Source organism: Microcaecilia unicolor, chromosome 3 (assembly GCF_901765095.1).
Source record: "Microcaecilia unicolor chromosome 3, aMicUni1.1, whole genome shotgun sequence".
Taxonomy (NCBI): Eukaryota; Metazoa; Chordata; class Amphibia; order Gymnophiona; family Siphonopidae; genus Microcaecilia; species Microcaecilia unicolor.
This window is the reverse complement of record NC_044033.1, coordinates 199239099-199345662: the sequence shown is the minus strand read 5'-3', so window position 1 is coordinate 199345662 and position 106564 is coordinate 199239099. Positions and strand designations below refer to the sequence as shown.

At 45.9% G+C, this 106564-nt stretch overlaps 1 protein-coding gene across 3 annotated transcripts; it reads right to left on the bottom strand.

Moving 5' to 3' along the window:
* Nucleotides 1-19158: 19158 nt before the first annotated feature.
* On the bottom strand, nucleotides 19159-52951 carry S1PR2 (sphingosine-1-phosphate receptor 2). Of its 3 annotated transcripts, XM_030197085.1 has the most exons (3): nucleotides 52316-52951; nucleotides 29950-30059; nucleotides 19159-22713 (listed from the first exon to the last, which is right to left on the bottom strand). In XM_030197085.1, the coding sequence occupies exon 3, from the start codon at nucleotides 22549-22551 to the stop codon at nucleotides 21502-21504; it is 1050 nt and encodes a 349-aa protein (XP_030052945.1). In that variant the 5' UTR covers nucleotides 22552-22713; nucleotides 29950-30059; nucleotides 52316-52951; the 3' UTR covers nucleotides 19159-21501. The 3 variants fall into 3 exon arrangements, with proteins under 3 accessions (XP_030052945.1, XP_030052944.1, XP_030052946.1); XM_030197084.1 differs by lacking the exon at nucleotides 29950-30059; XM_030197086.1 differs by lacking the exons at nucleotides 29950-30059; nucleotides 52316-52951 and adding an exon at nucleotides 49998-50017.
* Between the last annotated feature and the right edge of the window lie 53613 nt (nucleotides 52952-106564).

The following is a 106564-nucleotide window of genomic DNA, read 5'->3' as shown; positions in this document are numbered from 1 at the left end:
CCCCCCCCCCGAGAGCATGCTTTCCCGCCCAGAGCTTGGCGATTCTTGCTCCATTTTGCGATCAGTCGCGAAGCAAGCTCCGGTAGCGGTTTTGGGCAAAGCTTCTTCTCTGCTGGTAGGGGAGTTGGGGGGGCCGTCAGGCACTGTGGGCGGTGTTGCAGGCGCAATGGCTGCGACCTCCTCCGTTGCTGGGGAGGGGTTTTCGCCAGAGTTTATTTTGCTACTCCATCAGGCATTTTTGTTGAAAAGGGCCTTGCCCCCCCTCACGTGGCTGCGCCAGCTTTGGCCATTGATTCTCTCAGGGGGTCTGGGGGTAACCAAGAGATTTTGGGTTTTTCCCCAGAGGATTTCTCCTCCCTTAAAAAGCCTAGGCTTTCTTTAGGGTCTGAGGAGGGGTCCTGCATACGGTCGCTTGCAGCTTCCTTCATGGTGGCTCTCTCGGAGCAGACAGGGGTAGAGGACGTGGAGGACGGTGTCCTCACTGACCAACCGGAGTACTCTTCCGCTGTGAGGATTTTCCATAAGGAGGAGTTGTCCTCCTTTATCTCTCAGGCGCTGGAAGCCCTGAATATAGAGGATCCTGAGGTTGCGGCTTCTCAGGCGGTCAACCCCAAGATGGCTAGTACCGGACGACCTTCTAAGGCCTTTCCGGTACATGAAGCTATTGAAGAGTTGATTTCGACCCAGTCGGCGGATCCGGATGGGGGGCTGAAAGTAGCCAGGGCTCTGGCCAGGCTGTATCCGGTTTCAGCGGACCGTTTAGAGCAGTTTGCTCTACCTAGGGTGGATGCCCTGGTGACGGCAGTCATAAAGAAGACTACTCTTCCAGTGGAAGGTGGTGCGGCACTTAAGGATATGCAAGACAGACGGCTAGAGGCCTCTTTAAAACGTGCCTTTGAGGTGGCCGCTTTGACACTTCAAGCTTCTGTTTGTAGTTCTTAGAGCTTGTCTCAGTTGGCTACATTCTGTCATGGATTCGATTTCGGAGTCATATGCCGGGAACTCCTCAGATGTCGCTGATGGATATTGGGCTGACGTACTTGGCGGATGCCTTGTATGATTTGGTCCGTGCTTCGGCCAAACTCATGGCCTTGACCGTTTCCTCTCGGCTTCTTCTGTGGCTCCGTCATTGGGCCGCAGATATGGCCTCTAAGCAACGGCTCATTAAATTGCCTTTCTGAGGGAAATTGCTTTTTGGGGAAGACCTAGAAAAGATTGTTAAAGATTTGGGGGATTCCAAATCTCAGCTTCTTCCTGAGGATAGACCCTAGTCAACTTCCAGGCAGGGAGCCTCGAGGTCACATTTCAGAGAGACGCAATGGTATCACCCAGGGCGGTCCAACGCAGCCTTTCAGCGTCCTCGTTTTGGGCAGCGTTCTTCCTTTCGTAACGAGAAGCGTCCGGCTGGACCCCCCTCTCAGGGGGCTCCTTCTCGGGCCTCCCAATGATGGGGCACAGGTCCACTCGGGAGATCGGTGGTCAGCTTTCTCTGTTTCTTCCAGAGTGGGCCAGAATTACTTCAGACCAGTGGGTCCTCGATGTGGTGTGAGAAGGTTACAAGCTAGAATTCTTCTCTCCCGTCAGACCTTTTTCTGGAGTCCCACTGTGTATCGCGGGCCAAGAGGACAGCGGTTCTGCAGTGTTTGCGAGACCTGCTAAGGATAGGGGCTATCATGCCTGTTCCTCCTCTCGAAAGGCACACAGGTCGATACTCCATCTTCTTTGTTGTTCCAAAGAAGGGAGGGGCTTTTCAGCCTATTCTCAATCTCAGAAAAGTAAACCAGTTTTTGCGGGTTCGTCACTTCCGCATGGAGACATTAAGGGCAGCTATTGCTGCTGTTCAACCAGGCGAGTTTTGACGGCTCTCGATTTGAGGGAAGCTTACCTGCACATTCCCATTTGGCAGCCCCATCAGAGATTTCTCAGAATTGCTGTGTTGGGTCAGCACTTCCAGTTTCGGGCCCTTCCTTTCGGAATGGCCACTGCCCCATGCACTTTTTCCAAGGTCATGGTGGTGGTGGCGGCGTTCCTGCGGAAGGAGGGGATTTGAGTGCATCCATATCTAGACAACTGGCTGATTCAGGCAACGACAGCAGAGGAGAGTCAAGTGGTCACCGACCGAGTGATTGCGGTGTTGCAATCCTTAGGTTGGGTGGTCAACATGGACAAGAGTCATCTGCTTCCTACTCAGTCTGGAGTATCTTGGAGTGCAATTCAATACAAAGTGGGGGAAGGTGTTTCTCCCCGAGGGGCGTAGGATCAAATTGCTTTCTCAGGTACGGACCTTATTGAGTCGTTGCGCTCCCTGAGTGTGGGATTATGTTCAACTCGGTTCCATGACAGCGACCTTGGAGGTCATTCCATGGGCAAGGGCGCACATGCGACCTTTTCAGAATTTCCTTTTGAGCAGATGGTCGCCGACATCACTGAATTATCAACGACGCCTTCCTTGGTCGAGCCGGGCCAGGGACAGTCTCGCGTGGTGGCTCCAGTCAGCCAATTTGCAGAAGGGTGTTTCTCTGGCAGCTCCCAATTGGGTAGTAGTCATGACGGATGCCAGCCTTGCGGGCTGGGGAGCCCATTGTCTTCATCGAGTAGCCCAGGGATCGTGGACCCCTCTCGAAATGACTTGGCCGATAAATCATCTGGAGTTGCGAGCAGTCGTGAATGCGCTGCGGAGTTTTCAGGACCTTCTACAGGGGCAGGCGGTTCGTGTATTCTCGGACAACACCACGACGGTGACCTACATCAATTGGCAAGGGGGCACTCGCAGTCTTCCCTTGGCAATGGAAGCGTCTCGTCTTCTAGTATAGGTGGAAGCGCATGTTCCGAGTCTGTCGGCAGCGCACATTGCAGGTCAAGACAATGTTCAAGCGGATTTTCTCAGCCGGACTCTTTTAGATGCAGCGGAATGGACGCTGTCGGACACTGCTTTTCAGCTGATCTGTCAACATTGGGGAAGACCAGTAATGGATCTCATGGCCATGGCTTTCAATGCCAAAGTTCCCCAGTTCTTCAGCCGCAAACGGCAGCCAGGATCCGCAGGATTGGACGCTGTTCTCCAGCCATGGCCAGAACAACAGCTACTGTATGTTTTTCCTCCGTGGCCTCTGATAGGGAGAGTTCTTTGCCACATAGGGCAGCATCGGGAGCCGGTCATTCTAGTGGCCCCAGACTGGCCCCGACGGCCGTGGTATGTGGATCTCGTTCAAGCACTCTCAGAGCCACCATTGCAACTTCTGGTGACTCCCAATCTGCTGCATCAAGGGCCGGTTCAGATGGAAAATCCCTCCCACTTTGGTCTTACGGCCTGGCTATTGAGAGGCGGCAGCTGAGGAAGAAGGGATTTTCAGGACCAGTCATTGCCACTCTTTTGGGGGCACGGAAGCAGTCTACTTCAGCAGCGTACGCGCGAGTGTGGAAAGCTTTCGTGCTGAATTGCCTTTTCGGGCAGCCATTCTGGTTATTCTGGAGTTCCTTCAGGATGGTCTTCAAAAGGGATTGGCATATAATTCCCTTCGAGTGCAGGTGGCCGCGCTAGCTTGTTTTAGGGGCAAACTGGACGGTTCCTCTTTAGCAGCTCACTCTGATGTGGTCCGTTTCCTACGCGGGGCTCTTCGGCTTCAGCCTCCTCTGCGGCAGCCGTGCCCGCCATGGCATTTGAATGTGGTACTGCGAGCCCTCCAGGCCCCACCATTTGAGCTGTTGAATAAGGTTTCTGAGAAGGATCTAACACTTAAGACAGTGTTTTTGGTGGCCATTGCTTCAGCTAGGAGGATTTCTGAAATTCAGGCTTTGTCTTCCACGTCAGCTTTCCACGTCAATCAGGCGGTTTATCTTCCGTCTTTTCGAAGATAGGATTATTCGGGGGAGTTTGCCTCGCTACGTTTCCTGGACGTGCGGAGAGCCTTGTTTCGGTACTTGCAGATCTCTAACGAATTTCGACGCTCGGATCATCTCGTTGTGCTCTTGTCGGGATCGAAAAGAGGTGAGGCGGCTTCTAAGGCTTCCATTGCTTGCTGGATTAGGGAAGCCATTGGAGCGGCGTATCTGCTACAAGGGCGGGCGTCTCCAGTGGCACAGGCGGCTTCTTGGGCGGGGGCGGAGGCCTTATCTCTGGAAGAGATTTGTCGGACGGCTACTTGGGCGTTCCGTCATACTTTTGCAAAGCATTACAGGCTAGACGTGTCTGCTTGGGAGGATGCAAGTTTTAGGGCGGGAGTGTTAGCGCGGGGAGCGTCGGCTTCCCACCCTACTTAAGGGATACTTTGGTACATCCCACTAGTTCCTGGATTCATCTGCTGCAAGTGACAATGAAGGTAAAATTATGCCTTACCTGATAATTTTCTTTCCTTTAATGCAGCAGATGAATCCAGGATCCCTCCCTAGTTCAGCCGACGTTTTTTTCATTTTCCGCGCAGTGTGGCTATTTTTTTCTTCCGGGTTCTCTTTTGCAGAGTTCAGACAGATATGGGAACACGAAAAGGATTCCGATTTCTGGATCAAGTTGCCGTTATTTCAAAGTTCTTATTTGGTTCTCTGTTTTTCATAGTGAGGATGGTTTCTGGTTGTTATTGGTTTCATATTTTTGGCCTTGGCAAATGCTTACGAATTTATTTTATTTATTTATTGCATTTGTATCCCACATTATCCCACCTCTTTGCAGGCTCAATGTGGCTTACAATATATAGTGGATAGTGGAAATGAGAGGAGAGTTGACATTAGTGTTACAGAAGTATTTTGGGTTGCATGGTAATGGAAAATATGATAAAGATATAATATGAGGCGCTTTTAACAATGCTTGCTAGATATATGTGGGGATTTCATATGTTTTAGTCATTGTGGTATGTCTTGTCGAAAAGATGGGTCTTCAGCAGTTTTCGGAAGTTAGTTAGTTCATAGGTCGCTTTTAGGTTTCGTGGCAATGCATTCTAGAATTGCGTGCTCATATAGGAAAAGGTTGAGGAAGGAGCTGGCCGTCTGACATCACTGCCTTTAGTTTGTTTATCTCTATCTCCACCTGCTGGTAGGCGGGCTTAACCCACTAGTTCCTGGATTCATCTGCTGCGTTAAAGGAAAGAAAATGATCAGGTAAGACATAATTTTACCTTAAAGCATAGGGCCCAGTCCGGTCCGGGATCTTCCTTCCCTTCCCCCAGTCCAAGGAATTCCCAAGGCAAAAAAGCGCAGAGCCTCTATGATCCACTCCGCTGATAGCTCAGCCAGTTCCACCCCCCAGGAACAGGAAATCACTTCAAAAGGGGCAAGATGGCAGGCGCAACCCCCCCCCCCCCCCCCAAAAAAAAAAAAAAAAAGCAGCTTGACTGGTTGGGAGGTAAGCTGCGCAGCTGGACCAGAGTGGTGGAGGGAAGGACAGTGTTGGACCATTGGGTGGGGAGGGAAGGACAGTGTTGTGTCACGATTATGACTATATTCCCTGTCGGATTTGCTTTGAGGTTCCTCCAGCCAAGCTAAGTTGGCGTGTAAATCCTGAAGCCTGGGTGGAAATCCTGAAATCCGTTCCAGTCCAGGCTAGTTCATTCTGGGATCTTTTCCAGCCAGGCTGTGCTCTGCTCTTACGTTGCTGAGCCCCACCCTGCTGGTGACCTTACCTGTAGTGCCTTTACTAAGCACCTGGGAACTTTCAGGCTTTGCCTTTGCATCGCTATAGGTCAGTTGGTGTGCTTCTGCATTTCTGCTTCTGTGTTCTGTTTGTGGGCTTTTGCCTTTGGCTTTAGTATTCTGTCTGTGGGCTTTTGCCTTCTGCTTCCGGGTTCTGTCTGTGGGCTTTTGCCTTCTGCTTCTGTGTTTTGTCTGTGGGTTTTTGCCTCCTACTTTAGTGTGTCTGTTTGTAGGCTTTTGCCTTCTGCTTTAGTATGTCTGTTTGTGGGCTTTTGCCTACTGCCTTAGTGTGTTGGGTTGTGGGCTTCTGCCTTCTGCCTCAGTGTTCTGTCTGTTGGTGGGCTTTCTGTTTTATTTCCCTGTGTTTTGGTGGCTGCCTGGTGTTCAGCCTTCTGTTGTGTTCAGGTATTGTGGTAGTTGTAGCCCAGCTTTGGGTTTAGCCTTGTCGGTCTATTTTGTGTTCTTGTTTCCCTCTGCCTTTCCCTCCAGTCCTTGTTTGTGCAAGCTTGTTTCTGAGTCCTATTACCTGGGGAGGTTTCCCCAGTTCTGTGTCCTGATTCCTGGCCCTGTTAGTCAAGCTTGCTCTTGAGTCCTTTCCCCTGTGTGTGTTCCTGGATCCTGTAAGTCCTGCCGGCCACCTGCATATGGGGGCTCAACCCCTGGGGAATGGTGGTCAAGTGTAGGTGAAGTCTGTTCCAGTCCTGTATCCCTGCCTGTTTATCTATGTCTGCAGTTCCCTGCCGTGTTGGTGTGTTGCCCAGTCCTGGTTGGGAGTGTTGTCTGCCACTGTCGCTCTACGGTAGTGGCCCAAGGGCTCACAAATCCTGTTTCTCCTTCAGAGGCCTGACATGTTGAACCATCGGGTGGGGGGAAGGCTTCCACAAAAGTTTGCCCAGGGCCTATAGATGGTTAATACAGCCCTGGTCTGCCTAATAGTTGAGCCAGCCCTAGGGCTTATTCTGCAAGTTCTGACCGCAGCCCAAGGAAGTGGCACACGGGGTTTTGGCTTGCTCATGGTAGCTGCAATCCTGGCCAAAGGATGTGACAGTTACTTGTGTGTTCAGTTATATTTCTGTCACTGGATAGCAGAATGGAGAGCAACCTGTGGAACTGGAACCTACACATTCCTGGGCCTGATCGTGCATCTGTGCTTTAAAACAATACATCTATTTTTTTTTTAGGTTCTTCAGCTGTCAAAACCCCTCCCCCCCCCCCCCCCCCCCCCCCCCCCCCCCCAATATACTCTGAAGAGAAAGGTGTCTCTAAAGAATATCTACCCCCAGCAAAATCCAGGGGCACAACACAAGATCTGAACCTTACAGATCACTATTTTAACATCCTCCCTCTAGTTTATGTATTTTCAGTCGCTGCATTTTGCTGGACACTTCTGATATGGTCAGCCCATGCTTGCTGGAGTCTCCTCTAGTATTTTAATTCCCTGTACTTCACGATTGTCATCTCTGGTATTTCTTTCCCCTGTGCTCTCTGAATTTTGCAGGACTCATCTCTGGTATTTTCAGCCCCTGCACTCTCTGCATTTGCTGGAATCTTCTCTCTGCACTGTCTGCATTTTGCTGCAGTATTTGGTATTTTTAGCCCCTGTTGTAGATGCCTGTACTCAAGGAGATGTAAATTGCTCCAGAGCAGAACTCGCAGCATAACACCAGAATAAGTACATAGTGCATAAGTACATAAGTTTTGCCATATTGGGAAAGACCAAAGGACCATCGAGCCCATCATCCTGTTTCCAACAGTGGCCAATCCAGGTTACAAATACCTGGCAAGATCCCCAAAATGTACAAAACATTTTATACTGCTTATCCCAGAAATAGTGGATTTTTCCCCAGTCCATTTAATAACGGTCTATGGACTTTTCCTTTAGGAAGCTGCCCAAACCTTTTTTTAAACTCCGCTAAGCCAGGGGTAGACAACTTCGGTCCTCGAGAGCCACAGGAAGGTCAGGTTTTCAGGATATCCACAATGAATTTGCAGGAGATAGATTTGCAAGCACTGCCTCCATGGTATTCAAATCTATCTCCTGCATATTCATTGTGGATATCCTGAAAACCTGACCTGCCTGTGGCTCTCGAGGACCGGAGTTGTCTACCCCTGCGCTAAGCTAACCGCCTTTACCAGAGTTTAATTACACGTTGAGTGAAGAAACCTTTTCTCCGATTCGTTTTAAATTTACTACATTGTAGCTTCATCGCATACCCCCTAGTCCTAGTATTTTTGAAAAGCGTGAACAGACGCTTCACATCTACCCGTTCAACTCCACTCATTATTTTATAGACCTCTATCATATCTCCCCTCAGCCGCCTTTTCTCCAAGCTGCCCTAGCCGCTTTAGCCTTTCCTCATAGGGAAGTCGTCCCATCCCCTTTATCATTTTCGTTGCCCTTCTCTGCACCTTTTCTAATTCCACTATATCTTTTTTGAGATGCGGCAACCAGAATTGAACACAATATTCGAGTTGCGGTCGCACTGTGGAGCAATACAAAAGCATTATAACATCCTCATTTTTGTTTTCCATTCCTTTCCTAATAATACCTAACATTCTATTTGCTTTCTTGGCTGTAGCAGCACACTGAGCAGAAGGTTTCAACATATCATCAACGACGACACCTAGATCCCTTTCTTGGTCCGTGACTCCTAACGTGGAACCTTGCATGATGTAGCTATAATTCGGGTTCCTCTTTCCCACATATATCACTTTGCACTTGCTCACATTAAACGTCATCTGCCATTTAGATGCCAGTCTCGTACGGTCAATTTTTCACAATCCTCCCACAATTTAACGACTTTGAATAACTTTGTGTCATCAGCAAATTTAATTACCTCACTAGTTACTCCCATCTCTAGGTCATTTATAAATATGTTAAAAAGCAGCGGTCCAAGCACAGACCCCTGGGGAACCCCCACTAACTACCCTTCTACATTGAGAATACTGACCACTTAACCCTACTCTGTTTTCTATCTTTTAACCAGTTTTTAATTCACAATAGAACACTACCTCCTATCTTATGACTCCAATTTCCTCTGGAGTCTTTCATGAGGTACTTTGTCAAACGCCTTTGGAAAATCCAGATGCACAATATCAACTGGCTCCCCTTTATCCACATGTTTGTTCACCCCTTCAAAGAAATGTAGTAGATTGGTGAGGCAAGATTTCCCTTCACTAAATCCATGTTGACTTTGTCTCAGTAATCCATGCTTTTGAATATGCTCTGTAATTTTGTTCTTAATAATAGTCTCTACCATTTTGCCCAGCACCGAAGTCAGACTCCCCGGTCTATAATTTCCTGGATCTGCTCTGGAACCTTTTTTAAAAATCGGCATTACAATTTATTGCATATGTTGCCCCTCTATTTGAAAACAAAAGATGTGAATTTGCTGACCAAAGTGATCAGATGCTTCTGCTGGGGAGGTAGAAAAGCAAAATTGCCAATACATATATTGCAGGGGACTTGGAGGGAGGGAGGCCTAGGGCTCCCGGATCTAAGGAGGTATAATTGGGCCTGTCTTTTGCGTCATCTTGGAGATTGGTTTTTGGCGCGAGATGATTATACTTGGAGAAGGTTGGAAAGCCAATATTATGCACCGTGTCACTTTCATTTTCTTTTGCAGGCTCCTAGTAAATCGCTTCCTCCTGATCTACGTTCTAGTATACTTGTGTTCCCTTTACGGATGCTTTGGAGAGATATGATGCGGATGTATGGCCTGAATAGGTGTGTATCAGATCTGCTCCCTATTCAGGGTAATCTGTTGTTTCGGCCGGGCTTGGAGAACGCGGTTTTTCGGACCTGGTCGAGACATGGGATAAATCGGTTGGAGCATGTATTAAATCGACAAGGCCGCATGTTAAACCTAGGAGCACTGGGGCTGGGATATGATATGGGCGGTACTTTTGCCTATGCCCAGTTAAAACACTATGTGGATTCATTGGAGATGGAAGCCTTGAGCGCTGGACACTGTCGCTTATTGAGACAGTTTTTCCATTCGGTACAAAGTGAACGACTATCTATTTCTGGGTTACATAGGGTTTTGGGGACACTTTTGGCGCCCAGGGATCGGGAGAACATTCGTCAGAGATGGGCAGGAGACTTGGAAAGACCACATCTTTCTTTAGATTTCAATGTTTTGACGGCCAGGATACGGAGCTTAACGGGGAATGCAGGGCTTAGAGAATGCCAATATCGCATTCTTCATAGGGCCTATCTAACGAAGGCTCAGGTATTCAAGATGGGAGGAGTTTCTACACCTCTATGTGGGAAGTGTGGGAGGGCTCCGGGATCTTTCTTTCACTATTTATGGAGCTGCTATAAAGTGAGACACTTTTGGGATTCTATTGCCCAATACCTGGCGGATCTTTTGGACTTGAGAATCATGTGCTCTCCGATGGGAATCTTGTTAGATAAATATGAAGCTTTTCTGTTGCAGAGGGGGTCAGCCCGTCAAATGGTTCGGAAGGCCTTTTTGATTGGTAAAAGACTAATAATGAGTCAGTGGATGGCGGAGACCCCCCCGGACTTCTGGCACTGGCGCAACAAGTTACACGAATTTGTATTGTTTGAGAGAAGAGGGGTGGGGAGCTCCCCTGGGAGGTTGAAGCGGTTTTTGGATGTTTGGGGACCATATATTAATACTCTGTCTCCTAAAGGACGCAGTTTAATGGTGAACTCACTTTAGATGTATCTTGAAATTGGATCATCCTTCATGGTAATAAGTTAAAATCTGGAAATCTCTCAACAAGGGGTGGGAAGTAGAGGGAGGGGGGAGGAAGGGATCTTTGTAGTTGTTTCACTATATCACAACACTTTTTGGTAATAACATGCTCCTCATAACGTTTAAAAAGTGGTGGAGATTGGTGTGAGATGGGGGAACATATGAGTTTTGAACATATTATTTTGGAATGTGGATATGGGAGAAGGGAAGGCTGTGCTAACACATCAATGAAAGTTATTATTTGTATATTGGCCATGGTGAACACTGTTGATAAAGCATGGCTAGGGGGGAGGGAGGGGGATAGGGGGAAAAAGTTGAAAAAAACGTGATGACTGTAAGTAGTGGGGTAGCTCCCCTGTTTTGTTATGATTTTAAAATTGTAATGTTATAACACTGTTAAGGTATTGAGTCGGATTTGTATTTCTTCAAGTCATCAATAAAAACCGTTGAAACATAAAAATCGGCATTACATTGGCCACCCTCCAATCTTCTGATACCACGCTCCATTTTAAGGATAAATTACATATTTTTAACAATAGCTCCGCAAGCTCATTTTTCAGTTCTATCAGTACTCTGGGATGAATACCATCCGGTCCAGGAGATTTGCTACTCTTCAGTTTGTAGAACTGCCCCATTACGTCCTTCAGGTTTACAGAGAATTCATTAAGTTTCTCCGACTCGTCAGCTTCGAATACCATTTCCGGCACTGGTATCCCACCCAAATCTTCCTCGGTGAAGACCGAAGCAAAGAATTTATTTAATCTCTCCGCTACGGCTTTGTCTTCCCTGATCGCCCCGAATGAGTCGGGTAACAGAATTTTAAGGTTTTTCCCCAAGTTTTCCAGTTTGGTAGGAATGGTTTTATCTTAGCAAAATATTGATTAACTAGTAAAAAAAAGGCCCGTTTCTGACAGAAATGAAACAGGCGCTAGCAAGGGTTTCCTTGGAGTGTGTATGTTTGAGAGAGAGAGTGTGTGTGAGAGATGGAGTGTGTCAGAGAGAAAATGAGAGAGTGTGTGTGTGTTTGTGTGAGAGAGAGAGTGTGTGTGTGTGTGTGTGTGTGTGACAGAGAGATAGAGTGTGATAGACAGAGAGTGTGTCAGAGAGAGTGTATGTGAGAGACAGTGAGTGTGTGCCCCCCCTCACAGGTCCCCATCCCCCCTGTCGCAGGTCCCCCTCCCCACCCCCACCTCGCTGGTCTCAGGACCCCCTCCCCACCTCCCTCTCCCCTGCCCCCCCTCCAGCCACCATGTCCAGCGACCCTCCCCTCCCCCTCTCGCCACCCGCAGCTGCCACTGGTAACGCTGTCCGGCCGCTGCTGCTTCTCCTGTTGAGCAGCAGCAGCCGCTACAAAGAAATAAAGCAATAAATGTTTTTAAACATCAAGCGCAGCACCGCAGACAGCCATCAGGCATTGGCTGTCGGCTCTGCAGCCGCTCCTCCTCTCGCCTCTCACGTCGCTGCGCTCCTCCGGGGTCTTACTCCAGGGGCAGTGACGTGGAGGCGAGAGGAGGAGAGGCTGCAGAGCTGACAGCCAATGCCTGATGGCTGTCTGCGGTGCCACGCTTGATGTTTAAAAACATTTATGGCTTTTTTTTCTTTTTGTAGCGGCCGCTGCTGCTCAACAGGAGAAGCAGCAGCGGCCGGACAGCGTTACCAGTGGCAGCTGCGGGTGGCGAGGGGGTTGATGTGCTTCGGGGGGGGAAGGGGGGTGTTTGATGAGCTGGGGGAGGGCTTGGGTGTTGCGCCGAGGGGGTGTTTGAGCAGCGCACTGATAGCTGATTTCCAGGCTGGGGGAGGAGTAGGGAAACACGCGGAGCAAGTTGCTCCGCGTGTTTCCCTACTCCTCCCCCTGCCTGGGAATCAGCTATGAGTGACGTCAGCCTGGCTACGGAGCCTAGCTCAGCAACTCCAGAAGCCACGGACACAGGCAGCTACTTTAGAACGTTGATGGTGAGAATTATTATATAGGATGGCTGGGTCATATAAAGTGTAGAAAAGCTGATGCATGTTCAAAGTTCTCGACTTGTACCTTTGCCTCTCCCCCCTCCCCCAACATCCTGAGTTACTTCTTCATATTATGTGTCTGAGACTGGGGATTGCACTGGTTTCCTGCTTTGTGGTATCTGCTTTGTCAGTGTACTGTATACATATTTTTAAAAGCCATACCTCACTGTGATCAGAGACAGAGAATCGGCAAAGCAAATTCTATAGTGTCAGCATAGGAGAAGCTGTACTAGGTATATTATGTGGCTGCACGTGTGGGGGAGCTAAGCTGAGCCAGTCCTGCAAGCAGGAAAATGCAGGACTACATCTCCCTGCATGCAGTAAGATAAAGCCAGGACTGGCTCAGCTCTGTGCCCCTCTTGCCTTAGCATTGAGGGGTAATTTAATGCTTAGAGAGACAGAGTTGAACCCCGGCTTCCCTGGTTCACAGTCTCTCTTCTCCCACCAACGCTCCTTGTACTTTGAGTGAGTCACTTCATCCTCCATTGCCTCAGGTACAGCGTGGATTTTAAGCCCACATGGGCAGGAAATAACTTGTGTGCTTGGCTGTAACTTGCCTTGAGCTCGAAAGAGTAATACATCTAGAAATCTGAATCCATGAACCACAGGACCTTATTCAGTAGAACTTTAATCCTGTGCCTTAACTAAGGGAATACAAGCTAAGAGGCTAATTTTCAAAGGGATTAAAGGGATAATTCTATAAGGGAGTGCAGCTTTGGGCTGTTTGAGCACATACATGTGAATGTAGCAACACACACATATAACTGACTCCTCACAGCAGTGCTTACGGATCTTTCTGTGGGTGATGCAGCACAGTGATGTGATATGAGGCACCCACCCAGGTCCCGACCCACAGTTTAGGAAGTTCTGCCTTACAGAATATCAACCAGTTGAAAGTGACATGGTGACGTGTACTGGCGGAACGCCCACATACACTCATAGATTATAAAATGCTTTCATTTCCTTTTGTACATTACAGATAGTGCAGATATTTACACCTACCATAGGGCCTCCCACTTACACTAGTACTTTAGGAAGAAAAGTGGGCACCTACCTACCCTCTTATCCTAGATAACACATTATAAAATCACCCTCTAAGTGCCTGCCTTTGACAGCTGAGGGCTGAATGACTAACTATAAGCCCCTGTTTTTATTATTTAGGTGCCTAATGCTAGAAATCTATGCTGAGTGAGCACCTTACGTTTTCTTCCATAGCCCTGCCCACTTTGCAGCATTTTAAGTTTAGGAGTCTAAAAAGCAGACAGGGCCGGGTGAGTGTGTGTGTGGGGGGGGGGGGGGGGAGCAAGGTGGGTACTAGGCATAGATGTTCTCTAATTTAGGCATCCACCTTTGTGCTAGTGAAGACCAGCTTGAAAATTCTGCACCTCAGACAAATTTTGGGCCTAAAAAGGATGGACCTGGGTCAGGTGCTCAATTTGCTTTTTAAAATCGGCCTGCAAGTGAATTAGGCCCAGTGGGTAATGCACTAGAATGTACCAGTCTAGATGCCACTGTCAGAATACTGATCACATCTCTAGTTACACTGTTGTGCTCATGAGCAGACGATAACTTTACAAATAGCCATTGAAAGGGGCACAAATCCTTCTTGTCACCATAGCATCGTGGTTGAAGAGGGATTCTCAACCTAGTCCTCAGGACACATCCAACCGTTGTGGTTTTCAGAATATCCATAATGCATATGCATGCAGTACATGCAGATCTATAGCATGCATGTTCATTGTGGATATCTGGAAAACCTGCCTGTGCCAGAGTATCTTTGCTGACCGGGAGTTCAGTATCTTTGCTGTTATCATAGGAAGACTGTACCTGCACTCTGAGCAGGAGCTCTTTCTTACTGTTAGGACCATGGGCCAATTCTAGTTCCAAAGTTGTCAGCTTTTCCTGTCTCCAAGCCTAGTTGCTTCATCATTTTCACCTACTGCTCCAGGCATCTGCTGAACAGTGTATGTTTGAGTGCTGTTGATGCTGCTTTCAAGGCAACATGATCTATCGCACAGATAACTCTTTGGCATGACTTCATCCTCACCAATCTTGCCTCTGTTTGAACTCCAGGTCAGCGCCCCTTCATTCTCATACAACCATGATTCAAACACATTTTGACAGTGTACAAAGAAGTTGAAATAAGATGTCTTACTGTGGCAAAAATTACATTCCCATGAAAGGATATTAGTTCAATACTGGGTCAGAGGGAAGAGCATTCCCTAATACCATGCTGGGACACTGGTTTGGAAGGACTGTTACCCCCACTTCTGTGGTAGCAGGACACTTTGAAGTTCCCAGTGGTCCATGGAGATTGCCCAGTACAGTCCTGATGTATCCTTCAATCCTGCATAATGTTTGAAATTCTACTGGGAAGAGATTAAGTATCTTAGCTGCTCTCTATAGCACTGTGAACAGGAGAATTCCTTTAGATGAAGAAGAAGGGACACACCACATGACGTATGACAAAACAAATTTAAATATAAAAGGTTTGGGTACATTAATTCATAAACATAGTTTTATGCAAGGGATAACCTTACAGACACCAGTTATAGATTCTATACAATTCAACTTGAAGTAGTGTTTCCAAAGATTGTTGTTGCCTCAGTGGGAAAGAGGAGCAAAAAATGATAGCAGATTGGCCTCTTCATTCTGTCCAGTTTTTCTGTTGGGTTTTTAAAAGACCCAACCTTAATCAACACCCTTCCCATGTCTAACAAATCCACACAACGAAGAAGAAACTACCAAGGTGCAGCAGCAGACAAACCACAACAATGCCACAGCAGAAAGGGAAGAATCAGGGTTGTAGAAAATCTTTCAACACAAGATGCTCACATGAGGATGTTTGTCCAAATGTTTATTGAAGCAACTGCTAAAACCAAACAGCTAAGATCCAACACAGGGCCATGTTTTGGCATAATCACCAGCCTTAGGGGGTCTAGATAATAACACAATAATGTAACTACAAAATCAAGAAAACAATATAACATGTAAAGTGAAAACAGTTTGACCCTTGTGCCGTTTCTCATGCATGCTCCTCCTTCATTTTCGTTATCTGGTACAACAGTAATCTACCTCATTCTGAGGTTTATGCAGAGCTGTCATTGCCTTTGACCAAAACAGCATCAGTCTATGTGCAATATATCTGCAGATTGGTGAATAAGTATGTTCTTTGTTCTTTCCCCAAACTGTCTTCAGCTATTTATATGCAAATGATGCATTTTTGCTCATGTACCATTTTTAAAAAATATTTTCTCCTGTCTCTGTTTTGCATATATTACTACTACTACTATAAATCATTTCTATAGCACTACCAGTCGTAGGCAGCGCTTCACAATTTAACATGAAGAAAAGACAGTCCGTGCCCAAAAGAGCTTACAATCTAAATCAAGACAGACAGACAGGACAAATAAGGGAAAAGGGTAGGACAGACAGATAGGACATAAGGGGAAAGGGACTATTGAAGAGAGGAAGACAAGATAAAGGTTACGAGCAGGTGACAAGTTAGGAATTAAAAGCAGCATCAAACAGGTAGGTCTTTAGCCCGGATTTGAAGGCGGCCAGGGATGGAGCTTGACGTAAAGGCTCAGGGAGTCTATTCCAGGCATAAGGTGCGGCAAGATAAAAGGAATGGAGTCTGGAGTTAGCAATGGAGGAGAAGGGTACAATTAGGAGAGATTTGTCTAGTGAACAGAGTTCCTGGGAAGGAGTGTAGGGAGAGATGAGGGTGGAGAGGTAGTGAGGGGCAGCAGAGTGAATGCACTTATAGGTACACTCCTGAGTATTTTATATGCATTTTAGGTGTTTTACATAGGTTCTAATATTAATTTGTTATTTTTGATATGTCTTGTTTTTATATATTTAAACCCCTGAGGCAGGTGATTATGTGTCAAGTCCTAGCTGTTTGGTTTTAGTTTTAGCTGTTGCTTCAATAAATGTAGGCATCTTGTGTTGGAAGATCTTCTACGGTCCTATTTCTTCCCTTCCTAATAATCCACACAGCCATTCAAATCAAGGAGGCTGAAATATGTGGCCACCCCATGGCTCATTGATGTTAGGATTACCCATGTCACTAAATCTGTCTCCTCCATGCATTGCACAACAGAAAGAACATGTAAAGTGATTCCTACCCAAGTGAAACATGTCACCAACTGAAAGAACAACACGGATGGCCGCTTGTATATCAAGTATGGTGGAAAGCAAAAGAGCTTGTAAACACCACTGAAATATGGAATATGATTCATCATCCAACCTCGATGGGATTTAGATTTTTAGATTTAATCCAAACCATTTAGTTTGCACTTCTGTAAAACATATAGATCAATGCAGACTCTATATTAATGCATATGACAAATGGATGCCATGAACTTTCAGTACAACACAGGTTCCTTTCTCCATGTACCAGGAGAGGGAGGGACCTATGAGGTCCCTGAACCTCATGGACATTGTCTTAACATAACTCGCAGCCCATGATGCATCAAGAGAGACAGGCTTAGTCAAGACATGGCTGTTCCTGCCATCATTACCATCTGTTTCACCACTGCAGCCAAACTAAAAAAAAAATTAAAAAGTCATCTTACATCCAAATGGAAATATGGAGACATAATCCAACAATATATGGGGAATAACAGAAACCAATCCCAACGGTATCAAATATTTCTGTTAAAGTGAGAACCAAACTGCAGACTGTACCATGAAGGGGGCCTTTTTCTAAAGTGCGCTGAAATCTGGGCTAATGCTTTCTAATAGGGGACTTTCCCACTTGCTAATGTACTACTTATTAGGGATTTTTTTTTTTTTTTTGCAGGTCCCACCATTAACATGTGAGACCTGCAAAAAGTTAATGCGGGGAGCACTTGCCATCTGCTATTTGGGAGACTCTTAAGTGCTCTCATGTTAAATCTGAGTTATCCAGTTAGCACGTGTGAGCCAGATAGCACAGGAATGCCATGACACACCCCTCAAAAAACAGGGAAATGACTGCAAAATGCTCAAACTCATTTACTCTGCAGCCTACTAACTACACATAGGGCTTAACATCCTTTAGTGAACAAAAGCAGATACATTTTTCAGGGAGCAGAGTCCTCAGCATCCAACATTCGCTCGATGAATCCTATACAATCACTGGTGTTACTGCTCTACTAGAAAAAGACCCAATTATAAAAGTCTCTTGTGAAGTATTAAATATAAGACAAAAGCTCAGGATAGATGCTGAGGGCTGTGGCCCCCCAACCATTTATATGCGTTTATTGTTTACTTGATGTGCTAGGCAGTCGTAAAGCTACAATATGAAATTATGAAACATATTCTGATGTTTCATAATTAAATTATAGGGAACCTTGGGAACTCGAGAAACCCATTTAAAATTCTAAAATTTAATTACAGGGAGCATAACATTAACAGACAGCTTCCTAGTTAAATTATAGTGAGCCTCCCAGAGCCCTATAAACATAACTGAATATTCAGAGTTAAATTAGCAGAATTTTGGGAGATATAAAAACACAATTTAAGTCCTTTGAGAGTTTTTGAAGAGCTTCATTTGTAGAACATCTTTCTTTCAAACAGGATTCCCAGTGTGTTTTATAACAGAAGAACATCAAAAATAATGGATGCTACCAGCTCTGGCATGAAAAGCCTGATGGTGCCACAGTGAGCAGGTAGAGAGGCTGGACTCCTATGTGGAGCTGTCAGCTAACTCCAGTTCTAATGAACAAGTGGATCCAGTCCTGGTTTTAGCCCACAGCAACAGATGTAGTCCCTCCTTTTCTAAGGAGAATCAGAACTATATTCCCTATTCATGCAACGGGATAAACCCAGGGCTCAATCAGAAGAAAACAGCCCAATTGCTTCCGAAGGCTGTTGTGCAATCTAACCCTTCATATAAGCCTCCTGTAAGGATTTCCCAGTCCCTTTCTCCTACAAATGAGTCCACAGCTCCTTGCCTGTGGAGACAAAATCTCATTTCTTAGCAGTATGTATATGCATCCCAGCTTGAATCTGCATGCTTTAGTACCTTCCTATTCAGTCCCAATCGTTGGGAATCACCAAGGATCAGCTTTTCAGGATGTCGTATGTATTGAATTTCTTATATACCATTTTGAGTAAAGTGGTGTGGTAGCTGTGTTAGACCACTTTCAAAGGTAATAAATAGAAATAAAACAGAAGAAAAAGAAAAGAAGATGGCATCTTCTTTTCTTTCTATTTATTACCTTTATAGACCATTTGAAAGCTATTGGAGCAGTGTACATTTGGGTGCACAAGGTATTACTAAAGCTTAGCTCACGCTAATGGACATTAGCCTGCGCTAAGTGCTACATGGTCCATAGGTATAAAATAGGACTTGCAGTATTTACATGTGCTGATGACCCTTATCACATGCTAAGCTTTAGTAAAAGGGCTCCTAAGTTTGGACGTGAGGTCACAAGGAGCTGCAGTAGGATTTGAATCCTGACCTGATTAGGCTACAACTCCACTCCATATCTCTAATGAATATCTACCAGAGGGATCTGTCTCATGCATTTCACTAGGGATATCCTGAAAGCCTGACTTGCTGGCAGCCCTCAAGGATAGAATACACTAGCACCTGCCACGCAACACTGTCCTTCAACCATCTGTAGTTTGTTTTTCCTGCCGCCACCTCTCTCCAGGAGGCACTCGACACTGGAGGATCCGGGATGCATTAGGACAGAAAAGGAAGTCAGGTTGTCCTGGACCAAAGTAGCAACTGGTCCCTCAGGGGGTCTTTTACTAAGGCGTGCTAGCATTTTTAGCACACGCTAAATGCTAGAGATGTCAATGTATTCCTATGGGCGTCTATAGCATTTAACGTGTGCCTGTTTTTAGCACGCACTAAAAACATTAGCGCGCCTTAGTAAAAGACCCTGCTGTTCTGAATATAGTGCTGCAGAAGTTTACTTTCCCTCCTCTGATAGAGAGTTATCAGTAAGCTCAGGGGTTGGGAGTAATGTGCTATGAAAGAGCCCCACGCTGGAGGTAGGGGATCTATATTTTACAGAAGGTCTTATTAAAGGTGACAGTTAAGTGAAGCAGCATTATTTTAGAATAACTAACACAGCACTCTCATTAATCCTTTCCTGAACATACATATATTTTTTTAAGAAAAAGAAAGCAGGTGTGTGATATAACCACCTGTTTACATACATGGTATGTAAATATTGACACCCTGTTCTGGACCAGAATTTCCAGAACAGAGTTTGGCGTGGAAAAAAAATCTAAGGGAGTGACTGAGCGACCATCACCTGGGACCATCCCACTGTTTCACTGTAGATAAGTAGTGCAAGTAGGAGGATAAACCTTCTTCAAAGCCTACTCATAATTACATGTGTCTTGCCCTGACCTGTGTCTAAGTTATAAAGATGCCCCAGTGCTTAGATGCAGAAATGCCCCAGAGTCAATCTGACTGATGCTTTGTTTTCTTGTTCCTGCTTGTATTTGGATTTATTGTCTATAGGTCTTTAGCAGTGCTGGCATTTGCTGGTCCCAAGACTCAGCACCACAAGGGAGCAGTGTCTAGTCTGCTGTAACTGAGATGCAGAAGCTGTGCCATTATAAGAAGGATAGGGGATCTTGAAGTCTGCAGCCTGGCATTTTCTCCTTGAAACTGCTCCTCAAGGCAGCTGACAATTCTAGCTAGGTAGCTCCATAAACTGGTGACCCAGATTCCGTCTAATCTAGCTATATTCAAACAGGGTTGCGTAAGGCATACATTGTGTGCCAGCAACAGCTGAACAGTCAATAGAGGGAGAAGGACCCCTGTTTCCCACAGTGGAGGGGGTGAGGGTATCTGGCAATACTGCTCTGCTCTGAGCACAAAATGGATACTTTCAACTGCAGAGAGTCTTCTACCACTTCCGCTGGGGCTCCAGCTTTTTCCAGTCAGGTTGATTCGGCCCTTCTGTGCTCTGTGGCAAGCTATCCTTAAGGCATGAGAAGTATAAGTCTCGGCATGCCTGGGGTAAAGTCTGGATCAGATCATCTGAGCAAAAGTGGAGCCAGGAGGCAATGCTAAAGCTGGCCTAAAGCTTAGTGTCAGCCACGCAGGGCCTTTCTCCTCATTCAGTTCCAGTGTCAAGCTCCTAGTGCTTCAACATCCACATGTACACTAATTAAGAGTGTGAAATTAATAATGCACCATTTCTCTTGATTTGCATGTCTCAAACTGATTAAAAAAAAAAAGTGACCACTTTCCCTTGTGTTACTGTGATACCTCCTGTAGTATCCTCTACACAGGTGAAGCATTCTACTTTTTCACAGTCTTCCAGTAGTGCCTCCCACCTCTGTGCAAAATTAACACTTTTGGACTAAGCTCCTGCCTGAGACAGTATCTATTTGGGGGGTTTTTTATACTGTGATTTTTTTTTAAGCTGCCTTTATGAAGACATTCACCCAAGGCGGTGCTCAGCAGATTGTCTTTAAAGCACAGGTAGCAATTCCTAAGCTGATCTTTTATCAGGCAAGGGGTCACCTTAACAAACAATCAAACTAAGAATCACTGCTAAATATTCTGTAGAAGCAACAGTAAGGTCAGAAGAAGGAGGGGAGAGCACACCCAGCTCTATAGACTTCACATCTCCATTTCCTTGTTTAGATCGATGGCCTGGAGCCCTGCAAGCCTTCATCTTGTGCAACAGTTGCTGGGTGCTGTGAGCTATTCCTCTTATGGTACAAGAGAGCTCATTTTGCCTGCCTCTTACACTATCTGCATTGCATCTGTTGGAAGAAAGGACTGTGTAAAGAAAGCTGACTGCTTCTGCTTACCCTGCCTAGGATTGGGAGGTATCTACTATGTGATAAGAACACATCCTTCAGGACCTGTTGAATTATTGGAACTGAATTTTTTTTTAAATGTAGAAAAATGGCACCCCCTTCTCCCACATTTTGCATAGTGGAAAATTCCCACTGCTGCCATAACACAGCTATAGGGAAGGAAAGAGGGCACATGCCAGCAAAATGTATTTTGCAAACTCATTAGTTGTTCCCTATGTACTAAAGCAGCTTTTGAAATAAAGATGACCAGAATGACTGAAATGACTTTTCCACAGCAGAATTATTATTCATTTCTGTACTGCTTATTGTTCTGTAAGTACATAAAAATACTGATATTTTTCCACCTTCCCCCCCAAAACGTTCACACAAATGTTGCACACTCCCGCGTTATAGGGGAGCTAGGAAGTTCATGCTTATGCATGCAGCGCTCTAGAGAGCTGGAGCTGCGGAGAGGCATCATACAATGATCTGAGGCTTTGCTCTTCCGCAGGGCACTCCAGCAACAGAGAACCCGCACAAACTCCTTCCGCATGTCCTTGCTCCTCAGTGTGTAAATGATAGGGTTCATGGCTGAGTTCAAAGTTGCCGTGCCAAAAAAGAAGTCTGCTTTATATAGGATGGGGCAAGACTTTACTGCGCAGGAGACGTCCATCAGTAGGATGGAGAAAGCGGGCAGCCAGCAGACAATAAAGACCCCCAGGACAATGGTGACAGTCTTCAGCAGTGCCAGCGTATGGGGGGCAGCGATTTCAGCCTGGCTGGACTTGACAATGAAGTAGATACGTACGTAGAGGATGACGATGGACAGGAGGATGACACTGAATATGGTGACCACAAAGAGGATATACTTCTTGGTGTAGAGAGGGAAAACAGTGGAGCACTCCTCTAGTTTCTCAATGCAGTTCCAGCCCAGTATAGGCAGGCCGCCAATCATCATGGAGATGACCCAACAAGCCCCAATCAACAAGATCATCCGGCAGTTCTTGTTACTACTATAGACCTTCACTTTGGTGATTGCTACATGGCGCTCAATGGCAATAGCCAACAGGCTGAAGACTGATGCTGATAGGGTAGTGAATGCGGTGCCCTCCCTGATAAACCACTGGACTGGAGTCAACGTAAAAGTCCTCTCACCAGAGAGCAAGATATTGGCAATGTATGCTGCTCCAGTGAGCAGGTCTGAGAAGGCTAGATTCCCAATGAAGAAGAACATGGCTGAGTGGAATTTTGTGTTTCTCCACACCGAGGCCAGTACCAACAGGTTCTCCAAGATAATGAAGCAACATAAGATGATGAAGATGGTGGAGATGACCTGACGGGAAGAGTTTTCTTTCTTGGACAGCTCTTTGGTATAGTTGTAATGTTCACAGATCTTCTGGGTGTTCAGGTAATCCGTATATATACTCCACATTGCTGTAGTATGTGGTACAGATAGAGGGAATGGCCAAACAGCCCCACCCTATGCCAGCACACACTGAAACAAGTTCAGCACTCAACCACAAAGATGCCAGGGTCAGTGAGGCCCATCCTCAATTTTCTGTTATCCAAGGGTGAAGAGTACGAAACAGCACAACTACAAAATAAAAAGGGGAAGTGTATTAAAAAGAGCAAGGAGGACAACTTGAAAACAGACTTGCATGTTAACTTCAAAACTAGGATTAAGGAGGCACAGCTTAAGAGAAATACTTCAAATCAACATCCAAGAACTGACCTCCCTAGCTGTTTATGGATCCTGAGTTTGGACTCCAGCTGGACCTGGCTACATGCCTGTTCCGGAGCTCAGCAGCAGAAGGAAACCAAGCACAGCTGGAACCCAATTCTTCTGTATTCAAGGATGTGAGCCTGACACTACATAACAAGTCCTGATCCTGCTCGCCTCCCACCAGGGTATCTCTGAAGATGAGCCCAGTCACGTCTTCCCCTTACACCAGTCTACTGGCTTCTGAACGCTGTCATTTGCATTCTCTCCCTTGAGTTCTGGGGTTGTAAAAGGTTTGCAGGTGAAAATTCTAGTGTGAAATAAATAATTGGAACAACATGATGCACTGATACTAACGACCACCCAGCTGCATCTGTTGAAAAGAGCCATGTGTAAAATAATGGGGCCTTCAGGTGATGCTGAGTGTTTATGTAGCTGTTCTAAATCTGTTCAGTAAGCTGCCTACAAATTACAAAGGGTGGTAAGACATTGGGGAGAACAGGTGGTAGTATTGTGGGACTTTATAGCTCATCTGTCTAAAATGTTAGACAATCTGAGAAGCAGCTGCAGAAAGGCGTTGAGTAAGCTGAAACTACAATTACAATTAAAGATGAGAAAAGCTTACAGACAAGGCCCACTACTGGGTGGAAAGCATAGGTCAGTTGACCCTTTCTGCTGTAATCAAAATATCTACCTCTTACCTTCAAAATTCTCCCTTTATTTTCCAAAATTAGTGCCCAAATTCAGCTGGGTAAGAAAGAGATAATCCAGACAGGTTGTGCAATGTTTAGTGGTAACCTTGCTAAATTTATATGGTTCAGTGCAACTACATAAAAGGCAGGCTCAGAAATAACCACAAACATTTTCTGCAGCCAGGTTTATCTAGTTAAGTGCAGTTAACGTAGCAGGGTTTTAGAAAGGTTTGGACAAGTTCCATAACCCATTAAAGAAGACTTGGAGAAAGCCACTGCTTATCCCCTGGAGTAAGCAGTATGGAATCTAGCTAGACTTTGGGATTCTGCTCGGTATTTGCAACCTGGATTTGGCCACTGTTGGAAATGGGATACCGGCCCAGTATGGCAGTTAAAGAGAACAGTGCATCCTGTTCTGTTACAGTTTTGACATCCCGTGTTAGTGAACTCTGAAGGAAAGGATACATTCCTTCAGCATCTAGGTGATTGGTAAACAGTACCATCCATAGTTCTTACCCAATGGCAATAGCTGCTGAGAGAACACTTCATTATCATTCTGCACTAACCCAATGTACTGAAATATTAATAACTGGTCCAGTATGTAAAATGATTTAAACAGCTGTTTAAATTGCCTGTCTGGGGCTAACCGGGCATAGTGCTGCTTAAGTGCCACTGAAAATGCCCAGATAGCGCTCAGTTACGTTGGGGGTGTTCGGGGCAGAGTCAGCCCTTTTCTAGTTAAAGTTAACAGCATAAATAGGACCACATAAAAGGCAGTCCTATTGTTATGCGGTTCTTTATAGCCGGTTAAAATATCATACTTAACCGGTTATAATTTGGCTGGTTTCATATACCTGGACGTGGCCCATCATTGAATTTCTGGGGATAATGTCACTATTGGCTGAATATCAGGCCCAGCAATAATAATTTCTTTTTACCAGTGAACTGTGCTACAATGAGTTGGAAATCTCAAGGCAGCTTGTTATACACTGGTGACCCAGGAGTCCTGTTTTCATATTTATTAATATCCTGTGAAAGATTCTTCTTTGTGATATGAGACACATTCTGCTCCATGAGGTCATACAGGATGTCAGGTATTTTTTGTACTGCCATGCATTTTACCATTGCCCGCCACCCCCACCCCCTTTATTCACAGAGGCATAGTCTCTGACTCCTGAGTACAGCAGCTGTGCACAATCCAAGCGCACAGCACCAGAGACGCATCACGCAAGACTTTTTCACTGATATCAAAGAAGTTTTATTCAGACATGTTTCCTGAGTGCTAGTAAATTTACTTACCATGTTAAGGGACATTTCTCAAAGGACGTACTACAAAGGAAAGAGCTGAACCCTCTGAGGAACAGTCCCTGCTAGTTATAAACCAAACCCTGAAGACAGTCCATGCAATGAGTCCTGCTGGAACACTGGAGCAGGAATGCACTGTATGAGAGGGGGGGGGGGGGGAACCATGTGATTTCCAGGACACAGAACAAAAGGGGTGAGGCAGGTGGTTCTGTGCTGTGCAGAGGAGTGCCCTACCAACACAGCAACTAGGGGGGGGGGGAGGAATTTTTATGCATCTGTTGCTAGTAAACCAGGTCTCCTAGTCATTTTTACCCTTCCTCTTCCACAAATAAATCAACCTCTTGTTAAAGCCTGTCTGCACTGAAATCGTTTAATGGGGAACATAGTATTATAGTACATTTGCCAAATATGACTTTGTGAACAGGACTTTTGTGACAGTGCCAAGAAGATGTAGGGACAACCAGAGATACCTCAAAGCGAAGGCCTGGTTCTTAAGAAAGCACTAGTCTGTAAATCTCAAATAAACTTACTGTATATCCAAAGAAAAATACATATGCAACAAAAATCCTTGTATTGTGAATCAAAACAATCATATCAGGAACTCGACACTGGTCTTTTATGATGCAGAAAATGCTGCAAATAAATAAAATTAGAGTGGATTTAAGAGGTTTGCCTTGCTAATTCAGTCTTGTAAGTGAACTGAGAAATTCAGGTTCTGTGTGTGCCCATGACTTAACCTCTGGCTCAGAAATCACTTTAGTTACTGCATAATAGCTCTGCATTTGAAAGTTCAAGATGTGTTCTTTCCAGACCCTTCCGCGAGAATTTTCACTCAGGTGTTTTTACTGCATTTGACACCTCTGCCTCATTCTTTAAGCAAGCTTGCGTTAAGCCTAGGAATGCTATTAACAGGAAATATTTTGGGTTTCTTGCATGTGAGTGACTGCAAAGGAATACGTTTTTGATCCTGTTTAATGGTAGTCCTATTACTAGGTTTCAATTTGCTGTTTTCAAGTTTACCTTATTTATTGTATATATGTTTATACTTTGTCATTTTACTATCATTATGCTTTTAACAGAATTGTAAATTTGAATAAACTACCTGCTGTATACCCCCTTGGGTGAATCTCTTCATCAAGGCGATTAATAAATCTCAATAAATAAGTTGGGGGAGGGGCATATAACAAAAAATAAGAAAGTTTACGAACATAGTCATAGAAATAGTGTTCAAAATAATTTGTCATCAACACCAGGGAAGGTGGTGAGGGGTGGGGGGGGGGGGAGCAAGACCAGTGATGCCATCTTGCTGCTGATGAGGGAAGAAGCTGTTCTCTTCCTCTTCTGCCTCTCAACAGATGCAGCTTGGACCAGAGGACAACAGTGTTCAAGACCCAGGTCTGCCATGATTTGCTGGTGTGACTTTGGCTGCCCTGCTCAGACAGGCTGGCACTCGAATCAGTAAAACCTTATTGTGCAGATTACCTCAGCAGAGAATCATCTAGTCCAATTGTGCTTACTCAGAGCAATGTTGATAGTTGTTATGAAGATTTTATTCTTAAGCCTGCATAAGACGGTGGTTAGACCACAAAGATGCAAACCTGAAGACCGCCAGCTTGGTTCCCTTTATTCACCACTAACTGTGTAACTGCTTTTCATTTATCTATTCGTTTGTATGTTATTTTTCATATGGTTTATAAACCACTTGTTTCCAGGGAAGTGGTATAAAAATTCCCTAAACAAATCAAGCCATGCTAATGTTCCTTGCTCTCTGACTAACCCAGACTCTTTGAGGCAGGGACACAGAAGCCTCACACCTTATTATCCACAGCACCATGTAACCTGACAGCATTAATGACCAAACTGGGAATTAGAACTGAGACACAGGGAGATACAGTGATTCTCCTGAGGTCAAACACAGAGAGCCTAGGTCTAAGGTTTGGCAATTAAATTTCAATGCGAAGAAATGCAAAGTGATGCACTTAGGGAATAGAAATCCACGGGAGGGATTGGGTGTTAGGTGGGGAGAGTCTGATAGGTACGGACGGGGAGAGGGATCTTGGGGTGATAGTATCTGAGGATTTGAAGGCGACAAAACAGTGTGACAAGGCGGTGGCCATAGCTAGAAGGTTGCTAGGCTGTATAGAGAGAGGTGTGACCAGCAGAAGAAAGGGGGTGTTGATGCCCCTGTATAAGTCGTTGGTGAGGCCCCACCTGGAGTATTGTGTTCAGTTTTGGAGGCCGTATCTTGCTAAGGATGTAAAAAGAATTGAAGCGGTGCAAAGAAAAGCTACGAGAATGGTATGGGATTTGCATTACAAGACGTATGAGGAGAGACTTGCTGAACTAAACATGTATACTCTGGAGGAAATGAGAAACAGGGGTGATATGATACAGACATTCAAATATTTGAAAGGTATTAATCCACAAACGAACCTTTTCCGGAGATGCGAAGGCGGTAGAACGAAAGGACATGAAATGAGATTGAAGGGGGGCAGACTCAAAAAAAATGTCAGGAAGTATTTTTTCACGGAGAGAGTAGTGGACGCTTGGAATGCCCTCCCGCGGGAGGTGGTGGAAATGAAAACGGTAATGGAATTCAAACATGCGTGGGATAAGCATAAAGGAATCCTGTGCCGAAGGAATGGATCCTCAGGAGCTTAGTCGAGATCGGGAGGTGGGGCTGGTGGTTGGGAGGCGGGGATCGTGCTGGGCAGACTTATACGGTCTGTGCCAGAGCCGGTGGTGGGAGGCGGGACTGGTGGTTGGGAGGCAGGGATAGTGCTGGGCAGACTTATATGGTCTGTGCCAGAGCCGGTGGTGGGAGGCGGGGCTGGTGGTTGGGAGGCGGGGATAGTGCTGGGCAGACTTATACGGTCTGTGCCCTGAAGAGCACAGGTACAAATCAAAGTAGGGTATAAACAAAAAGTAGCACATATGAGTTGTCTTGTTGGGCAGACTGGATGGACCGTGCAGGTCTTCTTCTGCCGTCATCTACTATGTTACTATGATTATAACTGAGGTACAGGGAGAGAAAGTGACACACCCTGAAGTCATATGCAGAGAGTTGGTGACAGAGCCAGGGATTAGAACCAAGGTACAGAGAGAGAAAGTGGCCCGCCCTGAGGTCACATACAGAGTTGGAGGCTGAGATGAGTCCAGGAGGAGGCTGACTCATAGTCCGTTTACTCGAACACTCATTACTCTTGTGCTGTTGGGTGAAGAAAGAGGTGTCTACAACTTCTGAACAGCCTTCAGATAAATTTCAAGTTACTTTATGAGTCATAAAGTAACTTGAAATTTATCTGAAGGCTGTTCAGAAGTTGTAGACACCTCTTTCTTCACCCAACAGCACAAGAGTAATAAAAAAACATTAGATAATCTGTCTGGACAGGTGGATAAGGAGTTCATTATGTTAAAGAAAAGTTTTGAAATACTTGCACTTCCCTTTCTGCTGGAGCCTCTAGTTAGCTTTTGACAACAACTGTTTTCTATTTCTATTAGTTGAAAGCTTGGCTCTTCAACCAGGCTTTTAATGGAGGAAGTAACTAACTTGCTAGTCTCACTCACAGACACAAGGAGTGACTTGGGCTGCATATACTGCATCAGGACATGTTTATCCACTCCTACCCTAGCTGAGATAATATTTAACCATCTCTCCGCAGTAACATACCAAGGGGGGGGGGGGCAGTCCGCCCCGGGTGCACGCCGCTCGGGGGGGGTGCACCCGGGGGGGGGTGTCCTTTCGCCGGGGGGGTGGGGGGTTGCACTGTACCCGGGGGGGGGGCACATCGGCGATCCGCCCCGGGTGTCAGCCACCCTAGGAACGCCACTGTCTCTCCGTACTCATGTGCAAGTTTCTTTAAATCAGTTGCCTTACTTTCTAACTCTTCCTACTGTCTTACCTATCTATATGTTACATCTTTGTTTTACCATTCACTATAAACTATTAATTACCTATTGTGTTGACACTGTAAGTAGTATACCATACCATACTTTGTATTGTTATTTGAATGTTTTTTACTGCAGTAATCGCCTACTGCTCATGTTTGACCTATTCTTACTGTACACCGCCTTGAGTGAATTCCTTCAAAAAGGCGGTAAATAAATCCTAATGTATAAATAAATATACAGTTGATTTACTGCTGATCGCATAACTATATGCAGCTAAGCAGTTTAGAGTACATACTTGCAGAATACAGCATAATCATAGCTACACTTCATAAAACTCACAAGGGGTCATGTAGCATGTCTTTGAGTGTATGTCAGAAGTACAAATTGTCGACCCAGTGTGCACCAGTGCCATCCATTTTAGCCTTCCTGCAGGAGATTGATCACAGGTTCATATTAAATTCCCTCAAGGTTTAGATTGCTGCTCTTTTTTGTTTGGGAAGAGTGTATGTAATGATCTGAGCATCAGTATTGTTTTTCCAGATGTGCTTCTCTCATCTGCCAAAAAGCCACAGAAAAGACCTAGAACAAAACACCGTCTGCTAAGGGATAATCGAGTCCGGTTTCAGAAAGATAAAGAGCCCCTTTTCTTAGGGCTGGTGCAGAGGTGTTAAGTGTCTTATGTAATCTCCCCCCCCCCCATACACACACAGTTGGGGCCCCCCAATGGTAATGATCACCCCCATACCACCCCTTATTGTTGCTAAGTGTACCCTCTGTTTCTTTGAGATTGTCTAGCTGTCGGGTATCAATTGTTCTATTGTAACTGCAGCTTCTCTTTATTGCCCTCAGAAGCTGCTGCCCTAGGTGACTACTTAGTCCTGCCTAATGTTTGGGCCAGCCCTGCCTTTTGTGTTGGGGAAGGTATCCAACAAGTTCCCATTTGCTCTGCACATTCCTATTTTTGAGAGTTAGATGCATCTGAGACTGAAGCCTGATTCTAATCTCCACAGACAGAGCCAAGTACATTAAGCAACCCACACCAGAGATTAATCCAAGACAAGGAAGTGATAATGATCAGGAGAGCTACTCTGAAAATTTCAGCTGCATTTTTTAAAAGAAAGCAAAATGTTAGGGGTTTTTTCTTTATCAGGCTTGAAATAAAAGGTTAATAAGCAGGCCACAGGCAATATCTTTCTTTTAATGGAAACCTGTAAATACAAACCTAATTATGTCTCTCAGAGAAACAGAACACATTTCTGAGGCACGTACATCTTTCAGTCCAACCTCATGTAAATTGGGAACCAGAAAGACTGCAGAGCAGATTTTCATAAACTGAAAAAGAAGGAAACTTACTAACAGCTTGTGCACTGTCAGGCCAGAGCACACATGCATCTCTATCTAGATGTTATACAAACAACATTATCACTTATTCTATTTTTTTCTTCATTTTGGTACTGAAATGAGTGAAGGAAGTGATTAAAAAAATAGATTAAAGGCCAAGAGAGTAGACATCAAGAGTTTACAGAGATGTAATCAGTGAGGTGAAGTGAGGGTAGGGGATTCAGGGGATAGACACAGGGAAACAAAGCCTGTCACTCCTAAGTCTCCATTTTTAGAACTGTCTTCCAATATAGTTATCTATGGTTTGGTGATAGGGTGCAAGGAAGTTTCTGATATTTATGAACCTTATCAGAACTGGCACCAGGCAAGGGCACAGAGCCCAATCTACCATATTCTCACTTTGGGTGGAAATTTCTTTGAGTTCTTTTTCATACCAGGCTGTCTCCTTTTGGAATGACCTACCACTGAGTGCAGGGGCGTAGCCAGACAGCAGATTTTGGGTGGGCCTAGTCAAGAAGTGGGTGGGCACCAAGTGTTCTCCTCCCCCCCCCCCCCCCCCCAATGCAATGAGGCCAGTATCAGCAGCTTAGGAAGCTTAGACTGCTGAAGTGGAGAGCAGTGTTTTCAGCCCCATCAGGGGGAGGTCTTCAGCTGGTAAACTTGGGATCCCCACTAGCTAGTACTAAATATGTGCTGCTGTTGGGTGGGCCTGAGCCCTAAATGGATGGGCCACGGCCCACCTGTGGCTACGCCACTGACTGGGTGTAAGGCAACATTCCTCTTGCTTATTGTTTTGTAAATGTTTTAAAATGTACTTGAAGAATTTCAGATCAATGATATAATATACATTGTTATTGTCATTTTTTATTGTATAATTCTGTTATTTCCATCACATTGTATATCGCTTTGGACCTTTGTGGGGATCAAGCAGGTTATAAATGTCAAGATTAAGGTTAGATTCTCTGCACTGACAGCCATCCTTTGGGTTTTGCAGCACTGGGAAGTCTGCACTTCCACTCCACCCCCCCCCCCCCCCCCCCCCCCCCCCGTCTCATCACTCCCTCTGCGGCTGAAATAACAGGCCATCTCATAAATCTAAATATAGCACAGCAGCTCCTCCCTCTGTCACCCAGCAGAAGCTGCTCATTAGACGTCTGCTCAGAGCCTGAATAATAAGGTTGAAAAACCCTATAATTGGTAGTAGTGTGCTGTAATACCCATTACCTCCCCAGTTCCTTGATATTAAATAACGCTCTTATTACATACCTCTCAGCATGGTCTATTTGAAGAGGGTACCGTCTGGTGATATTATTTTCTTGGCAGAAAAGGAGGTGAAGCAGGCAGAACCTTAGAGCTGCTCCCAACTAGTCTCTCTGAGTGCTCCACATCACCCTTCCTTCTGTCACCCCATCACAGGAAGTTCCAGTTACAATATGTCTTCATAAAGAGACAAAGTGTCTGTCATAGCACTGCCCTTTCAAGAGGTCATTCAGGAATGTCACCATCCGCTACCGTCTGGAAAAGTCACTTAACCTCTCCCTGCACTTAATCCTCAGCCTTGCTGCCCCCCGCATCTTCCTTACTAGTATTGTATAGGATACCATAAAGAGACCCACGACTGTGGGACTACCATTTCAAATTCCATTTCCTCAGAAGGTGGTAACAGTAGATGCATCCAACCTGGGATGGGAAGCTCATGTGAATAGACTTCACACCCAAGGAACTTGGTCTGCTCAGGAAACAGATCTCCATATCAACTTCCTCGAGCTGAGGGCCATTTGGAACGCTCTAAAGGCTTTCAGAGATCAGCTACAGAACCAAATTATCCACATTCAAACACAACCAGGTTGCAATGTTCTATGTGAACAAGTAGGGGGTAAGAGATCATACCCCTTATGTCAGGAAGCAGTGAGGATGTGGCAGTGGGCCCTCCTTCACAGAATGGTCCTCCAATCCACATACCTTGCAGGAAAGGACAACTGCCTAGCAGACAGACCGAACAGCCACACGAGTGGTCTCTCAACATGGGCGTAGCCCACATGATCTTACGAGAGTGAGGCACCCATCCCCTCAGTGGATATTTTTGCCACTCATCTCAACAACAAAGTCCTTTCTTATACATTGGGGGAAGGGTCTTCTATATGCGTATCCTCCAGTACCTCTCATAGAGAAGACTTTGCTGAAACTCAAGCAAGACCAGTAAATTATGATCCTAATTGCTCCTTATTGGCTGAGGCAATCTGGTTTCCTCTTCTAGAATTTTCCTCCAAAGATCCGTGTAGATTGGAATAATTTCCGACCCTCATCACATAAAATGAGGGATCCCTTCTAAATCCCAGCCTCCAATCCCTGGCCCTCACGGGTTGGATGTTGAGAGCATGGAATTTGAATTCTTAGGTTTGCCGGAGGGAGTCTCTTGCATCTTGCTGGCTTCCAGGAAAGACTCCACTAAGATGTGTTGCCATCTGGTGTGAGGTCAAGACCTTAGATCCTCTCACTTGCCTTACACAAAACTGCTTGAATACCTCCTGCACCTCTGTGAGCCTGGTTTGAAAAACAACTGTAAGGGTTTATCTAAGTACAATTAGTGCTCATCATCACCATGTAGGAGGTAAGCCCATCTCTGTACATCCTCTAGTTGGTTCACTTCATGAGAGGTTTGCTATTGACAAAGCCCTCTGTCAAACCTCCAATTGTGTCATGGGATCTCAACGTTGTCCTCATCCAACTGATGAAAGCTCCTTTTGATCCACTTGATTCCTGTCATCTGAATTATTTGACCTGGAAAGTTGTGTTTTTGGTGGTGGTCACTTCAGCTCGCAGAATCAGTGAGCTTCAGGCCCTAGTAGCTGATCCACCTTACACTAAGTTTCTCTACAATAGTTCTCTGCACACACAACACAACAAGTTCATTCGTATGGTAATGTCAGAGTTCTATCTTAATCAAGAAATTGTTCTGCCAACATTTTTCCCAAAACCGCATGCCCATCCTGGTGAGAGTGTACTACATACCTTAGATTGCAAGCGATCCTTAGCCTTTTCTAATTATGCCCAAGCTGGGCTGACTCATGTCAAGGCTCATAATGTCAGAGCCAGGGCTACTTCGGTAGCCCACTTGAGGTCAGCCGCCATAGAGGAGATTTGCAAAGCTGCCACGTGATCATTCTGTCCACATATTCACATCTCATTACTGCCTTGAGCAGGATACCTGACATGACAGCTGGTTCAGTCAGGCAGTCCTGCAGAATTTGTTCGGTGTGTATAATCTGACTCCACCCTCCTAGGCACAGTATTCTTTGGTTCCAGGCTTCACCTTCACAACTAGTAAGTAAATAGTTTCAGGTTAATTGACTTTGAGGCCTCAACTTTTCAAGTCCCTGTTGTCTTAGCATTATTGTTTTCAGTGAGCCTGGTAGCTGTGTGAATACAACTGGCCTGCTTGTCCTTGGAGAAAGCAAAAGTATTCACCTGTAGCAGGTGTTCTCCAAGGACAGCAGAACAAGTATTCTAAAATACCTTCCCACCTCCCCTTGAAGTTGTATTCTGTACCTATTTTACATGACTGAGGGACCTGAGCTCACACATCAGGTGGGAAGGCACCAGGGCATGCACAGTGGCATGCTGCTAGAAGATTCTACATTAGTCTCCCTAGTCCGCACTGGGCTCCATCGGAGCTGAGAGAATACTTGGCCTGCTGTCCTCGAAGAACACCTGCTACAGGTGAGTAACTTTGCTTTATAAGTAAGAAAATGATTCTGGAGCACTTGTTTTTTTTATATTTCCAGTTCTCTTCCATGTGTGAAATTAAGCTGAGATAGACACTTAGAAGGTATTTTTTGATTGTCTTAGAGGAGTTACTTCACTGTTTTTGTCTTCACTGCTCTGTTTGCTTCACAGCAGAAAAATAATAAAGTGTTTCCATAACTATTTTCTTTGTAAAAATGGTACAAATACATCCTTGTTCCCCCAGCCAGACACAGAAATTAGCCTTTTCAGTAGAGGAAAGAAAATAATTGTATATTTAAATGCAAGCTTGTTTATTAAGCTTGGAGATTTTTTTTTCTTACCAGCTCTGGCTAATGTAACTTACATGTCTCTTGTTTTACCATTAGCAGAAGGAGCTTTCTCCTCTACTTTTGGGTTGACGGTTTTGTTGATGCAAAAGGCATTTAATCTATCACTCAGCCCAGTATTTAAAAAAAAAACCCAATTACAGGGGGCTAAGATGTTCTCTCATTAAACATCAGGGAGGTTCTGTGGGTTTCAACTGACAAAGCAGTCAAGTCAGCATGCCATTTGTCATCTGAGGTGACCCCGGAAAAAATGACAAAATGTTTGTTTTTGTCTGTACAGCAGTGCTAAACTGTTTGATTGGTGTGAGTATGCACTAAAACACCAGGAAATTGATTAAAGTGATTTTCCATGCTCATCTCTATTGAAAATATTGCATTATTTTCGCTATCATATGGTAAATGTGTCCCAATTAAAGCAGCTCTCTTTTGCCTCCACTTCCTTTTCAATAGCTTTTCCCCACGGAGGGGATATGGAAACTGAGCCTCCAAATGTGTTTTCTCTCTATTAGGGGGACTATACACTGTTCCAACTTCCTCTCTCTATATAAAGGCTGGAAGAGATGCAGGGACAGAAAAAACTCCCTAGTTCTACAGGTCAGCTATTTTATCACAGCCCATCTCACCCTACCAGTAGGGGGCTCCAAATATCCCCTTAACCTGAGAACCTGCTCAGCTGAAGCCTCAAAAAATGGAGTGAAGACAACAGGAAAGCAGTACTAGTTTGAAACTTGTATTTTGTTCTGGATTGCTGCCTCTCTTCTGTCAACCACATTAATCTCTGCTTCTCAACAATAAACCAAAAAAAAAAAATACAAATTAGGAAAGCTGTCTGTCCCTCTCAGTAGCAGATACAACTCTGGCCATTACTGGGCAGACTAGATGAACCATAATGGTCTTTATCTACCATTATTTACTATGTTACTATGAGTTACATTCAAGTACACTAGGTATTTTTCTGTCACCTTAGCCTCCTAAGACAATGGAGGCTAAGTGACTTGCCCAAGGTCACAAGGAGTCAGAGATGCTGTGGCAGTATAAGGGAGGGCAGTCAGAACACTTGTGCAAAAGCGGCATCTAGTGGTCACACACAAGGTGGTGTACATATAACCAGGTCCTGGAGGGTATTATGAACTGTGGCCTCCTGTCAAGCACATTCCTCTTCAGTGTTATGTGTGGGTGCAAAAATGAGGAGGGAGAGACCGAGTTCAAACTGAGTGGAAGATGAGGAAGAGAACAACAAAACCCCCACCACCACCACTTTAAAAATAAGAAAATCCTTAGTAATTGCCCCTCTTTCTTCAGTCACATTTGAATTAAAAAAAAAAATGTTTGTGGGGAAGAAGGAAGCAGTGGAGAACAGATGTGAGTGCAGCTAAGGCTTTTCCCACAGGGGCTACAGATGCCTCAGATCACATCTGGATTGTGCTCTTGGCTTCCTATTGCTTGGGAGACCACAAGAAAAACACATCTCTGTCTGCCTTCGTTCCCATTCACCCTCTCTTTTCTATGTATATAAAATTCTGTGGTCCCATAGGTCCAGACCCCCGCTCCGGAATCTGGGGGGGGGGTGCATTTGCTCACAGTAATAAAATCCATTTCCTGAAGTGTATAGCTATCAACACAGTAATCACAACAGCATAAATCTCTCAGCTGCAAGAAATTCAGGGGCAATGATGCAGATCGACGCAAAGCCCTTTTCTGATATTTCAGCTCTGATCCAGCCACTATGAGACCTATTCCACACCTCCCCCCCCCCCCTCCTTCCTGGCTTCTTGGAAAGGAAAGAGGGAGGCCCCTTCTACCCCCAGAAAGCGTATATATCATTTTCCCTTTATCATCTTTTCTTCTCCTTACATCTAATGGACCTCGACTGTGTCTCTCCCTCAGACTGTTAAAGGTAAAGATGCCTGCCTTCTGTGTTAGTCTGTTGACTGGAGTGTAAGCTGTACAAAGGAGGGACTCTCCTTTCTCTGTATCTGAACAGAATTGTCACCTTGCTCAGTGTTGCTTGTGGTTGGACTGTCCTGCCATCAGAGTGTCTTGGTTATGTCAGTGACTGTGCTGACTGCTCTGGTGACATTAGTCACATCTGAATGGCTCTGAGAGGGGGTTGGATGCTGTCAGGTCACTCTGATTAGAACATAAGAGTTGCTGTACTGGATCAGACCAAGTTCATCTAGCCCAGTGACCAGTCCAGGTCATACGTATTTGGCAGAATCCCATGCTACCAACATCACAGGGATAAGCAGTGGCTTTCCCCAGGTCTACCTTAATAACAGTTTAGAGACTTTTCCTCCAAGAACTTGTCCAAACCTTTTTTTTAAACCCAGCTACATCAACTGCTTTTACCATTTGTTCTGGCAATGAGTTCCAGAGCTTAACTATACACTGACAGGCAGATGAACAAAAGCCCCACGCTGTTCCAAACAGTGCTCTAAACTAGCGCTGGAACAGCACGGGGCACTATTAGACCTATGATCAGAGATAATGCGTGCAAATTTAAGCAGCGCAATTATCTCTGATCATGGGGTAGAAGTGTGGGCAATCCTCCCGCACTTGTTTGACAGGTCTGGGCTGTCAAAAGCCCAAACCTGTCAAATACAGGGGCTGGAGGACCATGGGACCACCAGGCCCTGACTACCCCTGCCCCAAGCAATAGGGGCTGGAGGTCTGGCGGACCTCCAGTCCCCCAGACGATCCCATCCCCCCAAGTTCAGGGAGGGCTGGAGATCCGGTGGGTCTCCAGCCCTCCCCCAACCCCCCAGAAAATGGTCTCTGGTGGTCCAGTGGCCGCTTAAAAAGTGGCCGTTATAAAGAACCCCCTCCCAGCCCCCCTACCTTAGTTGGAGGAGGGAGGTAGCCTGCCTCCCTCCTCTTCCTTGGGTTGACGCCGCCACAAAATGGCGGCACCCAGCCCCTCCTGGGATGTGCTGGGCGGGGCTACAGACCATATAAGGGAGTGATTCCCTTATATGGTCTGTAGCCCCATGAACCTGGGGGGGGGGACCGGAGGTCCGCCGGATCTCCAGCCCCCTGTTGGCAGGTTTGCTTTGAGGGGGAACGGGGGCCTGCCAGCATGCAACTGCATGCTGGACAGGGCTCACCATTCCTCCCCAATGATCTGCAAACCCTAACGCCAGCTTGGAGCTGGCATAGGGTTTGCCGTGGCCAGCGACCCAAATTTTGGCACGCTAACCGCTGATCAGTAGCAATGAATGCACTAAGCCCTGTTTAGCATGCTACTTGCACAAAGAGCCCTCGAGCACGTTGTTTCACGCGTTCGAGGGCTCTCATCATGGGGCGGTAGCAAATGCCGGCACTAGTATGGCGCTAGCAGCCTCTAGCGCTGGCATTTGCTTTTGATCATCTGCCTGTGAGTGAAAAAATAAGTCCTCCAATTTGGTTTAAATGTGCTACTTCATAACTTCATGGAGTAACCCCAATCATTGTACTTTTTGAAAGAGTAAACAGTCAATTTATGTTTACATTTTTAAACTATCATATCTCCTCTCAGCCCTAACCTCTTGAGCCTTTCCTCATGTGAGAATCCTTCCATCCCCTTCATCATTTTGGTCACACATCTCTACCCCTTTTTTGGTTCCATCATATCTCTTTTTTGAGATGCAGTGACCAGAATTGCACACAATACTCAAGGTGCAGTTTCACCTTACAGCAATACAGAGGCATTACAATATTTTTTTGATTTATTCTTTATTCCTTTCCTATTAGTTCCTAACATTTTATTTGCTTTTTTGGGTACCACCACACACTAAACAGAAGATATCAGCATACTGTTCATGATGGCACCTAAATCCTTTCCCCTGGTGATGACTCCTAATATGAAAGCTAGAATCTTGTAGCATCAGAACAGAGCCTTAAAAGCTTTTCCAGCCAAAGACATTTGTCTGTAAGTTCCTCCTTCAAAGTCTGTTTACTGGCTGCTCAAAGGAAACTTTTGCCGAAATGATGGATAGAGAAATGGAAAATAATAATTGCTTAAGTTCCACGTAACCTATGTGTGGGACAAAGCAGACGGTGAGTCACCTTCATATTCTCTGTTGCATCTCTTATCTTGTGATCATGGCTCAGGGCTGCCTTATTTCTGAAAGCTCTGGTCTGATTCAGGGTTCCCTCTAGCTGACAACTGTGAATTTTCCTATCAATTTTTGCTACACAGTGTACTTAATGTTGCACTGTCATCTGCCAAGCAGGGGAGGGAGAGGGCCTCTGTCTGGGCTGGAAAGTCCATATAAAATGAAATAAAAAAGGAAAAAAGTTATGTTTGGTTACTTCAAAGATGCAACAGCCTGGAGAAGTTAGTGGTGGCCTCCTGGAATCAGAAGGGACAGCTGCAGAGGTGTGTCACTGCTAATTTACGATGAGACTTCAGGATTTATGTGTTCTTGATGACACCTGCGAGCTCGGACATCATGGTTAGACTTAAGGCACTTAAGTTCACCCGCAGTGCATGTCCTGACAGGGCCATGTTACGGCAACATTGCAGGCGGTTCTTGAAACTGGGTTCTTATGTGCTGTCCTACATAAAGGCAAAATATTGATAAACGGAAGCAAATCCATCTGACCTTGACGACAGACAAGAAAAGACAGACTGGGGGAGGGGGGCACTTAGCACCAAAAAGACTTCTGAATTCTGTCCTAGGATCAGGTGATGATGTCAACTGAGTGTGGCTGCTTTATCCTGCTTGTTCATGGATAAAGCCAACGTACACCACATTCTTTTTTTTGTTTGTTCTTTCAAAAGTGCATCAGCACACTGGACTCCGGTTTTCCTCTAGCAGTTAGCTACTGAGAGCCGTACAGGTCCAGTCCCTACTGATGGCATCCATTAACTCGTCTCCAGACCTGGAGTCGATGTAGCTGGAGTTCTAATGGCCACAAGTATTGCTGGACAAGCAGAACATAAGAATGGCCATCCTGGGCCAGACCAAAGGGTAGCCCAGTATCTGGCTTCCAACAGCGTCCAATCCAGGTTACAAGTACCTGACAAAATCCTAAATAGTAAGAAGATTTCATGCTACTGAACCCAGGAATAAGCAGTGGCTTCCCCTATGACTATCTTAATAGCAGATTATGGACTTTTCCTCCAGGAACGTGTCCAAACTTTTTTTAAACCCAGGTATGCAAACCGCTGTTACCAGCAATGTCAACGAGTTCCAGAGATTAACTATTCCTTGAGTGAAACCATGCAAGCGCTGTCTGCTCTGCCTCCTTTCTCCCCCACTTCTCCCATTTCATTTTCCATCACCGTGCTGTGGCCTGCAATTTTCTCCTGTAGTCCAGCAACATTAGCTCAGTATGTTTTGTCTGACATCAGTGTGGCAGTGGTGTGGCTTCTGCTGCTTGCGATAATAATGGTCTTTTGTCTTGTAGAGGGAGACCACAACAAATGCTGGTCTGACTAATATTTGAAACAATAAAATCACTTGCCTGCAAGATCAGGGTGCAGGAGAAGAAGCAACACCTGCATAAGTGCAGCTAACCTCGTGAATCATTTTTACATGGGCAAAAAGAAATATTGCAGCTTATAAACTGACGCAAGAGCTGCCAGGTAACCCAGCTGCGTAACAGATATTTTGTGAGCAGTCCTTGTTTTGAACATACATCCTAATGCATGGTGAAATTATTATCACATTCAAAAGCAGTGCTGTGGGTACCAGAGTGCACTGGGGCAGGAGCATTGGCAGAAATTCAGGACTGGCCTCAAATTTTATTTTGAAAGGCGGTATATCAAGTTTTTAATAAACGTAAATCTCCCTCCTGCAATCAGCTCTGAACAGTCTGTGAAGTGGAAGCTTGAATTAACCACCGTTCTTCTGCTCAGCTGAAGTCCCCCAGTAAGTGAAAAACTTAGTTACACAACTCCCATCCAGGCCACTTCACTCTGTGACACTCCTGTCTCTCAAGGTTGGCTGCATGGGTAAATACAGCTCTCAGAAGTTCCCAGTGTGGTACAGAAGGCTTCTCAAAATTAGGCTGTGACATCATTTCAGGTTTTTCCCCACAGTCAGGGTCATGGTGTCCATTTCTTAAGAACTGATGTGTCAGGAGAGGCGCTTTGCAGGTTGAATAGATCTTATAGATGAGATCATGTTACTGCACCAATTAGAATGTGTTCGCCTTTTGGAAAGGGAAGAGGTGGACTTACTTGCCTTATATTTAGTACTGAGAAGGAGAAGTGGTATTGAGAGGGAGAAGTATACGATTGAAACCTATGCTAAACTTGTAATTGTTCCAAAAATGTGTACATCTGTTTTGGTTATATCAAGGATTCAGGAATTTCTCACTAAAAATTGTTGAAAAATTGCAAACATATAGAGATTTTAAATAATTTGTTACAAATTTGTTTGCCATAACTTCCTTCTTAGTAGCTGACCTAAGACAGGGTTCCTTCAACGAGCATCAACTGTATTTTCTTAATAAGTATTGTTTTTGTTCTCATTGTTCTTTGTTATGTCTGTGAACCATGTATTCTGATTCATAATGAACAATTTAGATAATGTTTTGGTTTTTTATTTGTCAATTATATAAAATAAATAAAATGTTTGAACTAAACAAAACAAAAAAATAAACAAGTGTCAACAAAGAACTTTGACATGTCTCCATGCAAAGGGGAGTTTACTGGGGGAAAGAGACGAGGGGGATTATAATTAAGGCTGTACAGAATATTTGTATTCGATTTGATTCTGCCCCAAATAGTGCCCTGAATACATTATTCGTATTCGGCCAAATAGTGATTTAAATTCAAACACAAATTATTCAGGGCTCTACTATGCTAAATCCTACTGAAATAAACACTTGATCTATAATTTTACATATTGTTTATTTTATTATTATGTTTATTTTATTATTTATTTTATTTATTTGTTACATTTGTATCCCACATTTTCCCACCTATTTGTAGGCTCAATGTGGCTTACATAGTACCGGAGAGGCATTTGAAGACTCCGGTGTAAACAAATACAAAGTGATGTTGTGGTAAGATAAAGTTCATGTGGCACAGCCACATTAGGGAATCATACAACGGAAGAGTTGAGTTTTGTCCATTATTACTTTAGTTTTGTTGTGTTGCAGAGATCAGGCATTTCTCCGAGGACAAGCAGGCTCAATATTCTGAGTGATGGGTCGTCGTCCGCGACAGCCCAGGAGACCGGAAGAAACTTCAAAAGTATAGGAAACTTCTTGAACGCTCCGTCACATGGGCCGACTCACCGCGCATGCGCGAGCAGCTTCCCGCCCGCGATGCAAACGTGCTGTGTTCAGTTCTTTTCTATCCACAATCAGAAAAGTTGTTGTTTGAATGTTCCCCTATTTTTCAGCTCAGGAGAACTGTTTTGGCGTTTTTTCGCCCTCTTTTTTGACTCATTTTTCCTTCTTTTTCAATCTAACTTAGTAAAAAAAAATCCCTTTTTCCTTTATTTTATTAGTTCTCATCTTCCTCTTTCAAGTTTCCTTTCGACACGGCCGCCTTTAGGCTGCTCGGTCGAGCTGTTCTTCCTTCTTTTGTGCCCTTTTTTCTTGGCACCATTGAGCCCTTTGATTTCGCAACCGCCGTTTTTCCCTCCGTGTCATCGAGGACACCCAGCGGCTTCAAGCGTTGTACTCGGTGCAACCGGACCATTCTGGTACCAACCCTCACGCGTGGTGTCTCCAGTGTCTTGGGCCTGACCATCTGCCAGCTTCTTGTAAGCTCTGCAAATTGATGAAAAAATGGACCCAAGTGGCTCGAGAGGCTCAGCGTGAAAAACTTTTTCCAGATCGGTCCGGTCCTTCGACATCAGCATCAACATCGGTACCGAGGTCAGCGGTATCGGCGTCAAGGGAAGCATTGACATCGGGAGTTCAGATAATGGCTGCCGAAGGACCACAACATGCTGGGAGCAGTGAGGCATCGAGCAGGTCTCCACCTGTCTCGAGGCCTATTGCTATGCAGGCCCCCCCGGGACCGCCCTTCGTCAGACCCGGCCCCGAGGAGACGTGAGGGTTCCACGTCCTCGTCGGCACCGAGGAGTCTCGATGACGGGCGTCGAGCGAAAGCGAGGAAGCACCGTCATCAATCTCCTTCCATGCACTGTACCAAGTGCTCCGGGGAGCCGAGGCCGTCGGCACCCGAGAAGCGTCAGCGCCGGGAGGACTGCTCACTCTCCATACAAGAGGTGCCAACGCGTCGGTCATCTGGCAGCCTGGTACCAGCTCCCGAACCCCCTCCGCTTCTGGCACCGACTTCTGCACTGACCCCACAGCCTTTTCCGATGCAAGCTCTCGACAAGCGCATCCGGGCCCTTCTTCCAGAGCTCCTGGAGGGGTTGCTTCGCCAGTGTGCCTCGGTATCGGGGTACTTGCTCCTTCCATACCGACTGCTGAGGCGGCATCTGGGCCATCACCTGTGAGGAGGTCTCCGCCCTCGGTACCGGCGTTGGCTGCCACCCGGGTCGATTCCCCCTCGATGTCGGTGGAGGAAGCTTTGCTGGAGTTTAGACAGGGGTCGACTTCTCGACACCCCCCACGAGATCGTCGATTTTCGATGTCAAGACAGGCTCGGGTTCGGGCTGCTCTTAGGGAGCTTTTGTCTGACACCGATGAGGAGCGCTCGTGGGAAGAGGACGAGGACCCCAGGTACTTTTCGGAGGAAGAGTCGTGTGGGCTTCCCTCTGATCCTACTCCACCAATTGAAACTAGGATATCTCCATCTGAGAGTCTTTCTTTCTCATCCTTTGTGTGGGAAATGTCTAATGACATTCTATTCCCTATGGAGGTTGTGGATGAGCCCAGGTCTGAGATGCTCGAGGCCCTGGATTATCCTTCTCCACCTGCTGAGGTTGCAACGTCCCCTCTGCATAATACACTCCGGGAAGTGCTGATACGGAATTGGTCTTGCCCTTTTTCTAATCCAGTGGTCCCCAAGAAGTCCGAGTCCCAGTACAGAGTCCATGGAGAGCCTGTAATAGTGAAGGCCCTTCCTCACGATTCCATGGACTCTGCTCTCAGAAGGGCCAAGAGTACCAGAGACTATGCCTCGGCACCCCCAGGCAGAGAGTCTAGGACCTTGGATTCTTTTGGGAGGAGGACGTATCAGGCCGCTATGCTCACTGCCAAGATCCAAACATAACAGCTCTACATGAGCATCCACTTGCGGAACTCGGTGAGGCAACTGTCCAGTTTAGTTGAAGCACTTCCTCCGGAGCTTGTTGAACCTTTTCACCAGGTGGTCAGGCAGCAGAAGGTGTGTCGCAAATTCCTGGCCAGGGGGTCTTACGACACTTTTGATGTAGCATCCCGAGTAGCTGCTCAAGGTATAGTGATGTGCAGATCAGAAGATCCAGCAGCGAATGGCGGATGTTCCTTGCCAGGGGGATAATCATTTTGAAGAAAAAGTAGAGGACATGGTTGATCAGATAAAAAAGCATCATGACACCATGGATTCTCTCTCCCGCCAGACGTCTTCTGCTACTGCCTCCTCTTCTAGGAGGTTTTTTGGAGTGAAGAGGAGTGCTCCCTATTCCTATAATAGGTGTAGGTACATTCCTGCTTCTCGACAGCCGGTTCAGGCTCAGTTCCAGCATGCGCGTTCTCGTCAACGCCGTGCGCCTAAGGCCCCTAGGGCTCCCCAGCAAAAGCAAGGGACGGGCTTTTGACTGGCTCCAGTGCAGCATAGCCACAGTAAAAGTGTCCGTACTGGGCGGCTTGCCTGTCGGGGGGAGGTTGATATTTTTCACCAAAAGTGGCCTCTTATAACCTCCGACAAGTGGGTTCTTCAAATAGTCCGGTTAGGATACACACTCAATCTGGTATCCAAGCCTCCAAATTGCCCACCGGGAGCTCAATCCTTCAGCTCCCAGCACAAGCAGGTACTTGCAGAGGAACTCTCCGCCCTTCTAAAGGCCAATGCGGTCGAACCCGTTCCACCAGGGGAAGAAGGGCTGGGATTCTATTCCAGGTACTTCCTTGTGCAAAAGAAAATGGGGGATGCGTCCCATCCTAGACCTAAGGGTCCTGAACAAATTCCTAGTCCGAGAAAAGTTCTGGATGGTTTCCCTGGGCACCCTTCTTCCCATGATTCAGGAAAACGATTGGCTATGCTCTCTGGACTTAAAGGACGCCTATACCCACATCTCGATACTCCCAGCTCACAGGAAGTATCTTCGATTTCGGTTGGGAACTCGGCACTTTCAGTACTGTGTACTGCCCTTTGGTCTCGCGTCTGCGCCCAGGGTTTTCACAAAGTGCCTGGCAGTTGTCGCAGCATCGCTACGCCGACTGGGAGTGCATGTGTTCCCTTATCTCGACGATTGGCTGGTGAAGAGCACCTCGGAGGCAGGGGCTTTACAGTCCATGCGGATGACTATTCGACTGCTGGAGCTACTGGGGTTTGTAATCAATTATCCCAAGTCCCACCTTGTCCCAGTACAGAAATTGGAGTTCATTGGAGCTCTGTTGGACACAAGGACGTCTCAAGCTTATCTTCCCCAGGCAAGGGCATACAATCTCCTGGCCCTAGTGTCCTTGGCTCAAGCGTCTCAACAGATCACAGCTCGGCAGATGTTGAGACTTTTAGGGCACATGGCTTCCACGGTTCATGTGTTTGTCCTCGGAGAAAATGAAGATACATACCTGTAGCAGGTATTCTCCGAGGACAGCAGGCTCAATATTCTGACAACCCTCCCTCCTCCGCGTTGGAGATGTTCCACTTATATTGTTTTGCTTTTTATTAAACTGAGCACTGCACGTTTGCGTCGCGGGGGGAAGCCGCTCGCGCATGCACGGTGAGTCGGCCCGCACAACAGAGCATTTGAGAAGTTTCCTATACTTCTGAAGTTTCTTCCGGTCTCCTGGGCCGTCGCGGACGACCCATCAGTCAGAATATTGAGCCTGCTGTCCTTGGAGAATACCTGCTATAAGTATGTATCTTCATTTTATGTTGGATCGGTAGGGTATGCCTTTTTAAACAGGTTGGTTTTTAGTGTTTTCCGGAAGTTTAGGTGGTCGTACATAGATTTCAAGGTTTTTGGTAATGCGTTCCACAGTTGTGTGCTTATGTTAAAGCTCAATGCCCATTATTCGTATTTGGCTGAATAATATTTTTCATTCGGACGAATAGTAAAATATGCTATTCGGTACAGCTCTAATTATAATTCAAAAGCATGAGCTGATATTTCTTCAGTGCAGTAAGGAGATTTATCTCAATTGAGATTCAGAGGACAGAACAGACACACATACACAGAAAAAAAACTAATTTGTGGAAGAGAGCAATAGAACATTTCCTGAATCCTTCCAAATGAATTTACAGCTCCAGCGCTTTCCTACCAATAATGGGGACGATTGTTTGTAGAGAAAGCTGGAATTCTCCATGGTGAGCAGGACAGTAAAAGGGACCTAAAAATGTCCCTTATACACCTGATGGTGGAATTGTTTTTGATGGTATTGATTATGTATGGCTATGAAAAATGACTAAATAAAAATAAAGCTGAAAAAAATGTCCCTTATCTCTACAAGCTTTATTTATTTATTTATTTATTTATTTACTAGCCGTTAAGCCCATTAAAATGGGCGAGATTTCCAGCTACCCTCCTCGCCACCGCTCCCTCCCCCCTCCGTGCCGGGCTGCCTGCAGCGCTTCCACACGGAGGTGAGAGGCACTGTCAGGTCAGTGCAGGGGGCCCGATACGGAGGGGGGTGGGAGCGGTGGTGGGAATGGGGTGGGAGAGTGGAGGTTGGTGCGCGCGATGTTCGTTTCCAGGCTCCAGCGGCAGCATCCGACAGTCCGACTCCGTTTCCCTCTCTGTTCCGCCCTCTGACGTCATCAAGTCTTGACGCAAGGGTAGGACAGAGAGGGCAGTCTCTACTGCGCATTTGCAGGTGAGTCGGTCACTTGCCATTTATATGTTTGATTGCACTTGTATCCCACATTTTTCCACCTATTTGCAGGCTCAATGTGGCTTACAAAGACCTGTTATAGCATCGCTATACTAGATTTGAGAATACAATTGGTGTTACAAAGAAGTCAAGTAAGACAAGAGGATTTGGTCAAGCAGTGAAAAGATACATTCTGAATAAAGTTGGGTAGGTGTTGTGTTATAGTTAGTTAAGGGATCTCGTGGTAGGCTTTGTTAAAGAGGTAAGTCTTCAGGGATTTGCGGAAGTTCGTTAATTCATTGATTGTTCGCAGGTGAGTTGGAAGTGAATTCCACAGTTGCATGCTTATGTAAGAAAAGCTGGTCGCGTGTGTTAGTTTGTATTTTAGTCCTTTACAGCTGGGGAAGTGTAGGTTAAGAAAGGTGTGGGAAGATCTCTTAGCATTTCTGGGTGGCAGGTCCACAAGGTCCAGCATGTAGGTCGGGGCATCACCGTAAATGATTTTATGAACAGTCGTGCAGATTTTGAATGCAATACGTTCTTTGAGTGGGAGCCAGTGTAATTTCTTTCTTAGGGGTTTTGCACTTTCATATTTTGTTTTCCCAAATATGAGTCTGGCTGCGATATTTTGGGCTGTTTGAAGTTTTTTGATGGTCTGTTCTTTACAGCTAGCATAAAGTGCATTGCAATAGTCCAGGTGACTTAGTACCATTGACTGTACCAGGTTCCGAAACATGGCCCTTGGGAAGAAAGGTTTTACTCTTTTGAGTTTCCACAGCTGGAGAGGCAAGAACATCTTTTAATTCTGCCAGGCTCTCTCTCTCTCTCTCTATTGGTTTTGGCCTTTGCCTTTTTTGTGCAAGTTTATGTGTGTATAAAGGCTGATCTGTGTGCTATGTGTAGGCGTGTGAAAGTTACTTTGTGTATGAGTGCACATGAGTATGTAACAGTGTGTGTGTAGAAGTGTAAGTGCATGTGACTGTGATAACAGAGATCAGTGTGAGGTTGTGAGTGTGTACGTATATGTGTAATAGTGTGTGTACATGAGTGTGACAGAGTTTGTGAATTGTGAAAGTATGTCTGTACATGTACTGTGAGTGTAGCTTTATGAGTACATACAAGTGTGACAGTAAGTCTGTGCATGTGGAAGAGAGTGTGTGACAGTATATGTGAATGCATGTGATAGTGTGTGTCTGTGCACAGTACAGTGCTTCTCTATAACACACTTGTGCATGGTGGCATCAAATTTCAAACCAGTGACAAAGCTTCCAGACTGCTAAATGCTACTGGGCCAATCATTCCCAACCCCTGTATTGCAAAGAAGGAAAGATTGCCTTTTAATTCTTCAAGTTACAAACACAAAAGACAATAACACCTCTCTTCTTCCCTCCTGACATTTTCTACCCTGTCCTACCACCAAAAAACATTCAGTTGAATATTTACCCAGGTGGGTTCTTCCCTGCCACACACGTCCCAACAGGGGTTCAGTGGGGGCAAGTAAGAGCAGACCACTGGAGAAAAAAGGCACAGGGAAAGCAAGTGTAAGGGCTGAGGGAAGAAAAGCATGAGAAGTGAGAAATGGAAGGGAAGGAGAAAAAGAAGCTGAGGGAGGCAGTGCTTATTGGGGAAGTTGAACTGTGTGTTGTGTCAGTACGACCGTTACTGCTCACTCAATGAAATACCCAGAGGAGCAGGAACGAGTTGGGAAACACTCAGTACTGTAGCCAAGTCAGCACACTGTTGTGACGGGAGAGGGGGAGGTGATTACCCTGCTGACTGACTTCTCCCCCAGAGAGGATGACCAGAACAGGGTGACCCAACCCTGGTTTTACCCCACTGCATACAAGTGGATGAAGTGCTGATGGGTTTTATCTTTGTGTCATTCAGACTTCACAAAGAAAAAACAAGTCAGAATGTGTTCCACTGGGGTTCCAGCTGGGTTTGACAAGAGGGCAGGCAAGACTGGAAAATTTCATACAGCAAAATCCCATCCAAAGAGGTCGGGAGGCGGGGCTGGTGGTTGGGAGGCGGGGATATTGCTGGGCAGACTTATACGGTCTGCCAGAGCCGGTGGTGGGAGGCGGGACTTGTGGTTGGGAGGCAGGGATAGTGCTGGGCAGACTTATACGGTCTGTGCCAGAGCCGGTGGTGGGAGGCGGGGCTGGTGGTTGGGAGGCGGGGATAGTGCTAGGCAGACTTATACGGTCTGTGCCCTGAAGAGCACAGGTACAAATAAACTCCCTGAGCCCATACGCCAGGCCCCCTCCCTGCCCATCTTCAAAGCCTTGCTCAAAGCCCACCTCTTCAATGTCGCCTTCAGCACCTAACCATCATACCTCTATTCAGGATACCTGGACTGTCCCTACTTGACATTTCGCCCTTTAGATTGTAAGCTCCTTGGAGCAGGGACTGTCCTTTATGTTCAATTTATGTTAATCTGTACAGTGCTGCGTAACCCTAGTAGCGCTCTAGAAATGTTAAGTAGTAGTAGTAGTACAAATCAAAGTAGGGTATACACAAAAAGTAGCACATATGAGTTGTCTTGTTGGGCAGACTGGATGGACCGTACAGGTCTTTTTCTGCCGTCATCTACTATGTTACTGTGGGTTTGTTGGGTGGATAGTCGATTAATCAGAACCCATGCCCACAGGAAGAGGTCAAGCTGTTCTAGGTGCCCCTCCCCCCACCTTACATGCAGAGACTAGCACAGGAGTTCTTAACTCAGTCCTCAAGACACAGCCAGTCAGGTTTTCAGGATATCCACTATGAAAATGCATTGCAAATCCACCTCATGCATATTCATTGTAGATATCCTGAAAACCTTGCTGGCTGGCTGTGCCCTGAGGATTGGGTCGAGATCCGCTACACTACAAAATCCTCTCCCCCCACTTTCACTTCTTTTCTATATCACACACCCCCCCCTTACTGGCTAGCTTTACTCTAAGATTTGAATGTACATGGTCTGTACCCTCACAGGACTCATGGACATAGATGCCAGGTCTGTGAGTACAATCACTAGCATATTAGACAACTCCTGGTCTGTTAAATCATTTGTTTGAGGCTACCCACTGGTATTCGGTGGCATTTGACATTCAGCAAAATGTGAGACCTGATTGACATCCTGTAACGTAGAAATGTGGATTGATTTTATTTTTATTTTAGAATTGTATGTTCTCTTTAATTTGAATGCACTGCTTGCCTTTACTTTCCTATCATTTTATGGATGTCCTTTAGGTATTATGTTGTATGTATGATACTTAAGTTATTGTAAACTGTTCTGGTTTGCCTTGCAAGAGAGTCTGTATAGTAAAACTGATAAATGATAGACTGCTAAACTCAAAACTGGCTATTTTCTTGGTGGTCCAGGGGTGGCGTTGACACTTAATGTGGTTAAGTGCTGATATTCTAAGTTTAGCGGCCAAACTGGACCATGTAAAAGTCAATCTTATCTTTATGTGGTGTTGCTTAAATGCTGAATATTGCACTTAACCACATAACAGATAACCAGCTGCATAAACCCAGATAGTCAATGCAGATGTCTGGACAGGGCCTGGCATTGATATCCGGCAGCTAAAAAAAAAAAAAATGCTCACCACCACCATCTGAACATCAACCCCCCAAAAGAAAAAGAACCCAGTATGGTGATTCTTTTTGCAGTAAGTAATCATTTTAAATTGGGAATATTAATCTATGAAAAATGAATGTGGAATTTCTGCAGCTGAGGTTCTGTTCATGCACGGAGCGAAAGCCAATGCGTGGTCTTTCTGCATTTGTCATCCAGCTTTTGAGAACTGTCCTCCCTGGAAAGTGTCGAGGCTGGAGTGAGAATGGAGTTTCAAAATGATGCCAAGTCAACAAGAGAAAACTGATGCAGCCTGGATTTCACCATTTGAAAAGAAGCAGCAGAATCCAAGCCTGGTTGTGTCGTCCCCCCCCCCCCCCCCCAACAACTGACTGTATTCTGAAACTTGTAAACTCCCCTTACCTTAGAAACTGGACCATCAGGGCAAGGGGGCATCCAGCCTGATCCTGATCACCTTGTGACTCTAAAATGACTGGATGCAAAGGAGAGAAGACAAAGGATGTCACCTCAGCACCCCCCCCCCCCCCCAAAGCAGGTGCACACACACACACAAGATCAACACAAAGCTTTTGCTAAGCACTTGCATCTGGAAGGTCAGGCTGAGAACAACTTTACTTCAGTTGCCACATAACCCTCTCCGTATGTAGAGGAGGATGGCAGTACAGCCATCTCATTATATTACATTTATAACATTAAAAGGGGATTTAACAAAGTTGTGGCTTTAGTGTCCCTTCACCCTCTCCCTGCCTAGGAGAAACCAGAATGGAGAGCAGGGAGATGGGCTAGAAGGGGATAAGGGACCGCTATAAGCAGCAGGGTCAGTGTAGGAAATGCTGGTGCCCAGGGTAGAAATTTGGGAGGGGACCTCAAAATGGGATCCCCTGGATCTTGTGATTTTCCACCTTAAAAGCCACTAGAGGATCCAACTTTTACACAGACATAAGAATTTCCACAAGAGACCAGAAAGCTGCCATGCCAAACAGATCTGGAGGATGAAAGCCGGACAGATCTGGATCCTGAGGCAGCAGCAGAAGGGAGGGGAATCGGCCCAGGCCATGTGATGCCAAATGGATCCAGAGTGCATAGCTGTTTGAATCAGCCTCTGGCATGCATAGGTGCTGTGGAAATTGAGTAGAAGCTGTTCTGCATACTATTTAAGGTGGAATTGGAACCTAGGCGGATCTGTCTTTTATCTATTTCCCTCCAAAATCCTCCAGCAGGTTTGCTGTCTTTGGACTTAGGCAGGTCTGGAGCCTCCTGTGGAATAAGCGAGGCGATGCGATGTGCCCCCGATGCACGGAGCCGACATTAACATGGCGCCATGCACCAATGGGCACGCTTGCCCTAAGCAGCGGGGAGCGAGCGGGAGGGGGGAGAGGTCAGGACCCCGCCTCGCAGGTGCTCCCCGCTGTGAGGGGCGGGCACAAAAGAGGGGGTTTAAAACCCCTGGGGCTGAGCTCGGACGAGGTTGTTATTATTTATTTAGATTTTCCTCACCCCTTTTTCAGTAGTAGCTCAAGGTGAGTTACATTCAGGTACACCAAAAGTTGTAGTGTTTACCCACTTTAAAGATAAATACATAGAAATAAAACAAACAAAAAGGATACTTTTGTTTTTATTGGACTAAGGTGAAATCATCAAAAGATGTCTTAGCAGACATCTGGGTTTCCTATCCCATTATAAACCATAAAAATACTGTACACCGCCTTGAGTGAATTCCTTCAAAAAGGCGGTAAATAAATCTTAATAAATAAAATGATACTGCTTCGTCACCCTCTGGCCACCCATCCATCTCTACCTTTTCCTGTGACACTTTTGTTTCACTTACATATTCTGATATCTATTTTTTTGTTCATTTGTGACCTGAAGAAGTAGGTTCTGCCTTCTGAAGCAAGTCAAAAAAATGTACTGTTATTCAATATAAAATATTTATTACCAAGCTATTCTAGAGGAAGGCACAGCCGAGTCCACAGGTCAGTAAAGAAAAGACTGACCCACGGATCTCGTTGCATCTTCCGAGCTCTAAAGATCCCCTTTTGGACAATGAGGGTTTTATTCTTGAAAAGAAAGGCCATTTTCCACTTCCTGTCTTACCCAACTTTCCAAAAATACCTCCAGTCTGATATGAATGGGAGGGCTAAGGAGCACAACTCCCTTCCCCCAATTCATCAGCCCCCTCCCCAGCCAGCTCAGAAACAGCAACCTAATTGAGTCCACTTTTCCTCCACAGACTTCAAGCCCCCCAGCCTTACCAACACTACCATATCTTCTCCAGTCTCTTAACCTCACAAGCAATCTAAAAATAGGCTATCAATCCCCCCCCCCCCCCCCCGAAACTGGTTTCAGGATCAGTTCGCGTCTGCCCCCGAGATGACACAGTCTGTATGAGAATGAGAAGTGACTTTTGCCCTTCTTACTGAAAGTTCACCTTCTGCCTTTCACTGAGACCAGATAACGCAAGCTCTGACATGGAGTCTGGGGGGGGGGGGGCGGGGGATCACCTTAGGAAAAACCTTTTCGGAAGTTTTCAGTACTGGGTTAAACCGGACCAAACTCTCTGAAGGAGAAGGATTTGCAGATTAGATTTCGCAAAAGGATGAAGTCTCTTACTTTTCCTAGAACGGGATTTAAATCCGAATAAAAGTCACTGTTTAATTCCTTCCTCTAAATTGCGGCCAAAAGGAGTCGGGGGGATTAGTAGAAAAAAATGTCTTTCTTACCAGGTCTGTTACTCGGCTCCGGTGGGAAGAAAGAACAGCTCTAGATTCTCACACGCCTTTAATCCTCAGCAGAGTCCGATTTCCCCAGTGGAAAAAACAACCCGAATTCAAAAACAAAACGAGAAAACAGGGAGATTCCCCGAGGTCCGATCAGACGAGCCACATTTCTCCAAGGCGGGTTGAATACCTTCCCAAAGACAGAACCCGCATCTGCACCCCCCCATGCAAAGGGTCCCATTCCCCACACAGCTTACTCATTGCCTGGGGTCCTCTTTTTAGGACTTGACAAAGTGAGGAGATTGGGGGGAGGGTCTCTTCTGTCTTTCTTTTTAGGGAAGGGGGTCTTCCAGAGATCCAGCTCTCCCTTCACCCTTGCTTTGTAATCCAGATGTTGCCTTCAGTAAATTCTAGCTCTACTTGAGCTGCTGATGTCTGGGTTTCTTTTGGGTATCTTTTTTTTTTAATCGGTGGGGTTTCTGTCTCTTTGCTGCCTCCCTCCCAGGCTGGATTTTATTCACAAATTCAAAAGCACTGCTTTCCCGGCCCCCCTTCCAGCTGCTCCAGCACAGGCAGCCTGTACTAACAGCTGCTGGTCGCTGAGAAAGATCCTGAGCAGCTGCAACAACTGCAGAGCTGCTCTACCCCCGCCAGGTCTGTCTCCTCCCATCCCGGCACTGCAAAGACTAGGACAGGGATCTGCCCTAGTCCTAGCCCATACGCTTATAAAACATGCACACACACCGAGCAAATGACCGTCCAGTCGGCACCTATGTAGAGAAAGGAATGCAGAAAACAGCATGCATGCCACCTTCTCTTGGTTTAACATTTAAGTGGATCTCTGATTTGCAGAAAAATATTGACAAATGACTTTCTTTTTGTATGGAAACCAAATCAACTACTTTTTGGTGCCTCTGAAACCCTCTTCACCTGGTTTAAGCCTGGTGTCAAGCCAACACTCTTATGCAAGAAGAGACACTGCATTCTGAGTTATGATTGAAGCACAGGCAGGACTGGTTCGCAGGCCAGTGCAGGACAGGGATGAAGTCTCTGCATCTTTGTGATAGATCAATTGCTCAGGATGTGAGGAGGGTCTGCAGCAATCTCCTATTGCCTCCAAATTAGAAACAGAGTATGAATGGGCAGAACCCTGTCTACCCATGGTCCTTACAAACAGCAGCACCTTCCCACCCCCTTAACCATATTTGACTTTATCTTCTGCTGGCTAGAAAGGCCACCAGGGTTAGTACCCGGGGGGGGGGGGGGAGCTTGGGGGATTTCCCATTCCCAATTTTAGGACTGCAGAAGCCTGAGGTAACAAGATTCAAGTATAAAAGGTCACAAAGACATAATTAACCCCAAGGAAGGTAGGACATCTAATACCTCTATAGAAGTGAATAAAAAGAGTAAAATCTGGAGAGCCTTGTATACCAATGCTCATAGTTTGGGAATCAAACTTCTAGATCTTGAGGCTACAACAATGGAAGCGGACTTGGATTTAGTGGCAGTCACGGAGACGTGGTTCACGGAGAACCATGATTGGGATGTTGCTATACCTGGCTATAATCTATTCAGGAAGGACAGGGTAGGAAAAAAGGGTGGAAGTGTGGCATTATATGCTAAGAATGATATCCAAGTGACAGAACTGCAGGACATGTGGGGTAGGGAAGAAGCGCTGTTTGTTAAACTGGAAAGAGGGAAATGAAAATGTATCTATATCGGAGTGATATACAGACCACCCTCACAGTCGGAGGAAATGGACAGGGACTTCATTGAAGACATTCGCAAGATAGCTAGGAAAGGGGAAGTATTACTGATAGGTGACTTCAAAATGCAGGATGTTGATTGGGGTGTCCCGGCTGTGGGGTCGTCTAGAAGCAAAGGGATCTTAGATTCCCTATAGGAAGAATTGTTCCGGCAGTGGGTGATGGAACCAGTGGCATAGCTATGTGGGGCCTGAGGGGGCCCGGGCCCCCGTAGATTTGGCCCGGGCCCCCTGCCCCACGATCCCCTTCAACCCCCCTCCCGCCACTAACTCTTCCCCGCCGTCGCCGCCCGCCCCGTCGCCGTAAATGATATCTTTTTTTGAAGAGAGACTTCCTTCCGCGCTCGAGTAGCGCCTTTCTTCGACGAAGTTCCGGCGATCAGCTGTTTCGACGCCGGCAGCATCGCCGGCGTCGAAACAGCTGATCGCCGGAACTTCGTTGAAGAAAGGCGCTACTCGAGCGCGGAAGGAAGTCTCTCTTCAAAAAAAAGTATCATTTACGGCGACGGGGCGGGCGGCGACGGCGGGGAGAGTTGGTGGCGGGAGGGGGGTTGAAGGGGATCGTGGGGAGGCTGGCAGGGAGGGGGGGTCCGATGTGGTGGCGGCGGCAGCTCGGGGGGGCGGCTAAACAGTGCCCCCCCTCCTCGGGCTCTGGCCCCCCTCCTGGCGAGGTCTGGCTACGCCCCTGGATGGAACCGACGCGGGATGGAGCTGTTCTGGACCTGGTTCTTACGAATGGAGAGTATGTTTCTGACGTCAAGGTGGCGGACCATTTGGCATCTAGTGATCATTGTATGGTATGGTTCAATATTAAAACAGAAGAGAGGGCTCATTCGAGATTTCAGGTCCTGGATTTCAAAGGAACTAACTTTGCCGAGATGGGGAAATTTCTCAAGGGACAATTAGCGGGATGGGAACAGCTGAAGGATGTAGAATAGCAATGGATAAGACTGAAAGGAGCTAGATTAAAGGCAACTAACCTTTATGTTAGAAAAATTACATAAAAGTAAGAGGAAAAGAAGGCCTCTCTGATACTCGAATGTAATAGCTGAAAAGATAAGGGGAAGGAGGCTAGCCTTTGCACGTTACAAGACGTCTTAGAAAGATGAGAACAGGAGAGAATACCTAAATAAGCGAAGAGAAGCTGGAAAAGCTATCAGGAAAGCGAAGCGGCAAATGGAGGAAAAGATAGCTAATACGGTAAAATTGGGGGACAAGACCTTTTTCAGCTATGTAAGTGACAAAAGGAAGGGCCATAATAGCATTGTGAGGCTCAAAGCTGAGGGAGAGAAATATGTGGAAGATGATAAGGATAAAGCTGAACTGCTTAACGATTATTTCAGCTCTGTGTTCACAAATGAAAGACCGGCTGCAGAAAACAAAGGCTAAAGGCGATGGATGTACGGTAGACCAAGACCCATTTATGGAGGACTATGTTCGTGAAGAGCTCGCCAAACTAAACGTAGACAGAGCAATGGGGCCTGATGGTATACACCCGAGGGTGCTTAAGGAACTCGGAGAAGTTCTGTCAGCTCCGCTGACGGACCTCTTCAATGCTTCCTTAGATACTGGATTGGTCCCAGCGGACTGGAAAAGGGCAAATGTGATTCCTCTGTACAAGAGTGGAAGTAAGGAGGAGGTTGGGAATTACCTGTCAGTCTGACCTCGGTGGTGAGTAAGCTAATGGAAACGCTTCTAAAGAGGAGGATTGTGAGCTTTCTTGAACTACATGGAATGCGGGACCCGAGGCAGCATGGCTTCACTAGTGGCAGGTTGTGTCAGACAAATCTGACTGTCTTCTTCAACTGGGTGGCCAAACAGTTGGATGTGGGAGGGACGCTTGATGTGGTATACTTGGATTTCATCAAAGCCTTTGACATGGTTCCGCACAGGCGACTGATAAATAAATTGAGTGCCCTCGGTAAGGGACCTAGAGTAATGGATTGAGTTAAAAATTGGTTGACTGGTAGGAGACAGAGGGTAGTGGTAACTTGCTCTGAAGAAAAGGATGTCGTCAGTGAAGTACCACAAGGATCGGTCCTAGGGCCGGCTCTTTTTAATTTCTTTGTGAGCGATATTGCGGAGGGGCTGTCTGGTAAGGTTTGTCTCTTTGCGGATGATACTAAACTCTGCAACAGGGTGGACACCCTGGAGGGTGTGAATGACATGAGGAAGGACCTAGTGAAGCTAGAGGAATGGACCGATATTTGGCAACTAAGGTTTAATCCCAAAAAATGCAGGGTCATGCACTTGGGTCGCAAAAATCCGAGGGAATGGTACAGTATAGGGGGTGAAGTGCTTCAGTGTGCGAAGGAAGAGCGGGACTTGGGGGTGATTGTGTCTGATGACCTTATAGCTTTCAAACAGGTAGAAGAAGCGACGGCCAAAGCCAGAAGGATGCTTGGGTGCATAAAGAGAGGCTTGACCAGCAGGAAAAAGGAAGTGATAGTGCCATTGTATAAGTCTCTGGTGAGGCCCCATTTGGAGTACTGCGTGCAGTTCTGGAGACCGCACCTACGGAAAGGTATAAACAGGATTGAGTCGGTCCAGAGGGCGGCTACAAAATTAGTAAATGGTCTTGAATGCAAAAATTATAGGGACAGGCTTATGAACCTCAACATGTATACGCTGGAAGAGAGGAGGGAGAGAGGAGACATGATAGAAACGTTTAAATATCTCAAGGGCATTTATGTACAGGAAGAGAGCCTTTTTCAAATGAAGGAGAGCTCTGGAATGAGGGGACATTTGACAAAGTTAAGAGGGAATAGGCTTAGGAGTAACCTAAGGAAGTATTATTTCACAGAAAGGGTGGTGGAGGCGTGGAATGGCCTCCCGGTGGAGGTGGTGGAGTCTAGGACTGTTCCAGAATTTAAAAAGGCATGGGATAAGCATGTGGAATCGCTTAGGAACAGGTAGAATTGGGGGTTACAGAGGATGGGCAGACTGGATGGGTCATTTGGCCTTTATCTGCCATCATGTTTCTATGGTTCACTTTATTCTTGATATATCGTGAAAAAAAAATATGAGTTTTACATAATATAAAGAGGAAGGGGTCAATGGAGTTAAATGATAACTAAACGCTAACAACGCACACAAAAGGATGACATAAGAGGATAGTCTATTAATTACAACTTTCCATCAATATGGGGAAGGGTCAGGGAAGGGAGAGCAGCCATGGTCAAAGTGACAGTGCAACCCAGGAGCTACTCCAATGTAAAGAAATATGTCCAGCCATGGCCAGACCCAGTGGCCTTCCAGTGCAGTAATAGAAGAACTGTCAACAGGCCAAGGCAAGAGAACATGGTTATTGGCCCACAAAGAGAAGTGGAACCAGCTGGGCGTGTGGTTGATTGCAGAGAGCTGATTCGGATGCAGCACTACATCAATACAGAAAAAACACACTGTCTCATCATCTCATCCCAATACAAGACATACAAACCCACAAACATTAACACCCCAGGATACACCCTCCCTGCCTCAGACAGCCTGAAAATTCTCGGAGTAACAATCGACCGTAACCTATCACTAGAGACCCAAGCGAAATCCACCATAAAGAAAATGTTTCTCTCAATGTGGAAACTCAAACGTGGAAACTCAAACGCATAAAACCATTCTTTCCGAGGGAAATATTTCGTAGCCTGGTACAGTCCATGGTACTAAGCCATGCAGATTACTGTAATGGAATCTATGTGGGATGCAAGGATCAAATCATAAAGAAACTTTAGACCGCCCAAAACATAGCAGCCAGGCTTATATTTGGAAAAACACGTTTTGACAGCGCCAAACCACTCAGAGAAAAACTGCACTGCCTACCAATCAAAGAACGTATCACTTTCAAAATCTGCACGACTGTTCATAAAATTATTTACAGCAAGGCACCGGGATACATGACAGACCTCATCGACCTGCCAACCAGAAACACCACAAAATCTGCACGATCATACCTAAACCTCCACTACCCAAGCAGCAAAGGACTCAAGTACAAATCCACCTATGCAACCTTAGCGCACAACTATGGAACGCATTGCCAACACTACGCTCGACCACCTAAATTTTTGGAAAGCACTAAAGACAGACCTGTTCAGAAGCGCATACTCCACCGACCCAACATAAAAATGCCTGTTCACTTGCGACACAATGCAACCAAAGACCGTAACGAACATTACCTGACTCTTCTTCCCCCTTTCCCTCTCTAAGTTCCCCCAACTGTACCTACCATATTTGTACCTCATTCTACTACAATATCACTTTTTATTCATTCATGCCATGTATTTGTTCAGACCGTAATCAGCTAACACCGTTAACGGTTATATATAAGCCACATTGAGCCTGCAAAAGGTGGGAAAATGTGGGATACAAATGTAACAAATAAATAAACTATTGTATGTATGGGATAGATCAGTCTCTGTAGCCAGAACCTTAATTTCTGCCCAGGAGGTCTCTGGCTCTGGTGGAGTCCTCAGAAATGGTTGAACATCAGGGTGAGGAAGTGGGTGGCTTGGTAGTTAACATCATGAACTAAGAGTTGGGATCTACTCCCACTTCTGTCAGTGCCACTCGCTGTAAACCTTGGGCAAACTGTTTGTCCTCCACTGGTTCAGGCACTCACGTAGAGCATAACAGCTCTACTTAACAGCTTTCGGCGGGAAATAGCTCTAGGCAAAAGTATATTGTTATTACAGTTCAACATGTCAAGTGCTTTTGACATGGTCGATCACACCATTCTTCTGAACCTTCTCGACAACATAGGGATCTGCGGACATGTTCATAGCTGGATTAAGGGCTTTCTCTCTTCTAGAACTTACCAAGTAATCGCCAACTCAGATTTATCACTGTCGTGGAAAGCTGTTTTTGGAGTCCCTCAAGGCTCTCCACTATCGCCCACACTCTTCAATATTATGATGATTCCACTGGCCAAGACCTTAAGTAAGTTAGGACTTAACCCACATATTTATGCCGATGATGTTACAATTTATATTCCCTTCAGAAATGATTTGTCCGAGATCTCTAGTGAAATCAACCGCTGTCTTAATACGATGTACTTTTGGGCATCTTCTTTCCAACTAAAACTGAATGCTGACAAAACACATTACCTTATATTATCATCTCAACACAACAAGTACAAACTTTCAACCTTAATTACCCCCACCCTTAACCTCCTCATCTTAGAAAGCTTCAAAATTTTAGGAGTCACCTTTGACCGCTCCCTTTCACTCGAAAAACATGTAAATGCCACCACAAAGAAGATGTTCTTCTCGCTGTGGAAACTACAACGAATAAAATCTTTTTTCCCTAGAGAGGACTTTCATAACCTCATACAGTCCGTCGTTCTATGCCATCTGGATTATTGTAACGGAGTTTACGCTGGATGTAAAGAGCAACTAATTAAGAAACTGCAGATGGCCCAAAATACAGCGGCCAGATTAATTTATGGAAAGTCAAAATTTGGAAGTGCCGCGCCCCTCCGAGAGAAACTGCATTGGCTTCCTGTCAAAGATCGAATCACCTTTAAAATCTGTTCTCTAGTTCACAAAATCCTATATGGCGAAGTTCCTGGCTACATGATTGATCTCATCATCCTACCTCCCAGGAATACATTTAGACTCAGCCGTTCATATCTAAACCTTCATTATCCAAACTGCAACGGCATAAAGTACAAATCCATGTATGCTACATCCTTCTCCTTCATCAGCACTCAGCTTTGAAACTCTGTGTCGAAAACCATAAAAACCATCACCAACCACCTAGCCTTCAGGAAATCACTAAAGACCATGTTATTTGGAAACGCTTATCCCTCTGTCTCTGCATGTGTCTCCACTGTTGGATGCGCATCAGTCTAGAGACAATTTTGGACACATTCCCTTTCCCTCCTCTCTCCTGGTTTCCCTACTCCTTCCGTCCCTTTCTCTTCCTCCCCATTATCTCTTGTGTAGGTTTTTCTGCTGTATTAGCTTCATTTTACTGCATTGGCGTCTGCCTCTGTGGTGCGCTGTAAGCCACATTGAGCCTGACACTGTTGGGAAACTGTGGGGCACAAATGAGATAATAAATAAATAAATAAATAAGCTCTTTAAGTAAGGACATATATACTGTAATTTGTTGCAAAGTGTCATACATAGGTCACGCCAGACCAATAAGGTCATCCTGACTCTTGAGTCTACTTCTCAGAGTTGGTCTCCCTCCCCACAGGACTGTTACTGAAGGACACCTAGAGCTGGTATTTATTTATTTATTTATTTATTTGTTTGTTACATTTGTATCCCACATTTTCCCACTCAATGTGGCTTACATAGTACCGGAGAGGCTTTGAAGTCTCCGGTGAACAAATACAAGGTATTGTTGTGATAGGATAAAATTCATGTAGCACTGTCACATTAGGGAGTTATACAACGGAAGAGTTGAGTAATGTCCATTATGTACTTGAGTTTTGTTGTGTAGCAGAGTTCAGGCATTTAAGTTGGGTCAGTAGGGTATGCCTTTTGGAACAGGTTAGTCTTTAGTGATTTCCGGAAGTTTAGGTAGTTGTACGTCGTTTTCAATGCTTTTGGTAATGCATTCCATAATTGCGTGCTTATGTAGGAGAAACTGGATGTGTAGATTGATTTGTATTTAAGACCTTTGCAGCTTGGGTAGTGAAGATTTAGAAATGTTTGTGTTGATTCGGATATGTTTCTGGTTGGTAAGTCGATCAGGTCTGTCATGCATTCCTGGGTTTCACCTTAGATGATTTTGTGAACCAGGGTGCAGATTTTGAAAGCAATGCGTTCTTTGATTGGGAGCCAGTGTAGCTTATTCACGGAGGGGTTTTGCCCTTTCAAATCGCATTTTTCCAAATATAAGCCTAGCTGCCGTGTTTTGTGGGGTCTGAAGTTTCTTTAAGGTTTGTTCTTTGCATCCCGCATAGATTCCATTGCAGTAGTCTGCGTGGCTTAGTACCATTGATTGTATCAGGGTGCAAAATGTTTCCCTCGGGAAGAATTGTTTTAAGCCTTTGAGTTTCCACATTGAGTGAAACATTTTCTTTGTTGTGGATGCCACTTGGCTCTCCAGTGTTAGGTTACAGTCCATTGTTACGCCAAGGATTTTCAGACTATCTGAGATAGGAAGGGTGTAGTCTGGTGTGTCAATTTTTGTGGGGTTGTCCACGCTGTGTTGGGATGAGAGAATGAGACAATTTCTGGAGGGAATGTGGGTGAATCTGTGTCTCTAGCTCTTTTCCACTTTGACAGAGTCTCCTGAAAGCACACCTAAGAATGCCAAGTCTCTGGCAAAATCAGCAGGTCTCCCGCAAAGAAGGAGATTGATCAAGAAAGGGGGGAGGGGGTTGATCAAGAAGGATGACAGCCCTCCCCAGAAGGTCTGGGTTTTATCTCTAGAAGTTAACAGTTTCTACAGTCTGGTCGTGGGGGTGGGGGCACTATGGTCAGGAGAGCCTGCACTGCCCTTGCTATACCCAGACAGGGCAAGATTGATGGAGGCACATCCACCTGCAGCTGCTCAGCAGCACATGGTACAAACGTGCACATACACATATATACACATATGCAGTGAGGGTGGTTTTCAGACAACTCAATGAGTATTTCTCAAAGATAATGTGCCTGGACCCTTTCCAGTATGGATTTCGCAAGGCTTATAATACTGAAGGAATGATTGCTGCTACACTTGATGAGATATATCAGGAATTAGACCAGTATACTAGTTTCGTTTTGGTATTCCTTGATATCTCAGCTGCAATTGACACTCTTTATCATATTTTATTGTGGCGATTAGCAAAATGTGGCATGGGATCCTCTTTTCCTCATTATAATCAATGGGCACCAGAGTGCCACAGGGCTCGGCTCTGTGTGGGATTTTATTTAATTTGTATCTGGCACCTGTTTGTCAGGTGCTGAAATCTTTTGGATTATTTTACTGCGTTTATGCAGATGATATCCAATTTTTCTTGCCATTGGCGGAGTCCATTCCTGTAGTGGTGGCCCGCTTGCAGATTATTTTTAATGAGATAACACAGAACCAATTGACATTGAACGTGTCAAAAACTGAACTGTTTTTGGTTACATCGGAACTTGTGGCTCAATTTCCTGTGGAAATTTTATTGACTGATACCCTGATTACAGTTTCTCATAGGGTGAAAACATTGGGGGTAATTTTGGATTCTGAAATGTCTTTTCAGCTGGAGGTGCAATCTGTTGTAAATCTGTGATTATTGAGTAAGTTATGTCTGTTGATTTCACAACCAGATTTTTGGAAAGTACTGCAAAGTTTGATATTGTCTGGTCTTGATTACTGTAATATAGGGTATATTGGGATTGCCAGCTATGTATATCCATTCCTTACAAGTGGTACACAATGCAACAGTTCACCTTTTATGTGGCCTGACTAAATATGACCATGGTACTCCTTTTCTTAAGAAATTGCATTGGTTACCATTAGTTGAACAAATCAGATTTAAACTATTAATGCTGGTGCATCAAAGTTGTACCAAGATTCGTCTCAATATTTGTCTGATCATCGTCATTGGCACATACCTCGGTGAGCTCTTCACTCTAAGAATTTATGTATGTCGGAGGTGCCTTCTTTTCAGCAAACTTGACTGGAATATACAGGAAAGAGAATTGATTCCATTGCTGGTCCAACTGAAAGGAACAAGCTCCCAATTACTCTTAGGAGAATTTGACACTTTTTAAACAATTATTGAGACAGCACCTGCTGTTACAGGCAGACTTGGGACAATGAGTGTATAGCCTGCAGGAATTTTGGATTCTTCTTTTTTAATGTTTTCTGTGGATTGATTTTGTTATGTATGTGTTTTTATTATGCATATTGCTTTGTAATCCACCTTGGTTAAAGGTGAATTATAAATTGAAATAAATGAAATGAACAAATACAGACGCACATACTTGCATATATACATATATATATATATATACAGTATATATACACACACACACACATATATAAACATACATGCACATACACATACAGACATATACACACATATACACATATACACATGCACACAGACAAGCATACACACACTATAAAGTAGGAAAAGAAAACAAGTTATGAACCATCTTTTATGATCTTGCACGAGGAAAGTAACTGGGGCAGATACTGGACAGACCTCATAGTCCTCTGGGCCCTTGTATTCTCTTTCCTGATTTTAAACCACGATCTTGTCCCTTGGGCATTAAAAGCCTCTGATTCAAAGACCCACAGGAGTCTGCAGCTGTAATTCCAGCCTGGGTTGTCTTTTAAAAGACTCCCTCACTGCATTCCCCTCCCCCCCTTTCCATTTGTGTCCTGCCAGGATCTCCTTCCATGTTCTGCTTCTAATCAAACCCTTCCCTCTCTGAGAATCATCTGGAGTCACTGCTCAGAGTACATTCCGACTGAAAAATCCAGTCCAGGAAGGGCCCTTTCAAAATCTCTCTTCTCCCCTCCACCCCCGCATTTTGTCCAGATTGAGGACATTTAGCAGATTTTATTAGAACAAGCTTGGCAGTGTTTGCATGGTTACTCTAAGACCTGATAAGTGTCATAGGAGGAATGTGGTAAATGATTAACCTGGGCCCTAGGGACAGAACAGGGGAAGGACCGCCCCCCTTTCCCCAAGAGCTTAGAACTTTGCAGCATTCTCAGTGACTCTGGTTTCTGGTGTGAAACTTGAGCTGGGTCCTGCTTTTTTACTTCTCCCTCCCTCCCTCCCTCCAAAAGTTCTTCTGTTATAAGAGAAGCAGGAGTCTACATTTTGGGTCTGTGGGTGTGTGTTAGGGGGAAGAGTGGTTTTGGAACTTACAAAACCACTCTTCCCCCTAACACACACCCACAGACCCAAAATGTAGACTCCTGCTTCTCTTATAACAGAAGATACCAACCAAATGTCTCTTGTTTGGGAGCCATAGTTCTCCGTTACTTTGTGGAGCTCAAAAGACCAGCAGGCACCAGTCAGATAAGGCCATGCTATAGAAATCTCTAAGAAAAAAACATCTTTGCCTTTTCCAAGCCTCCTGAACTTGCGTAGCCCTTCCCTCCCTCCTGCGAACATCTTGAGATCATGTGTCACTGATCAGGGAGCTGGCCTAAGTGCCTCAGTATTTCCACCTTTGGAAATGGATCCCTGCTATGCATTCCTTCCGAAAATTTTCTCTTTAATGATTTACAGCCTGGAGGAAGGCTAAGGTCTGAGTGTTTAATGCCTATGTCCTTAATAGGGAGGTGTGGAACATCTTTCTGTTTGGGAGGGCCAAAGAAACTCATCTCTGTCCCTGTCCTGTCTCCCTGGTTGCTGATGTTGTTTGGGGCAGAAAATTTGTAGTGTCATGGCCCTGGTGGCCCACCCTGTTCTGCTGTCTATGGGTATGGATGCCTGAATTATGCCTCCAGAGATTTAAAAGGCCCCTTCTACAAGGTACATTTAATAACAAAGGCAGGAGTTGGTGAGGAAAACACACACTGTATCATTTCTGGTACGGAAGAAGATGTAAGAGATCTACCTATACCAGAAATAGTTTCCCAGGGTGACAATATGGAGAAACTGAAAGAAATCTCAGTGAACCAATTCAACAAGTTAAAGATTGATAAATCACCTGGACTGGATGGTATACATAACAGGGTACTGAAAGAACTCAAACATGAAACTGCTGATCTTCTGTTAGTGATCTGTAACCTGTTGTTTAAAATCATTCGCAGTACCTGAAGATTGGAAGGTGGCCAATGTAACGCCAGTTTTTTAAAATGGTTCCAGGGGTGATCCAGAAGATTACAGACCGGTAAGCCTGATTTCAGTGCCGGACAAAATAGTGGAAATTATTATAAAGAATAAAATTACGGAACATATAGACAAACATGGTTTAATGGGACAGAGTCGGCATGGGTTCAGCCAAAAGAAATCTTGCCTCATCAATTTGCTTCATTTCTTTGAAGTCATGAATAAACATGTGGATAAAGGTGAGCCAGGTTGATGTAATGTATCTAGATTTTCAGAAAGCTTTTGACAAAGTTCCTCATGAGAGACTCCTGAGAAAATTAAAAAGTCATGGGATAGGAGGCAATATTCTTTTGTAGATTAGGAATTGGTTCTTGAACAGAGAACAGAGTGTAGGGTTAAATGGCCATTTTTCTCAGTAGAGGAGGGTGAATAGTGGAGTGCCATAGGGATCTGTACTGGGACCGGTGCTATTTAACATATTTATAAATGATCTGGAAATCAGAATAATAAGTGAGGTGATTACATTTGTAGATGACACAAAACTATTCAAAGTTTAAAAACACATGCAAATTGAGAAAAATTACAGGAAGACCTTAGAAAATTGGAAGCTTGGGCATCCAAATGGCAGATGAAATTTAATGTGGATAAATGCAAAGTGATACACATTGGGAAGAATAATCCAAATCATAGTTACCTGATGCTAGGTCCACCTTAGGAGTCAGCACTCAAAAAAAGGATCTAGGTGTCATCGAAGACAATATGCCATATCTCAAAAAAGATATAGTGGAATTAGAAAGGGTTCAAAGAAGAGCAACCAAAATGATAAAGGGGATGGAACTCCTCTCATATGAGGAAAAGCTAAAGAGGTTAGGGCTCTTGGAAAAGAGATGGCTGAGGGGGGATATGATTGAGATCTACTAAATCCTGTGGCATAGAATGGGTAAAAATGAATTGATTTTTCACTCTTTCAAAAAGTACAAAAACCAGGAGACACTCAATGAAATTACATGGAAATACTTTTAAAACAAATATGAGGAAATATTTTTTCAAAGAATAGTTAAGCTCTGGAACTCATTGCCAGAGGATGTGGTAACAGCAATTAGCAAAAGGTTTGGACAAGTTCCTGGAGGAAAAGTCCATAGTCTGCTATTGACATAGACATGGGGAAGCCACTGAGATCGGTAGCATGGAATGTTGCTACTATTTGGGTTTGTGACCTGTATTGGCCACTGTTGTAAGCAGGATACTGGGCTAGATGGACCATTGGTCTGACCCAGTATGGCTATTCTTATGTTCTTATGCTCTTAAGGCCTGCTGAAAGGGTGTCAGCTCATCTCATCGGTTCTCAGCCGCCTCTGCTCTCCTGACCTTGTCTCATGTTCCCTTTTGTGAACTGCTGGGTTCTTTGGCCATTATGAATCACAGTGATCCCATAAAGGCATTGCAATTAAAATGTGATGTAGGAAGTGGGGGTAGTGGAGACAGTGGACGGGGTGAGAAAATCCCAAGATCTCTGCTCAATCCATCACTCAATGTGTGATCTTGAGCAAGTCACTCAAATATAACTCACAAGCTGTTTGGAGAATGGACAGGTGAGTGGTGGTTTGCTAGCTAAAATTTCATACAGGAGAGAGAGCTGGATCCCCAAACAAGGACAGATCTATTCTGAGGGGCAAGTCACTTAATCCTCCATTGCCTCATGCACAGACCTGTAAGTCCTCTGGGGTCAGGGAAACACCTAGTGTACCTGAATACTACCAAAAAAGGTGTGAATGCAGTGGAGGGGAGGAGAGGTGAGGAATGGCCTTATGGTTAGTGCAGCAGGTTGCAGACCTGGGGAACCAGGTTCAATTCCCACTTCTGCCTAACAGTCAGCAGTGGATTGAGGTCCTGGGGAACTGGGTTCAATTTCCTCTGCAGCTCTGTGTGACCTTGGGTAAGTCATTTAGCCCTCCATTGCCTCAGGTACAATATACTACTTTGATTGGAAGCCCATTAGGGACAGTGCAAGTTGTATATAAATTGATAAAAATAGTGAATACAATCCAAAAAAGACATGGGGGGGTTGGGAAGAAACAGAGGACTGTGAGCAAGAAAATATTAGTGTTAACCCTTGTGGGTACAGGTGGGGATGGAGCAGATTAATTGTGGAGATGAGGAATGGATCTTAGTGGGTATGGGTTAGATTCCTTTGGGAATGGGTGAAAATTTGTGTCCCTGTGCAACTGTCTACAAGTGGCTGAATAAAGGAGGTGATAATGTCCCCTTTGTAGGGCTTTAATTAGATCTGACCTGGGAAAACTGGGTCTAGGTTTGGAGGCTGTACCCATGAAAGGAGACAGACATGGTAAATGCCCCAAAAGCCCTATGAGATGAAATTTATGGAGAAATACAAGAGATACTTTCAAAGGTAGACATAATGCGCAAGACAACATTTATTCAGAGAAAAAAGGGATGAGGATCCAAAGGGGACAAACTAAGGATTAACATTAACAGAGGTATGAATGGAACAGCCACTCATGAGAGGTGGTGGAGATCAAAATAGCAACCAACTCAAAGAAGCCCAGAGGATCCCTGGCTGTGAGGAAGAAGATGGAGATTCACTGGGTCTCTGTGCAATGGTAGCAGAAATGAAACTGGGTAGAGACTTGAGAGGCTTCCCAGTTCTTCTTTGCTGTCCAGTTCCAGGTTTCCAGAAGGCTGTTGCCTCATCATAGCCTGGTGTCATCCAGTTGTTTACTTCACAGTTTTTGTCTCTGGCTCATGTTGCTTTGTCACCTGAATGTTTCCTGATCAGAATGTCAGCCAAGCATGGCACCTCCGCTAGGGGGGCTATGCCTGTCAAAGGAATAAAGGAAAAAAACTGCATAAGGACAAAATTAGAGCAAGATCCCTAGATCAGCCTCCAAACCTAGTAATGGGGGACTCAATCAATGAGGGTGAGTGATGGGAGATGAGGGAACAAAGGGGGTCTTATTTCCATTGCCGGGATGTTGGGCCAGATACAGCTGTTATTGAGAGAGGGTTTGGTCCCTGAGGCTCTTTGGAATTGGCCCTTGGCTTACTTTTTTTTTTGGAGTGGGGGCAGTGAAATTCAGCGGCACAAAGTCAGACCATGTTCCCCGCAGCTAAGGGTTGCAAGACTTTAAGAGGAGTGGGGACTTTCCTGTTAACACAGGATGGGGATGTACTTCATACCAGAGAGATGCTGGAGGGTGGGAGTGAGAAAGCTGAATGTGATGGATGCGAGAATGGATACTGGAGCAGTGGAATATCTTTTTGATTGGAGAAGCCAGACAACCCAATTTCCAGCTCTACCCCAAGCTCTCGAGTTGATGATACTAAGTTGGGCAAAATATTGGTGAGGCCTTGACCCCTGTGGAGCACCTCATTTTGCCTCCTATGAAGGAGCAGGATTTGATTCCTCCAGGTGAGTTGAGGTGAAGAGGGAGAGAAGGGTGAGAGCCAGCTGATGTTAAGCAGAGTAGTTTAAAAGGAGGGGGTTAGGATGTGCACAGAATCAGAACTGGGTTGCGAGAAGGAACTTTTTGGGAAGTGTAGTGGGAAGAGTCAGGGAAAGTTGGAGCAGGAGTGGGGTGTCCTTGTGAGGTATTTATTTAGTTAGATTTTGCTCACACCTTTTTCAGTAGCAGCTCAAGGTGAGTTACATTCAGGTACACTGGATATTTCTCTGTCCCAGGAGGGCTCACAATCTAAGTTTGTACCTGAGGCAATGGAGGGTTAAGGAACTTGCCCAAGATCACAAGGAGCAGCAGCGGGATTTGAACTGGCTACCTCTGGATTGCTCTAACCACTAGGCCAGTCCTCCACTCCTGAGGTTGCATTCCCCCTCTCTCTTACTGTTCAAATTCCTTTTTTCCATAAGATAACCTAGAGTTCAGGTCTTTATCTGCCGTCATTTACTATGTTACTATATTTTAAGTTTTAAAAATATATTTCTACATAGATATGCCAGTCAGTTAAGGAACAGGACTATTTGTACTTTCCTGTTAGGGTGAGAAGCTATTTTTAGTAAAAATAAAAATACAAATACTAAAAAATGAGGACATCGTTATATCCCCAGGGCCTAGAAATGTCCAAACTTTCAAAGAATAGAAACAAATCTGATAGTGAAATGTTATGTGCGTGTTTCGGACACAGACTCCTCTGGGGGACCCTTTAGCTAGGGCGGCTTGTTTTCTTTGGCAGAATGAGAATGTTTTCATGAAGATTGCAAACTCAGAATTGTAGCAAGAGAAGCTGGGATAAAATGTTCCCATCCTCCTCCTGTCTTACATCTGCTGCACCTCTTCTTGGATCCCTTCCTCAAACCCCTCACTAACATTCCTGTCGATGTGCTCCTTGGGTAGGGACCCCTCACTTCTTGTAGTCCCAAACACCCTGCTGTAAGGGTGGCTGTTTGTGATCCATCAGCCTTCCCTTCTCACGCTGTCTTAATGTACCTTCTCTTTCCCAGATAAGGTTGCCGCTTCAGGACACAAGCCTGGCTCAGAGCTGGGTAGCAGGTGAGCTTGGGATGAAAGCAGGATGGGTTGAGGTCTGCAGCATCACCAGATATGCCTCCCAAAGTTGCCTGACAAGCCTACTTTTGTTCTTGGTTGAGGACCAGCATTCTTTTTCCACTGGTTTTTGGACTGCTAATTTTCCGCTTGTCCCTTGGATATGTCTCAAGAGCATATGGAGAAAAGACTCATATGAGGCAGCCAGGGAAGAGGGGAAACAGCTGGAAAGCATTAGCAGCTGGGTGGGCAACACAGCAAAATGGGCAGGACAAGAGCATAAGAGTTTGCAATCTTAAAAATCACATGGTTCAGCACTGGGATCCTGATAGATGGTATTTCTGACCAAGTCACTGTTACCATGATCCATCTAATGAAACCAAGGTGCTCTGCTGTGCAGATTGTCATCAAGCCCTCTATGCACATATCACTCTCATACACATAAACCATGAATACAACACAGACAGCTGAAGAGATCTTCCTCAGAGCTCCAGGCCAGCATCAAACTGATATACAGAAGACCCCAGATTTTAAATATGGCACCCACAGTTGCATGCACAGATTGGGTGTGTGCCCAATTTGTGTGTGCAATTTGAGTGTTGAGCCAATTAGCACAATAATTGAGTGCTAATAATCAATTATTGGCATTAATTGGCAACAATTTGGATTAGCGCATGCATTTTGCTGCATGATGTTCTATAAATATGCGCATACAAATCTTTTAGCGTGTTACTTTTGGGAGGGGCATGAGCAGGTCGTGGCATCCACTAAAGATACGTGCAGTATTATAGAATTCCGGGGATCCGCACCTAATTTACACGTGAGGATTTATACCAGGTTTCAGTTGGTGTAAATCCTTACGCCCAAAGTGCAGCTGCGGATCCCGGCACCATGCGCTGTTCTATGAATGTGGAGTGCTGTTTATAGAATAGTGCTTGGTGTACATTTTTTCAGTTCCCAAATTTGGGCATCATTTACTAAATCAAGTCCATAATGTGAGAACAGCATGGACAGCTGAAGCATCGAGGACCATTCAAAGAGAGCAGGAGATGTGGCCCCAATCATAGAGGCTTCCATTTTATTCTAAAACAAAAAAACAAATGCATGAGATAAGAACCAGATGTATTAGGTCAAAAAGGCAAGGGGTAGACTCAGGGGCAATCTAAGGAAATATTTATTGACGGAAAAGGTGGTTGGTGTGTGAAACAGCCTCCTAGCAGAGGTGGTGGAGACAAGGACAGTGTCTGAATTCAAGAAAGGGATGTCTGAGGGAGAGGAAGGGCTACTAAGTATTGCAGCTGGTCTGGATAGGCTGTGGGGTCTTTAAATGCAGCCACTATCAGTTTCTACAAAAAGAAAGGGAACCCATGAGCAAGGCCAAAAGGCAGTATGAACCTACATCCATGGATTTGTCTGTCACCATTAGCACCCTCAGGGTCATATTTTCACAGTCAGACTCATCAGCATTTGTCCTTAGGGGTCACAGCAGCAGCAGCGGTCTGGCAGATAAATTTATATAGACGTCCAACCAGAGGGGAGGCAGTGCTTCTTGCACATGCTTGGGAAAGGCATCTGAAGCCCTTCCTGGCTGGGTCTGCAGCCTCAAACTCCTGTTCTCCTAATCCCCACCCCTCCCTGGCCATCTCTGGACTAAATTCAGAAAAAATATAATGATCATAGCAGCTAGAGAGAGAGGGGAGGTGGTTCTAGACCTGAGAAGCAAAGAACATATCTTTAAGTAGAAAGCAGAAAGCATTGGAAGGAAATGGCCTGGAACTACCTCTAATGACATCTCCTGAGCTTCAAGCCAGGTCTGTGTGAAGCAGCACAACAAGGTCTGTGTTACTGGGTTATGGATGGGTCAGCTGAGAATCCTCAGCTAGTCTTTATCCCCTCCCCAGTCTTATGATTGCAGTGAGCTAAGAGTCTGGGAAGAATTGACAGCCAGAAGCACAAAGCAATGTTCCCATCCATACAAGGAGGGAGAAAACCTTTTGTATATTGGATGCTTAATCATGTTGTCAAGGGACTGATTTTCAGCAAGATCCAGCCAGCTAATTAAAGAGCTAGCTAGATTTTGGATTTAGCCTCCACCTTTTCTGGTATATAGAAATAAGAATCGACAAGTCAGTAGTAGCTCAGGGCACCTTACATTCAGGCACAGTTGGTATTTTCCTATTCCCGGAGGATTTATAAACAAGGAAAGGCAAAGTGGATGGGATTTCATATATCACCTTTCTGTGGTTATAGTCAAATTGATTTACATATTATATACAGGTACTTATTTTGTACTTGGACCAACGGAAGGTTCAGTGACTTGCCCAGAGTCATGGAATTGAACCCAGTTCCCCTGATTCTCAGGCTACTCCTCCACTCCAATCTAATTGTAATCCATTTCGTTGTATATATTCTGAGAGACAGTATATCAAATGCCATACATAAATAACTAAGGCAGTGCTTGTCAGTCTTTTAGTGGCCAAATAAAACTGTGTGACCCTTGGATACCCTGAGTGAGAGTTGAGGGTGGGCCTGTGAAATAATACAGCTGGACAACAGGATATAAATGAAAACAAGCTTATTTTAATTGAATCCTGAGGCCTGTTACATCACAGGCCAGGAACACAAGGGAAATGCCTTTGTAGTTCAAGAAGCACAGTCTTAAGCAGGTCTCTGGCTGCCAGGCCCAGAACATAGTCTGTGGCTGGTGGGGCTGCCATGTACCAAACACAGCCTGTCCTTCTCAGTTCTTCTCCGAGTTTTTGGGTCTGGCTCCAGCCAGACCTCAGAGCAAGGCTTGCAAGTCTCAGACAGGAAACAAAAGTGGTTTATGACAACCAGCTCACAATCATTAAATGTAAATTGTAGTGGCATATGCTGGGGCTTCCTTCCCTGGGCCTCCTTAAGCTCAGTCTGGCCCTGTCCTTTATACTTCCTGGTTCTGACTCCACCCTTCCTAGCTCACTTCCTCCCAGGGCAGGGCTAGTATTCTTAAGGTGACTCAGGCTATCTGAGGGACTATTCTTAAGGGTGAGGGGCAAAGTTGCCAGATGGGCAGTTTTCCCTCCCAATTGGGCGGCTTTCCGCGACCCACTGCGGGAAATTTTTGCCTGCTGCGGGTCGCGGTTTTTTGGGTGTTTTTTTATTTCGTTGGGCGGATTGTTTTTTCTTCGCTGGCTGTGGGTTTTCTCACCCCGCAGGGGGGGGAGGGGTGTGTGGTTAACAATGTGTCAATGACGTGTTAACGACATCGGTGATATTGTGGGCGGAGTTGGTGATGTCAGGGGCGTGGTTGGTGATGGTGGGGTGGAGCTGATGACGGCGGGAGCGGGGTTGATGACGGTGGGGGCAGGGTTGATGACAGCGGGGGTGGAGCTGATGACAGCGGGGGTGGGGTTGATGACAGCGGGGGCGGGGGTGTGCAGTTTTGGGCAGGTTTTCAACTGGTTTGGGGTCGGAAAATTTATTTTGCCTCTGGGAAATGCATGTATGTAAGGGACAGGAGGAAGATAGACTGTTCTATGCCTAAATTCCGGCATACACTGTAAAAACTGCATGCATGAATAGGCAATTCTTTTTTGTTTTGTGGGGTTTTTGTCAATGCAGTGATATAGTTGGAAGGATTGTTGAACATACACAGTATTTCACTGACCATGTCATCTTTTTATGTGTATTTTTTTTTAATCATTTTCCTTCTGAGTCTTGTTTTGGAATGATGCTGAATTACAGAGACATGCCTTCACATTCTCAGAATCCATATATCTTGTTTGATTGCAGTTAGGACAGATCTGTGCTTTTCCTTTGAAAGAACTGAACTCTTTGTAGGTTATGATGCCTCAGGGAAGGACTGGAATCACATCAGCTGCACAGGCTCACAAGGATGGCAGCCGCCACCGCCCGAAACACCAGCTTTTAACACTTCCTTCTTCCTACCTCCCAATTTACCAGCCAATCACATACAGACGTCACTGAAAACTTTCTATTCCATAGAAGTGCTTTCCATTCCAGTGTATCTGTGTGGTTGGCTGGTAAATTGTGAGGTAGGAGGAGGGAAGTTTAAAAAAAAAAAGTTTTAAAAAAGTAGAACATCCCACTGTTCTACTTCCCAAATGACATTCTATCGCCCTATCATTTCCCCATTGATACATTCCATTGTTCTATTTCCCAAATGATTTTTTGATTTTGACTTTGTCTTCCCATAACTCCTCACTATGTAACCCATAACTGTACTGAAACAAATTGTATTTCCATCATTCACACTGTATTGTAAGCCACACTGAGCCCGCAAACAGGTGGGAAAATGTGGGATACAAATGCAATAAATAAATAAAATAAAATTTAAACCTGGCAACCCTGGTGAGGGGCAGTGTTCTAGAAACTCCCTCACATACCCTCCTCCTTAGCTCAACCATGCCATATCAGGGTCCACCTCCAGGGACAAAAAGTCCATATTAGCATGCTCTCAGCCTGTCCAGTGTTTCACCTGATAGCTAAATGGCTGGAGGCTAAGGAACCAGTGCATTATATGTGCATTTGAATCTTTATGTTGAGCCATCCACTGTTAAACGCTGGGGCACCTCCCAGATTGCAAACAGTATATATGGATGTAGAGAATCCCAGTTTTTCCCATCTTCAGCCACAAACGTTTTCAGCATCTGTTTCAGACTAACAGAAAGTGTCGCCCCAGCAAATAGTATTAGAAGGTTTCCAGGGTCCACTTGACAGCTAGAGCTTCCTTCTCAATTACTGCATAAGTTTTCTCTCTCAGGAACAGCTTCTGGATAATGTATGCCACTGGGTGATCTTCTCTGTCTATCTCCTGGGCCAGAATGGCCCCAAGTCCAAACTCTGATGCATTGGTCTGCACGATGAAGGGCCGGTTGAAATCTGGGCTGACCAGCACCGGCTCTGAACAAATCTCTCTCTTTAGGGCTTTAAAAGCACCATTCAGCTCTTCAGTCCAGTGTATCTTTTCTGGAGCAACCTTCTGCAAGTGGTTCTGCTTTCTCAGAAACCCTACAATAAACCAGCAGTAGTAACCAATTAACCCAAGTAGGGCTCATACTTTCTTCTTCATATGGGGTATTGGCACCCGGGTGATGGGTGATTGCATCTACCTTCCAGATCTGGGGTCTCACTTGTCCTTTTCTGACTGAGTATCCCAGATACTGAACTTCTTGTCCTCCCAAGAAGCACTTTTTGGGATTTGATGTTAACCTGGTGGTCCGTATACTATCCAGAACTGATTCTACCTGGATGAGATAGGTCTTCCAATCTTTACTGTAGATGACAATGTTGTCTATGTAGGCAGCCGCATAGTTGCCATGAGGTTTAAGTAGGTGATCCACAAGGTGCTGGAAGGTAGCTGGAGCTCCATGAAGGCCAAACAGTAGCACCGTGAACTGGAACAAACTCTGAGGTGTTGAAAAGGCTGTCTTCTCCTTGGCAGCTGGGATGAGAGATACCTGCCAGTATCCCATGGTCAGGTCCAAGGTCTAGATGAATTGGGCCCCTCCTAGCTGCTCAATTAGTTTGTCCACCCTTGGCATTGGATAGGCCTCTAGTTTAGAGACAGCTTTCACCTTCCAGAAATCAGTACAAAACCAGATGCTTCTGTCTGGCTTTCGTACCAGCATAATGAGAGATGATCAAGTGTTGGTTGACTGCTTAATGACTCTCAGTTCTAGCATTTCAGTGACCTCTTTCACCACTGCTTGCTGCTGGACTTCTGGGATTTCATAGGGGCATTGCTGGACTACCACTCTTTGCTCGGTGATAATATCATGAGTTGCAAAGTGGGTCCAGCCTGGCACTCTGCAGAATACATCTTCATTCTGGCATATCAACTACTCTAGGGTCAGCCTTCGAGATGGAGAGCTGGTCGCCAAATGGAACTTGCAGGGGTCCGGATTCTGTTGAGACCTCCAGCCCAAAGTCATTTTTTTGTACCAGGGCTGCAGTCAAATTAACGTGGAAGATCTCCACCTTGTCCCTCTTGTCAGGTTGGGCCACCTTAAAATTGACAGATCCTGTCTTTTCCACTACTTCATAAAGAGCTTGCCACTTGCATAATAGTTTACTCTCAGAAGAGGGTATAAGGACTAGGACTCTATCCCCCAGCTGGAAGGTTCTTTGTACTGTTTTCTGGTTGTAGGCTTGGGCTTGACCCACTTGAGACTTTTCCAGGCAGAGCTTGGTGGCCTCACCAGCATTCTTTAGCTTCTCCTACATGGAGAGTACATATTTGGCCAAGTTCATTCCCGAACTGGGTTCCTCTTCCCATGCCTCTTGAACCACATCCAGGATTTCTCTAGGTCTCCTCCCATATATTAGTTCAAATGGAGAGAATCCTGTCAAACTCGGGGGCACCTCCCGGATTGCAAACAGTATATATGGGTGTAGAGAATCCCAGTTTTTCCCATCTTCAGCCACAAACGTTTTCAGCATCTGTTTCAGAGTCTTATTAAAGCATTCCACCAGACCTAGCTCAGGATGTTTCACATCTGTCACCAATACAAGTTTGACCTGGAGCACATTCTGGTCTGCTCTGTTGTCTTGCCACCCTGGTCCTCTGCCATTCTGGATAAATGTGATTCAGGATCCTGTAGTTAAACCAAGAGTCAGCCCTGGTCTAGCCATGTCCAAAGCAGGCTTAAATGAAATCCCGGTACTGGCCAGTGCCACTTCAGGGGGTCAATTATTCCAAGCATCCACCACCTTCCTCAGTAGAGAAGTCATTCATCTAACTTCATAACATGACCCCTTGTCCTTTTTGATGGACAGTTTCACCTTCCCATAATTTCTTGAAACCTGTGAAATATTTAAATATGTCTATCAAATCTCCCTTTTTCTTTTATTCCCATATGGTACACTGTGCGTGTTTAGCATTATAAGCCTCTCTTTGTATAGTTTGTGTTGTAGATCTTGTACCATTTTATTAACCCTTCTCGGAACCACTTTCATCCTCTCAGGGTCTCCAGATCCTAAGGTAAGATCTTATTAGTGACCTGTACCAGGGTCCTATCCCCAGCACCCTGTTAGCTTTCCCCATTGCTTTGTAATACTAACACCTACCCTTGCTTCCTCTGGGGTCTCTTACTGTTTCCCATTCTTGTCCTTCCATCCAGTGGCGTACCAAGGGGGGGCGGTAGGGGCAGTCCACCCCGGGTGCATGCCGCTGGGGGGGTGCCACGGCGCACGCCTGCTCCGAGTTCGCTAAACTTCGTCGCTCGTTCGCTGCAGCTCCCTCTGCCCCGGAACAGGTTACTTCCTGTTCCGGGGCAGAGGGAACTGCAGTGAAGCGAAGTTTAGCGAACTCGGAGCAGGCGCGCGCCGCAGCACCCCCCCCCCAGCGGCGTGCACCCGGGGGGGTGTCATTTTGCCGGAGGGGGGGAAGGTGTCATTTAGCGGGGGGGGGGGCATGCTGCACCCGGGGGGGGGGGGGGGGGGCGCATCGGCGCTCTGCCCCGGGTGCCATCCAGGCCAGGAACACCACTGCTTGCATCTGGTACTTTACATGGACTTTTGTACCCCAAGTCCAGGATTTGATGCTCTTTGGCACCGACGCTCATTTCACAAACCCGTGACTATTCTGGGGGTTCTTTACAAGTCCTCTTTCATTTATTTCCACTCCTTCTCAGGTCCAGATTTAGGGTGGGTAACACTTAGGGCACCAAATATTGAAGGTGTTAAAGACTCTGGGCAAAAAAAGAGCCTTACTATACAGCCATTCACCAATGCAGCTTCAAAGAGATTCCCCCAAGGCCATCTGGCCCAACATCCCCACCCCTACTTTCCAGTGATCCCAAACCTCTTATACGGGGTACCTATGAGGAGAGACAGGAACTGCTGATGAGGGTGAAAGGGGACAGGGAAGAGAAAAGCAGGGGCACTAACTGGAGATACAGGTACTGCTGGGGGGGGAGAGGGGCAGGAGGGGGAAATAACCAGAGACACAGTGAGGAGAGGGGCAGGAGGGGACAAGCAGGGGCAATAACAGGGACACAGGGAGGAGGGGCAGGACGGAAAAGCAGGGACAATAACCAGGCATACAGGTCCGGCTGAGGGGGAGAGAGGGGCAGGAGGAGAAAAGCAGGGGCAATAACCAGAGATGCAGGGAGGGCCAAAGGCAAGAACTAGAGATACAGGGACTGCTGGGGATGGGGAGAGAGAGGTCCAGGGAGGGGAAAGCAGGGACATTAACCAGAGATACAGGAACTGCTGATCCTTGAGAAAGCATTTACTTTAACCTACTTTTGTTTTGTTACAAACTTGAAACATTTAAGCACCAAGATGAAAATGGAAAGAATGTCTGAGTTGCGAAACTTCCTCCCCACCCCACACTTACATTTTCCCCTCTCAGGTATTTCTGGGGTAGTTCATATTTCCACAGAAATCAAATCCTGTGGTTTCACTGGGTTCCGGACTGCTGTTAAATGCCAGACAGGTGAGCCCAACGGGACAGAGATGTTTCCAGCAGGGGTGAAGTGTTAGAAGACAGTGAGGAGGTGGAAGGGGTTATTGGAAGCAGGGTTGTTCAGAAAGTGTCTGTACAAGGTCATGGAAAGAAAGCAGTGGTGGGTGGGGGAAATTGTGTGCTATCACTGAGGTATAAAGCATGTCAGGATACGTCAAACCACAGACTGTGGGACGAGACTGGGGGGAGGGCGAGGAAACACATGGATGAAAAAGTCCAAAAGTCCCTGGCCCGAGTTCATGGCTGAAAATCCCTTCACCATTTTTTGAGCTTAAACGTCTTAGGCTGATTGAAGCCAGGACATGTTTTCCCCTCATTTCAGGCTTTTGCTTTTAAATATTATTTCCATGTTTGATTATTAAAACTTAATTAATCGCCTTTCCTCATAAAGATAGCAAAGTGATGTACAAAATCAATACACTAAAAGTAATAAGAAAAGAAAAACAACATTTAAAAGGATAATAGAAAAGTTTGAAAAGAGGAGAGAGGAGAAAGGCCAGAGGGCTGATGGATCCCTTGAGAGCTGTCTGGATCTAAGTAAGGCCTTCTCAAAAAGGTAGGTCTTTAAGAGTAAGAACATTCTAATAGAGGCCAGGAGAGAGTTCCATAGAGAAGGGGCAAGCAAGCCAGAAGAAGACACAAGAACGAGTAGATTCATGACGGGTTTCTTTCAGTGGGGGAATTCAAAGATGGTTATTATTAAGAGAATGAAGGGATCTAGGGGGAGTATAAGGAATAAAAAATGAAGACAGATAGGAAGGGAAGTCTGAATAGTGGATCTTGTGGTCAAGAACAAGAGTTTTGCAGTGAATACAAAAAGAAATTGGTAACCAGTGTAACTGAGTAAGAACGGGAGTAATCCGGTCAAATCTAGTGACACGTGTAAGGATCCGGGCAGCAGTGTTTTGAATTGTCTGGAGACGATAGAGTACTATGGAAGGCCTGCATAAATAACATTATTTTTATTCCCAATATTTGATATATCGCCAAAATTTCGACTGGCCAAGACTAGTCAATGTACAATTACAAATCACAGAGAGGCAGCAGACAGGAGCTCCAGTAAAAACAGGAAAGGCAATCAATAGTACCAATAGTAAGGCTAAATAAGTAGGAGGGCGGAAAGGGGAGGGTCGAGAAGAAAGGGGATGCAGTGACTGATGCTCGCCTTCATCTACTAGCATTAAGTTGAGGCACTAAATGCCACTGAAAATAGATAGGTTTTCAGGCCTACTTTAAAGTTTTTGTAAGAGAGTTCGGAACTTAGCTCCTGGGGCAACTCATTCCACAAAGAAGGGGCTAGAAAGAAAGAGGCACAAGTTCAAGTGGATTCCCAGTGGGCTCTAGATAGGGAAGGGAGAACCAAACGATGATCATTGAGACAGCGTAGTAGCTGAGCAGGAACTTAAGGTATGGTAAGATTATACAGATAGTCTGGGATCCTATCACGAAGTGCCCTGAAAGTCAGGAGTAAACTGTATCCAAAATGAAACGGGAAGCCAATGCAGGTTGAGGAGTAACACGATCGCGGTGCTTAGCGTTACATAAAAACCATGCTGCCATGTTTTATAGCTGACTGAGGTAATCCTGCATATACTATGTTACAGTAGTCTAGCTGTAAGATAGCAAAAGCATGATAAGAGAGTGTGAAGTGTCTCTGAGGTAAGAAAAGGACAAACAGTATGGAGCTGACGCAGTACCAAAAAAACAGACCTTAAAACAGAGGAAATTTGTTCAGCAAATGTAAGGTATGAGTCGATAACTCCCAGATACTTGAAAGAGCTCACAGGTGGCTGGGGTGTACCAAAAAGAATAGGTGTGATAGACTGTGGAGGCAGATAATTGGAAATCCAGCATGTAACAGTTTTTGATTGTCTTTGAACCATTCAGCCACAGCCTGTAAGCAAGATTGTAGAGGCTGAAGATTAAGAACCATAGAATCGGTATGATATACCAACAAATGTCGTCTGCATAGATACATGTAGAAATGTTAAAGGATTAAATGAGGGTGGTCAGTGAACTTAAGAAAATATTGAATGATAAAGGAGATAAAATGGAACCCTGGGAGACCTCACAGACTAGGGAGAAGAAAAAGGATGTGATATCTGCATGTTTTACTGTAAAAGATCGATGCTAAAGAAGGAAGTAAACCAAGCCAGAACTGTTCCTGATAACCCTACAGAAAAGATGTTGGAGCAGAAGAGAGTGATTAATTAATTCAAAAGCTGCCAACAGATCTAAACAAACCAAGAGTGTAACAGAAAGGGATGCAAAATAAGACCAAGAATATTATAATGCTTCTGTATCACGCCATGGTGTGACCTCACCTTAAGTACTGCATTCAATTCTGGTTGCCGTATCTCAAAAAAGATATAGTGGAATTAGAAAAGGCTCAAAGAAGAGCAACCAAAATGATAAAGGGGATGAAACTCCTCTCATATGAGGCAAGGCTAAAGAGGTTAGGGCTCTTCAGCTTGGAAAAGAGACAGCTGCGGGGGAGGGGGGGATATGATTGAGGTCTATAAAATCCTGAGTGGTGTAGAATGGGTAAAAGTGAATCAATTTTTCACTCTTTCAAAAAGTACAAAGACCAGGGGGCACTCAATTAAATTACATGGAACTATTTTAAAACAAATAGGAGGAAATATTTTTTCACTCAAAGAATAGTTAAGCTCTGGAACTTGCTGCTGGAGGATGTGGTAACAGCAGTTAATGTATCTAGGTTTGAAAAAGGTTTGGACAAGTTCCTGGAGGAAAAGTCCATAGTCTGTTATTGAGATGGACATGGGGGAAGCCAGTGTGTGAAGTTGCTACTAATTGAGTTTCAGCCAAGTACTTGTGACCTGTATTGGCCACTGTTGGAAGCAGGATACTGGGCTACATGGACCATTGGTCTGACCCAGTATGGCTATTCTTATGTTTTTAATGTTTATCCAAGTTACCATGTTGTCCACTTAACAATAGTCAAGATGAGAAATCAGAAGTGCATAGAGGAGTGTCTTTTGTGAGTGGATATCCAAGTAAGATCTAACAGTTTGTTGCTACTTGGGTTCTGATGCTGTGAACTCTCAAACCCACTGTCGCGTGCTCGAGGACCTTGGCATACTGTCAGGCTTCTTCCCCGGGAGCACTGGGTTCGTGAGTCCTTGGGCCACTACCGTGGAGCGGCAGTGGCAGGCAAGATCACCTTCAAGGTAGAGATGAGACGAGACTGGACCGGAACCCCGGACTGGAGTTCTACACAGGAATACATGGAACTGGAACGCACCGGACGGGTGCGCACTGGAGTGGAGCCCAATGGACTGGAACACACTGGAGTGGCCCCACTGGACTGGAACATACAGGAGTGAAACCCGCTGGACTGGAACACACTGGAGCAGAACCCACGGGACCGGAACCCGCTGGACTGGAACACACTGGACCTAGGCTTCACCTACGCTTAACCACCTTTCCCCGAGGGTTGAGCCCTCAGGTTCGGGCAGCTGGCAGGGCTTACAGGAAAAACCGGAACTGGAACTTGCAAGCAGCAACAGCAGGAATGAGGATCCAGGAGTGCCCCCTGGCACCTAGGCGAAGGCAAGGCAGACAGGCTGGGAATGTCCGGGTTCCGGCAGTAGGCAGGTTTAAAGCAATGGTCAGGTCAAGGAACAAGACTAAGGCTGGAGCTTCAGTATCACGGAGTACTGGCAACAGACTGAACAAGGGCTGAAGCTCCAGAAGCAAAAGAAACACACACGGAAAACCAGCAGGCTAAACACAAGAAGACTAGTCAACTGTACATAAGCTAGTAGGAAAGCTATGCCCAAGCAAACCAGTCATACACTGGAAACATACACAGAGCAAACTCAGGAGAACTAGTAAGCTATACACCAGCTAACAAACAAAGCTGTGCCCAAGCTAACAAGTCATACACTGGAAACATACACAGAGCAAACTCAGGAGAACTAGTAAGCTATACACCAGCTAACAAACAAAGCTGTACCCAAGCTAACAAGTCATACACTGGAAACATACACAGAGAACTAGCAAAGCTGTACACAGGCTAACAAGCAAAGCTGTGCCCAAGCTAGCTAGACAAACATAGAAACTCACACAGAGCAAACAATGTAGCAGTGAACAGAGCACTCCACATACCAGGGCCCTTAGACGAAATGCAAAGGCCAAGGCTGTAGTCTCTAAGTGATTAATAAAGCCCCTTAACACCAGAGGCACAGCTGCAGCAATCACCTTGCATCCAAACAGAGGCTTGACACACAGAGAAGTCAGCCCACAGGAAGGAACAGCGGGAGCCATCTTGGATACTGGCACAGAGGAGGAGGCGGAAGCCATCTTGGAAGAGGCATAGTCCACACAGGTGAGGTTCAGTAGGGCAATCAGCACACAGAGCCAGAGAGAAACTAAGACAGAGACAGACACAGAGACAAGCAGAAGCCAGCACAGCCACTGACTCCCAGAAACAGGGTAAGTCTGAGGGTGGTCACGGCCACAGACGTGACAGCACCCCCTCCTCAAGACCCCCCTCTCGGTCTCCCTGAGGAGTTCAGGTATCCAGGGGTAACTATGGTGAAACTTCCTGATGGGTCTCAACAGCCAGACATAGATCACTGAACTGGAAGTCACAAGGAAGTTGAAAACTGGCAGACAAAAGTAGAACTTGTGACCAGGAGGCTCCTTCGAATCACCACGGGGCAACCTCAGGAACCTGGATGCATCAAGAGGAACAAAATTCAAAAGTAACCCTTCCCTGAGGAAACCCACAATGTCCTGGACCTCTTGGCAATTCCACGTAATGGCAGGAACAAGGCTGGAGCCACTACCCCAGCTGACCTCAGAAGCTGGGCTGGGGCCCGAAGTGGCATCCCAGTCTTGACAGGAACTAGAAGTCTGAACAGAAGCAGATCTGGAACTGGAACCTGGGTTGGCATCCAACACAGAGGCGGGATTGGGACCCGGACTGGAATCAACCCCTTGACTGTAACTGGAACTGGATTCAGGAGCCTGACTGGAACGGGAACTCAGCAGGAGGTCAGCCTCTTGACGGATACTGGAACTTAGGGTGACCTCAACATCTTGGTCAGACCTGGAACTGGACACGGACTCAGCCTCCTGGCTGATCCTGGAACTCAGAAAAGATTGAGCCTCTTGGCTAACACTGGTTCTTGGAACGGACTCAGCATCTTGGCTGGAACTGGAACTCGGAACAGGCGCAGCATCTTGGCTGGAACTGCAACTCGGAGCAGGCTCAGCATCTTGGCTGGAACTGGAACTCGGAGCAGGCGCAGCATCTTGGCTGGAACTGGAACTCGGAGCAGGCTCAGCATCTTGGCTGGAACTGGAACTCGGAGCAGGCTCAGCATCTTGGCTAGAACTAGAACTTGGAAGAGATTCAGCTGCAGGGCTGGACGCACCCCTCTGGCCGCTGGGACGTCTCTCTAGCATTAGCTTCAGGAATATTCTCCAGGGCAGGATCAGAACAAAGTTTATCATGGTGCCCTTGGAGCGTCATCCCATCATTAAGGCAGTAGCTGCAGCAAAGTCTATGGGCCGGGCGCCCACACTGGTATCAGGAACAGAACCGGGACTAGGACCCGGGTTGGCATCCAAGTCTGAAGTGGAACTGGAACAGGAACTCTGAACAGGAGTCGAACCAGGACTGGAACCCGGATTGGAATCAGAGTCTTGACTGGAGCGGGAACTCTGAACAGGAGCTGAAACCGGGACTAGGGACCCGGACTGAAATCAGAGTCTTGACTGGAGCGGGAACTCTGAACAGGAGCTGAACCGGGACTGGGACCCGGACTAGAATCAGAGTCTTGGCTGGAATAGGAACTCGAGGCGCCCTCTGCCTCCTGGCAGGGATGGAACTTTAACTGAGGCTTGGCAGAAAACACCCTTTGGACAGGATCGGAGGCTCGATCTGAAGCGCCACTCGAACTGGCCCTTCGGAGCTTGATTGGAGGTGCCCTCTGGACTGGAAGCGGAGGTGCCACCTGAACCGCCCTGTGGACTGGCACCGGAGGCTTGATTAGAAGCCCCCCTCGCACTGGACTCAGTGGCTGGACTGGACGGGTCACTTGGACAAGAACTGGAGACTTGACCCGGAGTGCCACTTGCATAGGCCTCGGAGACTCTGTCACCAGCACCCCTCGGACTGGACTCAGGGGTTTCAAAGGGCGTGCCAGTTGAACGAGAACTGGAGGCTCGGCCCGAAGCGCCACTCGAGCAGGAATCAGAGGTTCAATCAAAAGCTTCCCTCGGACTGGACTCGGAAGCTGAAGTGGAAGCGTTACTTGAGCTGGAAGCGGGGACTCAGAATGAAGTACCCCCTGGACTGGACTCGGGCGCCTAGGTGGCCGCATTACTGGGACTGGAATCAGCGGCTTGGTCCAACATCTCCCTCGGTCTGACCTCCAAGACTGCTGAGGAGCCCTGAGCGGAGAAATCCCACCGCGCCTTCTTTCGGCCTTAGCCTCAGAAGCTGGACTGGAACTGGAACTCTGACCCGGAGCTGGACTGGGACCACTCATCCACCTCTTTACAGCATGGGCCTCTGGAGTATTCCGCAAAGCTGGATCCCTGAGAAGTTGGACGCGGTAAAAGAAGAGCTTGGTAGAGGGATCCATAGCAGAGACTGGGTCTTCAAATAAACTCCGCCCAGAAACACGCTCTCTCTCCGCTGCTGCCTCAGGAGTATCGTTCAGTGCTGATCAGACAAAAGTTGTATCCGGTAATCCTGGGAGGGTCATTAACGAATTCAAAGAAAAAACTGGGTCGGAATTGGATCTGCACTGGAATCAGGGAGAGTGACACCGGGGTCGGAACCCTGATTGTCAATATGGAACAAAGCATGGGCAGGCAGCCACCTGACCGTGATCTTGCCGAATCATGGCCTTTGCATCCTGTCACGTGCTCGAGGAACCTTGGCATACTGTCAGGCTTCTTCCCCCGTTGCACTGGGTTCGTGAGTCCTTGGGCCACTACCGTGGAGCGGCAGTGGCAGCAAGATCACCTTCAAGGTAGAGATAGACGAGACTGGACCGGAACCCCGGACGGGAGTTCTACACAGGAATACACGGAACTGGAACGCACCGATGGTGTGCGCACTGAGTGGAAGCCCGCTGGACTGGAACACAACTGGGAGTGGCCCACTGGACTGGAACATACAGGACTGAAACCCGCTGGACTAGAACACACTGGAGCGGAACCCACGGGACCGGAACCCGCTGGACTGGAACACACTGGACCTAGGCTTCACCTACGCTTAACCACCTTTCCCCGAGGGTTGAGCCCTCAGGTTTGGGCGGTCCGGCAGGGGCTTACAGGAAAAACCGGAACTGGAACTTGCAAGCAGGACAGCAAGATGAGGATCCAGGAGTGCCCCCTGGCACCTAGGCGAAGGCAAGGCAGGACAGGCTGGGAATGTCCGGTTCCGGCAGTAGGCAGGTTAAAGCAATGGTCAGGTCAAGGAACAAGACTAAGGCTGGAGCTTCAGTATCACGGAGTACTGGCAACGAGACTGAACAAGGGCTGAAGCTCCAGAAGCAAAAGAACACACACGGAAAACCAGCAGGCTAAACACAGAAGACTAGTCAACTGTACATAAGCTAGTAGGAAAGCTATGCCCAAGCAAACCAGTCATACACTGGAAACATACACAGAGCAAACTCAGGAGAACTAGTAAGCTATACACCAGCTAACAAACAAAGTTGTGCCCAAGCTAACAAGTCATACACTGGAAACATACACAGAGAACTAGCAAAGCTGTACACAGGCTAACAAGCAAAGCTGTGCCCAAGCTAGCTAGACAAACATAGAAACTCACACCAGAGCAAACAATGTAGCAGTGAACAGAGCACTCCACATACCAGGGCCCTTAGACAAAATGCAAAGGCCAAGGCTGTAGTCTCTAAGTGATTAATAAAGCCCCTCAACACCAGAGGCACAGCTGCAGCAATCACCTTGCATCCAAACAGAGGCTTGACACACAGAGAAGTCAGCCCACAGGAAGGAACAGCGGGAGCCATCTTGGATACTGGCACAGAGGAGGAGGCAGAAGCCATCTTGGAAGAGGCATAGCCCACACAGGTGAGGTTCAGTGGGGCAATCAGCACACAGAGCCAGAGAGAAACTAAGACAGAGACAGACACAGAGACAAGCAGAAGCCAGCACAGCCACTGACTCCCAGAAACAGGGTAAGTCTGAGGGTGATCACAGCCACAGACGTGACACCCACAGCACCCCAGGTCCAGGCCAGTGACAAGTACTACGCTATTACCGTTGGTATGAGGGAAGAGAGGGCTCCTTTGATTCATATCCAGACTTTGGGATTCTGGTAATTAAATGGAGAGACCCAGAGCTGCTCGTACATTCATTTTTTCAACCACGTGTGGCATGGCTGAAGTCATTAAGTGTTTCCTTGGCAAACATTACGGGGATATGTGTAACTTCCCATTTCCTTCCCCAAATGATAGAGTCACAGTTTCATTTTGGGGTTCCCACATGGTGGCACTTTGTGACAGGTGGGAGGAATTTGCTGTCAGACCTGTGAGTTCTTGTACCAAGTAGAGCACTGACGAGCCCGGTACTCAGACCAGGCTCTGCTTGGCAGCCGGACAACCCCGGGTTTCACCTGCACTGACCACTGTTCCCCAGAGGTTGAGCCCCTAGGTGTGGGCGGCTTGCAGGGCTTACGAGATGGCACAGGAAACGGGGTGATGAACATGACGGACAGGCAGGCAGCAGGCAAGAGAGTGATCCAGGTACAGGCAGAGTCAGTAGGCAGGCAGCAGGTCAAGAGAGTAATCCAGGTACAGGCAGAGTCAGTAGGCAGGCAGCAGACACGAGCGTAATCCAGGTACAGGCAGAGTCAGTAGGCAGGCAGCAGACACAAGAGTAATCCAGGTACAGGCAGAGTCAGTAACGAAGAACAAAGTAGAGGATAAGCACACTACTGAGCAAGTAACACCTACCAAAGTAGAAGATGAAGCAAGGAGTCTAGGGAGAGCTCAGCTGATAAAGTGCTGGCATCTGACATCAGCAGGGAGAAGGGGCACAGCCATAGGACAAAAGCAGTGGAAGGAGGAACCGGAAGACCAATAGGAGAGAAGCAAGGGAAGCCAGGCAGAGGAAGAGCAGACCCAGGTGGGTGGAAGCAAAGCAATCAAGGAGCCTGCAGCCAGAGAAGAACCACACACACACATGGCTCAGGGCTGTACCAGTCAAGTGTGCGTGTCAACGGGACCCTGCACAGCCTGAGGACACCGCTTGTGTTGAGGTAGGGGACATGACACTTGCAGACCCTGCTTCCACCATGTGAAGTGAGCGCTGAGGGTACAAGGAGGCATCGTAGGATTCACTGTATGCCATAACTGTGGTGGAGATGGGGGGAATGGGGGCTAGTTCTTCCACTAACTGTGATTTCATGGGCAATTCGTGTCTCATGTCACCTACCTACGATGCAGTGATGGTCCCCAGCTGTAGGGCAGGAGATGTGGGAGAGCCACAGTCGACATTAGCACCTCAGACCCCATCCTTTTCTGCCCCTTTCTGTAACTAGGAACCCCTCCGCACCCCAATTTGCCATGGCCTTTAACATCACCCTAGATCTTCCTCACACACACACATTTTTTAAATTCAAATGTAATTGCATCCCAGACTCCTCCTGCATCCATCTCTAGTAGTGAGACACCCCTCAGTCTCAGTCCTAGCTGGGTTTGTCTCAAATGTCCAGCTTGAGGGACAAAACAGAAGAACACTATCCAAATGTCAAGTTCTGGTGTTCTTATGAGTATTGTTCATTGTTTGGTAAAAATCTAACTTTTCAGGCCCCTGGTTAGTAGCAGACAACCCTCCCCCCAAGGATCCCTAATCACCATAGATGGCATCATCTCTCACTTCCCCATTCTACATATCGCTACAAATTTGATGTGGTTCTTACTGGCAGAGCTATATATTTAGATATGGGTGGATGGGTATATATGTTGAGGTCTGATGAGGAATATGAGGGGTGGGGCACCGTCTGGTGCCTTCTAGCAACATCCTTGATTAATCCTAGCAGAATTAGATGCCAGGAACACACCCTGTGCATTTTTTATACTGTTTCCTAATGGGAAATTCCAAACATTGAGGGCGTTAAAATGCAGCCAAAGGTGTGGGTCCTAATTCCCCATCCCAAGGGGAGATAGAGTGGTGAAGGTCCTACTTACCCACCCAAAGGGAGAGCGAGCAGTACAGTCATATCTCCTCATGATTCTAGCAGTGGCGTAGCCACAGGTGGGCCATGGCCCACCCACTTTGGACTCAGGTCCACCCAAAATTGTGACACTCTTACTGTGGCTGGTGGGGATCTCCAAATCTTGCCAGCTGAAGATTTTCTTTCCTTGGGCAGCCAGCGCTCTTCCAACTGTCAGCCAGCAGCTGTAGTCGAGCTGACGCTGAGACCAGCCCTTCTACACATGCTTAGTTTTTGCACATGCAAAAGCACTGAGCATGTATGGCCTGCCGGCAGCAGCATCAGTTTGAGGCAAGTGCTGCTGGCTGCTGTTTGGAAGAGTGCTGGCTGCTCGAGGAGGAGGAGGAAATCTTCAGCTGAAAGGGTTTAGGGATCTCCACCAGCTCAACCATTTTATATTTGGGGTTTGTGAGCAGGGAGGGGTGGAGAGAGGAGCAAACCAGAGGAGGGCCGAATTCTATGCCCACCTACCTTGGGCTCAGGCCCACCCAAAATTGACCATCTGGCTACGCCTCTGGATTCTAGATGCTTTCAGAGGTCCCTTACAACCTTGTCTTTATGATTCTAGATGTTTTATTGAGATCCCTTACAGCCCTATCTCTTTATGATTCTAGATGCTTTCCTGACTGGGGGAGTGAGGTATTCTGGTTGCTCCCTCTTCTGTATTGTCTGTGAACCAAGCCCCGGCATCCACACCTGCTGATTCTCCACCTGGGAGGTAACAATGTGGACGACTGGCCAGGAAACAGGTTTATTAATACAATCAAGGACGATTTGAGATTCATACTGTCCTGGTACTCATCTTTCTGAGTGGTTTGGTCTGACATCATTCCCAGGCCTGCTCATCTAGTGGTGTGGAAATGAACTGTGGGTCTGGTAAAAATCAACAGGCAGGTGGGAGTCTGGCTGATGGCACAGGGAGGTTGGCAGCTTAGATATGAGTGGGTTGACATGCAGTGTACGGGGTTGTTTGGCAGAGATAAAATTCATTTTCTGACATAGGGATGGATCTTTTTCTCAATGCTATGCAAGAATTTATTGAACATTGTTTCCAAGTTGTTCTGTTATGCAGCTTTGGATCATTTAAGGGAGTTTGGGGGGGGGGCTTTGATTCACATCAGTCCCCCCCCCCCCCCAGCTACAGGGGTTGTGACTCATGGGGTATGAGTCATAACAATATGCAAGGTACAAGATTTCTTTATTATGGTGGGTCACAAGACCTGGTTACTAGGCATGGAGGGCCATGCAGGGAAGAACTTGCTAAATAGCTGACTGAGTAGCCTGTGGGGGGTCTTTGTCATAATAATGTAAGTGTAGCTTGGGTTGTTACTGTTCAGATTTTCTGATTACAAATTTATACCATTGTTCATAAACAAAGTTGTGGCCTGCTGTTTACTGCCAATTAGTGTGTTGTGAATTGTTAGACAGTGCTAATGAATAAAAGGTATGAGTGGGGAGGGGTTCATGTTACCATAAGTTGTTTATTGGTAAGGATGGGGAGGGGGGGATAAAATAAGTCATAGGTAAAAGAGTCCCAGCTCCAATGGTTAATGACCTTCTAGGGACTTTTCCAGCCACTCTAGGCCATCTCTTGAGGTCCCTCCAGCCCTATTCTTTCTCTCTCTTTGATGTTAGTTTTGGGGTTGGGGATTTTTCTGCCTGAGTTTGCAGTGAATGCAAAGTTAACTCATAATTTTTGAAGTCACAACCTGGGTCGCTCTATGGACCACAGAGGTGTCTTTAGTTAGGTATGGTCCACAGTGTTTAATTTTGGGATAAGCTAGCACCTTTATCCATTTTCTGGTGTTCCACAGGAGACTAAGAAAGCCCTGGATATCTCCAAAAATAATCCGCTGCATGACACCAGACCTCAGTTCCTAGCTTTTCCTCATCTTATTTTGTCTGCCAGATCTTTAGCTGCAAACACTGAGATACAAATTCTCTTCAGTCTCTTCTTCACTCACCCTTTTTTTCACACTTTCCCATCTCCTTTTCTGGCTGGAGGTGCCACAGGAACACAGAAAAGTGGAGGGTGACCTGTCCCAGCCTTCTAAAGCTCCCAGCCACAGACCCCTTATCTGAAAGCAGCAAAGAGGAGGAAGCATCATAGCCACTAGCCACTAGGCAACCGGAATCTGGCTTATTTATTTAATAGAATTTGATATACTGCTCTGTACAGCAAGAAACAAGAAGTCTCCTGGTTTCAAGAGATGCTGGAGATCTGGGCAAAAGCTGGAGGGTGAGGCACCCTCTTGGCTAGGAAAGGACAATGAACAAGCCACCCCTTGCACAGCCTGCGGCCTCCAGACCTTCCCTGGAGGTAGCCACTCAATCTCAGCTCCGTCAGCAGCGTGAGAAAGTGCCTCCCTGGCCAAACATGGCTTAAAAAGACACTTAAAGGGGAGGGGGAGGGAAGAGTGAAATAGCTGAATCCATTTCACTTGGACAAACCGCAAAGGTTATTATGACAGAACAGACTAGTGAGTTCTTCGTGAGCTCATTTCTCCCCCACATCCCTCTGGCTCTCTTGCAACATCTTTTGTACCCGGAGCTGTGCCAGGTGGTGGGGAGGAGAGAGGGAATTGAAGAGCTTCCACAAAATCAGTGTGTTTGTGTAGTGGTGGTATGTGTTACTGTGTTGGGGGGAGGGGGGTAGGTTATTGATGGTGTGTATGGTGGGAGGGGAGTTGGGATGTGCATGTTTGTGGAATGGAAGTGTCGAAGTGGACAGAAAAGTATGTGGAGGGAATTGGGGGGGGCGTGATGGAGAGTGTGGTTATGTGTGTGTGGTAAGGGAAGGGATTGTTCTTATGCGTGGAGAGAAATGTATGTGGTGTGGATATGTGTATGTGTGTGTGATGGAGTGTGCATAGTAGGGGAGCATGTCTTTCCTAGTAAACACCAGGAAATGCCTCAAAAATTGTAATAGTGAAGAAATTGTTATTTGTTCTGATAGGAGTGATAAATCTTCAGTGCTGTGAGGATGTGGAATTATGATTTAAAACAAAATCATCTAGTGAATCCACAAAAGATGGAGCCAGGGCTTTTTGCCTCCTCCTCTGCAGCAAAATGAAGAACTGCTGAAAGCACCGGAGAGAGAGATTTGGCCATGTAGCCCAACCAACTGCTGCACTGGGTCCTGTTCAATGAGATCTGTGGGAGAGGTGGGACTGTAACTTGTATCTGTAGGTGTTTCAGCTCAGTGCTCTCAGCATTAGGACACATGCAATGAGATACTTGGAAGCAGTGGGACTGGAACTCCTATCTGTAGGACTCTCAGCTCCATGCCCTCAGCACTAGGACACATGCAGACAGTGAGATTCCTGGTAGTGGTGGGATAGGAACCTGGATCTGTGGGTTTCTCACTTCTGTGCTCTCAGAATTAAGAAAGAGAAATCAGGAATGAGATGCTATTCCAGGTTCTCGCCAGTTCAGGCAAGAGCTTCATGCTCTTAAGTCCCAGACACTGCTGGTGAGGCGGATCCTGCATTTCAGGCTGTGCAATGTCACTAGCGTGTCTGGACTTTTTATCAAATCCAGGGCACACAGCCAGAAAGCTCCTGGCACTGTGCAGGGCGGGAGAGCTTCTACAGGCTGAACACAAGTCCTTCCTGCGAGTAAACGAGCCTGGACATGAGGGGGAACTGTGCGGCCCTGCTGACCTTGCTAAACACTGCTTCACCGTCTGCCCTCTCCTCTGCAGGGCTCAGGAGGTCGGAGACTCAGTCACTTTCACAGGACTTATACCATATAGAGATATGAGTTCAAGTCCTACCTCTCCCACAGATCTATTATGAGACTGCAAGAAGCACACACAGCATCCTTTCTCCTAGCAGATCCTAACAGAAGAGCCCCTGTTGCTCATTTCCAGATTTAGGGGGTGGTGACTCTTATACCCGCCTGCCTGTCCCTCCAGGAACTTATCCAAACCTTTTTAAACTCTGCCGCACCATTAACCTCTTCATGTCCTCTGGTAACAAACTGTGCACTGCCTGAAAAACAAATACTCTCTCCAATGTTTCCTGGAACGCCCCCTAGTGTTATCACTGTTTGAAGGGGTAAATAAGGATTCCACCCCACTCATGATTTTATATCCCCTCAGTTGCTTTCAGGGGGAAAATGTGTTACAGCGCTCTGAAATCCAGAATATGCCGCAGGGACACAAACTTGAGAACAGCTGGATCCCATCTTTACCTCCCCCTCTCTCTCCTCCGCCCAACAGAGCCTGAAATGCGTGACTGGCACAGCGTTTCAGTGAGAGCTGGGAAAAGCGCCTGCACTCCAACCCCCCTCCCCCATATTTTCAGCATAGCATCACCTTCCCCTTGAATTTGATCCAGCCTCCAAGAACTCTGACAAGACCCAGCTGGAGCTCCGTTGAGGCTGCATGATTCCCCCCCCCCCCCCCCCCCCCCGGCCTATGGAAACAGCAACAGCATATCACACCCAGAACCAGCACTGGGACAGGGTGTTCAGCCCACTCCTGAAACAAGCGATTCCCAGAGATGCAAAGAGGCAGATTTTAGACCAGCCCTGACTTTTAGGCAACCCCTATCCTGGTGCAATATGGGACCTGCAGCACTGATTTCAGTGGGCAGGATCAGGGACTGCAACTCCCACACTGCTATGGGATGTAAGTTCAAAACCAGAACTGGCCAAAATGTCTCCCTCCGCAACTGGCTAACTCGGCAGCTCTGATTTCCATCTCATCCAGGTTAACCCCAGTCCTGTTTCTGCCCCCACTGATTCCTAGTGTTCTTAGACTGCATGCACTAGAGTAAAACCAGGACTGGAACAGCCTCTCAGGGGCGATCTGGGTCAGGTGGACAACTTAGTGAGTGCCTCTGCTGTTGTGGAGCACCTGGCAGTACCACCACCATCCTCTGGCTATATCATACGCCATGGTGCTTAGAGGAGTTCTTCAGTTCTTTTGGGGGAGGGGAAGGGAAGGTTAGACTTTTCCAGAACATGCCTCGCTGCTTAATCAATTTTGACTTTTAGGCTGAAGAGAAAAACATCTGGAACGTGTTAGCTTCCCTTTCTGCAGGGCTCGGTTTTATGAATGACACCAACATCCGGAGGAGAATCCCCAAGGGAGCTGCATGGGCAATCACATGCATACACACACATGCACATGTATGCATACACACACACAGGCATAAACAGACACACAGGCACATACAAATAAACACATTTGAACACACAAATGCACAGACATACATACACACACACAAGACACACATACATACACACAAACACCTGTGCACACCCACATGCATGTATAAACAAACATACATGCATATATCTATATGCACATGTATACAGAGACATACATACACACATGCATACATATGTGAACACTCATTTGCATGTACATACAGTCATACACACACATCAGGTATCCCCGCCACGCCCTTCTTCAGCTCCTTCTCCCCATCCCTTACATAAGGGAAAGGGGGAAGGGGAAATGGGACTTGATATACCGCCTTTCTGAGGTTTTTGCAACTAGATTCAAATCAGTTTACATATATTCAGGTACTTATTTTGTACCAGGGGCAATGGAGGGTTAAGTGACTTGCCTAGAGTCAAGGAGCTGCAGTGGGAATCAAACTCAGTTCCCCAGGATCAAAGTCCACTGCACTAACCAATAGGCTACTTCTCCACTCTAAGCATGGCAGGACTCCTACCTTGTCAGTGCTGTCTGCTGAGGAACCCTACCCTTAGGACCCAGCGTGAGGAATCCTCTCTCTTCATCATCTTCAGTTTAAATATGGACATGGTCAAGCTTTCTGTTCAAGATCACACACAAATGCATCTTGTCCTTACTGTGAGAGAGGGAGCACTTCTCACAGCCAAAGGCTCATTCCGCTTCCACGCTCCAGGAGGGATGTGCTGCCTCTTTAAATGACACAGAATACACAACAATATTTGTCATTTGTAATCTGAAATGACAATGATTTTGTCATTTTATGAGCACTAAATGGTTTTTCACATCTCCTTTTCAACCTCCCACAACCTCTTTGCTAATAAGCACTTGTCCTCCTCTCCACCAAGGCCTCTCCTAACCTTGAACCAATCTCCCCCATGAATTCACTGGTCCCACTGAGCTCTGCTTTTCTTGGTGTGTGTGGCTAATCTGTGTTGGTCAGGTTTATCCCTCCTTTTTACACATATTTACTGGGTTACTGCACAGAGGAAATGGCGTAGGATGCTCAGGATGGGTTCTGTCCTCAGCTGATATTCTCACTTGGCCACCTCTAGATAATGACAGTCTTGTTGTCCGACTGCATCATTTAAGAAAATACACATATAGGACTCCTTGCGGCAGTTTCACTCTGCAGGAGTTTAGTACTTTTAGATGGATTTCTTTATTGGGGATGGCCAGGTAATAAGATGTGTAGGCATCTCAAACACAAAAGGGACATGGTGTAGGAAGCACAGAGCAGATAACTCAGGGGCAAATTATCCTAGAGTCTTTCTTGCTGCACTTTATGAACCTACTACAAGGCTGACTGCAGCAGAAGCTGTAATAAACTTTGTATCCATAAATGCTTAGCATTTTATGCTTTGCTTTACTGAGACAGACAAAAAGTGTCAACCCCTAAGAATCTTCCTCTTTCAGACTGCGAGAGGTGAAATAGTGCCAGGCTACTTCAACCATAATCGCAGAATGGTAGCAGCTCGTTGGAAAATATTACAAGACCCTTGCAAGATTATAGCTAAAGTGCAGCCCATAATAATAGTGACCCAATATGTACTGTATCTTTACTGCTCCTCATTTTAAGAGCACCTCTAATTCTGGTATGAGGTCTTCAGTGGGAGCTTAGAGAGGCAGAAGGTGACGCTATCTGGAGCTTCTTCTTCTATTAATGTGACCTGTGGAGATTTGGGGGTTCATGAACCCTCTTTTGTCTGCTCTGCATCTTGGTCACCAGGTTCTGGAGGGTCTATGGCGTAGCTCTGGGCAGGGGTGGGGGCTTAATCTTAGCAATTTCCTCTTGAGCAGAAAGCAAGCTGAGAACTTGAGCCCGCTGTCGCTTCCAGGGTGGTTAGAGTACAAGCCAGAACTTCTCAAGAAATGAATCCTTCGCAGCCACTAATAAGGGGTTGGGAAACCAGGAGGGTTAGCAGAGCACTGCAGGGGCAGCTGCTCCCTGATTGATAGGATATCACATGCAGCCTGTTTGAGTCTAAAGGCAGATTCAGCAGCTGGGGATGGAGAGAACTGGGATCCTATACTGAGTAGAGGCAGCTGGTGAGGGGGTACAAGAAAACCTGGCTGTGTGTGTGTGTGGGGGGGGGGGGGGGGTCAATAAGTGGTTAAAGCACAGAGTTCAAATCCCACTCCCTCTCATTTTGTGACCTTGGGACACTGAGGCCTCATAAATGGGCTTAGCACATCCTTACGGAGACATTTGCCATGCACTACTACATCCATTTCTAGTGTGGATGTTTTTTCTATTTGTTGCATTTCTGGCTGTGCCCTGTTAGCAATTAAAAAAAAAATAATAATGCGGGCGCACTTACCGCCTTCTATTTCGGAGGTGTTATAGCGAGGCACATCCATGCCCATTCTCCACCCCAACATGCCCTCTTCAATAAAAAATAAATATGGCACGCAGTTGGCTAAACTAACGCAGAATGCTTTAGCGCTTCCAGCGTTAGGCGCACATCAGCGCCTAATGTAGTTTAGTAAGAGAGCCCCTTAGTAAGCTCTTGAGGGAGGGGACTAATACTTCTGTAGCGCACCACTATCAGTTTTGTTAATAAGGCTTAAAATGGCTTACCGCGGGATGTGCTCAGGCATTCTGTGGTAAGTTTGAGATCTGTACACGGAGGAAGCGTGTCAGGGTCGGAGAGCAGGGGCGTAGCTACGTGGGGCCACAGGGGCTTGGGCCCCCATAGATTTGGTCCTGGACCTCCCTGCCGACGACCCTCGACTCTCCCTCCTGCCGCCAATCCTCCCCCGCCGTCGCCGTGGGCTACGCACAACACGCACAGTGACCGGTCAGCACGCACCAACTGCTGATTAACGCTGGAAACGCCACGCGTGGTAAAAAATTAATTTGACCCATGGTATGGGTGTGCGCCAATTCCAAAATTACCACCAGGGGGCGTGCTAGCCTGGCGGTAGTCCTGTTTTGGCATATGCTGCATATGCGTAGAGCCTACTGTGCCTTTGTAAAGGGCCCCTAAATTTACTGGTGTTTCTGCTCCACAGTTAGTATCGTTAGATACGTTTTCCAGTGGATTCCAGTATGTACGCTTGTGTTATTTAGGAGTCAGTGCAGAAAAAGCACAAAAACTGAGAGGAGGACAAAAGGCAAGCCAGGGAGGGTCTGAAAGAGTGCGAGAGGAAACGGTGTGTATTTAATAATCACCTATATTAATCCTTTTGAATTGTGCATGTTTTATCAGCATTTATTGGTTAAAACCTAAAATATGGAGGGGGGCCTCCAAGAGCTGAACAGAATTGCTGCATTGAGTAATTGCTCCCTCCCTGATTATCTAGAAAATTGTTTTAAAACTACATAAAGCTTACTCAAACAATTCCTTATTTCTATTCAATAACTTTATGAACATGTCCTTATCAACGCCAGCTGTGAATTTTTCTGTTACATCACGAATGAAAAGAACAAAGCATGATTCCTCTACTCCAGAAAACAATTATGGAAAGCAGACAAGAAGACATCTGAGGAGAAATACATCACCTAGGGAGAGATAGGATAGGGAGGGTGCCTGGATTGGTCTGGGAGGACTAAAGGAAAGAAAATTATTAGGTAAGACATAATGTGCCAGAAAAGGCTACGAGACAGAGAAGAAGATGTACAGCAGAAAAGATGCCGGTATGCAGCCAATGTGGCAGTGGGCCCTGGCAAGTTGCTCAAGGCCATTAGCAGTGGGCAATGGTGAGGAATTGAGCCAGGGCACTAAAGCTCTTCTCGGTGCCCATCCTTAATGGTAGATGGCAGCATCTATTACCTGGGGAAAATGAGGTACTGACCTGACAGGAATAGTTAGGAAAAGGCCACTACAGAAAATCTAAAATGGAGACCAGCAGGAAAGAACGTAAAACTGCTTTACTGGGGCAGAGCAAAGGTCCATCGAGCCCAGTATCCTGCTTCCAGCAGTGGCCAGTCTAGGTCACAAGTACCTGGCAGAGTGTCACAAAGTAGCAAGACCCCAGGGATTAGAAGTGACATTCTTTTCCCGTCTACCTAGTTAATCATGGTTTATGCAACCTGCCCAAACCTTTCCTAAATGCAGCTATGCTCCCTCTGCCACATCCTCCAGCAATAAATTCCAAAGCGTCATTAATGCGCTTAGTGAAAAAGCCTCTCTCTCATTTCTTTTGAAGCAAGCTGCCTGCCAAGTTCTCTGGGGTGCCCCCTCTTCACACTTTTCGAGGGGATCATTAAAACGGTATTGACATGTAAAGCCTGTTTCACAAGCAGAAAAGGGCTTTATAACATTGTGTGACTGCACATAGGTGAACAAGTAAGCACACGGAAAGTGGACACCTCCTTTTGCGCAGTCTGGACTACATTCAGTAAATGGCATTGAGCTCTGTTCTATAAAGGATCCTCTGTGCTTATCCCAGGCTTTACCCCTCACTCCCCCACAGCTAAAGATCCTCTGTGCTTATTCCAGGCTTTACCCCTCACTCCCCCCACAGCTAAAGATCCTCTGTGCTTATCCCAGGCTTTACCCCTCCCCCTCCCCACACACACACAGCTAAGGATCCTCTGTGCTTTTCTTAGGCTTTACCCCTCACTCCCCACAGCTAAGGGTCCTCTGTTCTTATCCTAGGCTTTACCCCTCAACCCCCCTCCCCCATCTGAGGATCCTCTGTGCTTATCCCAGGCTTTACCCCTCACTCCCCCCACAGCTAAGGATCCTCTGTGCTTATTCCAGGCTTTACCCCTCACTCCCCCCACAGCTAAGGATCCTCTGTGCTTATCCCAGGCTTTACCCATCAATCCCCCCCCCCCAAGCTAAGGATCCTCTGTGCTTATCCCAGGCTTTACCCCTCACTCCCCCCCCCCACAGCTAAGGGTCCTCTGTGCTTATCCCAGGCTTTACCCCTCACTCCCCCCACAGCTAAGGGTCCTCTTTGCTTATCCTAGGCTTTACCTCTCAATCCCCCCCCCCAAGCTAAGGATCCTCTGTGCTTATCCCAGACTTTACCCCTCACTCCCCCCACGCTAGGGATTCTCTGTGCTTATCCTAGGCTTTACCCCTCAATCCCCCCCCCCCCCCCCCAGCTAAGGATCCTCTGTGCTTAACCCAGGCTTTACCCCTCACTCCCCCCACAGCTAAGGGTCCTCTGTGCTTATCCCAGGCTTTACCCCTCACTCCCCCCACAGCTAAGGATCCTCTGTGCTTATCCCAAGCTTTACCCCTCACTCTCCCCCCCCCCCCCCCCCCCCCCACACACCTAAGGATCATCTGTGCTTGTTTCAGGCTACTACCAATTCCTCTCCTCAGAGGCCATTCCATAAATTTACCCCTCAAGGGCATCCTGCTAGCCATTTCTGCTTTGAATTAACAGCCCACTGAGCATGTGGCTGTTCCATGTATGTACTGCACAGAGCTCTGATGTGGACAACTTGTGGCTTCACTTTCTCTATGTTCTCCAATTCTTTTTATGTTTTGTCCCATTCTGAAGGGTGAAAGCAGAAAACAATGGATATCTTTGTGTTAAGACAGTTCGGACAGAGAGAATTCACACAGGTCCCCTGTGACCCACACTAATGAAGCCTGTCCACCAGCTGGCTTGAGTGTCTGTACCCTCTTGTGTGCCCTTTTCCTCCATCACTGATTACTAACTCCATGTTTTCCAACCTTGCTGTACCCTCTGCCTCAAACTGTTTTCCTGAAATGGTGTGGTATGTCCCCTATTCCACCTCCATGAGACTGCATTCAAATCTTAAGCCTTGACAGTTCCGGATCACAGCCTTGTTAATTCTACACATTACCTAAGTAGAGGAGTGTGGTAGCCGTGTTAGTCCACTCTTAAGGTTATCCTCCCACCCTGTCAGACTGTCATAGTAATGCTTGATGTTTTCACTTATATACACTGTCAGCTAGCACATTTGCTTATTTCCGATCTGAGGAAGAAGGGCAACCTTCGAAAGCTAATCAAGAAATGTATTAAGTTATGTCCAATAAAAAAGGTATCATCTTATTTTCTTTTCCATGTTTTATTTTGTTTGATTTCTATTGATACACATTACCTGAAACCTGACTTGTCTGTGTTTCTTGGCTAGATGTAAGCTACACGGAGCATGCACTGTCTTTTCTGTATTAGCACTACCCCACATTCTCTAGGTAGTACTACAAACCTGCGATGATAGCAGCTGACAACTTGTTCTCAAGTGTGTCTGACAGGACTTTTCCTGCTGCAGGACTGGTCATCGAAATCCAGATGGGAAGCAACAGGAAAGTACTCAGCATTCCCTGGGAAGAAAAATAAAATCTTTTGAAATATTAGCTCAAGCCAACTCAAGTGAGTTTTCTCATCTCAGAGACAGACTTGGAAGGAGAAAATTCTGACTCTATAAACAGATTTCAGGCTCAGGCAGACCTTTTTCCCCTATGGAGGATGAGGCTGGCTAGAGGAACAGGAGGGCCAGTGGTGCTGTCTTATGTCACTGGTCCCTGGAGAGGTTTATGGGCTGCATTTCTCACAGGAAGCTTAGGGAAGTTGTTCTGTGAATTTTCAGCTGAAGCTGCATAAAAGGCGGGAGGGGGGTGAGGTAGGCCCTGTCCTATGGCAAAGTCTCTGCTGTTTCATGGTCTGTGTATGTTACTGGAACACTCAGTCCTTTGACAAAGTCCCTGCCATGTCAAGGTCTGTGTGTTACAAGGACACTCAGTCATTCAACAAAGTCCCTGCCATTTCATGGTCACTATATGTGCCGAGGTGTGGATTGTCCCTGCCACTCCAGGGCAGCTTCCTCTCCTGATGTAGAGAAAGTCACTGCATCAGTTGGAGCATCTACACCTAGAAAAGTGAGCACAGCTGTTCTGGGAGTTTATTTAGAAGGACTCTGCAGCAGCCTATTGAAATTTTTTTTAGAAAATTCTTAATAACATTGTCAAGTCTTTTACAAGAGGGCAGATTGCAGTGCCAAGGGAACTGCTTCAGAAGCCTGCAAAACCGAAGAGCCATGGTCTACTCTGTGATGAACCTAACACCCCCCCCCCCCCTTCACCTTATTTCTTTGTGTCTCAGTTCCAATCCCTGGCTCTGTCACTGACTCTCTGTGTGACCCTGAGACAGAGCTGTCCCTAGGCCTCTCTCTTCCCACCAGGATCAGCTGCTGTTTGTGAATCCTGTTTCCAAGCTGAGCCTTGAAGTCCAGTCCAAAGCAAAGAGACTAAAATTAGACCCTCCTCCCCCCTCCCCTGAAGGATTCTCAGAATTCAGCCATCTTTCACAGGCAGAAACCACCTTGACCCTGTTCTGTATTAGATATTGACTGACCTACCAACTAGAAACACAGCCGAATCAACACGAACGTACCTAAATCTGCACCTCCCAAGCTGCAAAGGACTCAAATACAAATCAACCTACGCATCCAGTTTTTTCTACATTAGCACACAACTGTGGAACGCATTACCAAAAGCCTTGAAAACTACGTACGATCACCTAAACTTCCGGAAAACACTAAAAACTAACCTGTTTAAAAAGTCATACCCAGTCAATCCAACATAAATGCCTGATATCTGCAACACAACAAAACTAAAGTACGTAATGGACGTAACACAACTCTTCCGTTATACGATGCCCTAATGTGGCTGTGCCACATGAACTTTATCTTACCACAACATCACTTTGTATTTGTTCACACCGAAGTCTGCAAACGCCTCTCCGGTACTATGTAAGCCACATTGAGCCTACAAATAGGTGGGAAAATGTGGGATACAAATGTAACAAATAAATAAATATTTCCAGGGATTTAAGAAGAAGAAAGATAAGTGAAACAGACCAGTGTGAAATAAATCAGCCTACAGGCCCTTGAGAAAGACTGGATCCCTCCCATGAAGAGGTTGCATCACAGATGGCCCCAGCTATCACCACTACAAAATATTGTGATATCACATTGTAGAGTGGACTGAGTTGCTGCCTGTCCTGTGGTGGGGCAAAGTGTGTGCTTGTGTGTTGTTGTTTTTTTTTTTTTTTTTTTTGGGGGGGGGGGGGGTACAAAACAGCCTATAATTTCTCCCCATAAAAGAAAGAGTTGTTTCAAATTACAAATCTTGCAACAACAAAAAAAGCAAACAAACAAAAACAATCCATAATCATTTCCTGTCAGAGACCTTAGCGTGTTCTGCACAAAATCGCAATCCTGGTTTGTTTAGCTTCTGACATCCCAGCAATTATGATAATAAAATAAACAAAGGAAATATAAACAGATTAGAGCCAGAGGAAGGGAGAGAATGGATCTCTTCCTTTCGGGCCGAGCCCCAAGTCCCCTCAGAAGCTGACCTCCTGGAGGACAAATTTTGATTGTGAATTACTTCACTGTTAGGTCATTCAGAGAACCAGGGCGTGGCACTTCGTTCTCAAACTAGATGAATGGAAGGATTCAAACTGGTACTTACTGGGATTACACAATCTGTGCTACTGCACTGGATTACCTTCTCTATTATAATTTTACAAAATATTTCCCGGTCACCACTGTGGTATCAAGGGGGAGGGGAGGGGGAAATGGTGGATATGTAATTTGAACTGATATTTAAAATAAAAAAATATTTGATTGGAAACAGTTTAATTTTCTTCTCTTTGCAACTACCTTCACCTTCCCATTGTAAAACTGCATCTAGACTAGTATTGCACTATATACTTGGGTTGTCCTTTTTGATGGGATTTATTATCCTCTAAAAAGAACAAATGGTGATAGATTTCTGTCTCATGAGCTAGGAAAGTAACTTATTACATCTGCCAAGAAATGTTTCAACAGTGACTAACAGCAGATTCACAGGACACAGACCCACAGGTCCCAAACTTCATTTGCATAGCAGCTCACAGGCAGTGATTGCACCTATGAGCTCCGAAAGATGTATCAGAGTGCCTGTGGTGTCCTCTGCTGACAGCTTTTGGAACATAAGAACATAAACATTGCCATACTGAGACAAACTGAAGGTCCATCAAGCCCAGCATCCTGTTTCCAGCAGTGGCCAATCCAGGTCACAAGTACATGGCAAAATCCCAGAACAGTAACATAGATTTTATGCTGCTTATCCTAGAAACAAGCAGTGGATGTTCCCAAGTCCATCTTACATAAGTACATAAGTATTGCCATACTGGGAAAGACCAAAGGTCTATCAAGCCCAGCATCCTGTTTCTAACAGTGGCCAATCCAGGTCACAAATACCTGGCAAGATCCCCAAAAAAGTACAAAACAGTTTATACTGCATATCCCAGAAATAGTGGTTTTTCCCCTAGTCCATTCAATAATGGTCTATGGACTTTTCCTTTAGGAAGTCGTCCAAACCTTTTTAAAACTCCGCTAAGCTAACCGCCTTTACCACATTCTCTGGCAACGAATTCCAGAGTTTAATTACACGTTGAGTGGAGAAACTTTTTCTCCAATTTGTCTTAAATTTACTACATTGTAGCTTGATCGCATGCCCCCTAGTTCTAGTATTTTTGGAAAGCGTAAACAGTCGTTTCACATCTACCCGTTCAACTCCACTCATTATTTTATAGACCTCTATCATATCTCCCCTCAGCCGCCTTTTCTCCAAGCTGAAGAGCCCTAGCTGCTTTCTCATAGGGAAGTCATCCCATCCCCTTTATCATTTTCGTCGCCCTTCTCTGCACCTTTTCTAATTCCACTATATCTTTTTTGAGATGCGGCGACCAGAATTGAACACAATATTCGAGGTGCGGTTGCACCATGGAGTGATACAAAGGCATTATAACATCCTCATTTTTGTTTTCCATTCCTTTCCTAATAATACCTAACATTCAATTTGTTTTCTTAGCCGCCACCACACACTGAGCACAGGGTTTCAATGTGTCATCAACAATGACACCTAGATCCCTTTTCTGGTCAGTGACTCCTAATATGGAACTTTGCATTACGTAGCTATAATTCGGGTTCCTCTTTCCCACATGCATCACTTTGCACTTGCTCACATTAAACATCATCTGCCATTTAGACGCCCAGTCTCGTAAGGTCCTCTTGTAATTTTTCACAATCCTCCTGCGATTTAACGACTTTGAATAACTTTGTGTCATCAGCTAATTTAATTACCTCACTAGTTATTCTCATTTCTAGGTCATTTATAAATATGTTAAAAAGCAGCGGTCCCAGCACAGACCCCTGGGGAACCCCAGTAACTACCCTTCTCCATTGAGAATACTGACCATTTAACCCTATTCTCTGTTTTCTATCTTAATAATGGCTCATGGACTTTTCTTTTAGGCACAAGGGATGCATCTCAGCACCTGTGTTCTCTGCATTTTGTCAGGTTCTGGTATTTTCAGCCTCAGTTCTCTGCATTTTACCAGAGTCTCCTCTGGTTATTTTCAGTCCCGGAGCTTCTTCATTTTGCTGGATTTTCCTCTGGTATATTCAGCCCTTGTGCTTTCTGCATTTTGACAGAGCCTTCTCTGGTATATTCAGCCCCTGCACTCCCTGTATTTTAATGGAGTCTCCTCTGACATTTTCAGCCCCTACATTCTTCATTTTGATAGTCTCTTCTGGTATTTTCAGATCCTGTGCTCTCTGCATTTTTGCTGGAGTCTCCTCTGGTATTTTCAGCCCTTGCGTTCTCTGCATTTTACTGAGTAGCAGGATGGGGAGGTGACAGAGTTGTGGGGGGTGTTGTCAGTGGTAGATGAGAAAAGCTCATCCAATAGTTAAACTCTGGAACTCATTACCAGAGGATGTAACATAGTAGATGACGGCAGAGAAAGACCTGTATGGTCCATCCAGTCTGCCCAACAAGACAAATTCATATGTGCTACTTTATGTGTATACCTGACCTTGATTTGTATCTGCCATTTTCAGGGCATAGACCATAGAAGTCTGCCCAGCACTAGCTCCGCCTCCCAACCACTAGCCCCGCCTCCCCCCACCGGCTCTACCACCCAATCTCCGCTAAGCTTCTGAGGATCCATTCCTTCTGAACAGAATTCCTTTATGTTTATCCCACGCATTTTTGAATTCCATGTGGTAACAGTGGTTAAGGATCTGGATTTTAAAAGGTTTGGACAAGCTCCTGAAGGGAAAATTTATTTATTTTATTTGTTACATTTGTATCCCACATTTTCCCACATATTTGTAGGCTCAATGTGGCTTACATAGTACTGGAAGGTGTTTGCCGACTCCAGTGAGAGCAAATACAAAGTGATGTTGTGGTAGGATAAAGTTCATGTGGCACAGTCACATTTAGGGAAACATAAAGCAGAAGAATTATGTCCATTTCATACTTTAATTTTGTTGTGTCGCAGAGATCAGGCATTTAGGTTGGATCGGCAGGGTATGCCTTTTTGAACAGGTTAGTTTTTAGTGATTTCCGGAAGTGTAGGTGGTCGTGTGTCGTTTTCAAGGCTTTTGCTAATGTGTTCCAGAGTTGTGTGCTTATGTAGGAAAAGCTGGATGCGTAAGTTGATTTGTATTTGAGGCCTTTGCAGCTTGGGTAGTGCAGATTTAGATATGTTCGTGTTGATTTTGATGTGTTTCTAGTTGGTAAGTCGATCAAGTCTGTCATGTATCCAGGGGCTTCACCGTAGATTATTTTGTGAACCATGGTGCAGATTTTGAAGGTAATGCGTTCTTTGATTGGGAGCCAGTGTAGTTTTTCGCGAAGGGCTTTTGTGCTTTCAGATCGCGTTTTTCCAAATATAAGCCTAGCTTCCGTGTTCTGTGCGGTCTGAAGCTTCTTTAAGGTCTGTTCCTTGCATCTCGCGTAGATTCCATTTCAGAAATCAAAGTGGCTTAGTACCATTGATTGTACCAGGTTGCGAAATGTATCCCACGGGAAGAATTGTTTCAGGCGTTTGAGTTTCCACATGGAGTGGAACATTTTCTTTGTTGTGGATGCCATTTGGCTCTCTAGCGTTAAGTTACTGTCTATTGTAACACCAAAGATTTTCAAGCTGTCTGAGATAGGAAGGGTGTAGTCTGGGGTGTTGATAGTTATGGGGTTGTCCGCGCTGTGTTGGGATGAGAGGATGAGACAATGTGTTTTTTCTTCATTGAGTTTTAGCTGAAATGCATTTGCCCATGATTCCATGATGTTTAAGCTGAGTTTGATTTCATTGGTGATTTCAGTCAGTTTGGATTTGTACGGAATGTATATTATGACAGCGTCTGCATATATGAACGGGTTAAGGCCTAGGGTGGATAAGGGCTAGTGGGGTCATCATAATTTGTTATGAAGATAGGCATGGGGAAAACCACAACTTATCCCTGGGATTGGTACTATCATGGAATCTTGTACTCTTTTGGATTCTACCAGGTACTTGTGACTTGGGATTGGGCACTGCTGGAAATAAGATACTGGTCTAGATTAGAGAGCTGCACGGGAATGGGGATTGTGGGAATGCCGTTGGGATGAAAGAAGTTCCTGTTGGTTTCCTGTGACAGTATAGTCAAAATCTCTGGTGAATCTAGAATGAGGCTTGGAATGCACTGAGGCAGCTGGAACACCAGACTGAGGCTTGGAACAATACCATCCAAAAAACCACAGGAGGCTGTTGGGGTTGGGAAGAAACAGAGGGCTGTGAGCAAGGAGGTTTGATAACCTCCTTGGCTGCAAACAAGTAAATAATGTTGATTCCTGTGGGGATGGAATGGAATGGATCTTAGCAGGTATGGGAGGGTATGGGTTCGAGTCCATTGGGGACAGGCAGAGATGGGTGAAATTTCTGTTCCCTTGCAAATCTCTAACCTAGATAGACCATTGGTCTGACCCAGAAACAGCAACTCTTATGTCCATAAATGGGGGAGTAGACTTGGGTTAGTCAGCGTTGCCAAGTTACCTATTCCACCCTTTTTAGCCAGTCTCATCCTGGTGCATTATGGGACCCACAGCACTGATTTCAATGGATAGAATCATGGACTACAAATACTACACTGCTTTGGAATGTAAGTCTAAAATCAGGACTGTGCACTACCTTCTCTTACAAGAGCACGCAGATATGGAATGCATTACCTACAGACCTGAAAGCAATCAAAGAAACAATTATGTTTCAAAAATCTCTGAAAACATTCTTCTTCAACAAAGCCTACAAGGAAAACCTATAACCTCACTAAGTCCAACCAATTATGAATGCACACCCTCTATAACTACCTTAACAACTCTCTTCCTTCTTCCCTCTCCCCTTCCTTAATCGCTACACATAACTAACTGAATCTGAGATCCAACTATGACAATGTTATTAAATCTATGTAAGCCACATTGAGCATGCAAATAGGTGGGGGAATGTGGGATACAAATGCAATAAATAATAATAATAAGTATCTCTCCAAGAACGAATAACTTGGCAGCTCTGGTTAACTAGTGGCATTTTTGGGAGCATAGAGGTGAAGC

Bases quoted from the DNA above. Each gene is read 5' to 3' on its own strand.
- S1PR2 (XM_030197085.1), bottom strand. From the start codon at position 22,551: ATGTGGAGTATATATACGGATTACCTGAACACCCAGAAGATCTGTGAA.